Source organism: Hetaerina americana, unplaced genomic scaffold (genome assembly GCF_022747635.1).
Source record: "Hetaerina americana unplaced genomic scaffold, ioHetAmer1.1.p SCAF_9, whole genome shotgun sequence".
Classification (NCBI taxonomy): Eukaryota; Metazoa; Arthropoda; class Insecta; order Odonata; family Calopterygidae; genus Hetaerina; species Hetaerina americana.
Window position 1 is genome coordinate 29,036,691 of NW_027287538.1, and position 144,179 is coordinate 29,180,869.

Sequence of the window (144,179 nt, forward strand, 5' to 3'; positions counted from 1 at the left end):
CCTCCTCCCCCTCTATTCACTGCGGCCTTCGACGTTTTGTGCTGCGTGTGGGCCTGTTCCGAGGGGGTGGGTGAGGTGGAAGAGAGAGCGAGAGAGAGAGAGCAGTGGATGAGGAAAGGAGGAGGAGGGCTGCCATCAGGGCTTTAGGTTGTGCGGGAAAGGGTAAGGGATAAGAAGGGGAGGGGGGCGCACGGGATGGGGAGGAAAGGATGAGGCGTACGACTGGGAAGAGGGTTCGGGGGAGAGTGTGGTGTGTTTCTGTCATTCCTACTTTCCCATCCCTTCCCCCAACTCGTTATTGTTCCTTCCTTCCCTCTACCTTCATCGCCTTCTCCCACCTCTCTTCTCCCGCTCCTTCGCGTCCAGGCCATAGGGGTACTTATCTGCACGAATGATAAGTTATGAATAACCATAAGATGGTTTCTATATGGTTATCGAAAGGATGCGTTTGGTAAAAGTGTCCGTATCGAATATCGGTAAGCTTTCTGGTCACAGTTCTTGAAGCAAATTTATTAGGATCGCAATTATTCGAATGCACCGATCTTCGAAGGTAGTGCAATGAACAGTGGTTTGTAGAATTATGATGAAAATTCCTTTCAGGACTTCCCGACGCAGATTTTTATTAACTCTCGGTTTATCGTTGGCATCGACGAACTGCCTTATCGGAAATATTATTATTAAGACATTATTATGGATTATACGAGTAATAATATTTTGCTGAAATCCCTCTGGTTTCAAATGTTCGGAAGAAACTATTTCATTCCATCGACATCCATCGCTTACCATTGTGCCTTTGTCTACGTGCACTGGAAATCATCCTGGTCGATGATGAAGTGCTCGTGATAAAACGTCAGAGAAAATTTTTCTTCCAACACATTAACATTACAGTGACTAGGATCGTAAGCAATAAAAATAGGGAATGCGGAGAAACATTTTAACAACTAGAACTTGCAAAAAGCAGTATGCCTGGCATTTAACTGCAAACTCAAATGAGTTCCATGACATCGTGCACTCAGTTATATGTGTTAGATAAAGGCTCCGCAAACATAAATATAGATTATATGGCACCGCGCAATTAAATATTAAGATATTTTTGAGATACTTGATTCTTTGTGCATAATAGAAGCGGCAACTATTAGGTTCATTTGTGACATATGAGAAATGAGGGATACTAAGGAAGGATGGGGGTAATTAGATGTTAATGTTCCGGAAAAACTCTAGTTTGACGGTGGGCTATTAATGTAGCCTCTATTCGGTTCAATAAATGCGTCCAATGTGCATTTCTTAACAGCAGAAGATAAAAAATATGTAACAGATAGCGTGAAAAAGGACAATATCCTAAACATTTACTTTCAGAAAGTCTAAAATAAATAATAGTAAACTAAAAAATTCCTTCGCACTCAAGGATGGTCTTTGGGACTATTACCCCTGGAAAGAATGGGAAAACAGCTACGAAATATAAAAACTAAGACCCAGGTCGAGAAAAATTTACACAATAATACTGAACTAACTTCCTGAAGGCATCCAACCTTGTTCAGTTTTTATCAATCAACCGAATAAGGTGCAATAGGTGCTTCGAAACTGGAAACTATCCCATATAAACTGCATTTACAGTGGTGGCGATAGGATGGATCTCAGTACTCACTGACCAATTACGTTATTGTGAGCATTATAATGATCTTTTTTAGGCAGTTGAAACATGCGCTAACGTAAGCCTTTGACTAGGTCTCCCACGAGAAATTGAAACATAAACTTATATATTAATGAAAACGTATTCAACTGGAGAAGGGACATCTTATTCAACCGCAAACAAAAGTTTTTCTTCAATATGTTTTGTTCATTAAAGGTAGATGTAATTTCAGCAGTGCTACAGGGAAGTGTTACAAGTCTCCACTTTTCTCTGGATTCATTAACGACACTAGTTCCCGTGTAAGCAGCAGCCTTATTATTTACGAACGACTGGATGTTTTATAGAGCAAATCAGCTATTGATGGGGATAGATGGTACGGTGGCTAATGCACTGGCTTTCCACCCAGAGGGCCCGGGTTTCGAATACTGGAGGCGGCGAATATCTTTCAGTGGTATTCCGATCCCTACTTGGGTTGCTTTGTCGAGAGACTTTGAGTGAGTACGTCGGTAATATTTCTATTATTAGGTATTACTAAAACGGTAGATTACGGCTATATTCAAAAGGTTTATTCAATACGTTGGTGTGGTGTAAGAAATGAAAATGGAATTAAATATCGGAAAATTTACTGCCCTAAAGTTTTAGAATAAAAGAAAAGAGGAAGGATATGCCAATTATAAAATAATGGAATAGAATGAATCAACTCAGAACCATTCGAATACTAGGGTGTTTCACCGACATAAAGCTTTCCCTGGGGAACACATATAAGAAGAGGTTACAGGTTAGTTTTCAAAAAGCGAGGTTTCATTAGACGAACTGCAAGAAGAATTTAATGAAACATTAAGGGAGATGTTATTCCGCGTTAGTTAGTCCACATTTTTAATACGCGGAAAGTAGTGGGGATCCATGGAAGAAAAAGTTTTTGGAATATTCAGGAATAGGAAAAGCGTTAAATAAAATCCGTCAGGTTTGTTAGAATTGCTATGAGAAGAGATTAAGCGTGACGGTTTCGTTGGAGGAGTTAGTCTGCGGGTCTCTTGATTCTCGCAAACATAAGGCAAGTTTGACATATAGAAAGGTACAAAACACCAGAGCTTTCTTGCGACAACGGGTAAATTATTACGGCACCAAAGTATGATTCAATCTCCGGGATAAAAGAAGTGACATAGGCACCGTCACGGATGGTTTCATGGATTCGGTCGCAAGATAAGCAGCCATTGACAATATTGAGCCCAAGCACCTGAATACGTTTATTTGCTTAAAGACAAATATTCAATGATTTAGTTTAACAAAACAGTTATTAATTGATGTTTTTAGGTATGTGGGTATCTGAAAGAGTGATTTTCTACGTTATATGTTATTGAATTCATGAACTAGTATTGCTGAATTTGTGGCTGGCGCCCTTAAACTGCCCACCGCATGCCCTAGCGGCCTGTTGTGTGGTATTCTATTGATGTAGATGTCGCATTACTCGTATAAGCTTCAAATAATTTGACGTGACCTACCTCTGTTCATACCCTTCTCTTTTGATTAGTGAATTATCATTCCATGCCGTATCAAATCCACTGCAGTGAGCTTGATTTACACTTCTTCTTATTCGATTTACTAATTATGAATTTGCCCATCTGGTAAACGAAGTCAATCTATGTCTGCAGTCTTTAATGCTTACTTTTATCTATTTTTTTCGGGACCGAAAAAAGGAAGCTTGAAGGAATTAGTTAATTTTAGTTTGGGCTTGCTTGCTACATTGGAAGAAAAATTTTTACCTGTCTTTATTTCTTAATATTCATTCACTGAATATTTTGTACATTACCTCTCCTGGGTTAAGCACATGCGGAGAATAGTAGAACAATATAACAAACAATTAGGATTCATTAGAAGAGTACTGGGTAAATGTGATGAAAACTTTGAAGAGAAATGTTATCTTTCGCTGGTTAGGCCTCATTTAGAATATGCTGCCAGTATATGGGATCCTCACGAAGTTGGATTGATTGGCAACTTGGATCGCGTGCAGTTCAGAGCAGCTAGATTTGTAAAATGTTGTTATGATAAACACAGTAGCATATCCAAAATATTAGAGCAGCTACGCTAGGAATCACTCATGGAGCGAAGGTTAAACTACAGACTGATGCTCTTGCATAAATTGTAAGGGTGTCTCTTTAGCAATGATGATGAAAATGTATTATTACCCCCATCGTACCTCGACAGGCGAGATCATGCCAATAAAATTAGCAAAGTTTAGTATAGAACAAACAGGTTTAAGATGTCTTTTTTCCACGAACGATAAGGGATCAGAATAAGATTGTCCGATCTCGGTAGGGTCATATTCAGGTCAAAATAAATCTGGCGTGTATTCACCCCCTGCCACACACCCTCGCTGTGGCTTCTAGGATACTAAAATATCTATCCATATATCTAAAGTGTTCTATTTTTTCGCGTTCATCAGAATCACGCCTCAGAATGAAATACTCCTGCCATTTTTTTCCTATTTGTAGTCACAATTTATATTGAGATTAATCCGCGAAAGAGTGCAAAAAGCGTTTTGTTCCGTTTATTCCTTGGTATTCGTCCTCTTCACATCTTTATTCCTCCCCTCTCCCATCCCCTTTGCTCATCGTCTTGAGACTCGGCGGGGGAGTGAGGTCGCCAGGGCCATGGGGTGGTGGGTCGAGGGGGAGGTAGCGGGCGATTCCCGAGAGTCAGCGTTGTGGCCACGGCAGACATGCCGTCGACGACGACGGGTCGGAACATGGGGGGGTTGTAGGAAGGTGATAAAAAGGGCTGCCAACCGAGAGAAGTTGCTTGTGGGAGCGTCGCCCGCGTGTAAGGGCATGGAAACGAGACGTAGTTGAACTTATCCTGAGGACTGACACCACGTTGATGGGCCATTCATTCCCCAGTTGTTACTCCGCCATTCACGGGCGGTCATTTTTGCGTCGGGATAGAATAACAGAATGACTTTATCGAACAATGTCGCCGTAAACAATCATGCTGGAAAACTAATTGGAGGCGCAATCTTTTTTTACTCTAATTAAACGATTAATAAATAATTGAGAATAAAATCCCATTATCCGAAATTAAACGGGACTTGAAATAAATTTTGAGATCACCTTCAGCGTTCATCTTTGCTCGTATCAGTACCTAATCAAGATACAAATAAAATTTGTCCGTTTCTTGAAGACAGAGATGGATTATAACTGAAAATAGAATTCATTATGACTCTCACAAACGTATAGAACAATAATTATTTACTTGACATCAACAGCATCCACTATAACCATGAGAAATATCACCACTAAAGTAACCAGAATATTTTACATACATGTGCATAAATGTTCATAATTGAATAGAGACGTGCAATTTAAATGAAAAATTTAAACTATTTTTCATCGGAAAATAGCCAAACATGTCTTCTATTCAAATTCAACGTGGAAGATGAGAACAGTTGTGTGTGAACACAATATGTCGTATTTTTATCGAATATTGAGTCCGGAGTCACCAAAATCATGAATCTTTTTTGGACGAGGTGAACTATTAGACTAATAAAAATCTTTCAAGTTAAATTGTGATACAGACGCAATTATGCTGACCTCAAATTTCATTTGTGGGCGAGGCCACAGCGTTAAGAAAAATTACCAACGACCGAACACACCCTTGAGATTCCGCTTTTCCCTCACTCAATTCATGTTTCCAACAGCTGAACATTTTAACTAATCAAAAATAAAATGGTTCACAACTAAAGCCAAAAATCACTAATTACCCTAATGACTGGAGACCTAATATCCCCTTGCTGCACCGCCCCTCACGTGGTGGCCAGCAGGATAAGATGTAGGTGGAACCGATAGACTGCTTGTGGTGTTTAAAATTGCCTATCTATTAGAATAGATGTCATTCTGTCTTCGCATGCCAGCTGTCAGTCTTAAGTCGAGGAATAAGATTACTATAAAAATTATTTTAAAACTAAAAAACTCTGTATTATCAATAATCGTGACGATAAATAATATAATAAAATAAACTATTACTAACTAACGATAATAATAAAATAAACTATTTCGGCTCCATTTGATATCGGTTGGTGAGATTACTTCGGTCAAATATGGGAAATGATGTTGGCACCTGCAAGTTTACATATACTTTTTCTTCGCTCTCATATGTGGTTATCACCATAGAAACAAAAATATTCCAAAAAAAAAGTTGAAAATACCTAACGAAGCCCCTTTTACGGGAATATCACATTCATTGGAATTTTATTGCTAATTTATATAGCACAACCCCTGCCACACGCTCCCACGGTGGTTCGCTTGATACAGGGTCGCACCCAAAAGTGGTAGGACTGATTTTCTCTGGCGCGAACGGAGCGGTGGAGGGGGGTCTGCCTGGCAGGGTAGGGTGCAGGCGGCTCTTAGCAAGAGACCAACACCAACCTCAGTCGCCTGCGGGCTGTCTTTGAGTGAGGACACCGTTTTTAATGAAGCAAGTTTTTTGTCCGCGTCGAAAAACAAAATGAAACTGAATTTAGAGCAACGTTATTCCGTGAAGTTTTGTGCGAAACTCGGGAAGACGGCAACTGAGACCCTCGATATGATCAAGCAGGCTTACGGGGACATTGCCTTAAGCCGTTCCACAGTATTTGAGTGGCACAAGTTGTTTAAAGAGGGTAGGGAGCTCGTTGAAGACGACCATCGCTCCGGACGGCCGTCGACGGCAAGAACCGACACGAATGTGGACAGTGAGGACACTGCTGAACACAGACCGACGCTCAACCAGTGAAGAAATTGCAGACCAGTTGGGTCTGTCTGCATCCAACGTCCAACGCATTATTTTACAGGATTTGGCCATGCGCATGGTGTGCGCCAAGATGGTGCCGAAAATTCTGCCATGGCGCGCTCGTCGTCAGACAGCTCCTGGCCAAATACGGCGTTGCCACGTTGCCGCACCCGCCCTATTCTCCCGATCTGGCACCACCGGACTTCATCTTCTTCCCCCTGATGAAAAGACAGCTCAAGGGACGACGTTTTGACTCGATAAAGGCCGTTCAAGAGGCTTCGACGAGGGTCATCAATGGCGTCCCCAAATAAAATTTCCAGCGGGCGTACGGGGAATGGGGGCAACGTTATACTAAGTGTGTAGCAGCTCAAGGAGCATACTTTGAAGATTATTAAGTCGATGTAAGTATATCGTCAATAAAATTCTTGTAAAAAATCAGTCCTAACACTTTTGGGTGCGACCCTGTATATCGTAACTAAATTGGTTCTAAAATGATAAAAATGACTTTAAAGTACCTCGAGAGTACCAACTTGATAAAAGAGTAGGTGCCCGTTTGTAGATGAGAATATTGTTTCAATCCTACTCGCAATTCCATAGTTAGAATTTGGTTGGCAAACCAAAGGCCGACATCTCACGACATGAGAAACTTCTGGGTACTTGGAGACGCAAAAATCGAATCCATCGTTTCAAAAAGCCTGATGAAACGGCATGACCCCAGGCGTAATCCTCCACGAGAAGCACGATTTCTTTAGGTAGAATTTCTTTTACCGATTCGGTCCAGACGTTAATTGCTACTTTAAAACATGGGCGCAAAGGGAAAGGGGAGATGGGGAGCAATAAAGATAAAAGATGGTTAACTTTTTTTCTGGTATCTACGGCGGCGGAATGCCGCTTCGTCCCATTCCTCCACCATCCCCTTCTTCCCGTCCTCACACCCCCCCACACCCCCTCGACCATTATACCAGGCGGCACCCAGTAGCGAAGGTGAGTCCAAAAATATTTGCCCACGTTCCTTTAGGGGCCGATAGGAGGGACAGAAGAAGGGTAGGATGAAGCCTTATAGTGCTTTGGGCGTCGTTGGACGCGGGCTAATCGGAAGAGTTACACGGATTGGGGGAAATGGGCAATGGAAGAGTTCGGATCGGTTCGGAGCTTTGACCACCGGACTGGATTCCCGCGCCAATGGTCCGGGTTCGAATCTTAACGGTGGAGGAGTTTGCTGTGAATCGATTGATTCTTGTTTCTCTCTATCCTCCGTCCATTACCATTGAATTACTAGGAACTCCAAATTTGAACTAATTTCCCAAGTTCAGCGTAAGAAATTGGTTCCGCACAGATACATTAGCAAACACACCGATTAGTGGTCAAAATTGTGGTCACAAATTTGGAAATAAATGATATTCTAATTCATTCCTTTCAAACACAATAAAAATTTCCTATTAGTATCTAAGATTATATGATTAAAGGCCGATTTTTAGCCCTCAATTGCGCAGTTCTGTAATTTTGCCTTAACTAGAACAACGTTAGATTATAATAAAATCTTTAAATTCAGATATGAAAACGCGAATTTTTTTCTATAACTTGAGTTTTTAGTCATGGCATATTGCTAAGCAAAATGCTGCACCCTTATCTGAAGAAATATTATAAAATCACTATTATTTTATTTAATTTTCACATTGAGACTTTTATTTTGTGTATGTACCTATAGACCACGCATTTGTTTTTGTAAATTTAAAATAATGCTAACTGAGGAATATACTTGATTGTTTCCTGAAGATTCATCAATGGTATATGTACTTCTTAGAAGTGCGACTTAGTGTTTTAGACAAATAAACATAGATGCTACTAAAACCACCCAGCTACAAGCCATGTTCGTTCCTGATAATTTAAGACTAGGACTTCTGATCATATTTTTATCCATTACTATTTATCCATATTATGGAATATCAACTTGCAAAATTCTCCTCCTAGACCGGAATAACATATAATGTAATGATATTTTTTCATTTCGAACGTCTCACAATTTTTCTGCACACCAAATGATGACTGTTTTAAAATTATTGTTACGAAATTTATCGCAGCTTCTTTAAAACCTAAATTATCAACATCTATCTATCAGGAAAAACATCACAGATGTAGCTTACCTCATTTACCGAAATGTCCTTACGAACTGCATAGTTATGGTGACGGAAAAAGAATGGGAGTTGAAGGAAGCACGGAGGGTGTAAGACTGAAGTTATTGTACTTACCTAGTAATGACTGTGTGAGGAAAGTTGAATCAGATTGCATGAGTATACGAATTAATTGTAGCTTAACTCGTCTATCGCGTGCTCCATCTTTGTCTGAATTAGGACCATAATATTAACACTTTAATATTTGATGACCTTTTCGACCAAACCGGAAATCTTTTGTGAAGTTAATGTTTGTGGAAGGTTTGTTCTGATAATACTTTTCTGTTTTCTGCCCAATAACTAAATTTGCCCAACCGATGTGCATATTTTCTATACATCAGCGTTTTTGATCAGATGCTCATTTGTGATTCCCTATTTAAGTGTTTTATAGAGTAATGCTCACTTGAAGGCCAGGCCAGTGGGACTCAAATGATGTCAAAAGGGAGATTAAAAAGGAAGAAAAACAAGTGAAATAATTAAAGACAGATGAAAGAGCAAGATTGTCAGGAAATTTACATTCAAGCGATCTTAAGTTTTACCCTCTTATGAAAGAGATTGTGCATCGCTCATCTGCCCTGAGGAGGATGTTAGAGTTGAGCGTCAAAACGTCGGCCAACATGGAACCCCTGACCCGGTGGAAGACCGGAGAAAATTTCATCAAGATGATACACCGGGAAAGCACCATACCATACGTCAGATTTTACATGTTCTCTATTTATGTAGGCCTGCCATTTAGTATAAATAGCCCCAAAAAATAATTATTCAATGTAACGGAAGCATAATATTTTTCTGTTGATGAGATACATTATGAACTCAAGTTCAATGCCAGAAAAAAACAGACAATTTTTAATAGCAAACATTTTTCAACAGTTCTAGCCCAGCTCATGTCTAAATTTCCTGTTAAATTTAAGTGAATAGGGCAAACCTGGAGTTATAACGGAGTCGTTAGGGTCTTAGAAACAGAAAAGATAAAGGGAAAGATGAAGGCTTTTGATCACTGATGGAGTTTAATTCGAGAGTAAAATCTTTACCAGTCTTGCACCAGTTGAGGAAATCAGCTGTCGTCATATGGGTGGCCGCCTAAGCTATAGAAGCCTCAGCATTTGAGCTGATTACCTTACCTTGTGAGAGTCTCGCGAGGACTTTATTTATAAGCAAACGTCTCACGGGGAAGATGTAGGTACACATGCGTAAGCCAAATGTTGAGGGATTATCAATTTCAAAGGTGAAAAGAACTATCAGGTCGAAAGAGAAAGACCATTGTGCAGGGTAGAGTGTAGTCAACCGATCAAAGGGTTGGAATTATTGAAAATGGATGATGAAACGTGTTTATGTGTTATAACATCAAAATCCCTAACCCACATTTTGAAAATGTTGTAACTAATCTACAGCTAGTCTTAGTGCTTTTCTTTCCGGTAATATTTTCCATCGTAGTTGATACGGAAGCTGGAGCGCTTCGCATGTTTCCATAGACATTTTCAACAAATCTGAATGCTCGAATCTTGTTATGCTCTAATTATGTTTTTCTAATGATATACTCAGTTTTCATCATCATAAAAATGGGATATGTAATTTCAATACGTAATGGGGTGATAGCTTTTTAATAGAATCCTGTGACTTTAATCTAGACTGACTCTCCTTGTCAAAAGGGTCAGTTTATCTAATCCTAAATCATACGCACTATAGCTGAAATTCCTTCATAGTAGAATAAAATGATTATTTTTCTGTCATCAATATCCACTATTGTAAATTTAACTAACTTCCCTTTATTAATCGGGAGAAATAGTTTATGATTGTCATAAACATTATTTGTTAAACACGAAAATACAGTCAATAGTATTCACATTTTTCTACAGAAATAAAAAAGTTTGAAGGAGCACTTCAGGTTCTTAAGCAGAATACTATATTCCGTTTCGCTTTTTTTCTTATTCAATAAATTTTTAAAGAGAATGGTGTTCAGTGAACACCTTTCTATTTCAGTTCAGTGAACACTGTTCACCTTATACTTGTAGTGTATTAGAGACTGAACAGAAAATATTCACCTTTATTTGTTCAAGAAATATATATTATTATTAAAGGGGCAAACTAAGAACGGAGAGTAATGCTTTTTTCATTCAACTCTTACGTACAAAATATTTTCGTCAAAGGCCGCTACGAGTATAAAATATACGGAGCACGAGTAAGTTTCAAGTTAAAACCATGTACATCAAGGTGCGACATTCCCTAATTCGTTATGTATTAAGTGCCACTTTTAAACGGCATACATTTTGATGTTCTAGACGTTCTCGGATGGTTGCGCCCATAAAAGAGCCAGTCAGCCACCTCAAGAAGATAGGAAAAGGTTGGGAGGAGGGAAAAAGAGTAGCAGGTACCCAAGGAGGGAAAGAGATGCACGGTAGATCTTTACGACCCGGGATAAAAATCTTCCACAGCCACCTGGAGCGCTAGAACAAAAGGAGCCGGCCCATTATCAATCATTATCCGGAGTCAGTTGACATTGCTGGGACCAAGATCGCCTCTCACGTCCGTGCGAGCGGTCCGAAAACTTCGTATAGAGGCGCAAACGTCGAAACCATGTTGGCCACAAACCGATTACAGCTTGATAATGCTTGTGCTCATAAAAGCGGAGCCCTCCAAAAAAAATCCCTCCCCGGGAGAGGACAGTGTTAGACGTTCGAACTGCTGTGAACACCTACGGGTTGATTGATGCTTCGGGCAACAATGGTGCGTGTTTATACATTCGGGGTAAGCTTAAACGTTAATTGACATGGGGAAGGTGTCAAGTTGATGGTAAGTGAAAACACTTCAAGATAATAGTTTGGGGCTAAGGGAGGATTCTGAAGGGGATTGTACCTCTTTGTGTGCGTTCCTGGTCAAGTAAATATACCCTGTGAGATGGCTCTTACAGCCTTCAATCCAAGCTATCACCTCACTTAAGTGAGAAGATAGCTTGGATGGCTTTACCCTGTGGCTTCTTAGAGTCCATACGAACCATTGCATAAATTTTGCAGCCTTCGTGAATAACCGCGAAAACATAGGAGAATTATTTAATTTTATTATTCATGCCAAAAGAGTTTCATGTTTTCTTGTTTCATGTTTTGATATGTTCGTAATAAATTAGGTCTTGAATAAGACTGATAAATTTATTCACCGTCAGTTAAAACTCAAAAAACAATAAAAAATGTACATAGTAAAACAAAGATATTGTCTTTTATTAGGGCATTCGCGAACGGTTGTATAAACTTAGAAGAATGATGAAAGTTTTGAGTTTTATATTGCTGGGCACATGAGAATTGCTTGCATCCATGCCAATAAAAATTCATTCATTTGTTAGGTGTTTACCTTAAAAAAATATAACTTGAATAGGACTAATTAATTTATCTGCTATCAGTTTAAACTCATTTTACGGGAGAAACAAATTTTTTGGTCACGAGTACTAAAGCATTGTCTTTAAAAAAGGTTTAAAATTCTTCCCGTGCGTTAACTTTATTCGAAATTTGACAGGGGCTAATTTAAAGAATTCGATTCGTATTTCAGGACATGACAACTTGCAATCGACATTGCCTTCTTTTTGCCTGCAATTTCATCAGGACCGTGCAAATGTACGACAAAAAGAGCGCAATTAGTTTTACATTCACAGATCGACAGTAAACATATGTTTGACCTATTGATACTTCTCGTTCCAAAATTCTCGCCTCCAATCTAGTGCCATTGGTGGCACAAACTTTTCGTGCGTGGATTTCCGCTTCCACCTTCCCCTTCGGTCCTCTCTCGTGAGTGAAGGCCGGGGATGAAGGGGGTGGGGCTGCGCGCGAAGATGAAACCCTTTCCGTTCCCCACCCCTCCACCTTCCCCCTTTTTAGTCGCCTCCGCATCCACACACACACACCACTCCTCTTCGGAATTTCAAACACGTGCTCCTCCCGCCCGTTCCTCGGCTCCCTCGTAAAAGTGAAAGACGTCAAGGGGCGGGGGAGAAGGAGAGGAATCTGGGGGCGGTGAGGCAGGTATATAAACGGAAGAGGGGAGGGAAAGGGCCGAGGCGGTAAAGGTAACCAGTCATTCCTCGCAAGAAAAGTGAGAATGTACAAGAAGCCGCAGAGTAGTGTGGAGGAATTGTGAGGACGAACTACGAGGCGGCGAGGATAACCTTAAAAACGACGAGCCACTTGTGGGAATATTTGTGCACATGACTACGTCGATGTATCGATCTATTCGTTATGCAGTCGAATGATATTCTTACCTAAAAATCTATGACACACTTAAATTGACTCGCGTTCGAGTCCTCTGAGTGGTTCGACTTTTATGCCCGTTTACCATTACCACTACTATGCACGCTCACTGCTGGCCAAGGAAAAAAAATACTGAGATATTTGGGTGAAGTAGCCACCATCTTTGTGACTCCAATTAATTATGCAAACATTTCGGATATGATGAGTAATGAGCGAGTGCCAAGCAATGCTAAGTTAATATATAATGCTTCGGTAATTAAATAATTTATTAAGACTATTTTAGTACATTTTTTCCAAATTTTATTTTATTTTTAGAGTTATTTACTGTATTTCTCTTATTTATTATTATTAATTCATGTATTTTTATAACTTTATTTATTTTCTTTCTTTAACTGTGATATTTTATTTGTTCATTGTGTAATTTATTTTCATATAATGTATAATTTTTATTATTGTTCTATTTTTGGGTGTCCTCCTTGCACCGTTATTAGATGTCCACACATTATTTATATCTCACTGGCTTTCGCAGGTTTTTCATAACTCTAAATGGGTGTTTTCCTTTAGTGGGATTTTTCATCAAGTATATCAGTCAATAATCCATACGCTTTTCCCACAAATGTATGTATCTTTTCACTCTCCACCCGATTTGATCTTAATATAACATCATTATTTCATTTCTTTATTTTATTTTTTATTTTCTTCATAATTGCCATCAAAATATGTTATATGGAAGAAGGGGTTATATAATCTCAATTTCACCCAAAAAAACTATTATATTTTTTATTAATAATAATTGTCCGCGTCTTTCCTTTGTATTAATTTATTTTACACTCAAATTTGCAAGTTCTCGCATATTGATAAATGCTTGGAACGTGAAGGCAAGATTATTCTTCCAAGTTGAGTTAATCTGGTATTCGAATCGATAAAAATCATCAAGTATTGGTCAACTCCTGAATTTATTTGCTGCTATACGGATTATTTTTTGAGTCTTGAAGACTAACGAGAGTATATTTATCATTTTTCTTATTAACGTGAATATTTTACTTCGCGTTGATTTTTTAAATGCTGGAATGAAAACATATTGAAGCTAACAATATTAGCTGAAAACGTGAAGAAAATGTACCATTTCAATATTGATTATTTGTACGTTTTATATTGCCCAAATGCTGAGATTTATGCAACTGAATGTCTCTTAGGATGAGTAATTAACCACGTGACCAGGTCATCACTTTGTCTCTAGTTAGTCTGATTTGATATTTTAATTAAGATTGCCAATGTAAGGCCAATTCGTTTGGTAAGTTATTCATTATTTTGTGAATAATTTATAATAACATTTAGGAGTATATTTATAGTAACCTTTTGATTGCTAATCCTGATTTTAAAATATTTATTTTTAAAATGAAATTATTATTATTGCCCAGTTATGAGTACCAAAATCACGTTTTTTATTCGTAACAATGGCTCACACAATTTCATTTCAATATGCAAAAAGAAAAGGTTTGTCTTGTCAATATAATTATATCTCATAGATCAAGAAATATAAAGGGATTATTGGGTAAATTAAGGACAAGTAAATAAATTTGCATTTTCAGTTTGGATTTAGTATTCCATTATGAAACTTCTTTACTTTGGAGACATATTATTTGGATACTTATTTTATTTACATTATTTGAGTTTAATGTCATGTGGAAAATGTTTGATAGTATCTCTGCTGTTTTTTAATAGTGAACTTTGATCCATGTAAATTAAGAGACCGTTATAATACTATGCGATTATGATCAGAGATGTTGCCTAAGATTCCTTCGTGTTTAATATACTGATACTATCTGTTCTTACAATGAGAAATCAGTAAAATAGGCTAAGCTCTAGAAAAATAAGTGCTTCTTAAATTCTATAAATCCTCTGCAAGGAGTCCACCATAACAGTAAAACGCGCTAATGATTAACAAACTAATTAAAGATTTAGAAAAGTAGACATTTCAATCTCAATGTAGCTTCTGAAACTTTCATACTTGCAATTAATCAAACTTCCAATATGTTTCTTGCCATTTTCTAAATTATAAATGAATTAGGCACGCATGAGGTGGCCCCATACCACTCACATTATCTGTGGCCTGTGGGTTACCAAGTCGACGTATTTGAAATCCAAGTGCAACTGGAGACGTTTTAGAGATGATTCGTGCTTACCTGCCCTGAGTGCGTCCATGGGTACAGATGGGTAGGGTATGGAATAAGGATAACCCTCTTTTCTCAGCGTCTTGGGCTTCCGCCTCGGCCTGTACTTATAGTCCGGGTGCTCCTTCATGTGCATCGCCCGCAGCCGCTTCGCCTCGTCGATGAACGGCCTTTTCTCATCCTCCGTCAGCAGCTTCCACTCCGCGCCTATAAATTAAAAGGAAGGGGATTAAAGCACCGACTACTTTTTCTGTGACCGTTTCCAACCCACGACGAGGTGTATGGGGAACTCTGGCCATTCTCCCACATATCAATCTACTACACCCACTTCGATTTGAAGTTAAGGCAAGCGAGTAAATTGGCGGCTTTTGAGATGTGGGCATGTGGAAAAATCAAGAAAGCAACTTGGACTGGAGAGTAGGACGAACGAATATGTTTAAAATATGATGGACGAATATAGAACGATTCTATATGAAATTCGAAGAAAGCAGAAAGCGTGATTGGCATGGACATTGAGCAGTGACGTGATGTTGAAGGTTGTGATAGAAGTTTCCTCAGATTGCCGGATTCCTCAGGTTACTTGGCCTGAGGAATCCGGCTGGAACATCCGAGAAATTTTAATTCGTACTTTGCACCAGATGGGCAAATGCGGAACCCAAGGGACATTTTCAAGAAGGTTCGGGCAATTATTAGTGAAATTCAATCATTTTCATCAAAATTATGGAGCACAATTTCCGCAAATGCAGCTTTACCCACGACTCAGATTACAAAATGTTGATTCGTTATATGCTCAATCCAGCCGATAACATTGTATCATCATCGAAAGCAATTTTGTTTTTAAATTTTTATTTTTTAGAAAATTGTTTGTCTATCATGAGGGGCTATCATAACCGCTACGAGGAACCCTTCTACCCTTATTGGAATCAAAATGATTTATTTAAATAGCGGCAAACTTTTGAAGAATATCAAAATTATATCAATAAAAAGGGATTTTAGAAAATATTGGCATAAAAAAGTGCTTCAGGGTAATAAATTCTGAGAATTTTTAATCTCCTTGCTCTCCCAATTATTTAGACCTTTGTGGCATCTTCCACTTCCACTACAGAAGGAACCCCTTGTTTTTATTTCTCTACTTACTCCCTGCTATCTCTGAAACGAATCTCTAGTTCTTTCTTTTGTATACGTACAATGAGGCCACGAGCACCATGAAGTGATTTCTAAACTTTTTGTGTTCAGGCATCTTCATTAAAATCCCCAAGTGTTTGGAAGTTTTTAAAGAGGCTTTTTTGTTATATCATTTAAATAGGAAGGTTGTTCCCGCGGGTTCTCATGGCAAAAATTGCCAATCACTCCGTGAAGGAGGTTCTTTTTATTTAGTTAGAAATAATTGGCATCCTGTCCATTGAATTCATATTCTGTGGGGTCTTTGATGACCAGAAAAAATGAAGAGCAAACTCCTTTTTAGAGCAAAATTAATCAATCCATCCATAATGATTAATTTGAATAAAGTAATCATCTAAAAATAAGGATTAAATATGTCCATGAGTGATAAAAGCCGCTTTTTCATCTCGAATGATTAATTCAATTTTGTAGACAGATTTTCAGTCAAAGGTAATCAGACATTTTCTTTCATTCTCTTATCCTTTTCTTGAAAGTTAATTTTGTGTTAATACACGTATTCACAGGCTGCCTAAATTTGATTCATATGTGACACTTATTTATAAATTTATCGATGGGAGACGCTTCATTTCTTTTCCTCTTAATAAGAAGAGGCGAGTTCAAAATTTTCTCAATATGGTGAGTAGATATAGAGACACAGTTAAGCATAAAATACAAGGGAACTTTTTATAAAGACGAGGTACGTGTATAGATCGCTTTATCATTCAGTTAAAAGTATTTGTTTCGCTGTCACTATAGTGAGAAGCGTTTTTTCAATAGATAAATAGCGTCGCAGTTTTCCACAACAGCTGTTAATCATCCGTTTTCTCCACTTGCATGGTTTCAGCATCCATATAAAAATTCCCTGTCAATTGAGTGAGGTGTGCGGTGATGTTATGGGTGTGTACAAAACATGCGTTCGTTGGGGCCACAATTCAAAGAAGGCCGAACGTCGTGAGAAAACGAAAGCAGGAATCTTCAACATGGACCATCAACAATTTTTCTGTGGGCATAAGGGACCGCTAGAGAAAATGTTATCTGCGACCATGGCGTCAACGTTGTGATAAATGTGTACATCCATAACGACATTATGTAGGAAAGTAACGGAAGTTTCAACTTCCTAGTGTAAGCAATTTCTTATAAAATATTAGGAGACAATAGAACTAAATGAATAGAAAATAGAACGAAGTGAAGCAATCAATAATAATTTTTCCAAATCAGCAAAATTGCACTGCTCATGACCAAGTTAGCAGTTTCTACTGCTTCCAAAGAGAGACGTTGACAGGACTATGGTACGCCATACAGCAAATCGGCAAAATTCAAAATTATTCCAGGAGATAAAATTTAATATGGACCACGGTTTGATGCTCTGCATTATTTTCAGGCCGCTTAATCATTTAGTGCGTCAAAAACTGGTCGATATTAAATTTTATCTCCTGGAAAATTGCTATGATTTGATCATGATGTTCCCATTTTACCACATCACGCCTTAGACCACGAAATTTGGCCATATAGCGTCTTCATGCAACTTTTTCTTAACCGAACGGGCGTACCTATTTAATGCTAGAATATTTAGAGAGATGAATGGGAAGGAGATTATAGCAGGAAATTAAAAGGGCAAAAGAGGTCTTTAATGCATATATTCGTATTCAATTAATGATATTTGTCGCCGTCAAATTTTTCACAAAATATTTACCTTTTAGAGATCCCTTTGGGGTGTTTTATTATTAATAACATTCATTCAATGACACTTGTGCACAAATATGGGGACCTAAAAATCTACTACCATTTCTTCTGTGAGCCAGAGGAAAAGTCCTTCAACAATGGCAGGCGCTAGGCCTCGGAGGTTATGAAAGGGGTGATTTACATTCGGTATCGCGTCCTCGAATTTTTGTTGCCCTGGAGTCCTGGAAAAATTTCAAAGGAACTGTGGGTAGAACTCGTTCATATTGTAGGATTTCTATGGCCACAGCAACGCTATGACAGACAGTAAATATTGCAGATATGAATATAAGAATTGGAGTAGAACCATGGCCTAGAACTATTCCATAATTCGGAGAAAATTCTTTCAGAATTTGAAATTTATGTAAGCCCGATCTTTCTCTGGGACTTCCTACGGAGGAGAACCAGCTGAAAAATTTTTTTACTCTCAGGCTATGTTCAATAATGTATGAATTTAAGCAATAAAATTTGATTAATGATTATCCTATTCTATTTTCAAAGTGACTATGGACCATTAAAATCGATAGCGTTTACCAAAGGTACTACCATCAAACTGCGCCAAAGGAAACAATGCAAAAAATACTGTCATAGAATAGGACATGATCCGCCGAATCATCACATTATCTCCCATTAACTAAATTTCACTTATCCTGGCATACAGATATGATGATTAACACTGTTTGAACAATATCATTCGTTCTCGCCGTGCATTCAATGCCGTATATTCTGCGATGATGAAATGGGCCTTGCAATTCTTTAGTTTGTGCAAAAGGCGATCCGTTGGTGAGGGATCAGGTTACATGCGTGTGCATACTATTCTATAAAACCTAATTAATAAACAAGGTCTGTAACTGGCATAACTGATTCAGTTAGTCTGCCGAATAGGCTTTTACATAACGTTAGACGGAGCACCGAATGCCAAATACTGAAAGACAAGGACCCAAGATTTATTCGCAAAAAAATATATAGCATATTCAAGTGATTTGACCCAAGTGACAAGGTCAATTGAACCATAGATAAATGTAATGGACAAATATTTTGGCCATCCTCATACATTTAAATTTAATAATTATGAATATGTTATGAGGTAATAATGTATCTTACGTTAGATCTCTACTCCATTTTAATCGCGTGGGCGTTAATTGTTTCATAGTCTATTAGAGGGCAAAAGTGCAGAATTTCACTGGTGAGATAAAATAACTCCCTCGTGCAGTTTTTAGACGGACGAAAAAAATACACATTTCCGAAAGTGCATGCCGAAATATTTTTCAAAAGTAATGATATATGAATAAAAATTTTGCCTAAGAGGTTTTGTCGATGCTGTGATCATTGCTGTAATTTCATGATCATTCTTGAAGACCTTATTGAGGGAATCGAGAGTTTGTTGTACCATCGAGAGTTACGACTCAGGAGGCCAAATAAAATACTACTTGTATTTTACCCCCGTCTCCGGCTCATCTTTTGAAATTTTCTATACATACTCTTTAATTACTTTTTCCGTCAGTTGTTCTACTGCTTTTAAGTCTTACTCACGAATCAAAAGGGTAAACTGAGTAAATATTTTATGGCTTAATTTAAAAGGTTTTAATTCATGATTTCTGAGACGCAAATTATATCGTATGTTTACAGATACGTTCTATTGTAAGGCACCTCAGGGATATATGGCTAACTATTTTTGGATTCCAACAATACCATGCTGATTCGGGAAAATGTGATGTTTGTAATAACGCATTTTTCAACAAAACGTTTGCACAAGTAGTTAATTCAATGGTGAACTAAAGGGGGTAGTAAAATGGTTATCTTTTCTCGAAACATGCATGAAAGAATCTCAACCATGAATATATAGCCATCAACATTCATAAGGCTTTTTTGTGGGAATAAAGTCGTATTTTTGAGAAAGATCAAAGAAAAATATGGTGCATGGTAACAATAAAGCAAGTTTTAATTGGCGTCGAAAGATATTAAAAAACTTGGAAACTGAGGTCGCAGGGAAAACTCGCGTGTATAAGAAGGATACTAGCTATACAGTTCTCAAAAATGAAATGTGGCGACAGGGACAAATGGATTCCACACAATTTTGAACTCAATAATAATCCGCAAGGGTGGAAATAAGAAGATAGAATAATATAAAGGCGGCATAAGATATTCCTACCAATATATAGGTAGTTTTGAGAATTCATAGAAAACCTCAAAATGGAAACTCACGAAATTTAGAACTAGAAAAAAATGATAAAAAGCAAAGTTGAAGGGGTTGCATGGAAAAATCTGAGTTTTTATTTCAACGAGAAACCAAGAAAATTCTGTAAATACGTAGGCTGGGCGCTATGAAAATTGACAGCAGAAGAATTTTACGAAAACGGTTAAGTATAGCTCTTATTTTACAAAAAGCTTCTGCCAAAAGAAGGATGAATATCTCACCAAAACAAAAAAAATTGATTGCCCGATGATTATTGAGAAACAAAACGGTATCACAAAAAAATAGGAGAACAGAAAATGTGAGCAAAATATAGCTAAAGAATACAGCCTCAATTCCGGAAGATACCATTTAGAACACTAACTGAGAATGAAAATTATCTCGCCCCAACCTATCACGGTAAAAATAAAAAGGACACGAGTAAAAACGGATCAGTTTCATAAACTTAGACATCTTTATGAATCCAAGAATATATAAAATCTGGTGATATCGATGTCCTCTCTTGACACCAAGAATGTGCTAAACTGAAGCTAGCTAGTAAATATAGCAGCAGACCACGGGGAACACTACACAGGGCTATATTATTCAAAACATTTTAGAATGCAAATCAAATAATTCTCAAGTTGCTGCAATATATTTAGATTTTAGCAAAGAAGCTGACAGGAACCCTAGCACAAAATATCGCCAGCTTCAATTAGATGTCGTCAATGACGAATTGATTCATAAGATCGTGTAATTCCTTCATCACCGCAAAAAACCTTCATTAACAGTATGAGTTTAAAAAAATCAGACTTCTTCCAACTTTTGAAGAAAGTTTAGTGAACGTCCTCCATTTTTAATGGAGGTTGACGATTAACGGTTCATGCATAACATTTAGGATATTATTTCTCCGTGACGCAGGAACATACAAAGTAAAATAAAAAATTAAATTAAAAGTTATCTGCACATCCCATTATATTTTACGGCTTTTCAATAGGTTTTCCCCAGGAATTTATCTGCTTAGGTATGTCTAATAACCCAATTCGTCTTGCAGGGTCATGCACTAGCGCCACTGCTTGGATTACAATATATACGTATAATATGAAAAATAACACCTATCACCCAGTACCTAATCACAAGAAGGACCTGCGGTAGTGGAGGTGAAACTGATTTGAAATAAATATTGGCGCGGGAAAAACAGCAAAAGACTACTGATGTGGACCGTGAAAGTTTTAATCATTTCATTTAGTACAAAGAGGATTGGGTTTGTCGCCAAGGACCTTGAAGGATCTAAAGAAAGTATTATAGAAAAATTTTATGTGGAGTGTAGGCCTATATGGCGAGTGTAATTGGTCACTAAGGCGATGACAGGCGCAGATTGGAGACTATTGATTTATTGGTTTAGAGGATGGGTAAAGTAAGATCGACAGAAATTAAAACAAAGGCAAAGAACGTGGCAAGTTAAGGGAGATGAGAACTTAATTGAGAGAAACCCAAAGGAGGTAGGAAAATGATGCAAAACATGTTGATTGGAACGTTGAAGACTGATACGGGAGAGAATGTTGCCAAGAATGCAGGCCAAGTCTGGCGATATAACAATAATTGCCATGTTGGACGGACCAAGGGTAAGCAGAAAGTATGAAGAATTGAAGAAGGGTTAATTGTAGTGCATGATTTAGCGTTGTGTCGCGTTCGGTGAGGCTAAGAAATGTGGGGGTGGTTGGTCTATGTTTATACGTACATCCAACACCTAACTCAACCGGTAGACTAATCTCTACTAATACTTCCTGTATTCTACATAATAGCCGAGGAAATAATAAAATAAACCCATGCCCTCCCCCTCTTCTACCATGGGAGTTACTACCTTTCCCACCCAAGGGAGGAATAAACAGGGCTCACACGACCGTCTTCCCGCCGTAGGCGTGATGTTTCCGCGGAGCGCCGCCCAGGAGGCGACCCCTCCGCGGGAAAGGTTTATAGCGAGGGCGGCGGAAGAGACACGGTATTCCTTCATCTTATCGTGCGCTGAAGCCATCCCTTTAAGGCCGGAGAAGTAAGGATACCGAGGGGAGCGGGAGGTGGTGTCGTGAGTCCCGCGAAGTCTCGCAGATCAGAGGATGTTGGAGAGAACATGTGGGAGAGAGAACGAGCGAGAGAGAGTGAGTGAGGAGGGAGACATTCATCTTATAAGGAGCCCTTTTCCCCCCATAGGGAGGAAGAAAGAAGGCCTGGGCGGGGGGGAGAAAGACAGGGAAGGAAGAAAAATGGAAAAATTCCTCGAGACACTTCACCGCCATTGGCTTTCCACACTGGCCAATCCGGATGCTCCATCCATTTCCCTCCCCTCACACTCCTTGCTCTCCCCCCTCCTCCGCCCACACACTCCCCGGGCGCTGTTTTTGTGCGTGCCGGCGTTTGGAGAGTGGCTCTCGTCGGGAAGTGGGTTGGGGGAGGGGAGTGTGTTTGGGCGTGGGGGAGAGGTAGCCTTGCTCCCCCGCGCGAAACTGGGTGGCGCAACTGGCCGCCCGAATGTCTTCTCTCTACGCTCCCAAAACCTCTCAATGCTGCCTGCTGTCCGTTCAGTGTAGAATTCGTAATGAAAGAATAACAAACCTTCCAGTTGTAATCGAATCGCTGGGTTTGGAGGCACTTGAAACACGCATATTACATCACCGACTTTTTTGTAAAAACGGTTTACTATGATTTGGGACGCGGCAGGTATTTTGTAAGGTGCAGGAGTTAATTAAGGAGATTTGCGCATAAGGGCCGCTAGGTTTCTAAGGAAATGTCACGATAAGAAAACAAAGGTAAAAGCTGTTAATAAATGAATGGGATTCCTTCCGAGGATAAAGGAAAAAGGAGAGACTGAGGCTATTAGAAAGGTACGGAAAACTCGATTTAACTCAAGGCATTGATGAAATCAAGACTGTTATAGACGGGAGAATGTGAGGCAAGCGGGGAATAGGGAGGAAGAGCATGGCATATTGGACGGAATGGAGGAATGAAGTAGGTGCAATGGAGAAAATCTAATGTAGTATGAGGTAAGATTGTCTTTCGGGCAAGGCTAAGAAGTGTTAAGGTGTTTGTAAGCTTTTGCTGATACAAAACCAACCTTAACAATACACTAACAAATAATAAACTACGGAATCATTAAGGACCTAATTAAATCGGAAGATTGGACCATAAGGGTAAAAGGAGGGAGATAGACTACGGTGCCACTCGATTACGGGATCTTTTCTTTCATCGTACGACTCGTAATCATTGCCCAAAGAAAGGAAAATCACGGAAAAACTACGCCCAATGAACATAGCTACGAGCCACTCACATTGAACATACCCATGCAGTTATTAAAGGCTGTTGACTTAAACTCCTTACCACACGCAACCTGGACAGCTTTCAGGGTATGCCGTAGATTTAGAGATAATTTGAGTGGAATGCTAACACTGAATGAATAATTTTAATCCCGGGACCAGAACGAAAAGTTATGAGGAAGTGACCATCGATGTATGGGGTCACTTTTTCCTGACACAATTCGTGTCTAGGGTAGGCTTCAGTACGTACGAGAGCCGTGCAAACTTCTCGAAAATAAAATCATACCGAATGCTAAGAAGCCCAAATTTTTCTGAAGGCTGGCGCCCTAAAACTCTCGGCCCCTCGTAGCGGCAGATGCAAATGAATTATTAGCTAAGAATTTATTGTTAAGACTAGGAGTACTTTAGGAGATATATATATATATATATATATATATATATATATATATATATATATATATATGCATTCTAGGCATACTAGACAATGAGCTAGAAAGGGCATTAAGGGAGATGAAACTAAATAAGGCCGTGGTGGTGGATAACATTTCCGCGGAACTTTTAAAATGCTTAGGAAAATGTGGGAGGAAGAGGCTATATGGGCTGAGCCGTAGTATTTTTGAGGAAGGAATCTGGCCGGAAGGCTTTGTCAGATCCGTTTTAGTTCCTATTCCGAGGAAGGTAAAGGCTACGTCATGTGAGGACTACAGGACAATTAGTTTGATATCCCACGCAGCTAAAGTTGTTCTCAGGATCATAAGAAAAAGGATAAAGAGTAGGGCAAATGATTACTTAAGGGATGATCAGTTTGGGTTTAGGAAGGGGAGAAGTATGCGTGATGCCATTGCAGTAATGAGATTATTAATCGAGAGGAATATAGAACACAACCAGGAGGTATTTGCCTTGTTTCGTAGATTTCGAAAAAGCGTTTGATAGAGTGAATTGGGAAAAACTAATGAGTATTCTGCAGAAAATAGGAATAGATTGGAGGGAAAGGAGGCTAATCCGCAACCTGTACATGTCTCAGACTGCTCAGGTGCGAGCGGGGAACGGGAAGTCCGGTTGGGCAGTGTTAGGAAGAGGTGTAAGGCAGGGTTGCCCATTATCACCGTTGCTGTTCAACCTGTATGCAGAGGAAATGATTAAATAGGCATGGGAAGAACTGGAGGTACGAATGAAAGTGGGTGGGGAATTCGTAAAATCAGTTAGGTTTGCTGATGACCAAGCTTTAGTTTGTCAGTCAGCCAAGGGGCTGCAAGCATTGCTGAGTAAATTGGAAATTCAGTGCGACAGGTATGGGGATGAGAATCAATATTAATAAAACAAAGGTTATGCGATTTTCTAGAAAGAAAAATGCTAAGCTTAACATTAGAATAGGAGGGCAAAAACTAGAGCAGGTAGAACAGTTTACGTATCTCGGTAGTGTTTTGGACCAACACGGTCAAAGTAGTAGGGACGTAAGGAGAAGAATTGCGCTAGGCAAAAAGGCTTTCACAAGGAGGAGGGAGTTCATGACGGGGACGTTGAGTAAGGATGTTAAGAAAAGACTCGTAAAAACTTTGATATGGAGCGTAGCTATGAACGGCGCGGAAACGTGGTCATTGAAGCAGGAGGATAGACGTAGACTGGAGGATTTTGAAATGTGGGTGTGGTGAAGAATGGAGAAGGTGAAATGGACCGAGTAGAAAACAAATGTGGAAGTACTTGGTATGGTGGGCTAGGAGAGGGGTTTGTTGGGAGAAATCCTATGGAGGCAGGAAAAGTGGATGAAGGGGGGAGCTTATTGACCGGCAGCGGGATGTTGAAGACTGTGATTGAGGGGAGAATGTTAGGCAAACGAGGAAAGGGAAGGAATAGGATAAGGATGTTGGAAGGGATGAAGGGAGGAAGAAAGTACTCAGAGCTAAAGAGGGACCTGAAGTAAAGTAGGATGTTGTGTTTTGCTAGGGGTCACAAATTATTTAATTAGTAATTATGCCCATCCAAAAACCTACCTTAACCGGTATATTACCTAATAATAATATATATATATATATGATTCTGATCTGATGATATATATGATTCTGAAGACGACAGCCGTGCTGTCGAAACGTCAAATAACAAATTGTGAGTGTCCTTTCTTTGTGTCTCTATATTCTAAAAATCTACATCTGTGTTTATTTATATATATATATATATATATATATATATATATATATATATATATATATATATATATATATATATATATATAATCCCAATATTTCTGTTTAAAAACAATATTAATGCTTATTTGGAGGAGGCGTGGTATTTCAGTGGGTAGAGCAGTAGGCTACTGAGCGGAGGGCCCGGGTTCCATGTCTGCAAAAGCTTCTGAGCGCCGTCAGCTTCACCCAAGATGTGTGATTTTTTTCGGGTACCAGGACTTCCTGAGAAACCACGGGTGTTACAAGGGGAGAAAACCGACACTCCGACCCTCAAGTAACGCCATTTCAACCCTCGCCAATCAGAACAACTTTCTGGTCGATTACTGTGTTTTATTTAACGAAAATCGTTCAGACGAATCGAAGCATATAGTTACGGGTGAATTTTCACGGAGACAACAATTTGGCTGGTAATGGTTGTATCTTTTTCTTCTTCCTCCTGTTGGAGAATGTTTTGTAACAAGAGAATGATAATGCAACATGTATATCAAATTGCTAAAGAAATACGTCTGTAAGGAGCAGGCAAAGGAAGTTCAATGGGAAATATACAAAAGGAGGAGGGATGTAGACATAGACATATTTTGACCTACCACAGTGTGTCAGATAACTGTGGAAGGAAAACTGGAATATAGAGTGAAAAGTAATCATGTTGGCAGCATTCATTTCAATAAAGTGTGACAGCAACCGAGAGCTAATAAATTAAGCAGGAGGTAAATTCAACTAGACCTGGCACTATCTCCCTCACGATATCCAGTTGAAGCATTGAACTCAGCAGCGCATCAGTTACCATTGCCATGCACAGCAGGGCAGTGAATAGCAGAATCGCGATTTTTTCACGAGTGGGATATAGGATTTAATATTTATCATAATTAATGGAAATATCCAACAAGATCGTGTATTCAGCAACTCAAGAGATTGATGCAAAAGAAGAGAAATTTAGGTCGTTTACTACGGGAGAGGAGTTGAATTCAACAGAGCTAATATTGAATAACAGCTAATAGGGAGGGATTTTCAGATTGGATGACAATTGTCTCAAACAACAATAGCAAAGCCAAGTTTCTCTGACGCAACGCAGATACCGATTGAATTAACTAATCGACACCCATATTCGAGATGGTATGGGATAGTCAAATTTTGAAAACTTATAATGTAAGCTCCACTTGCCATAATATACTATTATTTATTCATCAGCAAGCCGAATGTAGCAATAAAGGCTTCATATATATGGTTTTTTAAATAAAAAAGTACGCCGTAAAAAAAGTATGTGATGAAATAAAAGTAATGTCAAAAATGAAAGTGGAATAACACATGAGAGGGAATAAGGAAAACAGATAAATGCTTGTCTTAAAGTCTCTCGATCTGAAAAGAAAAGGAAAATAATATTGTAGCAACATTGTAGCAATTAAGAAATGGGAAAGCTCCCCTGGTTTTTCAATGAGGCAAATATTTCATGTTTGTTCACGGTCCCTTCATTAAAAGATGTAAGATACCTGTTTAACATAGATACAGGTATGTATATCTGGATGTATAATATTTATAGATGATCGTACAACTTGCTTGGCGATACCGCTGTTTTCGTATATCTCAGCTCGATATGGAATGGTTAATATTCATTTTATCGTCTCATAGCTGGGAAAATAACAATATATACTTAATGAACCTTGGAGCCTCTATCCTGTTAAATAAAAATTAATATATTTTCCTTATCGAAAGCCTCTAATCGCTTTTATCACCTCAAGCTTAATGGTTGATAGAATATTCTTTGAATGTGCCTCTAATTTTGTACCAATTTCCCCTGCCTAACGTAAAATAGCTCCATTATCCCATTTTGTGTTTTGAATCATCAGAAGGACGTTTTTGAGTATGTGGCAAATTATAGTACTTCGTTGAAAGGACAGTGTCAAAAAAATTTCCCATTGGTGCTCGTAAAATGCTTTTCTTCCTCCCATACCGTGGTTAATAAGGCGAAACGGTGCCTGGCTGCTTAAAGCCGTGCGCTCAGGAATTGAGGAACCTGAGTACGACGAATTCCTGGGCGATTACCCACCGTGTGGGATGAGGCATAGTCCGGGGGCTTCGATTGCACCCGAGTTGTTTCAGCCAGCGCCATTGGAGCTAATTGGGGGCAAATCTCCCGCCCTTGGGGGCCGTAACCATTACCGCCACCGTCCTCGTCAATTGAGGAGGAATTTCCGGTGCCATAACGATTTTGAGCACGAAGCATCCCCGTTCGCTCACTCCATTACGGCTCGTGGTGACCCGACACTCAGTTACGCAACCCAGTTGCACGCGCTACAGAGGGCGGCCGAACGGAGAGCGAGCGGATGGGGGAAGGGATCAGAAGGGGCGGGGAGGTGGGGATAAAACCGGTCCCCCGGATCTGAGTACAGGGGGCGCTAAAGGCTCGGTTTTAGGGAGTGGGATGAGGGAGCAGTAGCAGAGGGGGTGGATGGAGGCGGCGTATTTAGGAAGTTGAGGCGGGTTAGAGAGAGAGGGAGAGGGTTCATTGGGAGGGAGGGGGCTTATGGGAGGAGCCAAAGTGCGTGGTGGGGGAGTTCTAGTGTGGTTGCGGTAAGGGAAGGTGGGGAGGAGGGCAACACTGCAACGTATATGGATGGCATAACCCCTCCCATCTCGCATAACCTCCCACCCACTCCCCTAACCCCTCTCACACCCCCGCACCAACCCGAAAAAAATTCCTTCGCTCTCCCCATCCTTGCCATTAGCCCTTTTCTCGTTCCCCGCCCCACAGTGACTCAACAATGGCCATATACTTGGCTTGTTTCGCTTTGAGTAATACTCTGCTCTGAAGAGCAACTTTGGCCCTTTCCTTCTCCATTATGTTCCCCATCCACATTCTTCTCCCTCCCACCCTCCTTCTTCCTCTCCCTCGTCCTCTTAACAATCAATGCCCCCGCGCAGGATTTAGGCTCGCAGCCGCTCCTCGCATTCATCTCCCCGTAAACAAGATCGCGAGCATTCGAGATTCCTTGGGCAGACCACCAAGTGATGAACGCTGTGTCTCGAGCATTGGAATCGGATGAAGTTCAAGGGGTCATCGCCAGTGTCATTTCAATTATTTTTCATTGTGAGCAGGCGTAGAACACATTTTTTGACTAACTAGAATGGAAGCGTGTCGAGTTTACACGGAAGGAAACATTCTAGGATCGCAATGTATTTGTAGACGAGACCATAGTGACGCGTAAAGAGAAATTTAATGCAGAACCGATCGCTATAATGAATCATTTTCCTCTCGCTCGATTCGATACCACAGCAGCAGCTAACATAACTTACGACTCATCCATTTATAATTACTCTAGTTAACGTCTGGGGACAGCATGTACTCGTATAGAAACTTGAACGTCATTTGATAGATTTTTTACTTAATTTTTTCCCTTTACCCTTTCTCTCCCATATCCTCCTTTATCACCCTACCCTTCCTACCTGCTGCTTGCACCCCCTGCCACACACATTTTTGGTGCTCACGCATTTATATCGATGTCGATGTGACCTAACATCCGTTGACACACGCCCCAGTGGGCTTGGAGGCAAGTAAGCGTCACGGACATGCAGGAGCATTTAGGCTAGGAGCCACTTTATTCTTAAAGATAGCAGGCTTAAAGAACTTTAGAAAAGTACATGGCATCTGAGTTCGTTTAAAACATAGAAGGAATTATTACGGCCCAAATTTTATTGGTAGAATGAACCACTGGGATAAAATGAGAGAGATACACACCGTATCAGATAGATTCGTGTTTCCCTCACCATTTCCTGAAGTATGGCCATTGCCCTAACACCCCCGGCCACACGCCCTTGCGACGGCTCGCGGGGTGTAGATGGGTATAGATATACCTGTATTGGCGGCTTGCGGGGTATTAAGTAGATGTGGGTGAATCTCTAGCCTAAAATATTTTACGAGAAGATACGCGATGGACACTGAATTCTACTGCTTTCAAAGTTTATATTAAACCCCCGAACAGTTTCAGTGCCTCACGTTGATTGCCGGGTATGGTAATTCATGGAAATAAGTTGGAAAAGGTCGCCTGGATGGGATTTAGTCTGGGACATTTTCCTTTCGAGTGTACGCGATAAAATCTATGTGTGATGCAATGGAGTCGTAACTCTAAGTCTGCTTAGATTGTCTTCGTTGACGGCTTTACCAAGAGACAAGAGATCTTGTTGTGTCTCTTCTCTGTTTGGATCGAGTGAATAGAGTTTGAACTACTGCCTCAGCATGGAAAGCAATAAGGATTTTGTGTAATAATCTCTGTAAAAATAATCTTTTCCCCTAGCATTCGATATATTAGCCCGTGCTTAGAGACATTTAAAAACAACAGACTATTTAATAAGCGTATCCTGTTAGTTGCCTGTATGAATTGACATTTTTACTTATATGGCAGGCCCTGACATGACCTCCCACCACACTCCATTGCGGCAGATGGCAATGAGTAGATGTAGAATACATTCGTAAACCCGTAGAATGGCTTCGGATTTGGATAGGGATGCTATTGCGTGGACGTTTAGTAATTGATGAGCGAGTGAGGACATCCACATCCGAGTCGATAATTCATTGAAATGTTCGGAGACGATAGAAATAATGCCTTCTTTCCTCCAAGGGTTGCGATTTGATTCCTCGTTCATTTACATCCCCCGCTAACCCACTTCGAGGAGCGGGACGGAGTCTACTGGTGCGACACGGAGGGCGTCCTTCGGAGCGATCAATCCCGAACGCGGCCCCCTTTAGCGGCCCTCCATTGTGGCGCGCCGTCCGGGGACTCCTCCCGCCCCCGCTCCGCCACCACAATGGCCTCCAGTCTCCCAGCTCTGCCTCCTCAGGGGTGGTAGGGGAGGGAGACGGGGGCGATCTCCTTGGTTGCCGCATTAAGCGGTAACCATAAAAACCCTTCCATTCGGCGTGAAATGGGAAGCGGGAGCAAGGGTCCGAAATATTTTTTCTTCTTTACACGATTGTTATTAAATGCGTTAAGCATGCCCCTCGCGGGGTGGGGGCGCAGTGGCTACGGTTTCTCGCCGAGTCCCTGGCCACGTCTCCACCCCCTCGAGAGACTCCGTTCCCCACGAGTTCACCCGAATAAGGGACCCGAGCGGAGCTCTGCGGGGATCTTCTATTGGTTTCCGAGATCGATTCTTTTGAGGTCTCTCCCCGCCTTTTCCGCCCCCCCATCCCCCTCCACTACCCGCTTCGCCGTCTCCCAAGACTGGGGAAGAGGAGTGGGCCGAGGCGGGACGAAAGGGGTCATCCCGGGGAAGGAGAGAGAGGGAGGCGACGGCGGCTGCTGGAGCAGGAGGCCTGGAAGCGAAGCGGAATCCCTAGGGGCCTGCCTTTAAGGCTCCAGCCCCCCCGCCGTTCTTTCTAGAGGGCTTTTCGTTGTTCCCCATGGTGGAACGGGAATGTTTTTCGTCAAACCCAACCGATGATCGAAAAAGTCTCCTATGGATTTTGAAAAGAAATGAGCGTGCAAGGTCACGTAAGTTAGGAAGGTTGAAAAATTGCGTAAGTTTCGGAGGTTTGGGGAATAGTTTTGACTTCTATTTGTCAGAATGACCATGGCGAAGTTTAAACTTGTTAATACGCTCAAGTACGTGCCCATTAAAGAATTTTGGGTGAATGCATCGATTTTACCGAAAACTTCATCTAATTGTATAGGCGTTTGTGTTTCTTCGTTGTGCATTTGGCATCCAAACGTGTTCATAATATTACATATATTGCGTATTAGGTGCTTCACTCAGGCTATCATTTGACCTCTCCATCAGTCTCTATCTTAATTTACCCGCATTTCTATTTCTATTGGGCTACTAATAACGTCAAGGTTTTCTTATATTGCATATCTATATTTTAACTCGTATTATATTTCATCTTATTAAGGCATAGTTTTAATCGATTTTTTTTCTAAACTTTCTTTGCTTGGTTATATATATTTATCTTCTAAACCTATAGTCCTACTTTATTTTCATATTTGTAAAAATGAACCGTATGTCTTTGACTCAATTGAGAAATTTATTGCTTCTTTGAGCCGATGAAAATTGCAATTTTCCTTTCAATCGATTCATAAATGGTGAATTTTCTGGATTAACAAAGCAAAGCAACGTGGTCTTCGGGTTATTTGTGCGTTTTTAATGGACTATGGAAACAATTATATTTACATTATCCCTTAGGGAGAAGGATGGTTATATTTCGTAGCTTCGTCTAACGTTACATAAAATACCTACGAGCCTACATTAAATTAAACCTTTGTTTTAATGCCATGCGCTCTTTGTACTTTCCTTCATTCCACCCATAATTCAATAAAAGACAAGGCAAAAATATTTGTTCATAACTTATAGGCTGGATAAAAACTATTGTCGAGAAGATTGACGTTTTGCTAATTGGCAACATCACAAATTTAATTATCGCTTGTTCCCTCGTTATCGCCTCATAATTATATATATATATATATATTGTGTAAATATATATATATAGATAAATATATATATATATATATATATATATATATATATATATATATATATATATATATATGTATATGTGTGTGTGTGTGTGTGTGTGTGTGTGTGCGCGCTTTTTTATTACTCTTACTACATTTTAAAGGAGAAAATGGTACTATGGTACTATCATGAAATCCATTTAACTTCATATTCAATTCGTATATTATCACAATCTAAAGTACAAACTTTACTTGGCGTGAAGGAATTGTAACATGTTTTCAATGGAATATAAACGAATAACGACGGCTTCTGTAATTGTCAATGTCCGAAGCTCCCTATGTCCACTCGTGCGCAATTATTACTTGTACCGATTACAGGCTTTTAAATTACTGTACCAAATATAGGCTATTCATTGTACCACATACAGGCTGTTACGACGACATTAAGCTGTTACCGCCACTGCCAGAGCAGAAATACATTCGCTCTAACTGATGTACTCGCAGCTCGTTTGCAGTGTGGTGCCTTCTTCTGCATGGAGGCAACTTCGGCCGTATTTTTGCAAGTGATTTAGAATTCAGCTCATCGGCAAGAATTCTAATTATTTTGCTTTCTCCTAAGTCAATGTTTGCCAGTATTCTAAATTCTTGAATGACTGTTTACCAGGGTTCTAAATTTTCGGGCTAATTACAGATCGGTTTAATGAGGTGGTCTTTGAACAGAATTCGTAAACTCGTAGTTCACGAACGAATGCTACAGTCAGAACGAATGTCGGCATTTTTCAGTGGTATCCACTTATTCTTAAGGTAAGAAAATTTCTAATTCTTATCAAATTAGGTGTGTAATCACTCCCTACCACACACCTTAGGGGTGACTTCCAGGTTACTATGTGAATAAATAAATAGTGGATATTTAGGTAAAAAATAGACACTCATTTCATGTTGTGAGAAAAGAGTATATGCGATTGAGTTGACTGATATTTAATATAAATTTTCTTGAATAATTAACCCCGAAAACGTACATGTTATAGACTTAAAAATGGTTGTTTTGACATAAATGGCTATTTATGTTTTTTTTGTCAAAAAACCGAGGCAAGGTGTATTTGTTTTTAATTGACAATTTAATCAAATTTTTGTACTTTTTTTGGCAGCAAGGAGTCCAGTGGATGGTTGGGTGCAAGTTCACATCATGTAATGCAACACGTCCACCACGACGACTCGATGGGGTGAGTCCATGGTTCTTAAATGTTGGTTTACTTGAGTAATCATTTTATTCATTTTATAAATTTGTTCGACTAATGAAGAATAACTTAGCTGTACGAATAAGTTCCAGTTCATGTTAGTGCCCAGTTAAATTCTTCGTCGTGATTTTTTAGTGCCCGTTTTTTTTGGGAAATAGAGATAATAGTTCAAAGAAAGGACGCTTGTTTATTAGAGCAGTGTTGTTATAAGTAGTCTTGTGACCTTATTTAAAGACTTAATTCTAATTTAGCCAGTAAAAGGGTATTTTAGTATTTTTACCTAAACTCTGGGAACCTAAAAATGCTTGGTCTACGTATGATCGAAACCCTTATCCTCACCTGGATGCGGCATCCTTGTTTTATTAGCTCATGCTTCGGAATACGAAACCTAATGGCACGCCACTGGCTTTGAATGTGTTCAATACTCTGTTGTACAGGTAAGATGCCACTAATATCCCTAATGCTCCCTTGCAAGTAGCTCACACGGGATGCCCTTTGTGGGAAAGGAAGTGCGGCCATTTTCCCTTTTCAAATCGTTCCGTTCCGCTGGTGAAAAAACATCGTCGCAGGCGATCGAATTAAAAGGCAACGGAGGCATAGGAGGAGTTTCTCGAAAAAAACGGAGAGAGAGAGGAGAGTGATGGCTGAAAGGGAATGAAAAGGAGGGAAAGGGACTAGTCACCGTGCCATCGCTAAAGGCTCTCTTCAAAAAGCTGGTCAATTGGCGCCCTTGTCTGCCGCGTCGCTTGGATGGCATTGGAGGATGAGAAATAGCAGCTGGGAGGGCGACGTGGGGTGATTGTGGAGGGGATGATGTGAGGTGATTCGATGGGGTCGGTGTTTGAGGGGCGTGAGGGAGGGAAGGAGGCAGAGTGAATGAGAGAGAGATAAGAACGAGTGTGGGGGGATCAGGCATGAAAGAACCTTGAGGAATAACCGGAAAGAATCGCTCTTTCTTGCCGTTTTCCAGATTACCCATTCTCCCCATTTGACTCGTTGTAATCTTCATAGAAGCCATTCGGTCTTTGTTTTGGTTTGAAAATGGAGGAAGTGTAAGTACGCCGAGCAGTTAATCTACTATACTCCGTAAAAAAAGGGCCCTTTATCCTTTTTCCATCACAGCCCAGCATCTTTAGTTCTTACTAGATCTGATTTGTATGAACGCGGGCTCGCGTTCGCGCACATTCATGTCAGAACCTGATTCCTGGTCATCTTCTAAAAGTTTAACGTTGATTAAAATGATTGCAAAAGTTGATTATTAATGAGAAAATGATAAACAACACGATATGGATACACGCAATAAGAAATACAAAATATATGGCAACGAAGTGATGTGATGTTGGGATTGAGCAGATAATTCTATACTACAACAGACGAGTATTCTCTATCACGACCTCTTTATCTTAACCATTGGAGTTTTTTTCACGTGTGTTCGTTTTGACTTAGAAAAGTTTCTTCATCTATTTTGATTGTTTGATGTTTTATTTTAAAATCAAGCGTGATCTTTCGTGCCAGGTTTATCCTTTCTTTTTTATCATGTACTTGCATGTTAAATTAAGTCGCTTGCTTCTTTATTCATAAATCCATGAGTCTTTTCAAAAATACGGTCTAACTGATCCTATTCAAACCGCCAAGAAATAATGGCGTACAAAGCCACAGTTTTATCTACCGTAGTGATGTAGTTTAACGTTTTCGGGGGGCCATGAATAATTATTTGTTTGAGGACAATTATTCATGATCGCCCGACGGTGCAGTCCTCTTTCTCCAGCTCATAAGGGTAAGTGTGTTCTGCAAATCCTTCTTTTGTCTAAGATTGTGCGTTACACCCCTTTCTCTCAAATTCCTGTACCCTACTCCCCAAAAAATTAGGCCTTCGACAATCATCCCAATCTATAACGCACGATCAAAAGGATACGTATTGTATACGAATATCTTGTCTCTTCCATTATTTACCTGGGTACAGATGTTTCTTAGTGGAATCAATTTAGGCTAGATAGATAAACCTTTGAACGAGAGACGAAAAGTTCTATCGTTAACAAGTGATGACGACCCTGTGTAACGAAACTTAGGTATTGAATGTATCGATGCTGCTTCCGGGATTTACCGTCGTGGAAGTGAGTTGGGTTTCGCCCCCAGTCCTGGAGGCGTCTTCAGGCCGAAGTGAAGACCTGACTTCGACCTGACGACGCCTCCAGGACTGGGGGCGAAACAGTTGCCCATCAAGTTACCTACGTGACGGTGATTCCCGGAGTATGGACTCATCAGATAGACGTCGTAGAAGCCTAAGGATTAGGTATTGAATATTTTTTAAATACCTATTATATCAAATCAGCTTTCATTTTTAGCTGAATTGGCAAATTCCAAAAATTTGAGACCGTGATGCTTATTTGTGTTACGACTAACTTATGAAAATGTAAATACAGGGTCTGTACAAAAAAGATGAGACTAGTCTTGCCAAGCGCGAAATGCTTGACGGATCACAATCAGTGAGGCGTCACCTTTTAGCAATGAGAAGCAAAACACTGTCCAGCTCGTGCCCCTATCTTGACTTGTCTCTGCACAAAAGCGATTATTGTCTGAGATTGCGCACACCTACTGTATTAATTCTTGTGTCGAACAAACGACGCCCAAGTCAAAATTGTCAACGAGCAAACCGTAGGTTAACTCTCAGGGATACTGTAAATGAAGTTGGCATTAGCATTGGATCGTGTTTCACCCTTTTGACCGAAATTTCGGGCATGCAGCGTGTCGCGTCCGAAATTTGAGCCGCGAGTGCTAACGGATGAACATTGGCAAAAACGTCTTGACATCAACTAGGAACTGTACGGTCGTTCAAACGACAACCGAAGCATCTTAAAAACAAAAGTTACAGGTGACGAAACCTGAGTTTATGGGTATGATATATAAACCAAAGCCCAGTCCTCACAGGGAAAGGTGTCATCTTCCCCCGACCCAAAAATGCTCGGATGTCGTGATCAAACGTGAAGGTGATGTTGATCGTTTTCTTCGATTGGGAAGGGATTATTCATTATGAATATGTTCCCAAAGGACAAACAGCGAATGGGCAGCACTATATAGAGGTTATGAGAAGGTTAAGACATGCCATATTGCCCAAGTGGCCACAAGTGTGGGAAAAAAAGTATTCGTGCTTTCATCACGCAAACGCACCGGCCCACATATAATTGATTGTTACCGAGTTTTTGTTAAAAAACGGCGCACGGGTGATTCCCCAGCTATCCTTCTCTCCGGATCTTGCTCCATAGGGCTTTTTCCTATTTCCTAAGCTGAAATCTACCTTGGAAGGACGCCGATTTTAAACTGTTGTAGATATCCAGCAGAATTGCACCGCAGACCTCAAGGCTATCCCCAAAAAGCGTTCCAGGTGGCATTCTAATTTTGGAAAAAACGTAGGGAGCGTTGTATTGGCAGCCAAGGCTTGTATTTTAAAGGCGATAAGCGATAAAAGGGTAACTAATAATATCAGGCTAATATTTTTTTGAACAGACCTTGTATATTTTTTATTAAGAAAAAATAAATTAGAAATGTAAAAAATTCTTTATTCATGTGAAATTCTCACGATACCTCTCATTTTCAATGCCTAAATAGAACTAAAATATTTCCATTATTTTATAGTACTCAATGGTAGCATCTGTCTTTCTCTGCATAAAATAGATATCCTTTAAGACTTTCGAAATATCAATTTCTTTCTGCAATGTTTTAGGCTGCAATATTATCTTTAGGATTGCTTTTTTTAGTCCTCGAATCGTGGTAATTCCGAAATTTCTTAGTCCCGTGTATAAGCTGTGTAAAGCACCTTAACAGCGCATAAAGCTACAGCCAACCATGCCCCACATGAACCTCTTAGTGTGGAATAGAAACATGTGTAACAAATGGGTTCGAATGAGAGAACTTTACCTCGGTTCCACCTTGATTATGCATCAACACATGAGGAAACAGTGTATTTATTTAGAATGTAATAGCCAAACTTACTCTCCAAGACTCCACTGAGTTAAATGGAGGTATGTGGGTGGGATATCTCAGCCAATAACTTTGTTCGCTTAGTGTTTGCTCTCGCAGACAAGAAAGGTCCACGACCTCCTGAGTTTTCTGGACAATATGCAGTTTTCTTTTTTTCTGCTTTTTTCATCATTTTGAGGCACATTTAATACATTTTCACCTTAATAAATAGTCATCTGTCAGCTCTGGAGACCCTTCGGGTGCGTGTATCCTACTTAAATACATACTTGTTCATCTCATGTTAATTTGGACTTAGGAGGCCTCTTAAAATTTCCCAACTTTGGAATGTCACATGAGCAATTTTAACGCAGAAGATCCGTCAGAACCCCTCATAGCTGGAAAATGAAATAAATACGCTTTGTTTTCTTTACATTCACTCTTTGAGCAGGTTCGGTATGAAATGCTTAGATTTGTATATCACGATATCCAGGCGTATGGGCACCTCTATCATGTCGACAAAGGGGTACCTCGTCTGTATTTTTGGATATCTGAGGAGGCGTAGAAATTTATTTCCAAAATTCTCCGGTATCTTGTTGACAGTAAAGGACAAAGCAATCAATTCGTGTGTAAAATATCGTATCAGTAAAAAGAATTTTAAAAACTTCAGCACGTTCTGTTTGAGTTTCGTTAATTTGGAAGGCGTGACCTCATGTGGTTGAATTGAATAAGAATATTACATAAACTCGTTCTAACACTTGCTACATTTTACGTTATTTAGAACTTGTATGCGATAACATTTTGCGAGAGGAAGTAGCTTTATAGACTCATTTTTACAGTTTTAGGGTGAGGACGTTATCTGCTTTTGCTTATCTAAGACAAATATATTTATGTACCTGTGAAAAATTCAATTGTGATAAAAAACAATAGAAAACTTCTGAACTCGTGCAATGAACATTCTAAGCTCTCAGGATTAATATTGGATATGTAAATCACGAAGTATATAAACGTCCGATATGAATAAAAATTAATGCTAAACAGTTATAGGTGGAAAGGGAAGTGCACGGAGAGAAGTGCGTATTATTTGGGAAAAAATATGTTTGGAGTCTGTAACTTGTAGTCATCTCCTACCTGTGCTTGCCTGTCTTGTGCTGGAGCAATGGTAGAAAGGTACAAGTACGGCACTTGGTCAACTACCCTGTGACAAACTAAGTACACACTCCCATTCTGACTTGTTCCAATTTGAGATGAAACTACTCTTCATTAATTTCGATCGCCCACTCCATGGGCGATCGAAAGCATTTAAAACTAAAAATTTACAGATTAAAGGAATTGTGGAATATTATTATCATTTGTTAGTCTGTCGGTTACGGTAGACTTTGGATGGACACATGCAAGTCCGTAACACGCCTACACCTATTAATCTCACCATTAAAGGCCAGTCCTGACACCTGACACTACCATAAACTCTTCATCAATTCTGCAACATCCTTACTCCTTTCATTCCATTCAATAAACCTTTATATTTCAGAATTCTCTACACCCATCTTTTCTACCTCATTTGAATTTCTCTCTACAATCCCCTCTCCTCACCCCATATTATTCCCTAGGACTAAACTATTTTCCTTCCCGTCCGTATTACCTTTTTCAACCTTCTACACCTACATTATCTCAAAATTCTCCAATCTGCACCTATAATCTTGCCTCAACGACCATGTTTCCGCGCCGCACAAAACAACGCTCAATATCAAGCTTTCATTAGTCTTTTCATCACCTCCTTACTTAACCCCCATCTCATAAATATCCCCCTCCTTGTGAATGTTTCTCTGCCTGACGTGATTTCCCATCCTATCATTCTACTACTCTATTACCCTACTACGTTGGTCATATCGGTGCAAAACACCTACGAGACATGGAAAATACTCCACTTGCTCTTGGTTATGAACTCCTATTTTAATTTTTAACTTAGCTTTCCTCTCGTAAATTTCATAACCTTTGTTTCGCTTGCGTACATATATAGTAGGCTTTTGACTTTAGAACCCTTTAATCATGGAGTACCTACCAAATAACTGACTTTTATATAAATCTCCTCAGTATGATTTATTACAGTAAAAAAAGTACTCAGGAGAAGTTAGTAATAGCTGGACTGAAGGCATTGACGTTTAATTATTTATTGATACAATTTTCAACGTTCGCAAATTCAACAGGAGGCAACTACGCACTTTTCTTACAATGATCTTAAATGATCAGAGAAAAGTTTTTTTCCCGGTGCGACTGCTAACAAACAGTCGGCATAAAGATATATGCTAGGACTATAAATGCGTCAATGTATTCAGCTTTCCATAGTTATAATTAAGATTTTAAGGTGGTCCTCTCAAATGACACTTATTTCTGAGCAGCTTTGCATGAAAACATAATGGCCAACAAGCGAGCTTTCCCTTAGACAATTACGTTTTCAGGATGCCCACATTATTTTCGAAGATAACCGGTTTTATTCTTTAAATAATTTTGAACTAGAGATTTCGGATAAGGGAGGGCAGACCAGGAAGTAACTTAGGTTTCAGCCTAGCGTGGTGGTGAATGGGGCTAGAGTCACCATCCTGGCGAAAAGAGTCCTTACGTTCAGTGTACATCCTACTACCGCAGTATGCAGACTGTGGCTCTTCTAATTTGCAATCTGCGAGCTGTTAAAATGTGCGCTGCAATAGAAAATCCCGCGAGTTGTTAAGTGCGATCTGTGATTAGATTTTTACTGGCAAAAGACGAAAGGCAAACTGAAATTCATAGGCAACTTTGTGAAGTGTGAGCGGAGTGAGGCCGTGGTGCATTCTGTTTAAAAATGACCGCACCAATATTCACGACGAGAACCGCAGTGATCGGCCTAGCCTTGTGACAATCAAGTTATCAATTCGTAAAAATCGCCGATTTACAATTTCGGATCTCTCGCTAGACTTGGCTTGCAAAACATCGCTGTGACAGTGACGCAGAATTGCATTCTGGTGTAAACAACTGCTTAAAGTATAAGGCAGCATATTTCTTCAGAGATGGAATTGAAAATCTTGTGCATCGTAATGATAAGTACCTCTACTTGAATAGCAAGTATGTAGAAAATTAGTTTAAGAATGCATATAATAAAACTTTATCTTGTCTCTGCGCTCATATTTTTTATTTCAAAGCGTAAGTTACTTTTTGGACGGCGCTCGTATTTATTTCATTGAGACGTTTGTTATTTTTTGAAAGAAAATGCATTATTAATAATGAAAGTGCAGAGATAACTTATTCTCAGTCAATTCAACGTAACTGTATACTAGAACGCATTTCAGTAGTTACATAGTTTACGTCGGAAAGATTCCCAGAAGGTGGAATAATTAATGACAGCATCGCAGTGTAGATGGAGGAAGCATATATGTATCTTAGAGTTAATTTTAACCTACCCAGCCGCTTGGATATCTCCGAATTGTGCATCTTAGGATTCTCCTGCGCGATCTTACGCCGCTGTAGTCGAGACCACACCATGAAGGCGTTCATCGGCCGCTTTATGTGGTCCTCCTGAGCCTTTTTCCCTCCAGGGGTTCCGCCGCCTCCTCCGGGGCCGCTCCCGCCCCCTCCTCCGCCCACGCCGACGAGGCCCAGCCCCATTCCGCCCCCGCCGCCACCGGGCGCGTGGCTGGGGGCCACCATCCCGCCCCCGGGGCCACCCCCCACCATCATGCCCCCGCCGGCGAAGGCGGCGATGGCGGCCGCGGCGGCCGCGGCCGCCGACGGAGAGGCGAACGAGTGGTGGGCGGAGGTGGGCGTGGAGGCGGAGGAGTGTGGGGTCGAGGTGAAGGGTGAGGTGGAGGAGGAGGTGAAGGAGGAGTAGGAGGATGGCGTGGAGGAGAGTGGGGGCGGCAGCGTGGGCGGTACGGGTGGGGGCGGTGGGGAAGAAAAGGAGAAGTCGGAGGTGGAGGACGGGGGGAGGTGGTCTGAGGAGGAGGAGGGCGGGGCGTGGGTAGGCAGCGAACCCACGATCCCCGAGGCGGCCGGAGGGAAGCTGTCACACAGACCGCCAACTGCCCTGTGAGAACAAAGAGAATTTGCAGGGAATTAGCACACTCATATAATTAATTTTGAGAAAATTAGGTTACAGAGGATATTAGCCCTTAGGATCAAAGAAACTGCGGGAAATGCGGTGGTATTAGCTTTAGCATTGTCACCCACTGATGTGAAATTCCGCATTTTGCTATTTATCAAATTCTTGAATGAATGCCTGCAGTCTATTTCCACAGCTTTCTTTCGTTGTCATTTCCATCAATGATTTTTTTTCTCTCAGTCAAGTATTCCAGGTCCTTAGCAATCCACACCGTCATCATATTTCCTTCTATATCCAAACTTAATCGTCTATTATGGTTCCCCTACCTCGTATTCTTCAAAAATTGTCTTGACCTTTCTGCTTAATTTCCTGTAAAGCTAACAGTTTTTCACCACTCTGCATTGCATTTTTCCCGTTCTATGAAAAATTTATGCTTACTTTTTCCTGATTCTGTGCCCAAGTTTTCCCATTTTCATCCTAATTATAATTACGGTTCGAACTGATTCTACACCGCTTTCACTATTCATTTTTTTTAAATATTTCCATCATTATTTTTTCGCACTCATCCCATTATTATTCCTTAGAGTTAAGTCAAGTTAATCTTAATATTCATTCATTATCGCTCCATTTCACTCTTCCACGTTTAATTTTCTTTTTATGCTTCCCTTCTCATGCTCCTTTGATTTAATATTAAACGTTATAAGGATTGAATTGTAATCCGAATTCGATCTGCTCCCGGGTAAATGTGTTAATTGGCCATGCTTTCTAAAATGTATGCCTAAAAACCATGTGATCTAATTGATATCTTCTCTGAACCTCTCGGTATATACCAAGTGTACCTACGTTAATTGTGGTATTTAAACTAGGTGTAGTTATGTACGCTTAAATGGCATGTGTGACTCTGCCTGTACTTGTACACTGTAAAAATTGGTCAGCTTGCATCTTGTTTTATACTAACGGGCTAACTATCCATCTGACCGAAGATACCAAGAGGAGTAAACGGTCTCCATCACTAGAAAAGAGTTGAGCTATAGGCATTTCACTTGACTTCTGAGGAATAGGCGAGGGGTTAAAAATTGTACCTCGATACATAAAAAACGGGCTTTGACACCTCTGACAAGGCGCTCTGTAGGTAATTACTTATTATTTTCTATTATTCGAAAGATTTGGTAAAGTTAAATTCCAGAATCATATGCAATTTTATTGCTCCTACGTGATTATCAATATATATAAATATACCAAGAACGATAAACCGACACGGAAATAGGTCCAACTGATCATATGATTCCAGCATCATTAATAAAATATTGTTAGAGTTTCCATGGGTATTTATGTGCAAATGGGGTATCCCTACATTATAACAGAATGCGATTAACGGATGTTTATTTCAGTAAATGTTCAAGACTTATTTTTTTATACTCATTACCACTTATGTTTGATACATTCTAAGTCCTTATCTTTATTTTGGGTGAAATTTTGTTCATCGCCCTTCATTTCCTTTGTTCCAACTACGCTATCATGAATTATGAAAAACAAAACGCATGCCGATGTAGAAAGGTGTCAAGGCCCAGCATCCTTGACTCCACATAAATTCATACTTCGAAGAGGACAATGATGCTCCCGCTTGTTGTCATAACACTCTCATTCACTCGCGTCGAGGGTTTTAAAGTTAATTTGCACTTGAATCGGAGTGAAATCCTGCGGAACAATGATTAATGACATTCCGAATAAGTCGATTCGGCGCACAAAGGGCATTACCGAAATGACCAACAAATCATCGCGCGCGATACATATATGTCTGTCGAATGCGACAACCGCGATGGTCTTCTTCCGACTCGTTTGGGGGAATCGGCAAATATTTTGCTTTCATCAGCCCGGGAAGCGCGCTCCGTGAACTCTCGACGCCCGGATGGAAACCGAGAGAGTGAGAGGACGCAACTGGTCCATTTTCGCCTGCCGACTGGATGCTGCCGCTGAATCATTCGGTCTCGCCCCCTCCTTCCGGGCGGATTTATCGCTCCACTTCCGCCCCGGGCGATCCGGTCCCCCACTTATCCCATTCTCCCCTGGTTCCCAAGGCCCCGGGGCCGCACCCTCATCGCCACCCAGTTTGTCCACGGCGATTGCAACCCCTCCCCACCCGTACTGGACGCGCCATGGATGGTGGTGTGTGGAGTGAGGGAGATTTTGGGCTGGTGGGGTGGGGGATTGTGGGATCAACCGGTGTCCCCATTGTTGCGAAGATAGAGAGAGAGAGGGAGATGGAGTGAGAGGGAGACGCCACCAGACATATGGCCGTGTCCATAACGACCCGTGACCCCCGTCCATCCCCCTTGGGGTGCTCCGCATAATCCCCGATCGGGGGCGAAAACCACGGGGGATAGAGAGGGAGTTGAGAGGAGTCGCATGGGAAATAGAGGTGTAGGATCCCAAAGTGATTAATCCCCCCCCCCTCTCCTTCCACCCTCGGTCTATTTGGTACAATTGGGGTGGGCACTTCGGACTGACTTGCAACCCCCACTCTAAAATATCAATTCGTAATATTTTACGTCAACAGCTTGCTGATTATATTTTAACAATAAAACTTAGAGGAACTATCGTCATGTAAAAGGGACAAGATGCGATGTGATACATGCAAGATGTGTAAAACACGCACACAAAAGTTTGGTAATACAGGGTTATGGTTATTTTGAAATAGTTGAAAATTGAAAGCGCCCTGAAAATCACAGGTTTTGAAAAAATCCAGGGAAGATACGTCTTACTACTCCACATGCTCTTATTTTGGTGACATCTTTTTGATGGTCTCTGATACGCTACCATTCCCGAGCTGACCTTAATTTTACAATCACGCTTTGCGACAGTAGGAGGTGCTTTACATGTTTTCCTCTGTGAAATGCACGCATTAAATTCTGTTGAAGCATGCATCGTGCGGCAAACATTTACTGCTAATTTAACATCAGAGTGCCATTATATTCATGACAAATATATTGAAGGTTCACCCTGTCCACGTATTGAAATTCACTCTAAAATCTTAAAATAAGAACTGTCGTACTGTGAAAGTTATACTATGGAAACCACTGATACATACGAGGGTCATCCGGAAAGTAGTACCCGTTCGTGCCGCATGAAGTGCTGACGACGCGAGTAGCCGCTGGACGAGGTCAGATAGCTTCAGTGGCTTGTCTGCCTTCTCTGAGCCAAGTTGCGTGACGCTAGCATTGCCTGTGTTGTTTCTGTGATTGTTTACAATGTTTAAAAAAATTGAGAACGCCGCCAGTTGTGAAGTGAGGGCAGTGATTAAATTCCTCAATGCAAGAAACGTTCGCCCATGTGATATTCATCGCCAATTAAAGGAGGTGTATGGAGACAATGTAATGGACGAGTCGTCTGTTCGGCGGTGGTGTCGCAACTTCAACATGGGGAGGGGGAACACACACGACGATGAGCGTTCGGGGAGACCGTCTGTCATTACAGACCAACTGGTGAGCTCAGTTGACGAATTCGTGAGGAACGATCGGCGCGTCACAATTGATGACATCTGTGAGCATTTTCCCAATGTTTCTCGAACAATTGTTCATGAAATTGTTAAACACCATCTGCATTATGCAAAAATTTGTGCAAGATGGGTCCCTCGCGTATCTCAATGAGCTGGCGGCGAAGGACTATGCAGCAGGAATACAGAAACTTGTCACACGTTATGACAAATGCCTTAATTTGCTTGGAGATTATGTTGAGAAGTAGTTTAAAGTATCCTCTTTCAAATAAAATTTTTTATGTTTGTTAATATTTACTTTTGTGTCTTTATTTCACGAACGGGTACTACTTTCCGGATGACCCTCGTATTTACTAGAAAATTGATTGAGTTGAGCGACATCGATATGCACTACAATGGAGATACTAATCTTGGTTTCGGCCAGCTGCGAAAGTTAGGTTGCAACTGCAAGTAGCTAAGTACTCGCATTTGCCAGCGTACTCAATTTATTATGAATTTTCCCTTATTACTGAGATTTAACAAATACAACGCTTGATATCACAACCGTTTAACCGATATTTAATGATTATTTATTTTTGGTAGAGTAATTTATAATCAGTTGTAACAATTTTTAACCTCAACAGGAAATGCTCGTTCATTGCACTCACAAAACATTTTCGTTTAACCTCAATTATTTACAGCTTGAATGCAATTGTACAATGGGACCTAGTTATGATCGGGGTGTGAATAAAGTCAAGGAACTTGAATTCATTGAGATGGCATATAAGAATATGCGGGGGGCTCCGAAAGCAATGAATAAATAGGATGGCTTCCCATGTAATGAATAATGATGATAATGCATTGGTATACATGCCCGGGGTTTGCTAATGAATATAAGTAATCAAATTGAATTTTCAATGAAGAAAAATTGCGTACGTTTCTAGGGCATTTTCGAAAACAGTCATTGAGAATCTTTTATTGCATGTGATTTCTGCATAAAATAGTGATATGAGAGCTTTGCCTGTCCCATCGATTGTGAAACTAGTAACTGGAAAGCCTTGCTCTGCTCGTTATGCGTGGGGACTAAGGCTAAGGCTGGCTCTAAATTTAAAGTCCATTAAATATGGTGAACTCTTTTAGTTTATTTAATGCATTTATTATATTTCACACTTATTATATCACTAGGTATCACTCCTCTAAAAAAACTGAGGTGACTTGAACAAGAGCAAGTTGACTGTGGTGCAGATTGACCATAGTTATTCATAAAAGAAAGAACGGATTTGCAGTTTCTACAAGCTTAATGATGGCAACAGTACATCATGTTTGGCTACCATTTGGCAAAATCAAGAGCAATTCACTATGCAAGGTTCGAAGGGCAACGGGAAGGGTGGGAGAGAGAAGGCTTGGGATTTGGGTGATGAAGGTGAAAGCTAGAAATGCAAGGACTGGTTCATTCATCGCTGTAATGGGGATGTAAAATGATGAATTTAATTAAATAACAATGTAACGAAGCCCCCTAATTTTTGTGCCCCCCATTATTTAACTTGCGGATACTATGAATACGTTTTAATTATGCACATTCATCAATTATAGGAAATCACGCCGGACTCAATTGATTTAAATGTTAACTAACGATAAAACAGTCAACAGCAGAAGCAGTAGTACTACCTACAGGAAGTATTACTGCTTCTGCTGTTCGGAAATTTTAAGGTGAAATTATCCTTCACTTGCACCGTAGTGCCGAAATGGTTGAAGATGTTTCCTCGCTCTATTGACACATGAAACATGAAACAAACTCTAAGCAAAATTTGAAAAACAAATTGCTGGACGCTTTTAATGTTTTTTATTCTACGGCTCAACTGATATTATCTTCCTCCACCGCTGCGTCCATAAAAGCAAATGAAAAAAACATGTCATACCCTTCGCAGTCGCGGAAACATTTCGATCGCTATCGGCATAATTTCCCCCGTGGCAGTTGAAAACACTTCATCACTCATTTAGATTTTACGTTACAGTTTTATGGTAGGATCGACTCTTTGCGGAACCCGCATTCCCTACAAATGGGGAAAATACGAAGTGAAAAGTTTATTTTTATTTTCTTTTAGGAGGGTCGTAGGGTTATGTTTGTGAATTTGTGCAAATTATTTTTCTCCCGGATGATGATTTCTCCCCTAACCTTATTATGAAGTGTTTTAGTTTAGGGCGTAATGAAATGAAGCTCAGAAATGATTTTCAATCACCTTACACTAGTTTGCTACCATATTTTGATAGGATATGGAAAGGCTAAAGAGTGCAGGGTATAATCGGTCTTTATTGCAAGCACTAGTAACCATCCACTTGGTAATTACGTCTCATGTTTGCTTTTAAGTGAGTTTTCATCGGAATTACTGGCACCAGCAATCATTGCTGAATGTAATGGTGGTACCATAATGGAATATATACTTATGTGATAATATTACAGCATATTGCATAGCATAATAATGGCATTAGAGTATGATAAGTTCCATCTGTAAATAGATCAAAACGGTAGAAAATATGATACCCTTAACCGAATTTTCTTTTCACTAGAGAGATAAAATTTACTGGCTTAAAATGCCAATTTTTGGGTGAAATACGATGTAGTTCAAATGAACTTGTCGGGGTAACAAAAGTGATAACTCCTTAGTTAAAATAGTCTTTTTTAAAACTTGTGGATCACATGGGTATAGTAGTGGTTGAAAGTTCATAATATGATGCATTTAAAGATTTTTGTGCGATTCATTTACATTATTTGAAAAACTTATAACTAATTACGTATTACTTTTCTGACATTTTTGAGTGTATGATAATATTTTACGCATGGTGTCCAATCACCCCCTGCCACACACCCTAGCGTTGAATTCAACGGTGCCATGTGGATTATAATTATGGAGTCATACACTTATAGTATATCCAAAAGACACTTCTAGTTTCAGTTAAACGTATCTCATCGCTTCCTCATTCCCATAATTATGGAGTCATACACTTATATCCAAAAGACACTTCTAGTTTCAGTTAAACGTATCTCATCGCTTCCTCATTTCCCCATAACCACCATTGCCATCTACCAGATTTCGATTTTCCTCTTAATGTGTAACTACTCTAGTAGGCATTCATCTATTTGTGACAGGGATCGCTAGTAGCAATGAACATAAATTGAGGAGGGTAGGCTGGCCATTTCATTTGTATGTGCGGTCTATTGTTTCCTAGGATGATCTGGTACCCAAAAATCAAATAGCTTGGATTAAGCTGAGGTTACCCCGAGGCGTCATACAAAAGTGGACCCTTGCACTGCGGAAAGTAGACCAGCACTATAACCACTGGACCACCGATACAGAGAGACGTTATATCGATCGGTTCTGGTAGCTGGTTATCTAATTTTACATCTGTTTAAACATCACAAATACATCGCTTTTCTTTAGATGTGAACTTGGTGCAAATTAAAAGTAAAGCAATTCAGCGTTTTTTAAGTCAAGTCTGAAGAATCTCTTTCCAAATTTAACGTCTTTGTTATTTTAATCCCTTCAGTTCCCTTACAATATCTCATCAAAATATCTTATATCCCATCTCCTTCTTCGCATATTAGCCTTTCTATCCAGCTATACCATTTTCCCCTGTCTTCTTCAATCGTTAAATTACCGTCAACTCCGTAAACTCACTAAACATTCCTCTGCGGAATCCAAGAAGGATATCGTCCTGGAATGTGCAAAAAATTCACCATCACATACATATAGCATAAGAAAACCCTTTTAAATTATATGCTGTACCACCTTGAAGAATCTGTCACATGTGGAACTTAAGGTTGTAAAATGTAGCAATGACATAGTATAGGAATGTATGAAATTTCTTGGAACCCCACCATGCAAGATGAGACCGTGTGAACATAGTTGGAATGAAATTAATAGCTTATGATACACGGTGTGGATTCCAACGTTAAGGCAACTACTAATACGTACTTAAATGATTGCGCCATGCATACGCAACTATTCTAGTGTTGTGGCAATCGAAATTGGAATCCAGGAAATATTAATTTGAGAAAGTGAAAAATAAGAGGACGATTTCCTTATCTATTCGGGTCACACTCTTAACAAATACGATCAAACATTTGTGGGTTTATTCCAAATACATCTTAGAACGTGAAAAACAAATAAAAATAAATTATATAACGAGAACTCTTACTCAACAAAAGTTACTGTACATTTTATGATGACGTATTGTGGAAAGAATGGGATAAATTTGAAAATATAATACCATACTTATTAGGCTTATTCTTTGTTTTACTCCAGCGTTAACCAACTTAAAATATCACAAGTGGAAAGAGAGAGGCCGATGAGAATTTTAAGTTAGCCTCTATTAGATTGGCAGCCACTAACGCACCGTAAAAATCATATAGTACTTCAAATATGCTACCTATTAAACGCAGAGAATTCGACTGATGGAAACCAATGAATCATACTGCCTTAGCCAAATTTATTCAGAAACACTTGAATATAGAGTGAAATGAATCGTCCCGAGAATAAATTTAGGAAAAATTCTCAATTCCAAAGAAACACTCTGAAATTGTTGCATTAAAATTCTCAATAAGAAAAACAAGCAGAAAACTGGAACGGATGAACCTGTTACTTGAAGATTTTTTTTGCATCCTTCCCCTTTGAAAGATTATTTGAAAATACAAAATTTTCTCTTGCAAGCTAAACAATAATTGATTTCTACTTATTAATATTAGCAAACATTAGATTACTGAATTGCACAATTGTTTTATATATTTTAAAAATACGTATACTATAAAAATATGTTGTGCAAATATGAACAATAGTCTGATCAGTACCACCACATTGCCCAACTGTAAAAAGGTTTTACAGTCAGCGTGAGGGCCTTGAATGTAGTGCGTTAGCGTGCTAGCAAATAATCCTCGGTCCAAATCTAGGTGTATGCCTTTAGACAGCCCATCTAATTCTAATTTAATGTCCAAGCGGAGCAATTTTCTCAGCATCAGAACTCAGTGCAAAACGAATTGGTGGCTCAGGGAAAGGAAATGTCCCCTCTTATTATTACTGAGTGAGTTTTACAAGCACTTGAAGCGTGACTCGAGTTCAGGTCGACAAAATCTCAAATCAAAACCAATCTTTGCGTTGGTTACTTTGACAATTTAGCATTTAATTGCATTGCCCAATATATCAACACATCATATTCGAATAATGAAATTCGACAGATATACGGTCTTTGAGTCTTAATTTTTCTCGCTCAATTCCATATCATAACGATAATTAAGGTAAATACTAACGAATTAATGCATATATTTTCTTCAGATATTTTCCTATCTTTCATCATAGCAGGTGCCATAGCTACACTCTCCGTTAGTAGTATGCGGAGAGGAATGGATATGTAGCAGTGACAATGTAAAGTGCAGCATTATCCTAAATTACAACATTTCCTAAATAAGCGTAATCGAGTAAATAAGCGAACAAACGTAATCGTAATATTAAATGATAATAAGTTCTCTACACGACCTCTTATTGCGATTTTTCTTGCTTACTAACTTATTTTTCATCCCATGGAGGAGAGGTTAAAAACTTTCAAAGATTGGCCCTTTACCGAAAATTGCGCTTGTATACCGGAGAAGCTTGCAGAGGCTGGATTTATATATTGTGGTTCATCCAAGGAGCCAGACTTAGTTAGGTGTTATGTCTGCTTTAAAGAACTTGATGGATGGGAACCTGAAGATGATCCTTGGCAAGAACATGTAAGTCATTCCAATAAGTGTCCCTTCATTAAAAATAATAATCCTAAAGAAATGACGTTCAAAGACTTTATATCGCTTGAAAAAACAAGAATGCTGAACAGTGCTACCCGGTATTTTCAAGAGAGCAATTCATTGTGGAACCAAAAAGTGTCAGCAATTGAAGAATTACTAGGAAGTCAAGGGAAGTTGCAAATGTGATCATTTCGTACTGGAAACACTGCCATTTTATCCAATTTCACTTTCTGCTGGTGCTCTCAAAGCTTCCATATTCAAATTGACCAGGATCACAGCTGAGCTCTAAATTGGAAGACATCAAGAATCTGTAATTAGTAAAGAGATCCTGAAAATATTTTTGTTTGGAATTAATTGGTATATACACATTGACCGAGTGACAGATCCTGAGAGGCTGCGAGCCCGGACCGCTTCCCCCGCATCCGAGGCAGAAAAAGACGACGAAGAAGAAGAAGACGCGCATCACGAGCAGCCACGACAGACCCATGAGGAGCTGAAAGACATAGAAGTGCCCTGGTTTCCAACAGCCGCAAAATTTCCATACCAAAACGTATCGTTGAAAAATCTGTTTTCAGAAGGAGCCAACCTCGCTAAGCCCACCTATTACCTTGCTTACTAAGGCCATGATAGTTAATCTTATTTTCAAAAATGTTTTGTACAAATGTGGGATTTGTTTCAGTCTCACAGTAGCAGTCATTAAATATTAGAGATATATATATAGATATATTTCGCGATTGTTATGGGCACCGTTTTAGTACGCGAGACCCTGAGCGTATTGCAAAATTATTCCTCAAAAACGGTTTTGCGTGCACACCCTGTATCGAATGAATAGCTATCGAAATACACCATCGCTTCATAATGGAAAATACAATGCTGAGAGAAAAACAGTTGTATTTCCATTCACTCCGCTTAAATTTTGACGACATTTCTTTGGATTTTCAATGAGGAACATTATTTTTAGGATTCTGTCGGCTGTTTTATTTGAGAGTAACCATGGTAACAATTTTTGTTGCATCGATATAAAGATATGATGACGGTATCCATTAACACATTAAATATTTAGTCCTCTGTCAATAACAGTTAATCGAATTCTACTTGCCAATAGTCGTAAACAAGATTAGCCGTGCGTGCTTTGGGCTTACAGTTATATGAAATATATTCGGTCAGGAAATAGATCTTTTCGTCCGACGAATTGACCCCTCGACATTTTTTAGGTCCTTGTCACACTGATTACATGTGCCATATAATTTTACATGTTCCTCGTGTAATCTAAAATAAAATGAATAAAAATATAAATATCATTGTGATTTCTTCACCAACTTTTGTGAAATAAGACTTTTAGGTAATTAAAAATTTTTATTGCATTTCCCTATGGCATATAAATACGTTATCAGAATGATTACCATACCATTAAATGGAACAATAAATGCAGTTTCTGTTCTTGCGACATTTGCCACCCATTCAGAATTTTAAGCTAATGCCTCATGTTATCGCGATTGCGACGCATATGGAAGGCAAGCCACCAAGACGACTTCCAAAACAGTTAACTTCAGAGCAAGCGTTATGACTGAATGTATAAACAGATTATTCTGTACTCAATTACTATCAAGAAAAGGAGTAATTGGCCAAAAATAGAATTCAGATTGAAAAGAACGTTTTATAGCCTGCTTTGGTAGATATTTCCTCTCTCTTGATTCGTAATTTGATGATTATAACGAAATATTAACTTCCTGGTCGGATAGAAAGTTGGACAAAATGACTGTGTAATGCGAATCAACTAAAGGCTACAGTGGAGGGTCAAACAGCGTACTGGATTATTATGAGTATCTCTTGGTCGTTTATTATTAATTTTTTTTAATTGCCCAGGCACAGCTAGGTGCACCTCGTGAAGTATCCGTGTAAACTATAGCAACCATGGAGTTCATAGCATAGCATAATATAGTAGGTGTGGGTTCTTCACACCCCTTAGCAGATTGTATTGAAGAATTATTTTGTTCAATACCTACCAATTGTAGGCAACTAATTTTATATTATGTGGCCTCACGGCTTGCGTACATGATTCTCACAAATGAGAGCAAGGAAAACTTTCATTTTCTGGGAAAATAAAATGAATCCCACATCATTTGTCCGTAAAATTGCCAACACAATGAGCGGTAAGTCATTAATCCCTAGGCTATATTTATGAAGCTCTCCGGCCATTTCTCCGTCCATAACCTCTTCGCTCATCTACGTATGTTTTCTCTCTGGCATCTGTTATTATTATTTCATATATCTCACCCTCGTCTCAACCTTAGCAGGTCTTCATTCTTACTTTTTCCCTCTAAGACTGTCTTCATCAAACCATCGTGTTTCAAAATGGATGCATAAATGTTATCCCCTATTTGCTTTAGGTAATTTTAATCCAGTTTCTTTTTTATCTTACCCTTCATAGAATCTTCAAGTCGGTATTTGACCTATTCATATTATCTCCGTCATAATTCTCCCATAGAACTACGTACATTTTAAGCGCTTAGCAACTCGGAGCCGTGGGACGGAAAAGAGAGGAAAGGACGAATTTGAAATAAAATTGCTAATGACGTCGAGTGGATAATATGCCATAAGCGTAAAATGCAAATTTATCTCAATTACTATTTATTAGAATCGCCATGATTATCGGTGTCTCCACCTCGCAAAAGTATTAACCGCCTATACGGCGGGAAAATCTGCGGTTTAAAAAAACAGAGGTTGGTCTTACGCATGCAAAAAAAGCTGTGCCTATCAGACGCAGTCATTATATCCGGGGGGGGGGGGAGGACTCGGAATAAGCATGTGCCTAATTTCACCGCGCTCGTGAACTATGTTGAAGCGTGGCGGGAATGAAAGGAGAAGGGAGAGTGGAGGAGGAAACCACCGGCACGCACGAATACCTCGCCGCCTTGAGATTTCATGCTCCTTAATTCGTGCACGGAACGTCTCTATCCAACCCGAGACGACGTCTCAGTCTCGCATGTGTGTCTTTTATTTTATTTTTCGAGTTGGTTCCCCGAGACATGATAAACAATGGCGAGGAGGGAAAGGGATGGATGGGGAGGGGGAGCGAGGGGTAAAAAGCAGCTTCCATTCCCACGCGGTCCCATTTCCCTGACTGTGGTGGGTGAGGTCGCCTGTACGAGTACACACGAGCAGAGTAACATACGTGTACGTTATTCTTCCAACACAAAAAAAGGAAAGAGTAACTCCGACGGTCTCTTTCTCTCTCTCTATCTATCTAACCCAATCGTTCTCGAAATGAGACGGGGTTAAGCGGGGGAAGGGTACGGAAATTTTTTTAGCTCGGGTTGAAATGGGAGAAAACGTGTGTATCAAAAAAAATATATACCAATGGGGGCGGGGGTGCCTCGGCTGTTGTCCGTCTCGAATTCGTTTATGGCTCGTAAAGTCAATATTTTTATGCCGTAGCGGCGATTTCCTCTGAGAGGGGACAATGAGGCTTAAATGCGTGCATTAAGGGGTCGGTGAGGGCGGGTGGGCGCTTGGGCTGCCTGGGCAGGTGGGATGGGGTACACGGTGGAAGGACGGAGGGCGGTTGGGAGGACGGGGGCGGGGGGTGAAAATGGAGTGGAGAGTGGGAAGGAGGGAAGCAGTAGTCTCACAATGCAGTGGGTTATGAGGGTCGAGTCCATGCCGGTGATCAGAAGGGGGCCGGCGCCCTTGGAGGAGACATCGTCCCGAAAGCGGTCGGAAGTGCTTGGGGGAACAGAGAATGGTTCGAAATCACAAGGTTAACGGCGAAAGATCTTTCCATGGACGCGATCATGGGGCTTCATGAAGCGCGCTACTTATCGTTAACCTTATATGCGAGGGGGGGGGGGGGAGAGTGGCGAATATTCTGAGTGTCCTTCAAACATCCCTATAGGCAACACAGGATAATACGTTTTCACATGGTGATATGTCCTTAAGATTACCAAATAACCTATTAATTTATGAAACGTATTTTTTATCAATCTTAATTTAATCATTATATTTCATAATTCTTTAATTATATTTCGTAACTTTTAAACAGTGGAAATTATTATGTTGATATGCATTATTGGTCACATAAGTAAGTTGGTGTGCAAACACATTAATTATTGATGTGAAAGGCTCTCGGAAGTAGAACTTTCGTCCTACACTTATAAATTAAAATTATTGCCTTTAATGAGCTCATTCATTTATCTAAACTTAAGCCACAAGAAACTACCCTTCGGGTTAATTACAAGTTCATTTAACCACTTTATCGTTCAAAAACATAATCTTCATTTAGCAGACAATCTTTATCTTAATAAATCTTATTTATGTTTATTCATTGCGCCTGCTCAAAATAATTTCATCCTAGATTTTTATTCAAGAGTAATTCATTTCATAAATTATAAATCACCATTTCAATATGAATAATTGAAAAGGTTGAGAGAAAAACGAGCCATTATTATTGAAATCAATATTTCACTATTTAAAACTTGAATTTCAAGCTATATAAATGGAGATATCTAATTTACACTTGGATGATCCGAAATTAAGATACTAGGAATCACTCCGTGGTACAACTTACGACAAATTCTTTGCAGCGAAATTTTTCATCGAACTTCACAGGACCGAGTTATAAATGGAGTCCGAATGCCCTTGTCTCGCATGAATTCCACAAATTGATGAATGCACAATATTTTTTCCTCATTCCGTTCCACATGCGGGTTGCGATTTTTCAATTGGGCATGATTTTTCCCTTCAATGACAAAACAAGCACCGCGTGATCGACTCCTCCAGGGGAGAGGAATGGTTCCCTCTGTTACTATGTAGGCCCCCAGCGTGTTCACAGCCAATCCCTCAAAAAAAAACTCCTCTCACAGCGTAGAGCTCCGTTTTTTTAATAAAGGGTTAATCATAAAGGCGAGATAGTAGCCCTAACCTGCAATATTCGTAACATCTAGTCGAGACTAGATCCTATCTTCCCGTTTTTTTAACCTATTATGATATATTTTTAAGTCTTGTGGATCACTGCCGAGGAATGTATTGGATTTGATAAAAATCTTTTGTGCTTGCGTTACGTCAAGCGTTCATTCAATTCAAATTCAGGGGTTTTATATTAAATTTTGACAATCTGGTAGAGTTAGACCATTTAAAAATAGATCAGGGATAGCAGAAGCAACTGAAAGTACCCTGCCAACTACGAAGCATGATCGCAAGTGAAGGAACAAGCACAAAAAACCCCTATAGTAAGCAGGCCATCGAATATAAATAGGGCGTTTTTCAAGATAAAATATTTAATCGACGTGTAACACAAGCCTGAATGTTAGTAAACGCTCCATCCAATCCAATACAGAGTGAGCGTATTTGGCAGATATTCATAGAGCAGGACGTGTGAATAGCCTCACTTATTCTGTAACGATTGGGCAATTTGGTCATTTGGTGAGGTAAAACTAAAGGATCAATGAGATCATGTGGATTAGCACGCATTCTACGCAGCCTTTTGTTTATTGGGAGTTCCCAGGGAAATATCCAATTCCGAAGTATTAATCTGAAGAATGAAAAGCATGCCTACCATGGGAGATTGATAAATATAGTCATACGAGTATTTGTAAATTCCGATATTTTCCGCAAAATCTCAGAAAATGTTAAATGCTTTCCAGGATTAAAAAGTCTATCCTACGGAGAAGCCTCACAGAAAAAATATGTAATGATAATGTGAATGATAAAATTATGAAATTAGATTTGTGATGAAAAGTTCTACTTTGCACCTAAACTGGTAAATGATGGGAATGGGTGGATATTTTATTTACAAATTGTACTCGTTAATTATAATCAACGCCACAGCAAATTCGGCAAAGGATAAAACTACATACCGCTTACATTAGTCATATTTTTCTTTTGAGAAAGAAAAGCATTCGATGACATCAATTGGAGTTTTACAGGTGGTGGAAAAATTGGTGATGCTCAAAAAAGAGGAAATATATGCATATTTAGGAAGGCACTGCAAAATGATGAACTCATTCAAATGGCATGTTAGTATAGATGTTTCAATTAGGCCTATCATAAAGGTCGTGAACATGGGTCGTACTGAAGGAGGCAATAATGTTAGAAACATAAAAGGAAGGAGAGAGATAATCTCTAAGACCAAAACTAGTAAGTTAATGGTAGTATGCAAATGGTTGAAAATTACTACTTAACCTAGCGGTATTTAGTTAAAAAACGATGGTTTACTAAGGATAACTTAATAAATCAATACTGGGATATCCCACTGGTGATTAAGCTTCCCCACTATAGTTTATAATAATTATTTTCGATTTAATTGTACCCAAATGATGTGTTCAACTGAAATGGCCTTGAAAAAAGAACAGAACCGTTTGTATTTGGCATTCAAACTTAAGTGTGATCTTACACATATAACTTCATTTATCTTGGTCCTGATCCGCTCCTGATCTTATACAAATAATGTCATCGTTATTTCGTTTGGCTAAACTTAATGGGACGTACTGAAAATATTAGTTATTTCGCATCGTTGAATTTTTGTGTTATTAAAAAAATTATATTCGGTAAAAAAACCCTATTCGGTGTTTTATTTAATCATCCAAAATGGACCAAATCTGGATGGAAAACTGTGATTATTGAGGAGGTTTGGAATGTATGGGTAGCGGAAATTGTTATGTATAGGATATACTCGTGAGGAAAATGATCATTTAGAAACGCTGAAACCTGCCTTATAATATCGTCATAACGCGATATAAGTTTTGAAACATCGAGAGGCAGGATCCAAGGGGACCCTCATGACAATTCCCGCGGCAGGTGGATATAGCATTGGGAGAGAGCAGTCGGTCCTTCAACCCCCATCCCTTTAGAATAACAAGTGACAATCGATATTCTCCCGCCCCCTCCCCCGCAGTCTCCGTCCGCCCCTGCTACGGGTGCCCGGATTTCGAGAAGGGATCGGATTTGTGGCCTCTCCCTCTCGCCGACAGATTAACTTCCAAGGTCGAGCCTTCGGTGTCTCATGTCGCCTTCCCGGTGGTCCTTTTAAGGGTGGGTGGGGCTGAGTTCTTAAAGGATCCACTTCGGGGGCCGCACCGATAATGCCCCGCGGACCTTAATAATCTTTTTCCATTCCAAGAGAGATCCTTCAATCTACCTCCCACATAATAAGGCCCCACTGCATGCCAATGGAGCTCTGGATATTCGCCAGTATTAACACTTATAAATTTGAATAACCATGTTATCTCATCATGTAAGCTCATACATGACTGGAAATTTCAGTACATTCCAATAGTAGGATCCAATTGCAGCTGATACGGAATGCTGATTCATCATTCCCTGAATGTCAAAAATGTATGACCATAACTTTCCCAGAAGAGTGACTCTAGTTTGGATTTAATGATGTCAGAGATTTCGACATAGAGTATTACTGTTTCCTCTCAGGATCTTAACGATGGAGCTAAGTTACGTCTGCTATGACAATCTTTGAAAGAAACCCGTCATCTTTGCGTAGCACCAACTCCAACTGCGAACACTCATGCAAACGTCCTGGTGTTCGGATATGATTTGTATTGTAACGCGCTGCGAAGATATCTCATGCGCTATTTCTCAGTTGTTAACGTGTGGGTGGCACCCAATGAAATGTGATAGAGCTCTTAATTTTTTTCGACGGTCTCCTCTCTCAATGGAAGTAGGGGTGTTAGTTTACTTTCACAAGAGCAGTGAATGGAGTTCCATGTCAACCTTCCTTTGAAATGTATGTATTTCCCCTCAAACTATTTTTAATCATCTTTTTTTTATCTGAGGCCAGGGGATGAATGGACTCTCATCAAGCCTTCTCTAATATTACAATGGCCTCGGCCGAGGATTTGTCTGGTTGAGAGCAAAATTTCAGTGCAGTATATTGCTCGTCGTATGTTATCTTCATCATTTCCGTAGGCCAACAGCACATATTTCCACGTGCAACGTCTGCCACTGAAGCACCACTTGAGTGATATTACTGAAACTTGTATACCATACACATTAAACATTTAGCGAACGATAAAGCATAAAGCAAACGTTTGCATTAAATAATTATGGGAATCAAAATTTATACTCCACTCCTTCCTGAAAAGCCCTTGTAATTGTGGAAGAATTTTCCCTTTCTCTAGGATACTTCACGCAGAAAAGCCATCAGGATTATAAGTATGTCCAAAATAGACATTGAAGGCACTCCTAAATTTGCCATCGTAGTCTCTACTCTAGGCTTCTTCTCTTGTGAAATTAAGGGATTGAAACCTCGCTGTGTTTGTCGTGCGAGCAATCATTGTTCCTCCTTCGTCTAGTATCTATGGTTTTCCAATGAACGCGTGGTTATTCCTTCCCGTAGTTACTTACTACTTTTAACGACTCAAGACATCTTGGATGCGTATTTCGTTTAATTGTAATATTAAATTTTTCTGCCCGGTGTCCCTTATGCTCAATTGATGATCAGGATGATTTCATTCTAAAAAAATGACGGTTTTACTTTTCTTTCAATTTAAATGGTAGGTATCATTATTAGAAGTAGTTAGCCTTCCAGGTTAGGGTAAGTTTTCGATGAGCCCCAGGAATTGCACACTAATCTGCCCCTAAACCTCGACTTTGCTTGAAATAAATATTCGTTGGTCCCATAGTTTATATTAAAGTTAATTATTTTTAGCTCTGCACTCTTTCTACCTCCCTTAATTCCTTCCAAAACTCATATTTAAACGGAAAACCACAATGATGAAAGAAGACACTTTACTTTTCCATATATAATTTTTTTTTATTTTGACCTAGGTTTTTTTACAGCGTAACATCTTCAGGAAAATCACAATTCTCTACCCGAAGGTCAATTTGGTAGTTGAGATGTAACTCGGCTAACACTAAGCCCAATGACGTGGTTCCTTTTACTCTGCCGCCTGTGGTTTTTCAGAAAGATCTGATACTCAAAAAATCACACCACCTAGGTTAAGCTGAGGGTACTTGGCGTACTCAGGAATCAAACTCGATCCCTCCTGTCAGTAGCCCAGCCTTCTATCCACTGGAATATCAAATCCATAAAACTTGTAGTGCTCCATTACTTTTTATGAAGCCAAAATTCTTCGCTCAAGCTCCTTAGCTATTTCGAACGTGTTTTCCTCCAGTTTGGCCCGAGTGAAGCAATTCACTTGATCCTCTATGCTAATTTTCATTCTCATAAAGTAGGCCTTCAAAACGATGCGCGACTATTTAAACCCGGAGAAATACCAAAATCCATATATCCTTGTTAAAAAAAACCTACGCAGTCTATCGCTCGTAAAAAAACCTTGGTCCGTCCTGTCATGAGTATGAGGGTTTTAAGATATTATATTTACATTGTTGGAGTCTTGGGATAAGTGCCTCTGACTCAAATCTCCATCATCGCCAGTTTTATGGTTGCTGCGATTTAGCCCCAGGTAATTCCCAAATAAAAGCGGTTATGTCGTCGAAATTAAGTCTTCAAAATTGGGGGATATCAAATGGGAACTGACTTTGGGCTCGCCTTCGTGACCACCGACATCAAACTTGGTTTTCCGCTTCCCCTAGACCATTGCTCGAAGGACACGAACTGTCTCGCGGAAGCTGGACGACGAGGAAAGTGAGGAGAAATCATTCTTTTGCGACCCAAACGCGCTAGCATTCAGATGAAAAAGGATTTTAGTTTTCAGTAGTTTCCTTTGTTGGTATCCGAATTACCGTCTGCTCTCCTTAACATTTCATATTAAAGTTAAAACGCTGATTTCGCATCGACGATAGTATTTCGTTCTGTTTATACATATATTAGTACTTTATTCGGGGTTAACCCAACACTGAACTCGCTTATATGCATATATTTCTCGTATTTCCGCGGCGATCTTAGTCTGTCCGCAACCTGCCGGAATAATTCATGAGAGGAAAAAATAAGCAGGGTTTGCTCTCATTATTATGACCCACCGAGTGAACTTACCATTATTTTGCTCAAGGTTGAGTAAGCCCAATTGCTAAATTCTAAATGAAATATATTAAGTAAATAGGCTAATCTCTTTTAGCAGTAATCCAGCATGTCCGAAAAATTGGAAGACAAATTAAAAAGTTTTGTGTGATAGGTTGTTCATCTTTATCACATTTGCACATGTATGTCTTATCTTAGAAGCATATCATATTTCGGTATGAATGTGGTAACAATTGGCGCCAATTCACTGGATACCTATCGAGAAAAAAGTTTTGAATGTTTTCTTGGTAGTTTTAAAAGGTAATCGATTATAAATGGAGTCATTTAAATGCAGTAGTAAAGCCTTTAATTCAAGAGTAATCTTAAATGCTATTATTGAGGAATTTAAAATATTAATTTTTACTATCCCGAATATACTTCTATATGAAGTTTTTCGTGGTAAATTTATTTTGCTAAAATAGTGTTGCATATGGATTTCCATATCACAATTTATTTTCAACCCTTTCCTTTGCACAATAAAAAAATATTTCCTCTGTTATATCCTCTAGGTACGCATCGAGTGTACGCAATAGTGATGATTAACTTCAATAAATGGGACAAGACAGAAATCGGCGTCCCTAAGTGCTCTAACAGGGATCCAAATTGTAGAAAGATGTCCTTGAGCTCGTAATATATGCATGATTTCATTGTACAATACACAGGGTATGTACAGCTGCCACCAGAGTGAGCTTTTTAAATTCCAATATAGCTTTTTTTTAGAGAACAATACTAACGTTAAATTATCTGTTTCCTGCATTTACGTATTTAAATGCCTATCGTAATTCATTCAATAGTGGTGTGAGGCATTCAGTAAAGGTGCTATGAATATGAAAGAAGTGCGTTTTTGGGTGCGACAGCTCAAAGAAGGTCTAGCGTAGCGTCTTGTCACAACGAACCCAAGAAGCCTTGGGGCCACGGACCAGCCGGTTTTTCCAGTGGTCAAATAGATTCCACTCTCTGGAAGCGTTTGGTGGCTAAGGAAAGTGACATAGATTAAAAAGAAATATATATAAACCTCAGGCTAAGAACTTATGGAACTTAAATGAATCCTTGTATATTCCCATTTTTTATTTTACTCCCAATATTAAAAATAAAATCCGGAATCTGTGTACTTTTTAGATCCAATGATTATTGATTTTCCCCAACCTTGTTCCTAAAATTTTCATCTACAAATACGTAATGCTCAGTTATTAGTGGCTGATCGTCTTTACTTTTTCCAGGCCTCATTCACGGGGGAAGTATTGTTTTCTCGAATAAATTCGACTTCACGATTTTAACGGAAATATATATTTTGAGGCCACCTGAACACGTTTTGGCCATTACCGAATTTATACCTGTCCTTGTGTCTGCCTGTGGTTGGCTTTTTTATCAGGACGATAACTCAAAAACTGTTAGCGTAAACAGTACAAATATTTTATATTTACCATATTTTTAAGTGTACTGATAAGGTTTTGCCAAAAATTAACCCAACGAAATCGAAAATTTTAGCTTTTTTCAATGTTTACTAGCATTGTTACCTTTTGCTACCGCAAAAGAATCAATCAGTGAACAAGAGTGGGGGAGATGAGAACATATTTTCAACCTGATGGAATTTACAATGCAGCTCATTTATATTTTAATTTCTGAAATTTGATCCATTTTAGTTCAAGATTGATATACCTTTAGGTTCGCAATTTACCGCATTCTCCACAGAATATTTATAAAATGTCTTTCAAATGCGGATTTTGGTAATCAAATATATATGCAGCCGCCATGGAAACTCCATTTTCGTTGTAGCCCTTAATAGGGCAAATTCCGGCTTCCGTTCACTCCGGGAGAAAAGAGCTTTCTAAAAAAGCTGCGAATATTAACATAAACATGAAAGTAGATGATTTTAGAGAACTTTTTCAACTCGCCTTCCAGAGGTACAATGGAAAACTTTCAAAATGCCAGATTAGTTCAATAAATAAGTGTTAATCAGGAATTTTGACCTTGTCTTTGGCCATAAATATGAAATTCGTATGAAGATTGTTATGCGCTCGTCGCATTAGACTTTTTGCATCAATACGTAAATTAATTTCGTGTCAGGTAATATGTGTTGTTCTCTTGGGTGTGGCAACTGACTGGCCTGATTGACCTAAATAATTGACAGGTGTTGTTTTTAACTTTGCTAAGCGTTAGTATGTGTTATTTTAAGTGACCAGGAAAGATTAAGTTAATAAATAATAACTTTATGATGCTTACTAACTCAATGAACCTTTTTGAGGACCAAGATAAGAGTGACCCAGAAGAGTCCATGTTAAAATGCCAAATTCAAGTAAGAATTAAGCGCAAAATAGTTCGCGAAGTACATTTTTTAATCACCTGAGTCAACAGAACTCGCTTCAGAAATGTCATATTGAACTTTTCAGAACATCTATCTGGAATGAGATGAACGAATCCTCCTTTTAAGAACACCCGTTAGACACATGAGCTGCTGAGAAAGCATTTGCGGCCATATGTCATGGGCCCGTTGTCCAGCGACAAAGGTGCCAGCTCCCGGGAACAGATTCAAGCCATGAATCCTTCCGTTAAAGTGTCCTCTCCAGGTTTGCGGCCAGACCAAACCTTCCCTCTTTGAATCGGCTAGACCTATCTATAAAGGCAGACAACCGAAGCCCCGTCTCATCCTCGGACGTCTACGCTCCCCCCCTCGTCCCGGTTCCCTTTACCGACATGGTCTACAGGACGAGACCCTAACGTTTTTGCCCGTCAACCTTTTTCTCCCAGGGAAACATTTCTCAGCTTTTCATCGAACCCCCTGCTTCACTGTTACATAATTATATTAAGACAAGCAAAAAAAAGAATTTTTTGCAATTTGAGATAAAAAAGATTGGTTCAAGAACTTTTGACAACGTTTGTTTTAACTCGGAGAGTATTGTTCGTCGATTTTTAAATAAAATGAATGTCCTGTATTGAGGATCTGACCTAAATTGAAAATGTTAATTCGTCAAACGAGCATGTTAAAAGAAAAATCGCCTTTCGAAATTTAAGATACAATTCACAAATATTTAGTAATGTATTTGCGATTTTCTACAAAATTTTTTTCATCGACTCCTCTCTATTCCATATCATCCCCTGGGGGTCTAGATCGACCCCTTAGGGTACCCATGGTCTAGCATAGTGCCCAACCCGAATCCCATCCCCTTTCTTACTCTCGGGTTATTAATGGAGCGTGGCAAATAAAGCGGGTCCAGTCACCCTCTCTATCCTGCTCCCACGGAAACTTTGCGCCCTTGACATCCCAACCTATAACCCCGCGACAAAATAGGTGCGCACGCTTGTACGGACATTTATTTCCCCCCTCTCCACGATTCTGAAACACGTCAATTCCGCTCCATCTACGCCGAGTGATTTCTTTTATTTTTTCATGCAACACGGGAGAGTGTCCATAGAAAAAGGAGGTTGAATCTGTTAGGGGAAATGAGAGCCGTAAGTTCTTTGAACGATTTGTGCAGGTTTAAGGTTTCCCTTTCGGCGCGATGATTTACAAAGGGAAATGGAATCATAGTAAGTCTCGTACAAGGCCGTCAAATGATAAGTTTCCGTATTTGTGCAAGGTGTGGAATCGGACTACACTCTTGCCCAAGAGCGTGTGAATGATGTTTCTACTTGTGCCTGAGTGAACGCGGCTGCCGGAAACGAAATTATGACGAATGAATGACAAAAATTCTTAATCTTTCGTACTACAAAACGGAAAGGATGTAAATGGTGAAGTAGTTGAAAGGAAAACAAAACGAGAAAGTGCCAGGCATGGTGAGGGAGGAGGGAGGACAGTTGAGAGAAATCAAAAGGAGGCAGGAAAAGTGGATGCATGCATTTTGATTGATCGAGAATGGGATGTTGAGAACTGTGATGGAGGGGAGAATGTTAGACAAACAAGGAAGAGGTAGAAATAGGAAAGGGATGTTGGACGTAATGAAGAAGGGAAATAAGCATTCGGAATTAAAGTGTTGCAATGTTGGATGTTAGGTTATGCTTTGCTAAGACGAACAAGGGAATTAAATTATCGCTCTACCGTTTGGTAGCTTGTGCCCATCCACAAACTTACCTTAACCGGTAGATGAGCGATTATAATCTCTTGCATCGATTAATCTTCGTAAAGGTTCGTGCCAATAAATTATGTTATTTGTGTGCTTCCCAAAAATTTTAAAGTTACTCAACGTATTTTTTGCATCATTGCAAATAAATGTTAATCTTTAGTGTTAGATAGTAGGTGGAGCTGATACCGTGATTAATTTTTAATATCGTAAAGAAAATACGTAATCATGGCGAATTATGAGCATTTTTATGTTAGTTTTAAAATATAACGTAATTTAATGACTCTAACACAAAACATTTGGTTCTAACATGGGTCATTTTTTAAAATTATAAGACAGAAAATTCTGAGGCAAGAAAATAATTGAGTAAAGTAACATTCGTCGTCCCGAACAAAATAACGCTCGCCAAACGTATGCATGCGTTAGGTGAGCGTAAAAGTACCAGTAGTTTTTGAGATACTGATCTATAGCGGAGTAGATACATTGAACTGTTGGGATTATGCGGACAACTTTAGAAGAGTTAGGAATTAATGCACAGAGAAAGGACGGAGATATTCTACAGCATTATGGTATTAAATGCCGTGAAAGAGTGTGTAGCTCTAACAAATGGAAAGATTCTTGAACTTGAAATAGCTTTAAGGGACCCACGTAGGTATATGATCCGTACTTAACCTACCGTCGAGGTTCCATTTCCGTCCTTAGCTTTGGACAGGCTTAATAAATAATATTAATGGAAATGTATACAAAGCGAACTTATTTATGGAGATTTATTTTCATTTTTGCCTTTATACATATACATTTTTTGCAAAGTTCAAAATGTCTTCAAAAATTCAACCAAGTCAAGTGGAATGAGAAGGAAAATGATAAATATACCTGGTAACAGGAAAAGATAATAAGGAAAATATTTTATATAATAATAAAAAAGCACTTCAAAGCTGCGTGGCAAGGGTAGGAATTTTCCCGGTCACTGTTTGCTAAAGTTTGAGGCAATTTGCCGACGCTAAAATATGAATTTTAGATGAAAGAAATAGGAATTTGATAAGCAAAGACATTTTAAAAAAACAGTAAAAGGCTCAATTTATAGACGTTTAGCTGCGATTATTGCTTCCTTTGCACAAAAAAATCAATCAAATAGCTCTGTGTGACTGGAGTAAAATTTAAATCGAATTTCTACGATGATATTTGGTATTAATAATTTTCCAGATTTCTGTCACAATTGTTCACTAGTTGAATATTTATCCTTAGCGTGCAGCTCTATTGATTTTAACGATAAAAATACAAGAAAGGAAGGAATTTACTCGATATAATATGAGTACAATTTTATATAAAATGCAGAATATGAGTTATAATACATTTCACTTGGGTGAGTACGAATATATTTTACTTTAGTACGTGCATTATCTAAGTCGATTCCCAGAAATATGGATCAACGGGGAATCCCGGAAGATTCACATGCAGATTTTCAATACATCTACATAATAACCCGCAAGCCGCCGCAAGGTCGTGTGGCGGGGGGGGGGGGGCAATATCTGCACACCGCGGAAGCCTTCTCAAGAAATTATACCAGTTGACTTATTTGTCCATCCGTTGAATATGGTATTACTTATTTTATACAGTTTCAACCAATGTTTCACTATGAATCTCTTCAATCCTAGACGTGACAAACTACTGTACAGTCAGCATAATATTATATTCTATTTGTATTAATTTCTCAATCCGTAAAATACTTTATTTTAATGGAAGACGGGGACTCCTCTGAGAATCTGCGAGATGGGTGCTCCTTGCTATCTGAAGATTCAATCCTAGATCAAACCTGTGGCAAAAATATAATGTACTTGTAATGGGTTTACTTGTGACAGATGGAAAAAATAATCATTAGTCCCGTAATGGAATAAATGTGCTGCCAAACATTCGAACATTCTTTTTCCCCTTGCCCAATTCACGACTATGGCTGAGAGTAAACAAAAAAGTAGCATATTTATCCTTATATGCCATTTATGGAATTCCTTAGCCCTAATTTAAAAAGATTTGATTCTAGCACCTAGTCAAATACTTTTCAGAGAGTAGCAGGTTATTTTATTGATTTAGATGTTTTTTATGCAATGTGTGATAGGGACTATAGGGCCTCTCACACCTTTTGAATACCTTCAGGTAAAACGTGTCATGCACAGTGGTACATCACACTGCTGCCATTTAAACTAGAACTAATCAATGTATATTAAATCAAATTGTATTCACAGAACCATGCACTAAATTGCTCTCGGTCAAGGAGAATGATTTTTCTACTTTGAAATTATAGCATAGTAATTTCGACATTTTTTCTGCCATCTACTGTATTTCTCTGCCTTTATTTAACACAACACCCTCACATATCTATATCTTGCATTACATAAAACTTATTACAATCATTGATGTTAGCATTCAATCTTCTTTTTTTTAATGATTTAAATATACATTTTCGATTCCACTTTAATTTATTATGGATGTAACTTTTCTCATTTTTCTCTCTCGCAATTTGAAAATAATTATAATGGTTACCATAATATTTCGAATTCAATTGAACTTAGTACGGATTATCCACTGATGAATTCGCTAAAATACAGGGTTCGTCCGGAAAATAAGTGTACTGATTTTTTCCCGCCGCTCCAGGCGCGCCCAGCACCGCTCTGACGGGCTGCGATTGGAGGGGGGTATGTTGGCAAGCGACGCTGAAAAAGGCAGTCGGCTCTGAGCTGTGCTGTAGTGAGGAGCTCTGTTAACGCGAACCTCCACGCTCGACCCACGTCACGGAACGCGATGCCGAAGTTTTTGGAGCAGCGTTATTCCATCAAATTTGCGGTAAAGCTTGGGAAATCGTCTACCGAAACTGTCGGTATGATTAACCAGGCTTACGGGGAGTCAGCCATGTCCAGAAACATGATCTTTCGGTGGCACAAGATGTTCGTGGAGGGCAGAGAAGAGGTCGACGACGAACCACGGCCTGGACGCCCGTCAACGACACTCACCGACGAAAATGTGCGAAAAGTTCGCGATGTACTGAACTCTGATCGTCGTCTTAGTGTTCGGATGATAGCAGAGCAGTGTAATGTGCCAAAAACAATAGTGCACGAGATTATTAGGGAGCAATTACAGATGCGAAAAATTTGTGCAAAGTTGGTGCCGAAAGTGCTCAGTGATGATCAAAGGCTCAATCGTTTGGAAATCGCGACACAACTTGCGGATCACTGCAAAAATGATCCGCATTTTTTAGAGAACGTTGTTTCGGGTGACGAGACGTGGATCTTTGAGTACGACCCGGAGTCGAAGAGACAAAGTGCGGAGTGGCACACCCCATCATCACCCCGTCAAAAGAAAGCTCGCATGAGCAAATCTCGGATCAAGGCGATGCTCATTGTCTTTTTTGACAAAAGGGGAGTCGTCCACTACGAATTTGTACCTGAAAGACAAACTGTAAATGCTGCATTTTACGTCCAAGTGCTCGACAGGCTTCGAAAACGAGTCGCCCGCGTCCGGCCAGCGATCAAAAACATCTGGCGGCTGCATCACGACAATGCGCCGTCTCACACCGCGCTTGTCGTGTCGGACTTCTTGGCCAAGCACGGCGTGGCAACGCTGCCGCACCCGCCCTACAGCCCGGACTTGGCACCACCGGACTTCTTTCTGTTCCCGAAGATAAAGAGGAGTTTGAAAGGAACGCGATACGGGACTTTGGACGCCGTCAAAGAGGCCGTGACGACGTGTCTTCGAGAGGTTCCCGATGATGCCTTCGCGGGAGCGTTCCAGGAATGGGAACGCCGCTGGAACAAGTGTATCGACTCACAAGGGTCCTATTTTGAGGAATATTAGCTTAAGATATGTAAAAGTGTAATAAATTTTTTTCCTGAGCTCAGTACACTTATTTTCCGGACGAACCCTGTATGTCACCCGGTCCAAAACATCGAAATATTTTCTTTTACTCCACACCCAAGTGAGGGTTTCATTTTTTTTATAATGATTACTTTGGGCAAATTAGGTGCAAATTGTATTCTCACACTTTGGAGATAATTTTTTTTAGATGTTCTACGTTTTAGGCTTTACAGTTGAGAAAAAAATCATCCTATATGCATGGCGGTGACGGATGGTGAATAACAAATGTGTTTTGACGCGGTGACGGGGAAAAAAATATGTCTACCTTTAAAAAAATGACGTGAGGGTACGCTTTTTGACTAGAGCATCGAGGCAATGAAAGCATTTGGTGCTTCAAAACGAGAAAAGGTAGATAAGGCTTCTTTGTGTCATTGTAGATGCGTATTAATTGCTGGAAATGGGCTCGACGAGAGGGTTTCTCGTGAGAGCGAATGAGTTCGTGCGTAGTAGCTCCAGTGTTCCGTTGAACGATTCCACGTCGAGGCGTACTCCACCTAACCGCGACGACTGTTGAACACGTAAAATTGAAAAAAAAATCTCAGCTAGGGTCTAGCCGTGATAATACAAAGGAGTTTAGATTGAGGAACAATGCGAAACTTTAAAAGGGCTGAGTAAATATTGGTCACCGTATCATTGTTATAATCTTTCAAGACCCTCGCTTCTTTAATTTCATCTACAAGCAAACGGCAAGGCGAATATTCCTTCCTTTATTTAAGTTAAAAATACATTTATACGTTTACTTTTGCATTTAGTTCAAGTTCAAATTAACCTGTAGGCTCTGTGGCTTGTACATTTTTTTACTTAAGGTCCTATGCTAAAAATACGACATGGCCTAAGCGATATCTTCCGATTACGAGTGTTAGGGGTAATGTGTAATTGAGTTATCGTGAATTTTTTTGTGCGATCCAGTATTTAAATATTATTTATATATTCATCCAAAGGAATTAAAAATATAATCAAAGTAGTTTTTTAAGGTTTAGGCAGTAAAACGTGTGCCATTTAAGCTCTGTTTAGAGGAATGAATCCTTAAAACAGGCCGTCGAGTTAGTCTAGCAGACTAACATAATCTTATCGTTCTTTACTGAAGGGTCACGACGACACGAAGTTCCCCTCTTAAGGTCGAGTACTGATTTTATGGCTCTCACGTGGTGAGTTATCAACCCGGCTGCTTTTAAGTTTCCCTCGGATGTCTGGGATATTCCGAATTTTATTGTTTCACGTGTCCCACGGAACGTTCAACTTTCAGAATCTTATCCTTTCGACTTCTTTGGCCGGAAAAGCATTTGTAAATTAAAAATTGGCGTGCCGTGACTATTATCCAAAGGCATTCGATAACGATACTTTTTCTCATTTTCACCTCCAATTACTCCCCGTAAAAACAATCGACTTAATCTTCCTCCCAATTACAATTCCATTTCGTTCTCTTTTATGACATTTATCTCTTTCAAGGATCCGGAATAGTTGGAGTCGGTCAGATCGTTAACAGATGCAAACTATTTCCCTTAGAGCACTATGTCTGTCTGTTACATATCACACTGGTTATATATACAACGCAATGAAGAATCTTCAAACCATGCACATACATCAATTGAATGGTTATGGTATCGCACGAACGTATAGGCAAACACCAGTACCAGAATCGCTACCCACACTGCTGTACTCACGCAATTGAACATTCTCCTTTTGCCCTCGGACGAATTTCAATGGCTTGCGTTTACAAGTTTACTATGCCTAAACAGCTTCAAAGGTTGCAAAAATCTCCCTTTAAAAACTGCACTTATTGGTTGATTCATACGAAAAACTGTGTAGCTCAGAAATATAATTAAATCGAAAAATTAATGGAGGAAATGAAACAACTTCAAGGTTTTCCGTAAAAATTGACTTCGCAGTGAACTACTCATTATTTTTACGAAACTTTTGAACGACTGCGCATTTTAATTTTCTTTCGTAAAAAGTTATGAATGCTCCATTACGATGTGCATTTTCATTTTGTTGAGCTACTAAATAGACAATACTAATATAAATGACATCACTGCAACATCCAAAAATTACACTGTGGTCGAATTATAGTGGAAGGGATTGAAGGAGCGGTAAGACGCGATGGCAGTGCTGTCAGTCAAAACGATCATCACATCCGAGATCATCGGTTCTTACAGAATCCAGCCTTTAGTAAAGCTCTGGATGGGAATTACAAGATCTGCAACGGATGGAGTGATATCTCGCTCGTAATACGTATATTGATGTACACAAACGTGGATTTTTGGGTAAATTTTGATAAAATATATTTATAAGCAGTGCATATGTCTAACATTGAAGTAATTTTTTCTGCTTTTCTCTTAGCATAATTTGTATTTAAACATGCTATGGCAACATTGGCAAGTGGTTTTTAAAAAAGAATTTTATCCAGTTTCGGGGCATGATTCTACTTCATTATACATTTGGTAATAAGTAATATGTTAAAAATAGACGAATACTAAGAAGGTAGCTTTCATTTGGTGGCGATTTCCTTCAAAAGCATTACATTCAAAGTAAACAGGAGATTAAGTATCCATTCATTCCGTTAAATTCATTTTTCTCAGTGAAATTTGCGCGATATATATATGTAGAAGTTATTGCATAGTCAACTCTTCGGATGTATTACACATGTCAATATTTTGTGTGGAGAAAAATAATGCCTAGTTTGCTATCGCATCCTTTCCATTCCTAATTCAAAGTTCAAATTTAACGCCAAAACCCTTTGGTATCCCCTGCATGCCGATTGTTTTCTCTTATTTCCTTTCCCACAGATTCTCACTCAACTTCTCATACTCCTTCCCGCCCCACACCCCTCTAAGGGGGAGAGTCGCGCGTCTCTCTAAGTTACGTGCTCAACGTGGCGTCCGTGGAAACTTTATTGCACCCTGGCGGCGGGAGTGGGCGACGGAGTGGTGGAAGGGGGGTGGGGATATGCCTCCCGAATTGCGTGACGGCAGCTTAAGGAGATAAGGGATGAAAGTGGGAGTGTGGGATGGAAGGTAGGGTAGGGAGTGAAACTTACGGTTCTCTAGGGGTGGAGGGAGAATGTTATTTCTGCATGACTGGAGAACAGAAGTGACCAGTTCAACCGTGCTTTATCATCCTTCCAAAAGATATAAGGAACTACAATTTTCAAGCGTTAATTATTCGCAGATGTTAGGGAATTTAAACTCCAAACCAATGTCAACCAATGCTCGCGGAAATTTGATGAGGAATATAATAACTTCTTCATTCTAAGAAAATAACGCATACGAGTATTACAAGGGGAAACAATTATTTTTTCCGTTTTGATGGTTCCTTAAGTATATGTGCGGACGGTAAATGTAGTGTCCCACAAAAGCCTATCGATAAGACCCTCGATACTTACGACTGGGCCATGTTCAAAACTATAAGATGAGCTGGCGGGACCCATATAATCGTAAACGTTCTCTGCAAACGAAAAAATGTGCAAATTTAAACATCAAAAAATATTTTTGCTGCCAGGCACTCTTCCAATCTTGATTTTACACTCGGGATTCAAACTGTTCAGTCACCGATCAATCCTACACTTACATATGTATTACAGTAATCTCCTTTGTTAAGTCCCTTCATCGAGCCATCGTTATAAATGTTTTAGTTATCTAATTTTCTGATCGATAAATGGCAGGGGGATCGAGATGGTGCGGTGGCTATCGTACGGGCTTCCCACCCAGAGGGCCCAGGTTCAAATCCCGGCGGTGTTGAATAATTTTCAGTGGTATCTCGATCCCCACTTGAGGTGCATTGTGGTGGGCTCTTTGAGTGAGTACGCCGTCCGTCGGATGGGACGTTAAGCTGCGGACCCCTAGGTGTCTTTCGTCAAGAGCAGGCTAATGCCGACGCCGGGTTTGTCTCCATTCTTCATCCTTTCCTGTTTATTCCTAATGGTGCACGACCAGCTGTTGGTCGCCTCTCCTAAATACTAATACTACTACTACGATAAATGGCAGGGATGGCTGGTATCCGTAACCCTGTAACACGCGCTACCTATTGCTGCCTTGCAGGATAAGTCGTAGACCCGGAGGTGATGAATGACGATAAGAGGTGTGCAGGGACCGAAATTGGACATAATTAAGTATCGAGCGTGATCTTTCTTTGATAAATTACAGTCACATAATAATCAGTGATAGGCATAAAAAGCATGTTCATTAAAATTTTATATTAGTATATTCAAAGTGCTCACTGAATCGTGCAAGATTTGTCCTGGCGAACTACTACTTAATGTAACTAAGTTCGCGCCAGATTAGCATTTTTTTCTTAAATAAAGAATAAAAATAGGAATAAGCAAGTCGAATTTTCAAAACTCTTTTAGCCATAATGCTTATATTCGAACCGGGTCAATGAGCGTTTAATATTAGTGACATTTCCTCTTAAATTTAAAGTATAACGTCACAAGACATGTCACGCGATAAAATGAATGTAGTTATTACCAAATAAAAATGCTACCGCAGACTCATTTTCTTCTTGTTTTGATTTGAAAATAATTACACAACCTCCCCCCGCGCTCTACTTCACGCATTCACCCCGCCCTTCTGTGATAAATATTTTTATTTTCTCGTGGCTTAACTTATTCTAGTGGGCGTTATTTTTGGCACCTCAGTCTCTTACTAAATGTAAAAGATTCATCGCCTGTAGTCTTCATTGATGATGTGTAGTGCATCGCACAGCGCAGCATCATACGACGGCGTACACTTAAGACAGAGGGCTCGGGTGGCGCAATAATTTCTCAACATTATTTAATGAATAAATCTAAGAACATTTTAGTGAAATAAATGGATAGGGGATATGCTCTTGAGTATGCTCCCAGCGATATTACATAATTTCACAGTCCCCCTGACATGAAGATCTCGGTAGGAGTAATTGGCCAGTGAATACGCGATATTTATGAAGTGGATGTAGATCTTGCTCTCGCGTAATAAATTGCAGTTTAAGTTGAATTTAGAATTTAAAAAGCTTCAGAGAAAGTCTGCAAAATTTGTCAAAAATGCTAAGAGAAGCGTATACGTAACAGGCATGTCGGAGGAATTAGGTTATGAGCCCTTTGATTTACGAAAAGGTAATGATAGCCCTGCACCTTTAGAAAGGTACAGGGGAGTAGAATTCTATGGAAACACTGAGAGAATTATTATGGAACCAAATATTATGGGTAGGCTCGACCACCAAGACAGTGTAAGAGAGATGGACACCATCAAAGGGAGATTCAAGCACTCGTTTTCCTCTCGCACGATATTCAATCATAAAAAAATCGAACCCAAGCTCCCGACTATAAATACATATTTACTAAAAAGTAAACATTACAAAATTCATTCAATTTGTCAATGATGTACATAGGCATGAATTTGCGCGAGTGCTTGCGTGTATGAGCAAATATACATTCATGTTCTATCATGCATGAATTTATAGTTGTGTTCATACGAGTATAATTGGTACCTTACCACCCCCGCCACACGCTCTTACAGCGTCTAGCGTGCAGTAAAATGTTACCAGTTCCGCAAGACTCAATGAACGGATGGACCGATTGAGTCTTCACACAATTTGAGAATCATATGATTCTACTCTACTGCCTTCTATTTTCCCAAATACTTACTAAAACCCTTTATGTTACCAATATGTCAATACTATTCGTAACTTTCTTACGATTGCCTTGAATTTCTGTCACGGGCGGCATCCTTCAATACAAAGCTATTTCAACCGTCATCTCCTTTTTCCCCTTTTTTGTCTTATTCGATTTAGCCCCGATACCCCCTCTGTTTCCCCATAATATCGCCGTTTGATTACGATGTGGAATGAGTTGGTTATCACCCAAGGCACTCGAAGGCATATGGTGTGAAAAGTCTCTCGCACAGTCTTAGGTTCGGCAAGTAGGTGAAGTGTGAACGAGACCTCGCCAACTCCTACGTATATGAACTGAGAATTCCACTTCACGGTAGGGGATAATTGAGGGCAGAGGTATTTGGGTGGGGAACGAAATAAAGACGAGGTCTTTTATAAGTCCCATCATCTGGGGATTCGGAGGTGTTTATTTTAGGTACAATTTCAAAGGCTGAGCGCATCATCATGTATTTGTATTCTTAACACCCTTCCAAAATTATTCGATCGAATATGAAGTATTTCAACGTTCTAGCATGGAATGTGCTGTCGGAAAACAGGCTCTTCCAGGCTCTTTAATTATCAGGAGGCTCACCCAGCAAAGTTACTTGAATATTGAAATGCGAGTTTTTTTTAACATTACTGTAAGATAAATCATAAGGTTAACCATAAGGTAAGGTAGTTGAATGATATAAAATTTGGAATATAATAAAAAGAAGACATTCATATGGAAATACGAGCATATTCACATTCAAAGCAATATAGCAGTCTATTGGCAAAATAGAAATTGTGCGAGTAGATAAACAGTGGTTTTATTAAAAATCAGTTGGTGCGAGGGAAGATTGCCGACTAAATACAAATAGGTTGTCTTCCTGATGTATAGTTGACCTAATTATATTCCCCCTTTATTTTACTAGGTATTTTACATTGCATGACACACTCTTTCAACTTCTTAGCCTGACATTCTGTCCGAAAAGAAAATCTCTCACGAGAATAGAGACTTTTGATCAAACATCTTCAAAAAGTCCTAAATTTCAACTTTACACTCCTTTCTTAAATATCCTGCTAAAATGTATGAATGTTCTATGATGATAATTGTTGCAAGGTACTTCATAAATATCATTATGCTTTTCAAGTCGTTAGCGGGTTTATGTTCATTTGATTTAATCTCAGTTTTCCATAATTATCTTTATTTATTGGTTTGTTTATTTGCAATAGTGTTATGTGATTTACATATCGCGTTTTGAAGCTAAAAGAGTATCACGAAACTTGCACTGATTATTTTATTTATTGACGTTAAAGCTGTCTTGTAAATGCGTAAACAAATACACTCTCTAAACTAAACTACTCCAAATAACGTTTTCGCTGCTAAATTTTCTCTTATACGGCGATTTATAATTAAACTCCGGTAGTCAGGTCATTGTTCAATTTACTGGAAAATTAAACTTTTTTATCGCAATTCCAAATAAATATAGGCGTGGGTCAAAATGTGAAAACATTGAAACATTTTTTTGCAAATGGCCAGGAATACGGCAATTTATGCCAAAAATTTTAATTTATTCTGACTCTATTTCTGAAAAGGCAATATATACACTTGTAATATGAGAATTCATTTGAATTAGTTTTGCCAAAAAATTACATCTTATGCATCAAGGTAAATTTCATTAGTTCTTCAAAGAATCACCCATCCTCAAGATTTTATGATTACTTCATTAGAATTCATTAATAGGTAATCATGGTTGGTCATTGTATGAGCACTTGAGCTAAATTACGAATCAAATGGCTGGCAGAAAAATTAAGATTAAAATATATTTGCATGGCCTGAGGTTATTCCATAGGTACTAGACATTATACAGTAGCCGGGATTGTCATGTTTCGTATTCTCTATATATTTTTTCAAGCCTCACGTGTACAAACAGTTTGAGCCGAGAAGTACGATGATGTCAAATTTAATTTGTTCACAAATTTCTGCTGCCTACACTAAAGCTTCTCTGGTTAATACCAGCCCTTTGTAGAAGTAAATATTCATTGCGAACCACGCATCATTGATTGTTTTTCAAAATTATAGCCATCATAGTATTCCGGTATTTACTGATTATGGAAAATGTATCATATTTTACTTAGAAACGACGAAAATTGCTATATTGCTCGTAACTTTATCTTGTAACAGAGATCGTAGATCAAAATGACATTATGGGTTGAGCTTTATTTTAACACTAATTTTAAACCAGTAAGAAAAGAGCCTCCGAAAGTCTTGCACACGCGACCCCGAAAGCCCCGCACTTGTAAAGTCATAAAAATAATTTTAAGTCAATTATCGCCATCATGGGTTTGTTGATTGAACATTGTCGTCACCTGAGATGGCACTAAATAATAAAATGCTTTGTTAAAGTCAATATTGGTATGACATGGAATTATTTCCATCGTCCACTTATGTATTTTAGAACTGTGGATCCAAATTTGATTTCAAAATTCGTTACCATCTCTACCAACTTGGTAGCGGCTGTTCTTCCTAAGTGACAAAAATTGGAAACCCATCAAAATGCCTTCTCTATTTTGAATTTCATTTGTCATTTTGGTTGAAATTGAAAGCTACTTTAAGTGAATATTTGATTTGGTAGGTTTAATCCTCTTTTTCAGGCCAGGCTATTTATTAACTACTTGTTAAATTTGTAAGATATTGCCTCTCACTGGATTAATTAAGGGTTTTTGTAAGAAAAACTCCAAGACATGAAAAATATCTCAATTGTCCCTCTAGGAAATGTTGCCCCTATTAAGTAGAATATTTGGAATCCCTCAAGGAAGTGACACTTGCGGCTCGAAATAAGTGTGAAGAAGATACAATCGGTAGTTTTCCCCATTAGCAACCAAGCATTCATTTTTAGGCGGAGCCAAATACCGGAAGAATAGATCACGCGGGGAGATAAAGTAAATTGCTGAAAAATGACATATAGTATACCTGTTAAAAGAGTATGGGCTTTTCTTAATGCGAGATCATTTGAGAATGAGACTAAAAGTGAGAACTATTTGAACGGTTCCTGAGAGGTGGGCCTGCCTCTGAGGAAAACCAAAGGAAATTTCAAGCTATCACCTGGACATCATTAAGTTTAAGACTTTTCTTACACATTAAACTATAATGATGGTGACCTATGTTTTCTTCCTCGTTTTTCAGTCATCATTCTAACACTTTGTCATTGGTCGCGTGATTAACTTAAATTGTATGATTTTTTCGGATATCCCATCTACCTGGTAAACCCAGGCGGTACTAGGTAAGGAACTACATGACTCTCGTATTACTCGTGTAAATGATTAAATTTCGCACGCCATTGAGCTCAGGATTAGCAAATCAATCTTTAACTAGATTATAATGGTTGATTTTACCGTGAAGGTGATCCTTCAGAAAAGTTGTGAACTAAAATTTTCTCTACTTTCGAGTGTACATGTTGAAAACTGTAGACAGTCGCCAAAATTAGGAAGAACTATTTTAGTAAAAGTATTCCAAAGACCTCTGGTGACGTTAAATTCGTTTCTTACCAAATTTGAATGTTTTTTGTGGAGAGACCGAAGAACATTTCCGCTCGTAGTTGACATTCGCGTGAGGTATACATGTTAGGAAAAAATTGCATAACCTTTTTTATTTAACTAAATTTAATTTAATTTAACTATTAAATTTCGATAATGTTATATTTTACAAAAAATGCGACATTTTTCGAAATTCGAATTACGAACATGCGAAAGCATAAAAATTATTTCCCGGTAAATGATGTGCAAAAGGACATTAAATGGAGCATAATAATTTAATTTTCATTATCAATCCACAGTGTTGGGATTGGTTTTTGTTAGCTGTTGTTTTATCCATTGGAAAATGTTCATTTAGATACCTTGATAGATACAAGAAGAGGCACGATTGAAGTTGATTAAAGTTTTCATTTAAATTTTAAAATAAGTGTTGGGTAGAGCTAAATCAGGTGGCCTGTTTGTAATATCCAATGGATTGTTAACATATATGTACGACGACGCCATTGCTCAAAAATGTTTTATTATGAATCATCAACACCAAGGTCTGAGATCATGTACTAAAAGATATTAATTTGTTGCAGGATAATTGAAGAAATTATCAACTTTTTTCACATTTTATTTGTTTTATTATTTTAAACTATTTGCACTGAAAGCCTTCGCTTTTCATTTAGCATGATTTATAAGAATTACTCATCCTATGATTGCTATCTCTTCAGACATTCTTTAGCTAGATACCTTCTGAAATAAGTTTTCATGGGGCCTTGTGACAGATAAATATGCCGAACCGATTGATATTAATTCTTCGAGCTAATTTTGAAACAAGACTCTTCGATTAACTTGTTTCAGATAATTTTACTAAGCAGACAATGGAGATACATTAATTGGCACCGGTGTCATTGCCTAGATAATGAAGCTTCCTGAAGAGTGTCGTGTAAACCTAAATTGGTCTCAAAACATAAATCATTTCTTAACTCACGTTCAATTTCTTTAACCAATCGTATACGAAAAAAGGATTATGCCTTAATAGGTCAACAGTGATGGAAGGGAACTTCTTTCTCACACAGAATGCAAGTAGCAATAAATGGGCCTATAAAAATGGAGCGAAACATATTTTGTGTTCCGTTGGAAAGCATTTCATTTTCCAAAGGGAGACAAGTTTCAGGACCAAGCCTTATTTGGTCACACTAGCAGGGGACGCTGAAACCGGGGGAAATGATGGATTAGCAATTTAAACCACAGTAAAAATTGAATCACCGAACCAGGGAAATTAAAAATTCATTTTACTCTCCCACAGTTAATGAATGTAAAAAAAGGATAACGAAAGATTAAAACGCCACTTAAAACTGCTGTATTGAAAATATATTTTAAAGGTAGGAAAAAAATCGTACTAATATATATTTCCCTCACTCCTGACGATTTTTCCACGGAATACAGGTTCGCACCCAAAAGTGGTAGGACTGATTTTTTTACAAGAATTTTATTGACGATATACTTACATCAACTTAATAATCTTCAAAGTATGCTCCTTGAGCTGCTACACACTTAGTATAACGTTGCTCCCATTCCCCGTACACCCGCTGGAAATTTTCTTTGGGGATGCTGCTAATGACCCTCGTCGAAGCCTCTTGAACGGCCTTTATCGAGTCAAAACGTCGTCCCTTGAGTTCTTTTCATCAAGGGGAAGAAGAAGAAGTCCGGTGGTGCCAGATCGGGAGAATAGGGCGGGTGCGGCTACGTGGCAACGCCGTATTTGTCCAGGAGCTGTCTGACGACGAGCGCGCCATGGCAGAATTTTCGGCACCATCTTGGCGCACACCTTGCGCATGGCCAAATCCTGTGAAATAATGCGATGGACGTTGGATGCAGACAGACCCAACGGGTCTGCAATTTCTTCACTGGTTAAGCGTCGGTCTGTGTTCAGCAGTGTCCTCACTCTGTCCACATTCGTGTCGGTTCTTGCCGTCGACGGCCGTCCGGAGCGATGGTCGTCTTCAACGAGCTCCCTACCCTCTTTAAATAACTTGTGCCACTCAAATACTGCGGAACGGCTTAAGGCAGTGTCCCCATAAGCCTGCTTGATCATATCGAGGGTCTCAGTTGCCGTCTTCCCGAGTTTCGCACAAAACTTCACGGAATAACGTTGCTCTAGATTCAGCTTCATTTTGTTTTTCGACGCGGACAAAAAACTTGCTTCACTAAAAACGATGTCCTCACTCAACGACAGCCCGCAGGCAACTGAGGTTGGTGTAGGTCTGTTGCTAAGAGCCCCCTCCACCTTACCCTGCCAGGCAGACCCCCCTCCACCGCTCCGTTCGCGCCAGAGAAAATCAGTCCTACCACTTTTGGGTGCAACCCTGTATGTATTTCTAAGGCTCAGAAAAATGTGAAAATTTAAAATAACCTTCCTAAAAAGACAATCTTGGCAAGAATAATGTACCACATGATGAAGAAATATTGGAAAAATAGTTAATTGGGGATCAATTCAATCAATCATACAGAAGTAGATATAGAATCAAAGAAACAAGATAATCTATTCTCGCTCTCAGACTCATCACAGAAAAGAGAAGTCAGAAGGATCAACCGACATGTTACTTGATTTGGAGAAAGCCTTTGACAGCCGGCATTCTAATATTATGTTACGTTTTCTAACAGGAATTGTGATGAAACACGACGGCAGCAACTTAATACACGATCTATATATATAGAGCAGGCTGAAGTGATGAGATGCTGTGAAAGAAGGGAATAAGCTATTATGAAGAAAGGATTAAGACAGGGTTACATTATTGTCATTGATATTCAATATGCATACTGAGAAGGCAATTAGAGAGATCGAGGAAAAGATATCAGATGCTGTACGTATGCTAGGAACATTGAAGACTATGTTGAAAGCTGCGGAAAAAAGAGTACTAGACAGTGTGGGGATGAAAAATTAAAATTTCAAGATTAAAAATATTACATGTAAGGTGATGGCCAGCAGTTGGAGGAGGGAAGTAAGTCTAAGTAATCTCTGAGCAAGTCTTGGGAAAGACACGGACACTAGAACAAGTGGAAGTGTTTTGCTATTCAGACAGCAGGCTCGGTAGTATTAGAAGGTGCCAGAGAGATAAAGTAATCAAAATAGGAATGGCGAGAAGTCTCTCTAGTAGAAGAAGCAGCCTTTAACGGCATATAATTTTAGTATAGACATACGGAAGAAATTCGTTAAGAGTATATACGGAGTCTAATTTTCAACGGATGATATACTTGGGAGAAATAAGCAGCAGAGAAATAAAGATTGAATACAATTGGATACTTGTATTCTGAAAATGTGATGCCTCATTAAAATGCTGAACATAAAATGGATAGACAGTTTAACGTATGAAAAATACTTCTAAGAATGGTTGAAGAGAGAAATTTATGAAGGGAACACAACAAAGAATAGAGAAATTGATATGGCATATTCTGAGGCACTGTAGTTCACCGAAGATTATAATGGAGGGAGCTATTACTGGTAAAAGACTGGGAAAAGACGTAACGAGAAGCACGTAAAGGCAAATGTCGGTGCAAGGAGCTAAGAGATATTGCAGAGATTCGGGGCCTGCTATAAATCCGTCCATGGATGATATTCCTTGGAGATGATGATGCAGCCGCGGTTTTTGAAATGTTTTTTGAGGTAGTCAACCTTTATTGACACTAACCACCGTTACATTCTAAGCCTGGCCTAGCAAGACACGACCTGACACCCCACACTACGATGAACACTTCTGTAATTCCTTTCGGCCTCTCTTCGTTCCATCCGACATGTCTACAAGCATTGCTTTCCTCCCTTTACCATTACGTCTCCTACCTAATGTTCTCCCCTCTATTACATTCCTAAAAATTCCATCGCAAAGGTTTCTTTTCCGCCCATTTTACTTTTCATATCCTCATTTAGGGAGAATATCGCCAAATTCAGCCAAATCTTGCGTATGTTATCAAAAATTAACCCAATCGCCTTAACTCGTCACATCTTTTTGAATTCTAAGACTGATATTCCCTATAAGTTGATAGAATTTTTGTGCAGCCATATCATATAGAGAGAGATTCAACCACTGAAGAGAAATATGAGAGATAGACTCCGTCACCGACATCATCATCCGTTCTTCCTTCACGCGATACGTAATCATAACAAAATAAAACCTAAGAGCCCGAATGAATTGATTTGAGTAAATTTTAAAGATAAGCACTTAATAGCACGGTTTTTATAAGCATGTATGTAGGTGCATGAGTGTTTTTGCATGTGAGAAAATATATATCTGCATACTTGTGTGAACTGATGGTTGTGCATGTATGGCTGCCTACCCATGTAACTCACCACCCCCTCCTGCACGCCGTTGCGGGGTATTGGTTAGATGTAGATAAGGGGGGATGTGAGGAGGAGGTCTTATCAAATATATATGTAGCTGACTGTCCGGTCAGACTCCGCGTTCAAAACTTGACGTTCCTAAGCCTCCCTATCCAGGACGTCATCACCACACCTTTTTCACGCACACAATTTTCCTTTCGCTTTTCCACCACCACTCTTCCACTCTCCTCCCCCTTCCCTCCAGTCCTTCTTCCCTCCCCGGAGGAGGAAGGAGGGGTGAGAGAGGCTGGTTACAATCCGAGAGGGGAATGGATACGAGGCTCTGGGGCCTGAGGGAGTCTTAGTACGATTATTCACTCTTCTCAAGTCAAGCCTTTCATCTTTTGAAAAAAAATAACACGTCTACGATGCGGTGGACTTGGGAATCCAAAAGGAAAGGGCGGGGAGGGAGGTTGGTGAGCAGGGAAATGAATCCAATCCCTCAGCTCGCTTGAGAGGAAGGGCTGATTAACTCGTTAGCATCGAGCTCTTTAGAGCTCCTCCCCGCTGGGTCTTCGTCGGCATCCTTCCGTCACATTCTCTAAGCTCCTGAGCTTCTGAGTCCGGCTTTATGTAAACAGCCCTTGTGTTTTTATTTTCCACAAATTTGGAAGCTTCATAATCGAGCGGAAAGAAAACAAGCATGATCTTAATAACGTTAGCAAAGGGGGGTCTGAATTTGTTGGACACTTAACCTAGGTAGTATGGTTAATCAAAGATGATTGGGTAATTAGAAAAAATGTAGGAGGGAGGGAGAGGCCGGGGCAAAACCAACTATTTTCAATTCAACCCCTGTGTCGCATTATCATTGACTAACAGTCATACAAGTACAGTGGTATGATCATAGTGTATGGAAAATTTGCAGAGTTCAAGTGTCATCCGAATTCGGTGTGAAAACACGAACGAAAATACCTCACTTTTAAGGAGAAACGAGTTAGCAAGCCGTGGGAAAATTGCAATATTCACGAGAAAAATTCAATGAGCCAAAAATTTAATTTGATGGAAGAAATCTGTTACAGATACGTCGATTTTTTCACTGAGCCCAGCTGGGCAGGAACGGTGCGAGGTGGTATACGGAATGGGTGGTGATTGCGGGCAAGAAGGCGTTACTTCGGGTACCTCCATAAAGGACGACCGTAGGTTGACGTGGGCGGACGAGTCGCTGTAAAAATGTTGCACCTTTTGTTTTATTTAAATTTCACCCTAAGCGGTGAAAGGGCCATGAGAAAACGTCAAATTCGAACAAAAAAATATGATGTTACTCGTGGAAAAACCAATTCGCTGATTTGCTATTAGATCATCGTTTAAACTTATGCAGACACGGAGTCAGTTGATCTACAAAAACTTCGTTAGCTACTGTTGCAAAATTTATTAAGAGACTTCTTTGCATTATTTAAGATGGTAAATATTCATGTCAGACAAACAAGTACTTTGCTTTAAAAATGGAGTCATATAGTGTGCAAATCAGTGTTAAATACACCATAGTTCATGCTCTATGTGGCAAGTTAGCGAATTTTGACATTGGTGTATCAGTTCAATTCAGTTTTTGAGGTGTCATTGAGGTTAAAGCGCGAAACTTAAGGGGCCAACGGACGGCCCTTTTAGCTGGCCGAGGACATGTTGACAGATCACACTCATCAATTGCCTTCATTTACATCTCTTACTTATCATTGATTCTCCCAATGATGTCTTCAGTACATTGCTTATCCTCGCAACATGAGAAATCAATTGTTCTTTCCTTACTGGTGACGTATAATGCGGTGTTCTCTATTCACCTACTCTTCACTCTTTCTTTCTATTTAATGTTCTTTCTTTAATTACTTTCATTCTTTTGTAACTCTAAATTTACATCTTTTTGAACATTCTTTTCCATTAAGCTCTCAACTTGCAGTTATATATTAGTAAACTTTATGCGCAATTAGCAATGATACATTCGCTAATACCTAAACTTCCTCTTCATTCAATGTCGTTAGTATTTTTTTCTTCAGGTAGGCACAACTATTTCTTTATTTGTTTTTCTTTATGCCTACCTGCGTTTTGATTTTCACATCGCGGGAAAAAACCTAAGTAGACAATTTACAATTTATTAAATTTGCGATATCGTTTCCTTATTTTCATAATTTTTGCACTAAAAATCTTCAGGTAAGATAGTCAATTGTAACCTCCGACGCAAATATGAAATCATAATGGAAGCAAAAAGATCAGCATCAGTTGTGATCTTCTGGTTATCATGTCTTTCATTCTAGCAGAGGACTAGAATATGTATCATCAAGTTTCAAAACCGATTGCACAGACTATTAGATCCTTGAAAGTAGGACTTTGGAGATTAAGCGTTCTTCGGTAATGAATATACGATATTGATATGACTTCGATATTTCCACTATCTTCCAGTACACTGACGCGGTTTGCCCAGCAGAGATGAATGGCATTAAATATTTTATCGCCGGAAAGGTACGCGGATGATGAATATTTATGACCTCAATTTCTTCCATTAATTTCACATTTCATACCGGTCGAGGGTTTCTTTATGAGCTCGTATCTAGTAGACCGCCGTGGATGGGAATGTGAGCCTGCGTCATTCTGATCTAAAACGATTCAGACATAAAACATGAGCGGTAGAATTCACTGCAAAAAACTGTCTCGTTTCATAAAAAAGTTCGTTAGCTCTAAAGTATTCTCTGAGTGTAAGAAATTCCAATTTACGACAGGTGGCAACGATTAAAAGAATAGAGAAAGAATTTTTTTAATAGCGAAAAGGAGGCAGAGCAGCTTCTGATATTCTAATTCAGGTTCGTATAATGCAGGAGATTAAGAATCAACGAGAGTAGATAGAAATAAATTCAAGAGGGGTTATTGTCTTAGAATTTAAAGTCTCATAATTCTAAATATGGGAGTAGGAATATTTCTTCAGATCTTATTCATGTTCATTTCTCTAGGATCCAGAACGTTCTAATTAATGAATCGCGAACGATTAATTAATATATATTTAAGTTGCACACAGTGATTCTACTCTATGTGTATGGAATTCTTGTACTCATACCATAGGAAAACGGAAGAACTTCAGTATAATACCGATGACGAAGGCCCTACTTCGTTATAGTAGAGTAATATTTGTAAGAAAATGCTACTGATCTGGTTCTGTGACCCAAATTCATCTCTACTATATCCATAGCACCACGCAAAAATTTGTCAAACATGTAAATAGCATCACGTGTAAGAGTTCCTTCCTAATGAGCCATTTAATATTTCTACGGGCATTAAATGTTTTCTAAAAATTAGCACACAGTATTCTACCCTATATTCTATTCTATTCACTTTCTATTATGTCTACGCTTATCTTCATTCCCATTCATCTACGCTTAATTAATGAATGCGTTCCATAACAACTATTATATAGATTTCTTTCGCTATTTATTTTCTGACATTTCATTTGAATTGAAATAGGTTTTAAGTAGCATGACGCGCAATCATAACATAATCGAACCTAAGCGCACGAATATATTTACTTCAAGACGAGCATTTAATGATTTATTCTGTGATTACATGGAGTAGATAGGCATGTATGTAAATGGTGTTTTTGTACATCAGCTAATATATTTTGAAATGCACGTATAAACTAATATTTGTGTATGCATGGCTGGTGCCTTAGCGTGCCTCTCCTCAAGTCCTGCGGCTCTACGTGAGGTGTCCTGTCAACCTTATTCAAAACCTGTTCTGATAGTTTCCCATGCATTCAATTTAATATCTGATTCATGTTCCACAGGCCTTTTGAGGGAAGTCTTCATTTGCCAATGTGACTCTTTTTGGATCTTCAAGATTCAGATGTGGAGAGACAACTTCAACAGTCCGCATTATCCTTCCTATTGTCTGAAAAAGTTAAAAAATTTGATTCATAGAATTTTAATCCTTACTTTGCGTCACAGTCTGTGCTATTTGCTCTTTAATTTCCCTTCTATTAGAATTGTCTTTGGACTCAACTTCTAATCATTTCCCTTTTCTAATTCCATTTCTGTTCCATTACTTCATATCGGTCAGGAAAATAATTGTTTCCCCTATTATTTATTTGTTTTATTTTTTAGGCGTTAATGTTATATTAGAAATGGCCATTGTTTTTAATTATTGACAAAATACCTCTAAAAAATAACAGTTCTGAATATTTTAGAAGGTTGGCTATATTTTTCTCCGCGGAAATCCCCACTTTCCCCACTCCAATTAAGTGCATAATTATGTATCAGCATGCTAACGCTGAGTACATGAAAAATTACTGGCATAATCTTGTCAAGATCATTTAAATTAGACCATTTCATTATGAATTAGTTTACACTTGTTATTCGCGGAAAATCTGGTGTACTCCGTGGTATATTTGCGATTATAATTTACGAAATCGTAAATCCAAAATATATTCGAATTGGGTATTATCAATTTTTTACGTGCCGAGTGACATAAATGCCCTTCAGGTCCGTTTCCCAGAGTTAATTATAGAGGTTGGAATATTAAAGAAAATAATAAGTTGATTTGCCACGCATGAGCCGTGAGAGTAACTTCCCGAAGACAATGCCGGCGCCAAGACATTCGACTTCCCGCGGCAACCCCTTGTACCTCTCCCGGGGACGTTGATGGCCGACTCACGGAAGAAGGTCCGCGTCGATGTATAACAGGTCCTCAAAGTTTGTGGCCCATTCCGCTTGTCTAAGTTAATATTTAGTGGATGGCTGTGGTAAGGTGCATTTATGGGCTAAACGTTTGAATTCGTAGCGTAACGCATCACCAGGAAACGCGAAGGGAAACATTCGATCAAGAATAAACATAGCAAAACAAAAAATAGCAATTTAAAGTAGCAAAGTTAAATAAAGCATATAAGAAGGATGATATGAGCTTGTGGCATAATTTACACATGGGGGCAGTTTATAGTTATAAATTGGACATACTATGAATTCATATGTAAAAATTGTGTCAGTAGCAATAGAAGGGTATTTTCTACGTAGATGGGCTTAGATATGTGGTATATTGGAGGAATATTTAGCGTAAAATATGTTTAAAGCTGATTATCTAGATTCCAGGTAGAGACAACCAGACATTATTAGGCAAGACTCTTTAGTTACTGTGGATCTGCAATTCCCAGGAGACTGAGATGTGATTACGAGTAAAAAGACACTTGGGAAACAAGAAAAGAAAAGGGACTATTACTGTCTATAAAATGGTTAATATTGCTCTTTATTCGGCTTCTAACAGGTGGTAAACGGTTAGATCTAGATGATACTAATGGATCGAAATTTCAAATGATTTTTGATTTGGTAGTCTACAGTTAAAGGTAGGTTTTGGATAGAAACAAATTTAATGTCTCGATATTTTTTAGCCTCGCCTAAAAGGAAATCTGGACCCACGCTACAATAAACCCTTCTTTAACTCCACATACATCCTGCATTCTAAGTGTCTACATCCATTCCATCCAACATTCATATCCTTTCAATTGTTTCTGGCTCAACCTTGTGGAAATTCATGTTAATGAAATTAAGAATACAAAGTAACTTTCCACTGTTCTTTATTAGCGTACAACCGGTTTCAACGCTCAAGCGTCATCATCAGGTACAAAATAAATCAGTAACTTGTAAATAATAAATCAATAATCTTAATAATAAATCAATAACTGATTTATTTTGTACCTGATGATGACGCTTGAGCGTTGAAACCGGTTGTACGCTAATAAAGAACAGTGGAAAGTTACTTTGTATTCTTAATTTCATTCATATCCTTTGTTTTCCTCTTCCTCGATTGATCTCCTCTCCTCCCCTATTATGCTTAGTACTTCCTTCCTTGTTTCCCTTTCCGTTCGCTTTACTTTTTCCATCCTTCTTTACACCTGAATCTAAAAAGCCGCCAATCTACGCCTATCATCTCGCTTCAATGACTATGTTTCCTCGCCGCACAAAAACACGCTCCACATCACAATTCACACTTTTTTGACATACTTATTCAGGATACTTTTATTCAACCTCCTACTTTTGAAACTATTTTCCCTATCGTAGTTCTTCTTCTGAGGTCCATACTATGAGAACAGAGGAGGTATTTGGTGAACTCCTTATCACCCACTGGCGATGGAGGAGCTGGTAATCATCAAGAAATATGTTAAACTGAACTGTATGAAAAAAATGAAGTGAGATTAATAGCAGATGCATTGCAATGATGATAATGAAATGTATTTCCTAATATTCTTCTCATATCATCTGGTTGTATGTTATTGACAGCGTGAATTTTATTGGAGAAGATTAAGGTTAGTATTTTTTTAATATACCTACTTGGTAAATATTAAGTTGTCAATCGTAAACAACTCTGTTTGTCCAGCTGCACACTTGAGTTTGTCAGTGAAATCGCTCATTCATGGATTCGCTTTTCTTGTAAATGCTGGACTGTATACATCCGCGTGTTGATGTTGTTTTCCCGTGGAAAGCCGTCGTTTCTCAAAGCATAGCATTATGGAAATGTCAGATAGCTTTAGCAGTAATAACTCTTTTCCGGCCGAAATACCACGATCTTGAAAGTAAATATGTTAAATTACTTCTTTTAACCGATAATTGAGTTACTGCTTCGCTCGTTGGGGTAACCCAAGTCCTTATCTTGCTCCATCCTTGGCGAAAAATCACCTTTTAAATCCTTCCCGGCCGCAGTGTATCTGTCTTATCTTCCTCCTGGGATCTAACCCTCGCCGTGTTTCTGCTTCTTAACGGCATATTTGACGCCTGCAGAGAAGGTTTCTGACTTAAGCCCCATAAAAAAACATTAGCTCGGTCTATCATTTTCGCTCCAAGAGCGGGTTCTATCTTAATTCTCTTTATGTAATGCCTTTACATCGGCTTTTGAGTCGTTTCCTCCGACGTGGATATGAGGCGCAGGGGAAAAGAAACTTGCCGCAACCTTGGGGGATTGGGGGGGGGGGGTATAAAATATGCCGCGGGAGCAGAAACGGACACGAGTCCATTTTACTATCACGAATTTTCCCACTTTTCAAGTTGGTAGAGCGTGAAAGAGTACTTCGATGTAGTACCTTTTGCCTCTATAAGAATGCCTACTTTCTAAAATGGGCCTAGGTCGTTAAGGCTACTGAAGCTAGGGAATTAGTCATCATCTCAGAATTTATGTATATATATATATATATCTATATATATATATATATATATATATATATATATATATATATATATTTCTAATATTTATATATATGTATAATATATATATATATATATATATCTATATGTATGTATGTATATGTATAGCTTATCGGAGCATTTTATTTGAAAAATATATCACTTTAATCCGATGTACTAACTTGTTGTAGACATGCAAAATCCCTTACTTTGGCATCTCGTTGGCTTTCATCCTTTGACCTTGCACCTTCCAAGTCTGCGACTGCCCACATCTCGCTTTTTCCATGAGTGTTCAAGCTATCATTTAGCTAATGATGGATAAGTGAACGTGCAAAATTCTTTGGAATCTACTACTGACATACTATGCAGCTAAATTCAACGCAAATTGAAAATTGAATGCTAAATGTAGCAGAAAAATGATGTGTAGGTTTTTCTGTTATTTTGTTGGAACCCCTAGGCCTATTATAACTGTGCTATATTACTTTATTTTAATTCATATCCGAATAGCCCTTCGTTAAAATTTGTGAGCATCCATTAATTGCGAGTACCAATATATTAGAGAAGAATTTTAAACAAAGTAAAAGGAGAATGTGGTGAGAAGACAAATAAAGAGAAGGCAATGTAAGGTAGTCTTGAAGTGTAATCCCCCCTGCCTTTGCGATGCTGTTGTATTCTAGTCAATTTATTCCTTATTCTCAATCAGTTTAACAAAATTTTTTTCTGGCTTAGCCGTCTTAAGACTCTGGATTATTAGCTACTTCCATTTAATCCCCCGTAATCTTTTCGAGACGCAACGTCACAGTAGCGTTCGCTCTTCTCTCATTATTTCCCATACCTTAAGGTCACGGGAAAGCAATCTCCAAGTCGCTATATCTCTTAAAATATGAGATGTGTCCTTAATTACAAGCTTTTATTTCCTACCGTCCGCAAATAGTTCTTTCAGCAGCTTGCCAACTTGTTTGTTTGTGCAATTCTGTGCTCTTGGTAACTCTTCTATTTTTAATGTTTCAGCTTTCTCAGATACCAACATTCTTCCTTTTTCCAGTTTTTGCTCCTTTAAAATAATGCTGACGCTTATTTCACACAAATCATTGTGTTATTATCCTTAAAAAACATCAATTGTTTCCTTTAGCCTGTGTAAAGATGTCATTATACTCTTCAGAACTTTGTTTGCTAACTTTGTTAATATTGCTGTATCATTAGCTTGCTCACTTTAATCATATTAGCGTAGCGTATTCATTTTTGTTATGCCTTAAAAAGTCACCATATCAAAGCCGAAGTTGAAAAATATGTTAAATAAGCTTTAACAAAGTCAGTGTTCGTTTTTGAAAAACAGAAATCTGTAAACACCAAACGGCGGGCTGAATGTGACCCAATTGGCTCTTTAAAATCCACTAGACTAATCTTAAACCATATTTATTTTATATTTACCACTAATATAGACGATTATGCTTGATTAATTTTGCTCTGCTCATTTCCACCAAAAACTGGCTTTGCGAAAACTTTTCGATTTTAGCTGTTACCGATTCCTAAATTTTTTGTAAACGAGCACAAAGGGCAACATGGAAGTCATAGGTTGCATACACATTTTAAAACAGTTTCCATGTGCAATCGATCAATTTAGCCTAGAAATGAAAGAATGCATTTTCAGCGATATGTGGTCAGTCAAACCGTTTTAGATTTCAGGAAAACATTTTACAAGATCCCCCCCCGGCCAGTTTTGATAAATATAATGAACTCAAATAGAGGAATTGCATTCACCTGACCCAATAGGAATAGTTCAGGAGTATCACCGGAAGGATAAGGGTCTGACGTATAAACTTTCAAATCAACAAGATGAGAAATCTTTAGTATGTTATGATCTTTACGTAGAATATTTTCTTAGTCCATGACACCCAACTATTTGGAATGAATTAATCGATGGATTAATATTTTTTATGCGAAGAAAATCTGCCAAATTTTCTGGTACAACTTTTATAAATAACATCTAGTCTCACTTCTCCCCTCTTAAAACTACTTTAATGCAACGCGTTTCGATTAAGATGGCTACAATCAGTATTGTATTGCATATACCTGATAAAAATAATTCCTGGATGAGTTAGCTGAGACGCGTTACGCTTAAGTATTTCTGAAAGTGGAAAAGTGCTATTGTGTTACCATTTAAGCAAAGATATCTTCCAGCACATCAGCATCTGTGATGAAGCTTTTTATATAATTTTAACACCCTGTAGTCGTTAGAAAATCTTATTTGGGATCCTATATAGAAATTATGGCTCATGGGTCAAACTCGTGAAAAAATAAAATAATTTAATTTTGATTCTGGCTCCGAGAAAATTATATCCGAATATCACAGCATATTAATAATCCAGGACAAAGTGGGTAGTTTTGTTGCTGCAAGTAATCAAAAGAAATGAATATATTTTCTCCACCTTCAACTCGTGATCCTATTAGTAAAAATATTCGATTTAGATCCAATGCGTGGATTTTGTGAGTAGCTAAAAAGCGCCATTAAGGAATACAAATTTGCAATAGACCATACAATTTGTAATCTAGGTTTATATTTCTTTTTTTTTGGTCTTGACAATAAGGTAGACTTCCTGTGACGACCTGCAGCGAGGAATTTAGCCATAAATTAAAGCAACTAGTAATGATGCATTCGTCACCTCATTTCTTGCTGAATGAGTGGCTCTTCAATGTCACAGTCCTATCTCCTGAAACGCTTAACTCACCTGTTTTCCAGATCGATGAATTTGGAAATAAAGACCAACATGAGCATTTCAGGAGACAAGTGTCATGTGAGAGGAATAATAAAAATTCTAGCTTCACACCAGAATTTACTCAACGAATTAAGAATCTCTTGTTTTATTTTCCTAAGTCTTTTTAATACAATTGGATATCTGAATTCAGCTTCATTTACCATTGTACCGTTTGATATAAGCATAAGTGGAGTATTAGCGGGATTCCACCATAGTAATGAGGTAATTCTAAAATATTTCTGCATTATTTACCCACCGATTTCTTTCATGGAGTTGCTCTATATTGCCCCGATTGAATATACCTTTCCCTTAAGATTTTCCTCCGACTATTCTTTCCTTGACAGAAGTTAGTGTCCGGAGCGTTTCAGTTTCTATTTCGAAGCACAACACCGGATGTATAAGACATCGTTAGTGCCTAAAAAAAGTGCCATCGTTCTCGAAATCTTTGAATGCGTACAGAGTGCCCTAATGAATATTCCAATATTTTCCAAAAATAAATTATGCAAGCATTTCCAGCTCACTCAACTCACCGTGTCGTAAACTTTAATGGCAGGTATTTTTTTATTTGCAATCATTCATTATATTGCAGTTGGGAATGACAATAAGTGATTGTGACTAACACCATCAAAATCTTTTGCATCACCACGTTCACTTTTCGTGGGCACAAGGAAATAAAGTGACGTAATACTTTGAGATAACGTGTTAGTGATTAAATTAAGAATATTTTAATGGCTCTTATCTTCATAAATTTTATTTTAAGTCAGTTTTCTGAAGCTCGGCTGTAGTTCTGCATAAGATAAAACATTTCACATGTGGCTGTATATGTAATACTTTGAACCAAGCTTAATGCCATTTACTTGATTTAGAAATATTCCCCTTGTATAGCTTGAAAAAAATTTAATTTCACACCAAAAACAGAGAAACCAGCTGCCGAACCAAACTGGGAAGCTGATGACGCGAAATATTTTCTTCGAATCGGCAATCAACCCCCGGACACACTCAGAGAACGGAAGTATAAAAGATCTGAAAGGGCCGCTGAATTTTACAAATTCCCTCCAAGAGTTCAGATGAATACATAGGATCGTTTGGGTTATTTTTATATTTTAACCTATTCATTCATTCTCTAAAGACTGCATAAATACATTGAAACTCAATAGAATTCATTAAAAACGATTAAATGCCATAAAAAAGGAAATTAGAGTTGCCGCTTTTAATAATGAGGTATTTTTATAAAATTGAATTTTTTTCGGAGTTATTTATCCTTTATGGTCCCCTTGACTTCTGCTCGAGTAGAATTTTATCCAGATGCCGAATGTTTTGGAGTTTGTATGTTTTACTGTGTTTCCTCAGGCTTTAAAAACACTGCATAGCTTAACATTATATTAAGGTAAGGTAAGGTAAGGTATTACCCTAGGTTTGAGTGACCTCATATTTGCTAAATTTCGTAATTACTTTCATAAATTAACAAACGTGTCATATGTGAAAAAATCTGTGAAGTTCTGAAGAGGTCTCAGTGCCATATTTTAGCGCATGAGACCAGATGGCATCGTGGTTTAACGGATAACATGTTTCTGAAGTGTATACATTGAGTAGTCAATGTATTTGTAAGTAATTGAGGGAAAATGTTTAGGTCGGGTTATCTTGTATTATTCAACATGTGGGGAACTTATTTAGGGAACATTAATTTAGTGGCTTGAGAATATAGTACTTAATGATGAGCCTATTTTTTGTCAAATGGTTGTTATTTATTTGTTAAGCTTCCCGCATTGGGAACTATCGGAAAAAGACTTGTTAGTGGTCGTCAATTTCTCCCGCCTCTGGTATTAAGTGACCGCGGCCGCAGGCTTGTGTGGGTGTCAGTGCAAATAATGACGGCAGCTGTATGCTGGGGGAGACACGACACTTTCGCTCCTCGGACCCTCCTCCATTCCACGGAGAACAACCGCAGCACAAAACTTGGCTCGAGTCTCGCAGTCACACAGTTCTTTTTTTTTTGGTCGCGGGGACGAGTGCGTTCACATTGACATGGGCGTCGCTGAATGGGAGGGAGGCGTGGGAACGCGTGCGCGAAGTGCTTGCGTTCGACGGGACACGCGCTCAGGTCGAAATCGGTAGCGGGACAGTGGGAGTCGGGGGGGGGGGGGGGGCGTGGATGGGTTGTGAGTACGTATAAGCGGTCGACCTCTGTGGGGATGAATAGGGATCAGGGCGAAACATTGCTAGGCGTGCTACTGAAAGCCTCGGGAACCAGAGAAGCCTTTGATCGAAATGGATTCCCAACCGCCGGGGGCGAAAGAAGAAAACTCCTGTGTGCGAGATTAAATGGCAAATATAGTGCGTGCTGAGGCACGCTGAGAAGCATAGAATTGACCTTATTTTCTCAAATACAATCCGCTCGTCGGTTTTGTAAGACTAATGTTTTATTTTCTGGTAAAAATTATAATCTCGAAAACCAGCAAGTATTTATAATAATTCTAGAAAATCCTAATTGAGACGTCATGGAGACTAGATATTCTCTTCTTCTATCCAACCCTTCGTCATTTAAATGCATAAATGCAGCAACAATCATTACAACAAAGAAAGTAGAACTTGAAACATTGTTTATCGGAAAATACGAAATTAAAAAATACAATACTTAATAGGGGAAATAAAATTGGTCTAGAATGTGAAAACATATAAATGTATGGAAAAAGCTCAAAGATTGTAAACTAGTATTCTAAAGGAAAAAGACCGTTGCAGGAGAATATCCACACAGAAAGGGAGGTATGAGAAACTTAGGAAACTTATTAAGATATGACTAATGTACGGATACCTAAAATCAGTGAATGGGTATTACTTACATCATGAGACGACTAAGAAAAGTTAAACATTATATTTCAAATAAATTTCAGAATGCATATATAGCAAAAACATCACATTTTAAGAAATATATCTCAAATTAATTTTGAGAAAATTCATCTAAAGGTTTATTTCACGTAATAGAATCTAAATATCCACTTACGCACTGGGAATTGCCCTAAAAATCGTTTGAATTGCTTGACTCAGAGTTGTAGAACACCATAAAACCATAAACACTATAATCAACCCGATGGTCGGTTTGGTAGGTGATGGTAGAGTTCACCCAGTACTAAGACCGACGGCGTGTGAAATTCATACATCAGGGTAAGGGGGCCAGTGTCATTCTCTGTGCCGGTTATGGTTTCACAAGAAGATCTGGGATACCCGAAAAATCAACCAGCTTGGTGGTGCCCAGAGTGGCTTGCCCGGAAATCGAACCTGCGCCCTCCTCTCTAAGACCCCCATGGGGTTGACTAACTAAAAAGAAATTAAATAACTCGCGAGCAGCATTTTACGGAAATATTTGAGTACCATTTGAAATCTGATTTCCACATTTTTCGGGCTGCGTCCGCGTATGTCGTTTAAAAGTACAACAGTTTCGCCAGCTATCCTGCTGGCGTCCTCAGGTCAAGGATGAAAAGAAGCTTGTTGTCCCGTCTTATATAGGAAAAATCCGGCGCCAATACCGGGAAATTTCTTGGCCAATCAGGGAACGTCCTCATATTTGCGCGGGATTATTCGTTTCCACGCACTGTGGAGTGGATATCCATCCTCTCTGTTAAAATTTTTTGGCCTTTTAACGATTTCAATGGCCTCTCTGATTATTCTCTGGAAGTATTTTCCTTCTTTCGCTATTATTTTAGCGTCGTCGAAGAGAATAGAGTGTCCAGGTTCACTCCAGGCGTGCTCAGCGATGGCCGATGCTCTAAACTGTTTGGCCTTGGTTGCCCTCTGGTGTTCACTCATGCGTGTTTTCAGCGCTCTGCACGTTTCACCGATGTACCATTTGCCACAGGAGCATGGCACTTGGTACACGCCTTCTGATATTAACGGTGAAATTCCATCCTTGGGTCCGGGTAGGGTGTCAGCTATCTTGGTGACGCAGTTGAATCTGGTCACCACATCATGTTTCCTTAAAGCCCTCGCGATTCTTTCCGAAGTCCCTGCGATGAAGGGGATGGTGACGTAAGCCTTCGGACGTGGTCTGGAGTCTTCCTCTCTGTCAGGAACAGCGGTGGTTTGTCTCTTCTTTTCTTCCTTCTCGGCCCTTTTTTGGATCATATGAGCGCTGTATCCATTCCTTTGCAGGGCATTTGTCAAGTGTTTCTTCTCGTTGGCAATAGAATCGGAGTCACATATTTTATATGCTCGGTTGACAAGTGTGTCTACCAGTGAGGTCTTCTGACTGGGATGGTGGTGCGATGCAGCATTAAGGTAGCGGTCGGTGTGAGTAGGCTTCCTGTATACTCTGTGTCCAAGCCTCCCATTCCCTGTATTTCTCTTCACCATGACGTCCAAGAAGGGCAGTTGATGATCCTTTTCCACCTCCATAGTGAAGTGGATGGCTTGATGCTGTGAGTTCAGATGTTTCAGGAACTTTTTTAATTCTTCCTCTCCGTGTGACCAAATGACAAAAGTGTCGTCGACATATCTTAGCCACAGTGAGGGCCGCTTGTCGCAGGATTCCAGTGCTTTCTTTTCGAAGCTCTCCATGTAGAGGTTGGCCACAACCGGGGAGAGGGGTGAGCCCATCGCAGCTCCTTCCATCTGCTCGTAATGGTCACCATTCCATAGGAAGAAGGAATTGCGGAGGCAATGCTCCACCAATCCTGGAAAGTCCTTAGGGATTCCGCGGGAGGTGAGTTCCTTGATGATATTCAGCGATTCCTCAATAGGGACGCTGGTGAAAAGCGATTCAACATCGAAGCTGACCATGAGATCGTTGTCGTGGATGGTGATGTTTCTTATTACGTCAATGAAATGCGTCGAGTTTTTTACGAAGCTGGGTGTCTGTCCGACGTGGTCCTGCAGAGACCGCGCCAAGTACTTGGCGAGTTGGTAAGTCGGAGCGTCAATCTGGCTCACAATCGGTCGGAGAGGTACATCCTTCTTGTGAATTTTGGGCAGGCCGTACAGTCTCGGTGGTTTCGGTGCAGTCGGAAGCAGGCGTCGTTGCTCTTCTTTTGGAATAAGCGATCGTTTAATGATAGCCCTTGTGCTTCTCTCCGTCTTGGCAGTCGGATCGCTTTTCAATTTCCTATAAGTCGGACTGCTGAGGATGAGCGATATTTTCCCTTCGTAATCCTCTCTATTTATCAGGACTGTTGCGTTGCCTTTGTCAGCTGGTAAAATGATTATACTCTCGTTGTCCCTTAGCTCCTTCAGTGCTCTCCTTTCTTTGCCGATGGTGTTTGATCTTGGTGGTTTTGCGCCATGGAGGATACGTGCGACATCTTCTCGGATTTCGTCGGCGGCCGCCTTCGGAAGTCTCCGGATCGATGACTCTACCTCCGCGATGATCTTCTCAAGTGGTATCGTCCTTGGGGTCAAAGCGAAGTTCAGACCCTTAGATAAGACTGCGAGGGTGGCTTCATCTAAATGAAGGTCCGTCAAGTTCACAACCGATTGGCCATTGTCAGCCCCATTAATCGAGGTCAGTGGATGCTGCTTACAATGAAGTTTGTTGAATTTGTTGACTTGCTTTTCCCGCGTCGCCATTAGACTGGCTCGGGAAGAGTCGTACGTAATCCGCTCGGTTGTGTCCCAATCGTCAGCTTGTAGGGTGGCAGCCAGCTCCAAATGAATATAGTACAATTCTTCGGAGAGGCGGTCGAGGTTCCAACGTTTATCGTGAATTCTCTCTCTCAGAAGGTCTTCGCTGCAGCGGCGGAGGATCTTCTTAGCCTTGGGTGTGTTCAGGTGGTGTTTGACTTCTACGCAGGTAGGAATCGTCTCCGTGTCTCTGCATCGTTGAAGGAACGCTAACGATGTCAAAAGTCTCTCCTTCCTCGTTCTGAGCTTCTCGAATCTCCTTATCTTCCTGTGAATCTCCTCCCCGTAGAGGTGAGTAATGTTCGTTCGAAGGTTTCCACGGCGATGAGTAGGTGATTTCCACATTTTTCGGGCTGCGTCCGCGTATGTCGTTTAAAAGTACAACAGTTTCGCCAGCTATCCTGCTGGCGTCCTCAGGTCAAGGATGAAAAGAAGCTTGTTGTCCCGTCTTATATAGGAAAAATCCGGCGCCAATACCGGGAAATTTCTTGGCCAATCAGGGAACGTCCTCATATTTGCGCGGGATTATTCGTTTCCACGCACTGTGGAGTGGATATCCATCCTCTCTGTTAAAATTTTTTGGCCTTTTAACGATTTCAATGGCCTCTCTGATTATTCTCTGGAAGTATTTTCCTTCTTTCGCTATTATTTTAGCGTCGTCGAAGAGAATAGAGTGTCCAGGTTCACTCCAGGCGTGCTCAGCGATGGCCGATGCTCTAAACTGTTTGGCCTTGGTTGCCCTCTGGTGTTCACTCATGCGTGTTTTCAGCGCTCTGCACGTTTCACCGATGTACCATTTGCCACAGGAGCATGGCACTTGGTACACGCCTTCTGATATTAACGGTGAAATTCCATCCTTGGGTCCGGGTTGGGTGTCAGCTATCTTGGTGACGCAGTTGAATCTGGTCACCACATCATGTTTCCTTAAAGCCCTCGCGATTCTTTCCGAAGTCCCTGCGATGAAGGGGATGGTGACGTAAGCCTTCGGACGTGGTCTGGAGTCTTCCTCTCTGTCAGGAACAGCGGTGGTTTGTCTCTTCTTTTCTTCCTTCTCGGCCCTTTTTTGGATCATATGAGCGCTGTATCCATTCCTTTGCAGGGCATTTGTCAAGTGTTTCTTCTCGTTGGCAATAGAATCGGAGTCACATATTTTATATGCTCGGTTGACAAGTGTGTCTACCAGTGAGGTCTTCTGACTGGGATGGTGGTGCGATGCAGCATTAAGGTAGCGGTCGGTGTGAGTAGGCTTCCTGTATACTCTGTGTCCAAGCCTCCCATTCCCTGTATTTCTCTTCACCATGACGTCCAAGAAGGGCAGTTGATGATCCTTTTCCACCTCCATAGTGAAGTGGATGGCTTGATGCTGTGAGTTCAGATGTTTCAGGAACTTTTTTAATTCTTCCTCTCCGTGTGACCAAATGACAAAAGTGTCGTCGACATATCTTAGCCACAGTGAGGGCCGCTTGTCGCAGGATTCCAGTGCTTTCTTTTCGAAGCTCTCCATGTAGAGGTTGGCCACAACCGGGGAGAGGGGTGAGCCCATCGCAGCTCCTTCCATCTGCTCGTAATGGTCACCATTCCATAGGAAGAAGGAATTGCGGAGGCAATGCTCCACCAATCCTGGAAAGTCCTTAGGGATTCCGCGGGAGGTGAGTTCCTTGATGATATTCAGCGATTCCTCAATAGGGACGCTGGTGAAAAGCGATTCAACATCGAAGCTGACCATGAGATCGTTGTCGTGGATGGTGATGTTTCTTATTACGTCAATGAAATGCGTCGAGTTTTTTACGAAGCTGGGTGTCTGTCCGACGTGGTCCTGCAGAGACCGCGCCAAGTACTTGGCGAGTTGGTAAGTCGGAGCGTCAATCTGGCTCACAATCGGTCGGAGAGGTACATCCTTCTTGTGAATTTTGGGCAGGCCGTACAGTCTCGGTGGTTTCGGTGCAGTCGGAAGCAGGCGTCGTTGCTCTTCTTTTGGAATAAGCGATCGTTTAATGATAGCCCTCATTTGATCATTGATGATCATTTTACCAGCTGACAAAGGCAACGCAACAGTCCTGATAAATAGAGAGGATTACGAAGGGAAAATATCGCTCATCCTCAGCAGTCCGACTTATAGGAAATTGAAAAGCGATCCGACTGGCAAGACGGAGAGAAGCACAAGGGCTATCATTAAACGATCGCTTATTCCAAAAGAAGAGCAACGACGCCTGCTTCCGACTGCACCGAAACCACCGAGACTGTACGGCCTGCCCAAAATTCACAAGAAGGATGTACCTCTCCGACCGATTGTGAGCCAGATTGACGCTCCGACTTACCAACTCGCCAAGTACTTGGCGCGGTCTCTGCAGGACCACGTCGGACAGACACCCAGCTTCGTAAAAAACTCGACGCATTTCATTGACGTAATAAGAAACATCACCATCCACGACAACGATCTCATGGTCAGCTTCGATGTTGAATCGCTTTTCACCAGCGTCCCTATTGAGGAATCGCTGAATATCATCAAGGAACTCACCTCCCGCGGAATCCCTAAGGACTTTCCAGGATTGGTGGAGCATTGCCTCCGCAATTCCTTCTTCCTATGGAATGGTGACCATTACGAGCAGATGGAAGGAGCTGCGATGGGCTCACCCCTCTCCCCGGTTGTGGCCAACCTCTACATGGAGAGCTTCGAAAAGAAAGCACTGGAATCCTGCGACAAGCGGCCCTCACTGTGGCTAAGATATGTCGACGACACTTTTGTCATTTGGTCACACGGAGAGGAAGAATTAAAAAAGTTCCTGAAACATCTGAACTCACAGCATCAAGCCATCCACTTCACTATGGAGGTGGAAAAGGATCATCAACTGCCCTTCTTGGACGTCATGGTGAAGAGAAATACAGGGAATGGGAGGCTTGGACACAGAGTATACAGGAAGCCTACTCACACCGACCGCTACCTTAATGCTGCATCGCACCACCATCCCAGTCAGAAGACCTCACTGGTAGACACACTTGTCAACCGAGCATATAAAATATGTGACTCCGATTCTATTGCCAACGAGAAGAAACACTTGACAAATGCCCTGCAAAGGAATGGATACAGCGCTCATATGATCCAAAAAAGGGCCGAGAAGGAAGAAAAGAAGAGACAAACCACCGCTGTTCCTGACAGAGAGGAAGACTCCAGACCACGTCCGAAGGCTTACGTCACCATCCCCTTCATCGCAGGGACTTCGGAAAGAATCGCGAGGGCTTTAAGGAAACATGATGTGGTGACCAGATTCAACTGCGTCACCAAGATAGCTGACACCCAACCCGGACCCAAGGATGGAATTTCACCGTTAATATCAGAAGGCGTGTACCAAGTGCCATGCTCCTGTGGCAAATGGTACATCGGTGAAACGTGCAGAGCGCTGAAAACACGCATGAGTGAACACCAGAGGGCAACCAAGGCCAAACAGTTTAGAGCATCGGCCATCGCTGAGCACGCCTGGAGTGAACCTGGACACTCTATTCTCTTCGACGACGCTAAAATAATAGCGAAAGAAGGAAAATACTTCCAGAGAATAATCAGAGAGGCCATTGAAATCGTTAAAAGGCCAAAAAATTTTAACAGAGAGGATGGATATCCACTCCACAGTGCGTGGAAACGAATAATCCCGCGCAAATATGAGGACGTTCCCTGATTGGCCAAGAAATTTCCCGGTATTGGCGCCGGATTTTTCCTATATAAGACGGGACAACAAGCTTCTTTTCATCCTTGACCTGAGGACGCCAGCAGGATAGCTGGCGAAACTGTTGTACTTTTAAACGACATACGCGGACGCAGCCCGAAAAATGTGGAAATCACCTACTCATCGCCGTGGAAACCTTCGAACGACCATTTGAAATCTACCTATCACACGGCTTTAATATATCTCCAAACGAAGTGGAACGCATTTAATATTATAATTTTATCTCTTTCGTGATATAATAATATTGGTGAAATTAAGATAAAATCTGAGGCTGCATTGGAGCAGATAATTTCAGAAATTAGTGTTGGATTGAGAGATGTTGTTTTTTCTCGAAAGAGAAAAGATTCCTCGCATCGATGGGTCCACCCTTCCTAGCCTTGGCAGTCGAACCCCTACAAAATGGGTTGGTAGGAATTTTTCCCTATGGATCAGAAGTTAACTGGAATCGCAAGGCTCTCTGCTCGCATTTCTTGTATAGTGGCTAGACGCGCTTTATTCGTATATCGTCTAACGAAGTGGCATGGCGATTTACCTTAGTATATGATTTAGTGTTTTAGTACCCTGCAAGCCACCACTGTGGTATGTGTGGTAGGAGGGTGAAAACACACCACACTAAATTTGACCCGAATATTTTTTCGCCTAGCGCGGTCGGACATCGTTATTCTGATCCCTAATCGTTCTTGGGAAAAATAACGTCTTAAATCTTTCTATTCTACAGTTAATCTCTTTAATTTTACTAACATGGTCTCGCCCACCGCATTACGATTGGGTTAATAATACTTTTTCAACATCATTGCTAAAGAGACATTCTTCCAATTTATACAAGAGATCTAATCTGTAATTTAACCTTCGCTCCGTGAGTGATTCACAGCCTAGCTACTCTAATAATTTTGCTGCGCTACTCATCATAACATCATTTTATCATAACATCGTTTTATAAATCTAGTCTCCTACGCTGCACGCGATCGAATTCGGCTATCAATCCAACTTCATGAGGATCCCATATACTGGCAACATATTTTAAAAGAGGCCTAACCGGTGAAAGATAACATTTCTCTTTAAACTTTTCATCTCATTTCCGCAACACTCTAAAAATTAATCCTATTTATTGTTATATTGCTCACATATTCCCCGCATATATTTCACCGAAGAGAGGGTAAATTATAAATAATAACTGCAATCAACCAGTTAGTTGGTTTGGTGGTATCGGTAGAGCTCAACTCCTACTAAGGACAAAGGTGTGTGAAATTCATGCATTCAGATTAATGTGGCATGTTCCTTTTCCCTTACTGTCAGCAGTTTCCCAGGAGAATACGGTCCCTGAAATGTTTGAAGGCTGAAGGTATCGTAGAACACCGAAAATCGAACTGAGCCCTCCGCTCAGTAGCCTAACGCTCTGACTACTAGGCTTCCACGTGTATATGTACCATTATTCTATTGCATTTCACTCTTCTCGTGGGTAACCAATTCTGAAGTTAGTATGTTACAGTTCAAATGTATGTAGTTGTCGAATTTTATCTTAGCTTTCAAGTACTTACCTCATTATGTGTATGCATATTCTTACAGATATAACTTGATTTTGGCGCTAGGCTTTCCTCTGTAGTTCCATTCAATATATCCTTCCTTACTGAATATATAGTGCCGTATCCTTCCTTACTGACTCTATAGTGCCGCAGAAAATCCCATTGGGTTTCTCCCCCGTTATCGGCAAAATCTTCGTTTTGATTCTTTCTTCACCAAGACTTTTCATGACTAATATTTTTTACCCATCAGTAGTCGCCCGTAGTAAAAATGTACATACAGCGTGGATAAAATTTTGTTTCTGCTAACGCGCATGCCTAAGTATACCGCATACGCAGGTTTTGATTAGCATTCCTCATTTCTTAAACCCAGGGATTATTGTCAATAGCAATAGTATATTCTGTAAGGGAGTTTGCTTTCTTCATCTATTTAACCCTCTTTTTCGTTTGCTGTTTCAAAATTTGGTTGTCCCGTTGCGTAGTTGTTACAGAAATAACAACTTATTTCATATGGTTCGAGTTTTTTCTTTGCAAGATTGAATTGGAACTTTAGAATGAGGTTGATTCTTAACTTTGAAAATGTGCTTATTAAAAACAAATGTTGAAGAAACAGAAACTTTGAATCCAATAAAAAAAATTCAAAAGGACCGGAGGTACTCCGAATCATTTCAATTTTTGGAATCGCGAGCTTGAGGGCCGGAAGTTGCGTTATAAAGATCATTATCCCCGTGCCTTGGAAAGGTTAACGTACCCCATCGTCTTGCGGCAGAGTATAATGTACGAGAAATGCAAACAAAATATCGTACAATCAACGTCCACATTTTACTTAATTGCAGGACAAATTAACTTTAATGGATATACATAATGTACAAAACGTTTTTCTTTGCGGGAGTCTCATACGTGAAGACAAATTTCCCGAAATGGAACTCTGGACAATGGATTGCCGTTAAAATTTTATTAAACCTTATCGCTCTGGAACAACCGCCATTACAGAGATTTGTATCAGAAGGGAGAACCCCATACTTAGAACGCCGCGTCTGTTTTTTCGCGTGATTCGAATAGTCTCTCATTGCACCGAAAATTGGGAGACCTAAAATTTGGACTGTTTTTGTACATTAACGTTAAAACGGCAAAGCCAAAAATTTATTCGCAAATCATTCGCTCGATTCTTTTGTATCCAGAGTTGTATCTTATACTGTAGCCATGCAATCGATCTTTATAAATCCTCAAGCAAATTCCAACCTTTGTAATACTTTTGAAGACCAAGCAATGTACGATGAAGTATTTCGTTTCGTACACATGTAGGCCAATCTTGTATGAAAATTGCTTGAACTTATTTTCCACCAAAGTATTAGCATTTTCCTGGCTCATTTCTTATTCCGTCTCTTTCACCCATTCTGGTCCTCACTCAAATTTCCCAACCCCTGTGTACAAATCGTGTATATACTTGTATGCCCCATTGGTCCATATATGCACACTTTGATCCCAGGAAACTATCACATGAATCTGTGACCTCTTCCTTTATCGAGCTTTATTATATGGAATAATTTTCTACATAACGCCTCATGATCCAGTTACAGAATTTTTAGGCTACCGATATTTACTCCCATATTTAAGCATATTGCAAACACGATCCCCCACTCAGTTTTGAAGACCAAAAGAGGAGAATATATACTAATTCCAAGATGTGCTGTGTGTTCCATGAATTGGGTAGATGGGGTCTAATATTGACAGTGACGAAAATGAAATGCAGTTAATATATTGCGAGTGAAAGCAATTTAGCAAAGCAGCCTTTATCAGATATTTTTGTGTATTATTTTATGTGTATTTTAGAAGTAGTCATTTTCTGGGATAATATTTATATTGCTACGCTTTACACTCACATTCACGGGACATTTCTAAATAAGTTTTTCTTTAAATTTTTGCATTATTAACTCCCAATGTTTAAAATATTTTTGCTGAACTAACTTTTGTATAAGTACTCTCGACAATTGGCAATGCTTTTTAAGTAGAATTTAATCATTTAATTAAAAAAATTTGATACACTATATAATTACATGATAACAATAGATTAAATTTTTTATACCTTTAAAGAATAGTTTTTTGAGTACTAGAACACATTCGTTTAAAACAAAATGTTTTCTCTTGAATATTTTCCACCAGGTAAATAGCTTGATAAAGACCCGTTATAGCCATGGAACATCGCAAAATAGAAGATGCCTCCATTTGGAATATTTCCGGTGAAGATGCCCAACAGTCAACTGCAGGTAAATTTTCTTTTTCATTGCCAGCAGTGCTTTAATCTTTCTTTTTCACTGCCCACTTAAGGTTAAACTAGCGTCCTATTTATGAACTATTCAATTTTCTGAAAACTAAGGATATTTTTTTCACAACGTTTGTCATCAATTGAAATCGCTTTCAATATAGCATGCATGTTTCCCGTGACTCTAATGCAAAATTTGAGGAATTAGCCTCTTGTAAATTTGTTTTACACAAAAAATATTTCATGCATCTTTTCGTCCACTAGCACACCGGCAAAAATGTACTCGTCAGTTGGCTTTAATTGCATTGAAGACGAATTTTTAGGAAACACCTCTAATTAAATTACAGATACATTGCTTTTGCTTGTGCTTCTTGACGCTTTAGTGAACAGGAGGATACGTTTTGATCTGGAAAACGCCAAAAGGCTTTGAATGACGGTCGGTAGTCATTTTTCTATAGAGGATTCATATGGAACTTGCTGCATTTTTTTTGGCAACACTGTGTCATTCTCGTTACTTTGCACGGTATAGGTTTCTTATGGGAATATTAAAACAAATATGCTCTGGAACTAAAACGCTCATGGCATAAATTTTCAGGGTAGCATAAAATGCAGAAATGTCGGCTTGGAAAAATGGTGTAGCACCCTCGCTCCAAGAATTAGTGAAAGGCCGTAGAAACCCAAAATAATTAAACGAGAAATAAATAAGAGTTCATGCATTTATGTAAGGATCATCTTGGTTGGAAATAACAAAATGGAAAATAGATGGAATTTAGATGCATTCTTTACATGGATATGTAAAAACTGTCCCTCATTTTATCAAGTTCAGTTGGGCGATTTGGAATACTTAATCAGTGGAGGAGAAAAACTGGCTGGGAGTAGAAAATTCAACGCAATACTTTTGCTAAGACTTCATTATTTTTACGTGCAAACTTGATGGGGAATCAGATTTCCGAACCAACAGCCAGAAACATTAATAGAAATATCGAATGTAGATGTTTCCTCAAACGTTCCCGTTCCGTCTTTGTGCGTAACCAGAACTTCTTCCAGAAGAAAATCCACCACGGATTGGTCACCCTTGGCCTTTCTAGTGAGTTCTGTCGGTCTCACTAGAAGCATTATCCACCGACCGTCAACTCAAGGTTCACTCGGGCGCGAGTTCATAACTCTGCTACAGCTGGTCACTCTGAAAGTCTTATCTCGTCAACCGTTCCTCTTTCGCGCGCAGAACGTTTTCTCATCCTTATCCCCTTGGGAAAGGAAGATAGAAGAGCCTAGAGCGAGTCTTCGGATGCTTACGCATTATCATAATCAAGACAATCGTTGGTCAACGCATAAACAGCCGTGCGGTGGATGAAGAAAGAGGGACGATTCGGGGAGGCAGCGATGCCCCTCCCACCTCAACCGTCCCCTCCGTCTCACCACCTGACGCGGTAGAATAAACATGGGCGTTCACGAAGTTGAGAATCCTTCTCCCAACTAAACACCAATCCCGGTCGCAATGGCGGTGGGCTGTTTTGCTCCTTTTATGAGTTTAAATATTCGTTTTTGTTTTAATGTTGTCCGGGGTGGAATGCAGTTAATCAAAGGTAAACCTCCAAATTTGGTCAAACACCGTGAGCCCTTCAACCAAGTTTACCTGTTTCTGTACGTAATCCAGGGCACATCTCTATTTTACAGCTCTATAGTTATTCTGTCTTTGAATTGAACTCCCATCTACCTATTTTTCCCTATAGGAGTCGATATATTACAAACCAGAATTTTTTTGTTAATAAGCACTAAATGTCATTTTTGACCGCCAAGTTCACCCATTCGGTTAACCTCGAAGTGATTCCTTCTACGTTAACTAATGACGTTTATGATGCTTAATTGTGTTCTTTATCCTCTTTTAATTTAGCGTCTTATTTATTGTTTTCCGTCTGTGAAGGCATTTGCAGATGCGCAATAGTATTTAGACGATGCGGGTACTCATTTATGGGTTCCAGGTTCAAATTCCGAGTGATGGCTTTTGAATACTTGATTTAAAAGTCTTGTCTAAATGGAAACTTCATGAGAAATCGCAGGTGCCACAGGCAAAAGAACTTGCCCATCCAGTGAAAGGTGACGTGAAAGTGATTCATAGATGATAAATAGTAGGATGAAAAGGATTTGAATTTTGCCGCTGAAACAAGCTACAGCTCACACACGCGAATGCCTCCTTTAACCATGACATTTTTCTGACAAGTTTTGAAAATAAAATTGACTTTTATTTAAGTACTGAGCAGTTGAGTTAAACAGAGAGACATAACCTTTCAAATGGATGCGTATAAAATAGCGTTTGATCTTCCTATGCAGCCAAGTGATGGGGAAACTAAACTTGGGGAGAGGGACTGAAGTGCTTTCGGACACGAAGCCCACTCCTTTTCCTGGATTCTCTTCCTCTCACCCGCTTTAACTCTCATCCCTCTCCCAGTCCTCCCAGACACGCCCCCGCGCGAGCTCACGAACGACTCCCCCAGACTCGTCTCAGTATCACTCAGTCAACCTCCCACGAACCCCCTCAACCGGAGTCCTCCATCCCCAAAACACGCGACCCCGTGGGAGACCCGTCGCCGGCGACCCCTCTCAGGAACCGCACACTAACCCTTCTCGCCCGACTGCAAAAACCTCTCGAAACGGGCCAAGCCGCAGCCACTTCACGCGCCCTTCCCCTCCTCCTCCTTGAGCCCCCCTTATCCCCCACGTCGGCATCCCACCACTTATCTCTTCTCCCCCACACCATCCCCCCTCCCAGACCGCACAAACCGCTTTATCCCTACCTTGGCCCTCCCCCGACCGTCCCGGTGTGCCGCGAAATTCCCCTTCCGTTGCTCAGAGCGACTGGAATGGTCAGGGTGGTCATCGTAATGCATCGCGTGGTAGAATCGTCATGCCGTCGAAACGCCACAATCTTGGTTTATTATCATCAATCGTAAAATACTTGTAACCAGTACTCTGCAAAAATGGACAAATTAATAGGTATTTACGAATATTAGAAGGAGGATGAATAATTTACAAAGGAAAGAATTTGACATGGAACTTTACAGTGAGTAATACTTCACCTGGAAACGCCCCTTCTGACTCTCTCTCCTAATAAGACTCACGTCTTCACCGTTTAAGGTAGTGCCTTACATATACGATTATCTGTGTGCATTGAGAAAACATCAAGATTTTACATAGGTGAAGAAAAATGTAGACATTTTGAAGTGTATCAATTATTCGCCTTGCCCGGGATTCGAACTAGGATCCCTCGATGTCCAGGCGAGATCTTTAGCTGCTTTGATATTTCATCATTTGAACGTATATTAGAGGATGACTCTGTTGAAATTTACCGTCGCGGTATCTCCCGCAGTTCTTTGAATTAGTAGAAGCAATATTGAATAACCTTAAAATTAAACTTTGCGATCCCCGATGGAAAATAAACTTTTATGCAACCTAAATTTCACATTGGCGCAGCATTATTTTCTGATTTCGAATTTAAGTTTATTTTTGATGTGGATTTATAGTTTTATTTTGACGTTATTCGTCATGAAACAATTCCACTAAGTTTCGCTTGAAATGGTTAATCATGAAAAAATAAATTAAAGAGAAAATTCAACTATTGAAAAGCATACAAATATTTTATTAAATACTCATACCGTAGGTTAGGTAGGGGCGTAGGTTTGTATTCCAGTTTGGTTGAGCTTGGAAGTCAAAGTCTGTGCAAAAGACGTAAATGAATGATTGCTGAAAACAATGATAGGGGAGCAGAGTAGAAGATGTAGAACCAAGTGTAATCCCTGATTGGGATTTATCCAGGCCGTAATATTTTGTTTCTAATGCCAAGTGCTTCACGTGCTAAGCAGAACTCTTCAGAAAGGTAAAAAATTCAAGTTGGGAAGAAAAAATATATGGGTTGAGGAACGAGGGGAGTAAATAGAAATGATTGTAGCGATATTGAAAGCGTTTGCGAAGCTGTGATAATTCAATTATTATTTGCCCCTGAAGGAGATGATGCTAAAAAAATTAGTTGTTCGACTAAAAACAATTTAAAACGATTAACAAAGACCATTTGAATTAAAAGACTGAGTACGGAAAATATTTTACGCCCAAATATTACCTAAGGCAATCCTCACAATCAAGGAGATTTGTACGGGCGTCGAGAAAAAATGGTGAGCATAGAATGGAGGTATTTGAGTTGTGGGTGTGGCGAAGAATAGAAAAAGTGCAATGGATGGAGAGGAAAGCAAATTAAGAAGCGATACCGTTATGATACCGGTAGGTGCAAAGTTGTTTGGTAAAAATTCGAATGCGTCAAGACAAGTGAATTCGGGGCATATTAAGAGGCAGTGGAATATTTAAGATTGAGAAAGAGCAGCTGGAGGAAGATATTATGCGGAGTTGGAGAAAAGTTCATTGTAATGTATTACATTACGGAGTTTGTTCTATTGTATGGCATGCCTTAGTGGTACCGTAGGGAATAGTATGAGTCAATCAAAACCTTCCATGACCTGTGGACTACTCTGTTTGATTTAAGCCACTTTAGTATGCTTGGTAGGTTAATTCCTCACCCATCGTGCACTATCCACGGTGCGCCTTTCTAAAAGAGTCAATCCTAGTAAACAGAGCAGCTCAGTAACCTTAGTAACAGATTTCGTTGTCATGAGCTGTGTGGCATAGTATGAACTACGTTATAAATGTTTTGATTCATGCTATAACTTAATCCAACCAATTACTGGATTTAGACTTGATGACATTAGTATTTGAATTGAGTACATAAAAATAAAACCGCTAGGCCTAATTGATTATTTTATAATTAGTACGCATTGTTGGTAATATTTTTCTCTTTTCGAATTATATAATTAAAACCGATTCATTTTATGTTATATGGATATAGAATGGATATGTCCAGCAATAATTAAATAAGGTTTGTCTTTAATGTCTTAAGGTAGTTATTATTCACATCAACACATTCGGAAAGGATTCAGATAGACTGAATATTCCTCAGAATCAAACAGGCCATGAAATAGATTGTCACCCATTAACGGTCTACTGTCGATGCACACGCATATAGTATTGGTGGATCTCAATTTTTACCACCACGTAATATTAAAACTTTTTTAGTCGTAACTTATGACCATATAAAGAATTTGCTCAAGAATGATTACTGATGAGTGTAGGTACATATATATATATACTTATATATATATATATATATATATATATATATATATATATATATATATATATATATATATATATATGTGTGTGTGTGTGTGAAAATATGTGCATATATATGCATATACATATATTTATGTGTTTATGTATGCGTACGAGGGTGGTTAGAAAGGTTCGAAGAATCACCACTAGATGTCAGAGCTGGCGCAACGAGTTTCCCGCGTAGTTTCCTTAAAGAATAAACACAAAACGTGTCAGTGCTCTGGGAAGAGATCGGTGGTGCGGTTTCTTATCTGCCGTTGTTACCGTGTAGTGAATTGTAAAGATGGAAAAAAATGAGATTCGAGCAGTGATTAAATACTTCGTAAAGAAAACTATGAATGCAAAGGAAATTCATACCGACTTTCAGAACACTCTGGGGGGCCCTGCTGCGGAGCAGTAGAAGTAGGATATGTATATGTATATATATATATAAACACAGATGTAGATTTTTAGAATATAGAGACACAAAGAAAGGACACACACAATTTGTTATTTGACGTTTCGTCTTCGGATTCTGAAGACGACAGCCGAGCTGTCGAAACATCAAATAACAAATTGTGAGTGTCCTTTCTTTGTGTCTCTATATTCTAAAAATCTACATCTGTGTTTTTATATATATGTGCGTCGCCGAAGAGCGTTCCATTTCGAAGATATTTTTATGTATATATATATATATATATATATATATATATATATATATATATATATATATATATATAATTATTAGGTAATAACTATATAACTATATCTATGTGTATATATAATATATATATATGTATATATATATAATATATTTTTATATACTTTTGTGTGTGCGTGTAAATTCACCCAGCCATTCTGCTTTCTCACGTTGGGATTTCGTCGTTTCACTCTGACGGATCATAGCACTTCATATGCCGGTTTAAGGTTTTGGATGGAGGCTCCGAGAGATCCAGATAATCGGATGTGAACGGGACTGAGATCGCTCCTGATACGAGGGAATCACACGGAATAAAACTCTTCTGATGATATATAACTAAATGTTAGTATAAAGTACCATCCCATCGAATTAAATTTTAATTTTACTTTAGTACTAATGAAGACAGTATACTCGTATTGCTGCTAAACCATAAGGATAATCAGAGTAGTAGTTTTACGAAGAAAATATTTTTACAATGCACATATGTACACAAAATTCACCTAATTCATCAGCGTTCCCAATGGATACACGCACTACATATTATCAAATACATCAAAGTACAATAATCCACTTGTACTGAGAAATAATTATTGTCAGGTAGCGCTCAGCAATGTATAAATTACATGAAATTAATTAAAATTGGCCTTCTTTTATTATCTTGTTTTTCTACAACTTATTTTAAGTGTATTAACCTCAGTTCTACATAAAATGATATTTTAAGGCAGATATTTGACTTAGATGAAGATAAGTCAAGAAGATAATACTACAGAATAAGAAAATGTCTGTTGATAGTGGAAATGGATTTGGCAAATCGTTAAACTAAATCATCATCTAATCAGTAATGTATGATAATCCAGCTGAAAATGACGATAGAACCTAACTCGCAGTTGAGAGTAGTGAACTGGAGAACAACTAATGCTTAAGGTCCAAGGACCTCTCTTGATAAGCATGAGTGTCGAGAGAACCTAACACTGAACTCATTCCAATACTCTTCTCGGTGGTCAGGTTGTTGCGTCGTAAATCTCGGTGAAGTGGCTTCGGATTTCACCATCCTACGAATGCCCTTCTCGCTGTCAGTGCCCCTACATCTGTCTCAAAAGTGACATATCCATGGAGTTGAGATACACTGCGGAAAAGAGATGAGAATCGATTACTAATTATCTCACCCCTGTTCATTACGAAGGTATTAGTTTTAACTGAAATTTGGGTCCGTCAGCTCACGAATGTTTCACAACCAGTTATTTCACTGTTCGTAATGAATCGATTCGCGTAAAATATTTGCGGGAGAGATTTGGGGTAGCGCGAACTACTGCAGGACCTGGAAAAATATTCTTTTCCGACGAGGAAATATTACAAAGGGAAAATGTTTATCCCTTGACTCTCATAAACATTTTCGGTTGTTCTGATCGGAAAAAATTGGCGAAATACATGTAGGTGTTTCGCGGTCTAAAATGTTGAGTGCACAAGAAATAAATGACACCGATGCCGACGAATAATCCATTCACCGAGTGTCCTCACTTCTCCAATTTCGAGTTCCATCAACAGGACGTTCATACCGCACGGCGGGGAGCAAAGGGGACCTAGTCACATTTTATTTAAAGAAGATCTTCTCTCTCCGTGCTTGAGCAAACCGTCGGGAAGGTTGTGGGTATTTTTCCCGCTTCCCAAATGGATGCGTTCGTTGTCGACAAAAGTTCACGGCTGCCCCTCGGCGACAGGGCTCACGATTGCCCGCTAATGACGTAAGCTCGTCGTGAACGCTGACGGTTTTTGCCCCGACGACTTTATTGTCGTCGTGACGTCAGTTTTTATCCCTAAAGCTAGCTCCCCACTTTCCTCCCCGTGTGTCCCTACCCCTTCCCAACCTCCCCCCTCTCCGCCTTGCACACTCACACATTGTCCCCCTTCGATCTGCCTTTTCCCCCTTTCAAACAGCCCTCCCTCCACCTCTCTATCCCTCTCCACTCCCCGTGGTAGGAAAATTCTGTTTCAAGTGCAGCCTTCCCCTCCCGGGCGTTTTGCTTCCTGACGTAGTCTTTTCCCCACCCTCAAACCACCCTCCTCCACCAAACACAACCCTTACCAACCATCCATAACATCCGAATCCCCCATCCCCCTTCGCCCCACAATATGCTGCTTGCCCTAACAACCACCCTCACTTTGCGCCCCTACCCCCAAAATCTGTTTCTCGCCCCCCATTCCTTATGCTGTAATCCTCCCCACTCTTCTCTCCCTTCCTCTCTCATCCAGCCTGCTCCCTAACCCGCTCCCCTCCTACGCGTCCCCTGTAATCTCCAAAAACCTCACACTACGCCCCTCTAAATTAATGAACGCCCTGTTGAGGGTTGAAAACTCGCCAACCCTCTCCTCTCTCCCGCCAATTGGCACATTACCACTACTCCTCCTAACCCTCAAAGCAATTCCGCTGGCAGGTTTTCTCCTTTTCACCTCTCTCTTAATTTCATTTTATTAAACAAGATCTATTAAGTTCGTTGCGAGCATGGAGAATTTTTTTTTGCCTTGGTGAAGACTACCTGAAATGATAGTTATTTCTGAGGCAATGTAAGTGTCAGCTACGTCAGTAGTGAGCCATTCTGCATAAATGATATTTTTTCCAGCTATTGTTGGTCTTTCCTTGAAATCGGTAAACCCTCGTCATTCCAAGTCTTCCTTTTCTTCTATTAGCCCCTCTACCATTCGGTACTTTTACTTTGATTTATTGCTGATATTTATATGTTTGGTTTGCTAGCACATACTGTTGAGAAAGGTGTTTGAGAGATACTTTATGGATTAGCATGACTTTTTTTCATGTTACGACGATGAAAATTGCCCGCGTGCACAAGAATTGATAGTAGATAATGATAAAAATCTAAGGGTTCCATCTCGTGTGCTTTCGGATTTAGGTTAAGCTGAATTTGTTTCGTAGCTGGTGCTATATCATAGATTGGGATTTTCTGATTATTAGAAGACCAAACCTTGCTGGGCACATTTGGAGGTTTTGGATATTTTCAGTGAAGGTAACTCATTGCAAAGTAAATTCATTTCATTCATGCAAATATATAACTTATGTAAAAGTGTCACGGATGTGAATAATAATGTGCTTCTAGTTAGCACTGGCGAGCAACAGCAAAAAATACAGAAACGCACAAAAAAGGAAAGAAACTCACACGTTTTCGAATTTTCAGCGGTCAAGCCACCTTCCTCAAGGAAGGTATATATACAGGTATATGGTTTCATATTGGTTCGCCATTAGGCGGGTTTTTGTGTTTGAATATAAATATGTATGTGTATATATACATTTATATGCATATATATATATATATAAACGAGGAAAAACTCACACGAGCGGCACAATAATGGGCTGACACAATATAACACAAATAGAATAGAATAGCAACATTTAAAAGGACACTCACACGGTAAATTGTTCGAACTTTCGGCCCTCTCAGAGGCCTTCTTCAAGAGAGACTCTTGAAGAAGGCCTGACTGTTGTTATTCTATTATATTTGTGTTATATTGTGTCAGCCCATTATATATATATATATATATATATATATATATATATATATATATATATATATATATATATATATAATAAAACCAAACTGAGCACCCGAACCACTTTCCTCCGGGGAAAGAAGGAACTGAACTGATCAGTTTGGTTCCTTTTTTCCCCAGAGGAAGGTGGTTTGGCCACCAAAAGTTTGCAATATTTGTACGTGCATGTGTTTCACTGTGTTTTGTTGGCTAGCAATATCTCGCTCCTACGTTTGAATTATTATTCACACCAGTGAGACTTTCGTACAATACTCATATTTATGTATGATGCGTTGAAATGGGACATGAATCCTGACTCACTCAATCGGCTAGTTTTCATCCTTCAAGCAGACGTGAAAATATAATTGATAGTCCTTTATTAGCATCCTCGCGTGCTAACTCATACTGCGGCGAGTGGTCGTTTGCGAGACTTTGCAGTGATGTTTTCAATCATCGGGTGCAAAGGCGTAAGGCAATCAAATTAATAGAACATCACGCAATTACCTTGGCTATCTTAAAGCAAACTCAATGCATAGAAATACGTTTGCATTGGAGGCGTAAGGAAAAAAAAACTTTGTTATTTTGTTTTTTTTTCTGCCTCCTGGATAACTCTTAGAGATCCAACCAGTGGGTCATCAGTCCGTGAATCCCTTTTGAGCGTTAATTCTTACACTAAAGTAAAAAAAAACAATGATCTATCCACCAAATTTTTTATTAGGTACTAGTTTCAACGCATCGGCGTCATCCTCAGGTACCTTTAGTTGAAAGATACATTGTTTTTTTACTTCAGTGGTAATGGATTTCCACAAAGTGAAGCCTGTAAACGTTTACTTACCATTAGCTTGCATCATTCATTAATGGGTAAACCCGCATTAAATGCCTCCTAAAAACAGAGCAAACCCTACATAAACTACTCTGTTTGAAAAACCAATTGAAAATAATTTTTAGCATTTTCACTTGATAAATCTTAAATGTAAAAATTATAGTCACTTAAAAGCAACATACAAAATGGACTCATCTCCGTTCTTTATTATTGTATTATCTGTTCAAGCATCTATACGAATATGATGTCTTTGAACTTAAGATAAGTAGGTTTTAAAGTGGGGTGAGTTTTAACTTTTTTTGAGCAAATTGGGAATTAAATCAAATTTGTACTCATGATAAGAGCATCATTTTAAGCTTGCATCAAATTTATTCAGGTGGGTGTGAAAAAGTTTAAAGAAACCTTTAAAATTATTCTGGAAGGAAGGGTGGGTGTAATCCAGACGTGAACCCTTAACGTATTTATGAATATTATGTGTCAAAAATGTTTTTAGAGCCACAAAAACAAAATTGAAGGATGTGTTCTCCTGTGACGACAAGCTGTCAGATTAATGTCACTGCTCCCGAGAATACTGTCGTCCGTCCCGCTTTATCTATGAGCTGCCAATCACTGTATGTGTCCAATAGTCCTGCCCGTCTGCGGCAGGCTTTTTATTTCGCAAAAGATAATTGAGGAGTATTTACCTGCTTGGTTCGGACTGTGGAGAGAGAGCATAAAAGTTATTGGTATACATTTATGCGTAAACAACTTCCTTGACAGGTTTTCTAAAGTAGCTATCTTTTTGAAACCAAATTTAAGCTAATTATTACCCAGAGCGATATCCAAAGTGTTTTTTAAGAGTAAAAATTGAGTAATTTAGTAATTTGAATTTTAACAATGGTGAAATTTGCATAGCATTTGTTTGGCTCATTTCTTACTGCAAATCAAAATTTGGAATAAATCAAAATTTTTCAGAATGGAAATACTTTAATAGTTACTCGGTTTTCAACGTTTAGGCAGAGAACATATAACGACCCTCTTTCCGCTACCGTTTAAGCTTTCCTATAAAGTTTTGTTTATGTGTTAAGTTTACAATACCCGTCTCTCATCTAAAATTTGTTAAGCCTGATAGTTGCCAATGAGATATTAACGCAATCGATCACATTATGTATCTTCATTTAAAAACAAGAGCACGTGAGTATTTGAAAGAAAAATGATAATAATTACGTGCAAAGTATTAGACTGCTTTCTCAATGGAGATTTTTGACCGACTCTTCAAAGTATAAGTTTTCGAGGAATCCATATATTTCCCTCAATTTCCTCTCCAATACTTCTCGCTAATCCTTTACACCAGGATATCGACGTTTTACATCTACACCGATCGATCTCAATAACTTGCGACACTATCCTCTACTCGTTGTTCTCATTCCAGAAAATTTAATTTAAATGAATTAGGCGTATTCATGCCCACCGTCAATGATTTAAAAATCTTAAATGGTCTCATATGTAAGTGAAGCCTGAGAAAAAAATGCATAGTTCAAGTATGAAATTCTTTTGATGAGTATATATCTATATTCCTCGCAATTCCTTCGGAATATTTAGCATGATCCTATCTTAGTCATATAGATTCACCTGCGCATTATCAATTATGAACGAATAATGAAATTTGAAATAAATATAATGCGGACTTTTACAAGAAATGAAAAGTATGTGCAAGAATGTTGACTTACGCAACTCGGAAATCCATGCGACACTTTTATTATACAGTTTCGGTTAAAATTTAAAGCCAGGACGGATTGATAATACGAAACTCAAACTTGCATATCTTATGTAGAGTGATTGGCCAAGTGTACGGAAAATCCAATGCCTTTAGAAAAGAGAAAAATAGGAGATATATTTTCCAATTATTTTGTTACGTACCAACAAATTGGCCGTAGGAGCCCATAGAAAAGGCATCGCCTCGTACGGAAGAAATATCCTCCATAAGCATGAAAATTGTGTGAAAATTAATTCATAATCAATAGGCTCTCGTTTTAGTCACATACACGATATTTATTCTTTGTTTTAGAAATTTTTATTGCCGTCCAACAATTTGCCCCCGTATGCTACTGTTTTCTCAGTGAGCTATTTAGTGAAAAATAATGATATGATGAGTTTAGGTGTATAGGTAGGCAGTTGAACAATGTTCGTGAATGCTATTGAAAGAATGAACTAAACTTAAATAAATTCATATTTGAGCATTTGAATGCTCGTTAATTTGTAGTATTTTCCAATTAATATCAGCTAATATTTTTATTATTTTGGGTCAAAAAATGATTAACGCTGGAAAGAGTGTGGTGCTGTATTAATTTTAATACCTCGCTCGGTTTCGCCAATAAGTGGAGTGATGCTTCTGAGTGAATGTCAAGGACTTAAATATTACTGCTTCAAAGATTATCTTGCACGGTGTTCACTCGATTTGACGAGATTTTCCGAAACCTCCTTCTACGCAATTATTTTTTTTTATTATCAACCTCATTTTTTCCTACTAACAAACCATTGGAATGTCCCAACTTCGTAGCTTACTCAATATAAGAGTTTGAAGGTTTTGTAATATCTCTTTTTTTTACATCACATGTTTTGGTTTCTCCTGTGTTTGTTTTAATTCAAATATCTACAACACAAATAAAAATTGTTTCATTGATGGCCTTCGCATCCCAAAAAGCGGAAAAGTGATGGACATTTTTTATTTATTTGTTTTGATTAGTCCAAAAATAGCACTTCGGCCTTTACATCGGACTTTGGATAATGAAATAACAATTGACACAATTACGTTCACCATATCTGGAATAAGTTGCATGAGGAGTTTATATATAAACAGTTAGCCAATTTTCGTTGTTTTTAAAACAATTCTTTCACCTATTATTTTTCTATTTTAAGAGATTAGTGCAGTTTACCCACTCAGTCAGTATGATTTTGAAAATGCCTTATATGAGTATAAGTGATCAGAGAAGAAATTCTTCTGTTATGTAGGCCGAATATGCTTCCTTTGTACTTTCGGAGTTTGTCATTTAACATTCGAAACACACAAAGGGTGAATCTTATAGCAGGCTGGAGGGTGGTCATCACCACTGGACCCAATGACTTGAAGCTGAGTCCAGACTCAATCATTTCTCTTGATATGGGGAGAGGTTTGTTCCTTGTTGCGTCGATTGAAACATGCTATGAACGATTACCAGACGGGAACCATAATTATTATATAACCTGAGTGAAGGGTACCTTAATAAAATAATACTCTTTGGGGCCATTGCAATCAATGTAGTTGAATTCTTACTAAATTGATCCAAAGGCCTATGGTATGCGTGTGGGTAATAAAATAAACGATGACTGATTTCCTCAGTCTATACTAATAGGTAAACGGACCCTACTCTTCCGGAATTCGATCAAAAGATCTACATACACGTATAAGTTCACCAGACAGCCTGCGTCATGCAGGAGATACGCAAAGCGCAGTGCCTATCACCTGAAATTATTTCAAGATTGAGTTATTTTTCGAATAATTATCCAATTTTGATTATTATTCTATCTAAAATCATATTTACACAGTAATTAATATGATGTTTTCTCAATCTAAATTAAAATGAATTTATTGGACGTTTATATTAACCGCTAAATCGTTGTATAAACGAAAAACAATTATATACGAACTCAATAATTCTAACTTAGGGCCTAAGAACAACACCAGTGCTTTTCCCTTTCGGATATTAAGAACCGAGGCGTCGTAATTTAACATAAATTTTGATATCGCTTCGAGATCCTTTCGATGAGAAGGCATTTCTGATCAAAAGCGGTCGTGAGAAACAGATTGCATGTATCCCATCACATTTTCATTTGCAGTCATTATTGTCGAGTAATCAATCTTCCAATAGCTCCGTGAAAAACTCTCGCTCCGTTCATTCCATACTCCCCTCTGCCTTCATCTCTCTCTGCGAATCTTCAAGATTGTCTTTTAGAGCACTTGCACAATCTGCATGGGAACATCAAGCTGAAAGGTCTTCCTCATCCGCTTGCGCCTTCGATTTCTCCTTTGGCTTTCTAAATACTTTTGCAAGTATCAACTGACTTTTTTTTGCTAGTGTTCCGATTCTCAATATATTGTTTTCTACCTACCATCACTTGATCGAGAAAAAAGCCACCTTCATTTCGGAAAATTATTTATTTTACTGGGTTAAACTTCATGGCGTTTCCTTTACATTCACAGTATTAGCGTGACTTTCTTGTCCCAACGTTTAGTAATTAAGTGGTGGATCTAGTATTGCCCATGAAGACTATTCAAACTTTTGATAATTCTACGTGAAGTTTATAGAGACGAATCCATGTGGAATTGCCGATCTCATAACGACATTCATAATGAATACTTAGAATAAGGAGCTTCGTAAACAATCAATTACCAGATCAAACGAAGAATTTTTTATCATTGACATGATATTCGGTATAGTACTTTTTTCATTCTTTATGACTCTTTGCTGCCTAAATGCGTGGTATAATAACATACCCAGCGCGAACGACTATCTGCTTTTTTCCTTTTCGAAGGGTTATTGCCTTGCCCTGTTTATCTGGGAGGTAGGACTTTGTTCAGACCGACATCCTTTTTACTGAACTTTAATCGATACCTTTATATTTTGCATCAATCCTGCTCCAATCTTTTGACTTTCTGGAGAGGAAGATCAATCCGCATATCATCTCCGTTTCATGTTAGAACGTACAGCTTCTTACCGATTCCGTGGCTGTTATTGTTTGACCAACGATCGGCGGGTTGGGTAACTATTTACCATAATCGTTCGCTTATCCGTATCATGTACATCTCCTAGCTTATTTTCCTTAGATAATCGGAGCCTACCCTGTTTTGCAGTGATTGACGCTATTAGCTAATAATAATGTCTAGTATAAGGGCTTCGTCGTAGCTGGCTATTTGTTGCGAAGGTGTGCAGGAGTAATCTGTCGCGTGCATTCCCAATATGTTGGTCCTTCACTCATAGTTGAAGAGTGACTCAATAAATACTTGGCCAATCTCACCGATAATTGAATTAGTGCACATATATTTGTCGAAGATTTGAAAAAAATTGGCATTGTATTTAAAGATATATTTTTTAATAATGTCATTATGTTGTACAGGGTACGGAAACATAACTTCGTTCTTTTTAAACTTATTGCGTTTGAAAGAAGGAAGTTATGTTGCCGCACCATATATCTGTTCTTGACTCTCTTTCATCGCACGAGCAATAGTTGACTATGACATCGAAGAACTGAACAGTTTCTTTAGTTTTCTCTCATTCTTTTTCAATAAATACTTCAGATATAATTCTAAAGATAACTCCAAATTCACTATACTACAAATATTAACAGATCAGAATTTGTGCATCTTTTCCTTTCTTTGAAGAAAGTAAGAGCTCCTGGGTCACTGCACAATGGGATGTTATCAGATACATTTCAGTCCATACAACAAAATTTAATTATTTTTCGTTACGCAAGATATTGATGGACACATGTCAATCGCCGAGTGCTTGCGAATCAATCACTAAATCACTTCAATCTTTAGTTTTAATGGATCAAACTAAGAAAGCGTAGTTTGGATGCTGAACCCGCTCGAAAACGTTCGAATTTTGACTAGAAAATCTTGAAGAGGCGGCAGATATTTCCCATTGCCATGTTCACAAAAGAACGTCTAAAATAAAATCTATCGGGGTAACGACGATCGGCATCTAGGTTCAGGTATTACATTTTGTATTTGTGAACTATAGGAAGTTTGTTGTATTATAAGACCAAGCTACCTAATGTAAAAATGCCTGATACCCAAAAACATTGGTAAAAAATGCCTGATATATACGAACATGGGGATGCATCATATATCACTCACCGCTCGATCAATCTTCGAAAACAGTAGGAAATGAGTTCGCAAAACGAAAAGTAACGCAAGCAAATCGCGAACGGCTTTATTTTAAACAGCGGGCGGGGCCCTCGGAAAATAACAGACTCGTCTGCCCGAGGAGTATGGTCCGATCGTCCTCAAACACCCGTGATTAGATTTGGATTGGCCCATTATTCGGATAATTAACGAGCGTCGGTGGATTTTGGGGCCGTGATGGACTCATTTCCGGGGCAGGGGGTGTGGTAGAATTGAAGGAGGGCGTGTGGGAAGGGTAGGAGGCAATGGGTGTACGTTTCAAAAGCGATTGTCGGGATATCGTCCACGTCCGCGTGGGTGCATTGAAAGGCGATCGATCTGTCGCCCTGAAAACCTGCACCGCACGAACGAGTCACAAGAAGTGAAAAAGAATATTGACTCGCTGCATATCGATCTCCTCCTCATCCTCGCACTCCCAACAGCTCCTTCCAAAATGCCCTGACAATTTCGTCGAAAGCCGGAAGATCACGAATGCGTAATGCTTAATTCCTGGACACTTTTTTAAGCGTATAAACTTTCCAATACTTCATGAGGAATGGCCAAGGTTCGTTTTTGATTATTTCTAAATATTCAGCACTCCATTTAAATTAAAATCAGGATGGTTAAAGATATCATGCTTTTAAATGCAAGTTTTCTTTGCTTATAGCGTGAGCATGTTCTGTATGTTCGAACCAAATAGGCTTCAAGTTGAAAACGAGTCCAAAGAGGGAAACTTGATTACGATTTATTTAAGAAGTGATCCCCTTATAGGCAGATATCACCCACATATCTTACACACGAGCTACTTATTTTGACATAAATATTGTGCAAACGGCTTTTGTCCACCTGTAACATTATATATAATTTTCCCGCGAGGTGGCGCGCTCGACTTTTGCTTGAGTGATATTTTTATCCCACTAAATGGTAGCTGAAAAATAGTTGTAAACCCTCCTGTGCAATTAAATGCCGCTTTAGGCTTGAGACTAATAGCTGAATGAGGATTTTATCCTCAAAATTTTGGCTGAAGATCAGCTTCTGAAAAAAAGAAATACTTACGACTAAAATGAAAATATTTTTAACCTCCAATCTCCAATTCTCATTTGCTTTTATATTTTTTTCATGTACTACCATACGTTTTGAATTATTTCAATATTTGACTGATTTGATAGATAAATTGTACAGTATATCCAAGCATGTCATCCAGCTTAATTTTTATAATTGCGCAATATTATTATAACTCATCAAATGAATACCTGGATAACACCATGCTGTAAAGGTTGTTCGATTAAATTGTATTTGATAGAAAATGTTCGCTTTAAATTGCATCATCCGTATTCTTGTTGAACAATTTTTTTGAGTGCATTAGTACATATTAAATGGAAATATAATAGGAAAACATGTTCAACCAACTAATGTATAATTAATCTGCCTAATGACTTATTATGTTCAGTTATGAAGATTAGTCTACCTCTCCTGACATCTATGCGCGCTTAAAAATTAAACGAAGCCCTTATTTACCCTCTGTGCGTGAATGAAAAATACTTCAAAACGGTTATGTATAAATTGAGGTACGAGCAGTTAAGTCAAAATGGTAGATCTCACTTTTAGTACAGATAATCAATCCTCCGGGGAATGAACAGTTTTTACCTCGACACCGAGAAGGCATCCGCTCTCTTCTTTCGGGGGCCACTTAACGTTGAGCAAGGTGCAGAACTCGGCTCGTCCCGAGTAATGTATGTATATATTCGTAGGCGAAGGCCGTTCCAATGATACTTCACTGGCTCTTTGGCCATGTTAGAATCCGCTCCACATTCATGCTATTGAAAGACCTTTATTAAATTCCCTAATGACCGAGCATATATCTAAGCGTGTGTTGATCCTCAGCCACCCATGAATAGCGTAGGCACTCGAATGCATTATGGTCGATGGAGCGGCTCTACTTGAATTTAAATTACCTTCTGCACCGGTAAACACAGCGACATGAGGTATTCGTGGCGCACAAATCTCTAGCAGCATAGATAATAACACATGATCAGTTATACTTCCTTCTACTTTTCGCCTATAATTCTTCATTTAAATTTAATTGTGATATTGCCACATTTCTGTGGAGAAATATGAAGACAAGGTTAATCTTCACAATCTTGAAAAATGTATTCAGTGACATCAATCACTTTGATGGATGCTCATTGCCGATTTCTTCTATGTTGGCCAGCGATGAGTGATCTCATCATTTTTAAACCAATGGATTTTTTTGTAAATATTCGGTTAACAAATAGAAATTTTTTGTACCCCTCAGCTTATCTCTTTCCACTTCATGTATTCTGGCAGCTTAGAACTAAAGCGTGGACTATAAGAAGAGAAGCAATTGAATTTTCCTAAACTGATTCGTCTGATGGAGTAAAACGGGTGCTCGGCTTAAAATGCCACACCCAAAGAAAGAAACCCAATTTTAAGACATCTAAGAGAAAAATGATATAAATAAATAGCTGACTTTTCGAACCAAAGCAACGATGGCAGAGTAATAGTGTACTGTAAACACTTTTTCACAGATATTATCCTATATATTTAGGTATTACATTGGTAATTCAGAAGTGCGCATAAACCAAGAGTGATATCTACGCGGCTGTTTTGACAAATGCTTTTATGCGTATTTTACCATGTAAACTCAATTAATAATTTATTTTATAAAATTTAAACGCTATCTTTAGAAAAGAATAACCACCCCAAGTTGGTAACATTTATTTAAATATGATTTCTATATAATATTTTTTTCGATATAAATGTAAATTAATACATATTCGACCATTGGGAATAGGTGCTTTAAAACAATGGGAGGAATCTAATTCACGTCGTCAACAAGGTTTATGCCGTATAGTAGCAATTGTTTCGAGTTGACAGGGTTGGCTCTTGAAGTTTCCGGGAGATATTTTCCTGTAGGTATAAATGTAATCAATACAAATCGTCTTGAAAACCCGTATACCCGATGCACGCCTACTGATGATTACTTCTTATCTGCATGGATAACATCAGACAACTTAGTATAGATTGAATTATGCTACATTTAAAATTATTTGATGCGGCTTTATATGAAAGAATGCTATGAGAATCCTTTTCAACAAAGTGTGTGGAATTACAAAGTCAATTATTTCATTACTTTTCAACAATGTTGGAGTAAAGCTTGGAATTAAAATCTTTGAAATACGAAAAATATCGAAGTTTCAGCGCGTTTAACTTCCCAATGTAAGGAATTTAGTCAGATTGACTTGTAAGCAAATCATTAGGTTTATTGAGAGCTAAAAAAATTTGAAAATTTCCGTGCCTACACATTAAATCAGTAATGTGATCGGATAGAGGTTTTCTAGATAGATGGCTTTCATAAAACTGAGATCGATGGCAATTGGTGCATATTCTTTATGTATAAGCCAGCTTAATTCAAGGAATAATCTAATGTTTGACATTTTTTAGTTGAACCTAATTTTCCATTCTCAAATATTACTCTCTTATTAGCATTTTTATAATATACTCGAAGCTCAGTGGCGCTAAGACAATTGTTTACGTGCAATTCAAAATATTTATTTCTCTAGATCTCTGGTAGTTATTCTGTATTTATTACTTTCGTATTATTCTATTATATACTATATTTTATAATCGCAGCGTGTGTCATTGACTCACTTGTTATCACTTAGAGAATGCCTTAAACTCTTAGAAATGAACTTCAATGCTATTCATGATAATGCATGCTACTTGTCGTTCCTTTGCTTCCAAATTTCAATTATTTCATTTTATGAATCATCCCAAGAAATTCCATTTTATCGCGTTAGAGTACCCAATCATCCGCAGTTCTGGCGGTTGCAAGTGTTTGCTTTTGGAGTGGAAGACAATATATAAATGAAACACTAAGTGACAATTTGCATGTTAGAGCTCATGGTATTAACGGAGAAAAGGACTCACCTGTTTGTAGAAAAGGTAATGAACGGTATCATTAGCTGTCTGTAAAGAAAATGGCAGATGAAAGCAAGGTGCATAGTCACATGCTTGATTTGGTATGCTTAATCTTGTTTTCGCTAAAATCTCGAAATTATGAACGAGGATATAAATTTACCTGGTAAGAAATTAATTTATATATATTTAATCTGAATGTTGCAATTCGAACATATGATGTTGGATTTTAAAAATACATGTAAAATCAACTCAATCGCCATGTAACTCTCTAACAATGCCTGTGCCATCGAACATATCTGACATCTGTCTTTCGCAGAGTGATAAATTTTACTGCGGGATAAAATGTCTCTTTGGCTAAATTTTCTTTGAGCTCCAATACTATTTCAAATACTTAATCAGGAAGAAATTTATTATTTCAACTATAACTTAAGTCTAATTTACGAGTGATATGTCCAATTTATTTAGAAAGCGGTGTTATATGCAAGTGCTTATTTGAGGTGTTTATTGACATTTTTGTATAAGTATACGCTCTTTACATTCTCTTAGCTCCAAAAACTACTTTTAAAAGTCAATTAATTCACAGTTTTTGAATCAGGTGAGATGAAATTGGTGGTAATTTCTTTCTAGCCTTCTTTCGCACATTACTTTTAAGTTCGTTATCCGCTTGAAACCGAGAAAATTTGACCCTTTCCTAAAAAATCGTTAAGAACGCTTAAAGCGCGTAATATTTTTATTGAATGTATTCATTCGGGAACCGTTGAAAACACGAATTTCACATGCATGACTTAAATTATAAGGCAAATACTAATAACTTGATTTTGACGCTGATGAAGAAGGAAAAATTAGGGGGAGAGCAGAGAAAATTTGGTATAAAGTGACTGCTGTACAAATCTATTAGGTAGTGGTTTTTCCGTCGCACTATTGGTGACCACAATGTGATGATTCATTACATGCGACTGAAAAAACATGTAGAAAATGAAATTACACCGAATACAAAGTAATAATCGTCATTTACGCTGATACCCGGTGACCTATCACCCCTTGCCACTCACCCTCGCGACGGCTTGCTGGTTAAGATACAGGTATTTTCACAAGGGGCATAGTGTGGGCAAGTCTTACCTCATGGGGTGGGCGGACGACGAACCCTTGGAATCCAGCTCCGCTGCCGTGTCGTCGGGGGGAGGTGAGATGAACGCTCTCCGTCCGGCCTCTCGCGTCGTACCTCTCTCTGCTCCGTCCCGCTCTTCACCGCCGTCCACTGGAGCGCTCTCCCGGCGGTCGCTGGCGCATCAGCCCGGCGGCGGACAGCCGGCGACTCCGCATATCACACAAAACCACAAAACAATATCCCCCCTCTCCGGTTCACTCCCCGCAAAAAAAACACAACGCCGGTCCACACACTTGCCCCTCTCTTTCGGTGTCCCAAGTTTAGTAGTCTCTACCCATCAATGTGTGGGGATGGTGGGGATCGCAACGGCGATATACCCGATGTGAACGTCACTTGGGATGGCCAAACGCGTCCGCGAAATGAAATTCCAAGCGGCGTCTTTCCCCCGTTAGTAATTTGGTGAAATAACGGCTAAGTCAAACGTGGATGACTGAGCGTGTGTCCGGTTCTGCGGCACATGGAAGGGTGCCTATGGTCTCAGACGCGCGGGCTTCTTGCGGGCCGTCCTCAAGATCCCATCACCGCATCCACCACGTGGATCGTTCCAATTGAAATTCTCTCGGCGAAGTCCGGAAAAATCTTTGCCACTTCCCGGCGTCTCCGCAGGCCTCCCGGTGGATGTCAAATCGGTCGGTGCTAATGCCGCAGAAACCCCTTTGGCGCTCGATCTCGGGTCTCCCACCAGAAATATAAACCCAGCCCCGAGATATAGCTTCCGGGATGCGGAAGGGCTGGGTTACCCCGTTCAAGGTGTTGCGGGAGGAGGGGAGCGGTACAGTGGGAGGGGGGATACGAAGGGTTCTGCTGCCCCCTAGGGGGTAGGTGCGGGGGTGGGGGGGTCGTTTAAGGGTCCGCAAGACGGAAGGCTACCTCCCTTTTTCAGGGGGCACCTTTTGGGGGCGTAACGGTTCCTTTGTGTGTAGAATGGGGAGGGGGACACGAAGGAAGACACAAACTCTGAAGCTTTAATTGGTTGTCTCGGGGACCTTTTTCTCTTTGAGAGCCGTCTAGTTGGTCGCACCTTCGCCGTTATCAACTGCTCATTCCTCCGACAGTGAAACAGAGCGATCGCGCCGGAACTGGCGCTTTCGAGGGTCTCCAACGGCGACACAACGCCCTGCGTCCCGAACTCTCCTTAGGACTGAGGGGGTTTATTCTCCGGCAAGTAGGTATCAACCTCGGCGAGCCACCAACCGTTCAGAGCAGCGGCACAAATCCTCCCGAGTCCATCTCTCACCTCCAGTTATTCAATGGTAGTGAGTGTATGTTTTTTAAAAAATCTCGCCGAACAACGAACGCTCTTTCGTCCAATCTTCCTCGCTCCCAGCGCACTTCTCTCTCTCTCGCACAAGGATCTTTTCTCTAAACCACCTCACCGGTCTCACTCCCTCCCCACTCTCCTTCCCTGCCCTGGTCTCTCCTCCTCCTCACCCTCTCTCCGAGTCTCGACCCCGCCTCCTCCTATCTCCCTACCCAAAGCCTCCTTCACCCCTCCCCCTACCGTGTGTCTGTGTGTATCCGTCCTCGAGTCTGTTCTCTCTCGCCCTCCCGGCCGCTCCCGAGAACCCCCGCGTTCAGTTTCCGATTGCGCCGATAGATGGCTCGCCGGTTCCGCGGGGATCGACGCCCCCCCGTGCGTGCGGCGTCGTGTGTCTCGGATCGCCGCGGTCTCCGGCCGCGTTGCCTCTGGGCGTCGCGTCTCCTCTCCGCGTACCACTTGGGTGCGTGCGTGATGATGGGGTGGCTCTCCGCACCTGGCGTCTCCAATAGCGGCTCAGGACGGGTTCAGTTCCGCCCGGTCCCCGCCTCGGCAGCTCGGTCGCGACGGTCGGCTTTTCGCATTCCCCTTCGGCGACCTGTCGGTGACTCGTCTGGGGCCTATCGGCGACCAGTCACACGCGCCCTCCGGCGTGTCGTCGTCTAGTGAGAAGGGGGGTCGACGACGGGGTAGGTGTCGACTTGAGAGTCTTCGGTGTCCATCCAGAGTGTTGATTAGTACGCGGGCGTCAATTCGGGGTCTCGCATCCTCTTAGAACATTAAAGTCGTCCCGGCGTTCTCGCGACGGGGAAGACTGCGCGGATGAATAAAGAGGAGTGAAGCAGCAGGGGGGTAGAAAGGGTTGAATCGTTTCCACTTTGCCCGCGAGAGGGTGTCTCGATCGCGGGATGCGGAGGTATCCTCGGAGCGATGTATAGCGGAAAGCGGCCCCGAGAGATATCCTCCTTTGTGTGCGCGCTGGATGAAGCAAGTGGGAGGGAGGACTGAAGAGGGCTGCCAACCGTACAAAATTCGAAACAGAAGAACGATCGCATTTCCAATGCCTTCGTGCGATTCCATTCTAATGGGCATGTCGGAAAGGGGGAGGGGGCAGGAATCCCTGCGCATCTACGAGACCAAAATAGGGTGTATTTAAAAATATTTATGCGCATTCCTCCTTGCTGTTTCATGTTAAACAATATTTAATGTGGCATAGTTGGCATCGCTATTCTTGTGTGGTAATGGTGTAGTTTTAATCCAAAATAGTGGACAAAACAGAGGGGTGCACAACAAAAGTGTATAGCCAATCGGGCTTTTTGTCAACAGTAACTTATGTTGTAAATGCTTTGAATGAATGGATCTAAAAAAGAAGTCCAAAGAAATATGCCAACAGATCCCGAACTAAAAGAGTCCTTCGGTTAATGCGGAATAACGTGGCTTATCGATATACTGTATTAAATACTTGCTCAGAGTACTTGCCCATTTGAAATTCGTATTTTCTGCATTATTTTTTTCATTAAATCATGCAAGACCCTAAAGATAAATCTTGATGCCATAAATGCGAATGTAATGAAACAGGATCATTTTCAGCTAGCGGGGATATTTAACCTTTTGTCAGTTCCACACTGCTTATGTTGATTAATTTTTGAATAATGTTTATCAGAGGAATCGATAAATTATATCCGTGGACTATAATGATTACACAAAATGGAAGCTTTGCGCGCATCCATGTTTTAGGATTTAATTTACTTTGTGCATTAGAATCTCGATATAATGCCGTGATTGCTTAGTATTAAGAGTGCCATCTACATCTACATAATTCCCTGCAAGCCGGGTATCATGTATACATGCATATGTATACATATTTACATACATATGTATACATACTTACATACATATGTATACATACTTACTACATATGCACATGTAGTAAGAGTGTCCATTAAATTACGCCCCTGCTACCAGTATATAACAGGAAAATGTAACAGAATAGCGATCAACGGTGGCCTTAAAGCGTGTAAGCAGAGATTATTTTGAAATATTGCGGCAATATCCCTAAATTAATGAGCAATTGGTGCGACACTACTAACATCATCAAATCTCATTTTATACTGATGACAAAAACCAGAACCACATACATTAATAGAAAGTATTTAAATGATTAAATTGCCTTTACTCGTAGTAGTAGTAGATATAGGGAAGGCGACCGACAGCTGAGGGGATGGATGGGAAGAGAGGAAGGATGGAGAGAAATCCCGCGTCGGAGTCAGCCTACTCTTATCGAAAGTTACCAAGGGGTCCGCAGCTTAACGTCCCATCCGATGGACGGCGTAATCACCTACCCCTCGCTATTAATTGCCCTCCATAAAGTACCTCAAGTTGGGATCGGGATACCTCTGGAATATCTGCCCTCTCCAGAATTCGAACCCTCTGGGTGTGAAGCCAGTACGCTATCCACCATCCTGATCCAACTTTTCTCTTATAATTGTAGTTAAAAAAACGACGCTTTGCCTCTACAATCTTGTTTTACAAAATATTCAATCAAGAAATACTTGCATGAGGGTAGAGATTTTTTAATAAACTTTTATTTAATGATTCTTGTTTATTTCGTAATTTTCTTGCCAAAAAGAATGCGTTGTTATCCTATGTAACTTAATGTCTTGCCATGAGTCATAAGGACCCTGCAGGTCACATCTTGCAGTCAATCAATACCGGAGTTTTTATAAATGTAAGATATAAATTGAACTTGCAAAAATCGTAATCAAGAATTTGACGGCATTCGCCAAAGTGTTTATCACATCGATTGTGTTATTTATTATAATTCAGCGAGCATCAGCTGATAAATGGCTCTGTTGTAACTCTTCTGCCAATGCGTTATATTAAATTCAGCTTTCGGGGTGCGGAATAATGACTATTCTTTTGAGGTAATTTTTATGCATTTTTCCTTATCGGATTTGGCAGCTCTAATTCGCTAAATTCATTTATTTCTTACGATCCAATGTCGTTAATTTTTCCAAGTTAAAAACAGAACTCAATTATGAAATATTTTCTTTCCAACAGCATGAACGAAGAAAGGGTGTACTTGGCGCCTCTCTTTCTGATAATAAAAGAGGGAAACCATCACTCGTTAGCACTCAAAGGTTGGTAAGAGTGTCGGAGGTGGAAAGGAAGGAGGTGTGTGGAAAAGAGGAAGAGGGAGAGTGAAAAGAATTGAAAAGAGAGTTGTAGTAGTAGAAATGGGGAGAGAATCCAGAGGCACGGGATGGGGGCTGTGGAAAGAGGCTTCGGGGGGCTTTCTTATCCGTCCTTTCCTCGTCCTACGCCTTCCCTCCCCTTTCCCTTTCTCCCACCTCCATTCCGCGCCCCTCCTCCACCGTCACCTCCTCCTGCTCTCGCCCCTTCCCCCATTTCCCCCTTTTCTCCCCTCCCCCTTTCCTTTTTTTATTTTTTACCCTTTCTGAACTTGAATGCGCCCGTGACGTCACCCATTATCTCAACCAATGGGAGAGTGGCCGGGAGGTGGGGGGTAGGTGGTGCGCGGCATTGTTGCGTTGCCGGGTGGAGCCACATGCGAGCGACGTGATTGGCGGAGGGGAATCATCCCCCTAGGGAGGGGGGGAATATGGGTGGGCAGAGGAGGGAGAGTAGGGTGGCGGCGGTGGGGGTAGTTGTATCGTGCCCTGGGAGTCAAGGGGGTGGGCCTGCGTAAGGTGGGTGTGGAGGTGAGGTGGGGGAAGGAAGCGAGGGGAAAAGGAGGGAGAAAGGCTGTAGGTATGTATATATGCCTTTTATACCGACTTACCCCCTCCTCCTCCTCACTTGATGCACTCGATTCCCTCACACCCATTTTACTTCAGAGTCACTCTGCCCTCATCTCTTCTCCTCTCCCCCCCCCCCTCAGAACTTATGAAAACGTTCTTATCAAACACTCCCCCAACTCAAAAACCACACTTGTCTCTAATGTGGCGCACGAGGAACTTAAATTTTGACTTTTCGATGTCCTAACTCCATTATTCCTATTTCGTCGGGTTTCTTCAGATTTAACTCGTATTATTTATGACAAGCGATTCTACCTTGGGTCTAGTTCTCTATTCTTAGTCCGTCTTAAAGCTTTCCCTATGATTTCAACACGAAATCTTATCAGTAAAACTAAATGGAGATATTTTCGAAAAAACTAATGAATGCAATAAATGACCTAAATTTTGGTTCGGCAGGATGGTGAGTCTTTCCAGTCTCGGCTGTGGTTTTTCAGAAAGAACTAGTGCCCGAAATATCAACACCCTGTTTGGGTGAAGCTGAGCGTACTGTGAGGCGACATACGGAATCGAATCTGGATCCTCTCATCAGTCGCCGAATGTGCCACGCACCCAACTATCACGCCCCTTAGAAAAACCATATACCCGCCTGAGCAATGATTTATTCCGCCTTTCTTACTTGTCTTGAAGTTGAGAAAGAACTCCGTAGGCACTTAAAGAATCAAAAAGTTAATAATTTCAAATATATATATATATATATATATATATATATATATATATATATATATATATATATATATATATGCTGTAAACAGCAACTTTTTTCACTGTTGGTTACTTCTAAACATAAGAATTGCAGTTGTTTATTGTTTTTTTAATTTGTTTTTTATCCCTATATTGAAAAATACTACCAAATGCACGTCAATTAGAGAAACATGGAATTTAATTTCATAATGAAAAATATTTTGAGGTTAATTTTTTATTATCATTTCCTCAAAAATCGATATGTAATGGGAAAAGATATACTCCCCCGGTGAATTAAAACTGTTTTCTAGCTCCAGGAATAGATATCTTGTAGAAAACTTATTGCGACTCATTTAGCAGTCGTGTAGGAGATAGTACAGGCATGCATATTCTGAAGTCAACGAATGTTCCCCTTTGCGAAAATATGAGTATAAAAAACAATTTTGCCAGCGTAAATAAGTGAGAATGCGCCCATGCCTTGCTATGAGATGGCGGAGAAGAAATTAAGATGTTGGATGTGCAAGAGGGCTTCTTCTTTTGAAAACGGTGTGCATGATGTCATTCCTATATTAGCTAGGTTATATTTGTGATTTTGATGGATGCTTGCCAACGCAAAGCTATTAAAATACTCGTATGCCTCGATTGGAAATGGGCTGCTAGAAAGTCAATGGGAGCTTCAATTGTGACTTTGAGGTCTTGGCACGAAGGATAGAGATATCATAAGAAAGCGGCATTTGAGCATTTTAAGAGCTGAAAGAATATTTGATGAATGATCATGTACAGAATTTATTAAGAAACGTAAAATAATTTCCATAAAAACATGCGCAAAATCAGCAGTGGATGTGTACGCTTTAATTTGGCTTTCCCTTGCATTTGGTAGGAAGGAGATTATATGTTAGAGGAGAAATATCACTATATTTTTTGTGTATGCTAACATGAAATGGAATACATCAAAGTATGCATATATAACATTTCGGGAACAATAGATTTTATTTAGTGATCTATACAATTACCGCGAAAAATAAAGAGAGAAGAGTATTCTTTAAAAATGCATAATGACTTAATCAAATGATGAATAAGTCCAAATGAAAATTTTACTGAAACATTGTCCAATAATCATGCTATCCTATTTTTATGAATATACTGCCGTAGGTTTTTTCTCAACTATTGCATATCGCTTTTATTATATGAGTACGATTTACAATATTTTTCGAGCGTTTTTAACATATTTAAATGGCTATTAAAATGAATTTTACTTAACATGAGCAATGCATCAAAATTGATGGCTGGGGTAGTACACGTCTCAACCAGAGTATAATGAAAATACAGGTGGGAAATCCACCTTAATTTGATTCATAAACTACTATGTATTTCCAGAACTTTTAATTACGCACGAAAGTCTACATATGAAATGGATGCGCTGTAAGTAATTCAGATTTATAGACTAAGTACGTAATAGAAGCTTGTAGGGACAATGTGTGAAAAGGCCCTATGATTACGAACTTATGATCAGCGATAGAAAATATATTTTTGTGTATTTGGCTTCCATTTCTCGAGCAACAACTGGTGCTTACGAGTAGAACGTAGTGTTTCCTTGCGCCGATCCTTCTTTGTACGCGTTGGTGTCTTTTAAATCTTTCTAGTTCTCACGTATGTAAACGATCGGAAGTGCGGTACAGTGCACCGATGTGTAAGTCTCATATGAATACTTTCATGACAAGTTATTCCCCATCTGCCTCCTCATTTCTTTTTATACCTTTTATGAATTATATTCTCTTAACTCCATGCCACCATTGGTATTTTACCTCGTGTGGGAAAGTTAAGGGTGAACCCTATCATATCAATGAAGGACATTTAACATGTGTTTCCGTTCATCTTTCTGGAAAGAAAAATGGAAAACCGCTTTGCTGTGAACAAGAAGTGCCCCTCGTGTTAGTGAAATAAATGATTGGGATGAAATGGAAATAGACTGGCGAACTATTTTCCCGCAAATTCTTCGATGCCATTACCAAAATCGTCCAGCTATATTCCAGGGACCAATTCCATGACAATAACACCAAAACACACAAGCACACACAAACAATCAAACACACGAATTTACGTAAAGCAAACGACGTATTCCTCAGTGCTTGGAGTCTTTATATTTTAATTGAAAGTGATTAGCATTCCAACTAGGTGGGACTAAATTGAATTGAAATATGTTGCCTGATAAAGGCTGGCATTTGTTATTAATACCGCGTTAATAGTCACACACATATATAAGTAGTTACGAAAGTTGACTGGATGTATGCAGCTTCAAAAATGTTTAAGAAGTGACGGAAACACTTCATCAACAAAGAGAGAAAAGCGCAAGGTAAGGTAAATGACGCAAGAAATTGAAGTGGCTCGGAAAGAATATTGGTAAAGTGAATGCAATTTATAATGGGGAGGCATTAATCAACTATCGATAAAAATAAGAAAGCAAAGGTACAGTCGAAGGTTTGACAATAAAATATTTGAGATTTCAATAATAAACTCGAGGGTTCAACATATCTTTCGGTTCGCCCTCCAAAAAATGTTCATTCCCGTAATAACGTGAAAAGATGGGCTGAGCATTACGACACCCTACTCCTGACTGTTAGGCAATAAACGTTAATGGATATGTAGCACTCTGCCTTGCAAAGGGCTCTAACCAATAAGGGGTAGGCCTACGCAATAGTCGTTAGAAACAACTTTTTCTCTCATCACGTAAGTTCCTATTTTAAAAAGTATCGAGGGTAAAAGGACTAAGACTTCAACGTGACCTTCACATATAAAATATAGCTCTCCTCATTGTGTTTTCTCTAAAAATAAAATAAACGTACTTTATAATTTTCATTCCTTGTCATTCTTTTGACGGTCGAGAATTCCATCTTTTTTAACCAACATGCACTTAAATGTCCACAAGCCGCCTAAAGAGAGAGTAGCGTGGGGTTGATAGGGCGCCAGTCGTACAAGCATAACGATTCGTTCATACCTGCATTTGAATATATACTAGTTCATATACAAAATCACTTGTACATTTAGAAACATGCATGCCTATAGACATCATGCAAATAATTGGCTAAATCTTACAATGTTTGTGTTTAAGTAAATATATTCGGGAGCTTGGGTTCGATTTTCTTATTATTTCGCATCGTGCGAGGGCAGAAAGAATGCTTGAATTTGTCGGTGGTGGTGTCATTCTCTCTTACTTTAACTCCGTGGTCCAATGCACTAATATAATTTATTGCCACAATATTCTGTCGGTACCCTGTACCTTTCTGAAAGTACACGTTCTCCTTGCCCTCTTCGGGAAACCAGGAGCTCCCAACCTGCGTCCATGTTACGCTTACTCTCTTCTCGTAGCAATTTTCAACAGATCCAGCGAATTTTCTCTGAATATTTACCGATTCCTGAATTAACGTTTTCTCTCATGGATCCAAAATTCTCGCCGCACATTCCAGATGTGTTCTAGATGAAGTAATTCCCCTTTCTTACCTATGCATTATATTTCCTACAACCCGTCAGATGAAACCTTGCTTCTTCGAGGCTGATCCACAAATTCTTCTGATGTATGTGCCCTATTAAAGGCTTGTTGTCAGTGTAACACCCAGGTATTCGAGCTGTTTAGAGATATTTAATTAGGTTACATCTATTTTGTAATTTACGTCTTGTTCCTCCTTCATTTCATACCAAAACTTCAGTGCTGTACATTATCTGTTATTTAATTCTAACCGTAATCCGTTACGCCATTCTGATATCTGGTCAAGCTCGCTAGAGAATAGTCTACAATCTGCTAGTGTTCTTTTTTATCTAATCATTATTGAGATCATTACTTTATCATTTAATATCACCTCAACTCTCAGCAGTCATATCCTACGTGGGCCAGAGTTACAAGGTCGGATTCATACAGCCAGCTCGAAGGATGATTTTTACATGCGAGGGTAGATTCACCTTATAACATAGGAGTGCGATGTGTGGAATAATCATATGCATGGTTTAAGGAGTCAACTCCTTTAATTGTTACGCTGACGAAATCTTGACACCATTTGAATCGCACATCTTTGGTTTATCTGAGAGGTCTCCGCTGATCTACCGCCGTACACGCATCCGTATGATTTGCAGTTAAACCGGCAAAATGTTCAATCTGCATAAGGCAGGATCGATAGGCTCTCATGAAAAGAAACGCCGTGTTCTTATTTAAGCCCTTCAGAAATACGGAACCCGTGGGACACGGTTGGAAAACCTTTTCGCCAAATATCCTGGATGAGTTTTTAACTCCAATTTTTAATTAGCCTGTTTCATTTGCTGGATGTAGAAATTGGAAAGGAAAAATTATTTGATGCTAATTTCTACGATTCTCATTTTCACTGAATCATCCATATTTCTTTATCATGTCCAAAGTAGAAAATCTACTATATCCTCATGTGTCACATCGTTCCTTTAGATTCCATCTTTGTATTACTACATTTCTACATTTTATTTCCGGTGAAGTGTAAATAACTTTCGCTTTCGCTCTGATACCTTTTTTTACGTCAAGCAGACCCAATTGGAATCTTTCTGAGAACGCAACTTTGTATTAATATCAAGTCTTCCGAAAAGATTAGGAGAAATTAAAAAAAAAATTAGATTTGATATTTCGATGTTTTTATTATTCGTTGGCCCACTTCAAAGGATCGCAAAGCGACATGCGTAAAGATATTGTAAATCATATGATCTGGAGTGTAAGCGAGTGAGCACTTTAATCTGTGATGTATTAATTTAAAGGATGATTATTTACGGAACAAAACACATCGTATCACGCGTTACTTGTTGTGGCCTAATCTTTTCATAATGATAAAAAATTCTGCTGAGTAAAATTTCACAGAGCTTCTTATTTCTGCTGCCCTTCCGCGAACCTACCTGATAATTCCGAATTCCGAGGCATAACCATTTCTGCCTTAAAAATGAAAGTATTATGTAATTTTTAAGTATACATTACCATCCTGTCCTTATGAACAAACTAGAGTGATTCTTGAATTGCCTTTTAATATAAGGAACGCTGGATAGGGATTTGGTGCACACGGATATTGTGTATTTAAGTGACCTCCATTTAAGATAAACCGTGTCGCGTCCCCGATTTTGTGCGACAAAATCTTTTTGAGGATGGATAATTCTTCTCCGGAATCGAATTTCTGCCAGTAATGTCCCATTTGGGTGAGGGGTGGATAGAGATTGGGTGAGGGCAAGAGTATAAATAGAGACGACGGGGTAATAGGGCGTGTCGTTGATCACCAGCACGATTTCCACGTCCCATTGAGACCCCAGGAGCACGAAAGGCATTGCCATGGCTTGCGTATTTGTGTGCGTACGCGCGAGTGGGTTCGTGTGTGTGTGTGTTGGATGGAAGGGTGCCCTACTCAATCTCGTACACCCTCTCTCTCTCGCACACTCACTCATTCTCGCACATTTGGTGCGAACACCAACCTGTTGCCCGTGGACCCTTTTTATGGCTCGTCGTTGGTCTGGAAGGGATAGTAGCTGAGCCGCCTGGAGTAGTGCCGCGATACCTCCTGCCCCCTCACAGCATCGGTGCCCCTTAATGGTGTCCGTGCGCGTTTAGGGGTGCGAGGGGGGTGAGAGAGAACATATGTGGGAGGGGGAATGGGGGTTGACGTTTTCGATACACGGGACGTCCGCTTGAATTCTCCCCGGCGGCGTTCGCTTCCCGCACCCATTCTGCTGTAAAATGTTTAGGTCAAGGATATTGGTACCATGAGCTGACCGCAATAGAGCCGAAGTATCAACAAGTGGACATTATATCTATGTACTTCGATGTTTTTTTAAACTTTATTTGTTGATAACTAAAGGATGGCAATGATTAAGATAAGCTTGGTCATATTGTCCTACATATGCCATGTTGGTGATCTACCCTTCTCGAAACGAGTTGCGTTAACTTGTGAAATTTTACTGTGTGTGGGGATTTAATGGGATCTCCGCTGATTCATTCGCACTTTCATCCACATGATAAGTAGATGCAATCGGATTTTTCGGCTTGTGAAGGAACGTGGGTTGCTCTACTCTATTTAATGTAAATTCCCTCAATCCCTGATACCTTCTCCGTTTAACGTCTTTCTTAATTTGTCCTATGTACATGTCAATATATATATATATATATATATATATATATATATATATATATATATATATATATATACCTTTCATAAACATCAGTGGGCTAAAACCAAGTATCGGCAGAAATCATGTTTGAGTATTGAAAAAATATAGATAATGTCAGATAGACGAAATATTTTTTTGAGATATAGTATGCACTATTTAAGGCATGAATTCACCTAACTGGATAATACAATGCATTTTAATTTTATAATAATTAATAAGTATTTTATTTTATCTGGGTAAGATTTTACGCTGGTGTCCATTCCTCTCCGACTCAGTTGAAGCACCAAATTGAACACTTACGCTTGCTATTAATTTATTTGTTAATGAGATATTAATAATTTGCACAGCCTCTATAAACATCGTGAATCATAATGATAGAATGATTACCTTTGCTTTTAGATTGATGGATTATTCAAAGTTCCTTTTTTTAACGTAGAAAAATTTTAAAATATCTTTTCCATTCGAGAAAAAAATATATTGTCGTATAATAATTTTGGCTCGATAGGATACCAGGATAATGACATAAACACCATTCACATGTAGATTCACACGCTGCACCAATTTGCCGCAGTGCCCTCCTCATTGATACCAATTTACTTCAATCCTGAATTTAATTCCATCCTGCCATGTTTTGGAAAGAGTTTAGCAAGAAACTAAATGGAAATACGACGTTTTGGATGGTTTCTTTCACTTAATAACCTTCCAATCGATTTTAATCGCACAGATCTTTGCGTGGAATCGCCCATTCCCGGAAAAAGTAGTGCTATCATTTCTTCCTCCCCCGCCGCCGCTTCTCCAGCTGCCGAGCCAATTTGACCTTTCGTCACACTCGAATGGACGCATCTGATTGGCCGAACTTCCTCCCCCACGTTCCACACCTCCGTCCTACCCGAAGGCCACCGTCTCCTCTTTCCCTGCCTCCTCATCCCTCCCCCCACCCTCAGCCAGTCTTCTCCCAGCACGTCCCGAAACTCCTGTTCTGGAACGGCCATCTTATCCCAACACGAGTCCATTCTTTCGTCTTGGTAAAACTTCATGCGAAAAGAGATGAAAAATACGATTCGATTCAGGGATTGGCTTACATTGTGACCCCGGAGTTTTTCATGTATCTGACTACAACACAATCCGATTCTCCACGAGTTCAACATTCATTACGGCTAAGCTAGACTCTTAGAGCAGACAGACACCGTCAGTGTCCAATTCCTAAGAAGGGATTTTATAATTTCTTCCAAAATTTTGGATCAAACTAAGAAGACTTTCATTATTTTACAATTGCCCTCGCAATTTGCCCTTCACTCTTAACTGGACTATCTACAGGAACTAACGGGGGAAACATGTTAGAAGAAATTGCTGAGCTGTATTAAAGAAACTTGGCTTCATCTAACAGTTGGCGGAATGACAATATAGTGAACATGTAACGGATATGTGCTATAATACCTTTGGTTAGGCCTCACCTTGAACGTGCGTCTAGCATTTGCTACCCTGCTTTCAAGGAATTGAATTCGGAGTGATCAGGATACGGTGCAGTTTCACGAAAAACCGCCAAGAGTGTGCAGATTGCGTCATGCGACAAGTGGATATCGTCGGAAGGAAATCACTGGAATCACGAAGATAAACTAAGCAGTTAATTGCCCCCTCATTTCAACAAACATCTGCTGTAATTTGTCCATGAGAAATGTCGACAGACATCTCTCGTCAATGGAAGATTAGGTACTGCCTGGGTATTATCACGATTGGTAACGTCGAGGCTGACATGTCAACAAAAAAGACGATATAAATAGAATGTTACTATCGGTACATTAACTTTCTGTTAATGAATACATCTCGGCTTCCAATTAGCGAGAGCTCTGAGTATGCGGTACAGAAATTGGGGCTCAAGGTATACCACCGTCTTCCTCATCGAATTCCATCTTTCCTTCCCATTAATGTTTTCTAGCTCCACCCCCTCTACTCGCCTTATCTCGCTCAAAATATCTTCAAGAAATAGCGGAGAGTCCCCTGCCTCTCCCATTCCGTCGTCCCAACACTCCAGACGATGTCATTTGCATAATCCCTTTCGGGCTATGTGACGTTTATGAAAAAGACGTCTAGCGAACATTGTGGACGCTTTATTTTTGGATTGAGGTATTTTTTTGCAGTCGCCGTAACGCAAACCCGGCTTCCCAGGAAAAATCCACGATCTCGGCAAGGCTTGCGATTTATCGATGATTCTCCTGGACTTTCATTTCCGAGTTACGCATTCTGATACTCGGGCGGTCAACACGGAGTACTGATCTCAAGTCCATGAGACGGGCCATAAAAAAGTTTGGCTTTTTTTCGCCCGCAGGATGAGGTGGTTTTAAAATTTCTATTCAATCCTCGAATTTAGGTGCATTCCAGAAGGGATAAGCTCTAGAGATGTAAAAAAAAACTTACTAGAATTTTTTTTTCAAAATTCGATGGTATACCAAATACGAATGGAAGGTTTTACTTTTATCTGCGGCGTCCTCGTTGGTATTTCCTTTGTTTGGCGTGGATATGCTTAGAATGCATTAAAGTAACTCACTTCACAACTCATGCCCAAACGGTTTCAAAATGTTTCAGCGTTGCTGAAGGTAATATTTATTGTGCGCATATCGTCCAAATAAGGACGCTATTTTATTTCGTAAATTTGGTTTTTATGAAAATGTTTCGTACGTGGTCTTCCGAAATGCTCCTCGGGTGTGGTTAGTGCCGTGATGTAATCCATATCTCTTCAACTTTACGTCAAATTGGTATTTCAACTTCCAATTTTAACTTTTCCGTCACGATGAAAAATCTTCGGTATATAAGTCTCACTTAAACATCATTCTGTTGATGGGAGATGGGAAATCGCTTGGAGGGAAAATCATACGAGAAAGAAAAACACTTCATCATCACACTTTGTATAAACTTATTATATGATATATGTACTCAGGGAAAAAGTTCATTGATTCTATTTTTAATTCCTAAACCAACTTCAATTCATTGATATTATATATTGTACACGGGAAAGCGAATCCCTATCCTTATTTAGTTCAGCCATATGAATAAATCGCTCTTCAATTTCGGAATTCGATTGTCGGGTTTCTCACGCTGGCAATAACTGTTGACCAGAAGTTAGCCCACTGGTTTCCAAAATTCTAAAATAGTTATAATTTATCTCCAATGTTATGTATCTATTAAATCCCATGCCATGCCTGCTTTTACCGCAAGGAAACTTCCAATCTTATCAGAACAACGTTTAAGGAAATGAGCCGGCCTATTTTGAAATTTTTCAAGATTACCCGAAAGCAGCCTTACGTGACATTGACATTATTCTAACAGTAGTACATGAAGTGAAACCCACATTTTTTTTTTAAATTAAACCTACATGGAAGCATAGCTGTATGCCAATTCCTGTGAAATATACTCAGATAAATTCCTTCATGCTAGTCAATGGCATGCACTCCATACAATATTTGTATGAAATTGAAAACTTGCATGTAATATATCTTCGGAAAAATCAACTCGAGTCACTAATTCATTGAATTTTATTTTTCATTGACCTCATCATTTAAACACAACCATATTTTTGGACATGATCTGTTTTTCAATAAATACCTGTGTAAATTGCTCTATCATTCAACGCATTCAAAGTTCACTGTTATCGACAATTATGAGTCAACATATGTGTAAGAATGGGTGGCCAGAGAGTTTTGATTACTTACCGGAGGGTCTTGGCTCAATTCTTGGTGACACTTTTGGGCTACCTGAGTTTCACTCAGGATTAGTGATTTTTTTAGGAAACAAATCTTTCTTGGAAGTCCTTGCAAAATACGAGGGTCATCCGGAAAGTAGTACCCGTTCGTGAATTAAAGACACAAAAGTAAATATTAACAAACATAAAAAATTTTATTTGAAAGAGGATACTTTAAACTACTTCTCAACATAATCTCCAAGCAAATTAAGGCATTTGTCATAACGTGTGACAAGTTTCTGTATTCCTGCTGCATAGTCCTTCGCCGCCAGCTCATTGAGATACGCGAGGGACCCATCTTGCACAAATTTTTGCATAATGCAGATGGTGTTTAACAATTTCATGAACAATTGTTCGAGAAACATTGGGAAAATGCTCACAGATGTCATCAATTGTGACGCGCCGATCGTTCCTCACGAATTCGTCAACTGAGCTCACCAGTTGGTCTGTAATGACAGACGGTCTCCTCGAACGCTCATCGTCGTGTGTGTTCCCCCTCCCCATGTTGAAGTTGCGACACCACCGCCGAGCAGACGACTCGTCCATTACATTGTCTCCATACACCTCCTTTAATTGGCGATGAATATCACATGGGCGAACGTTTCTTGCATTGAGGAATTTATTCACTGCCCTCACTTCACAACTGGCGGCGTTCTCAATTTTTTTAAACATTGTAAACAATCACAGAAACAACACAGGCAATGCTAGCGTCACGCAACTTGGCTCAGAGAAGGCAGACAAGCCACTGAAGCTATCTGACCTCGTCCAGCGGCTACTCGCGTCGTCAGCACTTCATGCGGCACGAACGGGTACTACTTTCCGGATGACCCTCGTATAAGAAAAAAAGAGGGGAAGAAGCTAGGTCTATTATCCTAATACCAATGCTTGTAATGTGTGAATTCCACATATCATCGAGCTTTAGCTTTAACTTTACCCATGAAACCGGGCTTCAGGTTTACAATTTGCGGTTTTCACATGTTTATGCATCAGAAAAATTAGTAGAAAATTACCCAGTGTGTGGTTCTTTAATGAGCTCTTGCAGTCACTCTGGCACTGTCAATACGAACCGTCTTAAGCAAAATAATATTTAATCCCCTTGGAAGGGCAAGTATTTTCCGTGTATCTTGTTTTACAAGTTCCTTCCCAAAAGAAGTGGGACTGAGCCGGTTAAAAAAAGTGGTATTGCCTGAAACGTTACACTCAACTCAAAATTCTTCGAAGTAGTACCCTTGTGCGTCCACACCGCTGCCAGCGGCTTTTCCATGCCTCGCGCGCCTTCTGAAAGGCGGCACTCGGAATGCTGCTCAGCTCCATCGTCACAACATTTTGTAACGCTACCACCGAGCCGTGGGGACATCCTGACGGAGTTGAGGTGGGAGAAGAGAAGATACTCTGGTTGGGCATCGTCGAAAAAATTTAGATCCTCACTTACATGATCGAGAAGCTATTGGCAGACCCGCGTGCGAGTTACCTTTTGTTCGTCCGAGAACACTCGCGGTGCCAACTTCGCACACCTTTTTCATGCCCATATTTCGGTCACAAGTCGATGCAGGGATCTCAAGTTTATAAGAAACCATGCGAATACTTAATCTACGATCCCTGACCAAGAAAGCGTTCCCCCTGCAAGATTTTCGTCACTTTTTGAGGTCGAAGGACGACCTGAACTTTCGGCGTCTTCATCATTTTCTCTACCCTCCAGAAACCACTTGACCTCTGATAAATACTCGATCTACCAATGACGTTATCGCTATAAGCTGCCTTGAGCATATAATGAGTCTCTTTCCCGGTTTTTTTCCAGTTTCACGCAAAATTTGATGGCGTCGCGCTTTTCCAATAACCGTTTCATGACGGAGCGTAACGAAGATAGAGGTTTCGCAAATGAACGATCCATACTTCGCAAAGATTGGGAGCCAATAGTCTCCAGTCGTTCCCGGTACTCCTCTCCCTCAAACCTAGCCAGAGATACGGCCGCCCGTCCGTCCGTTATTCGGAAAAAATTAAATTCTACAACGTTCGGTCATTCTATTCTATTCTCGGTCATCGTCTTCAGAAGCCCTGAATACGATGACCGAGTTGGACATCGAAATGTCGGCCAATATGGACGATATAACCCGGTGGAGGACCCGAGAGGAATTTACGCAAATTCTACAACGTTTGGGACAAACTTTGTACGTGTACTTTTAGTATTGCTGTACCGGCGTAGGGTAGGTTTACCATGAATCTTGGCACCATACGCTTCTCTGCTTCGAGCCTCTGACCAACATGACAAAAAATATCCTTAAACACTGTAGTGCACATTATAGTAACACATTCTTAACCTACCTTATAGCCATTTAATTTGACT